The sequence below is a fragment of the Corvus hawaiiensis genome, chromosome 7, assembly GCF_020740725.1.
Source record: "Corvus hawaiiensis isolate bCorHaw1 chromosome 7, bCorHaw1.pri.cur, whole genome shotgun sequence".
In the NCBI taxonomy this organism is placed as follows: Eukaryota; Metazoa; Chordata; class Aves; order Passeriformes; family Corvidae; genus Corvus; species Corvus hawaiiensis.
The window spans coordinates 29349413-29451824 of NC_063219.1; the positions used below are offsets into that span (position 1 = coordinate 29349413).

The window sequence follows — 102412 nt, forward strand, 5'->3', positions numbered from 1 at the left end:
GAAATATGAAGCTATTTGGTTTGGGGCCTCTTCCCACAATTTTCTTAAATCTGTTATTTTTACATGCTGCATGCTTTTCTTTTTGTGCAGCCACAGTTTTCCAAGGAAGGCAGACCATTTTTCCACAGCCTCACCCCTAACTTTAGCCTGGAGAGAAAGAGGCTCTCAGGGGACCTTCTCACTCTCTACAAACAACCTGAAGGGAGGGGAGGTTGTAACCTGGTGGGGGTTGGTTTGTTCTCTCAAGTAAGAAGTGACAAGATGAGAGGAAATGGCCTTGTGTTGTGCCAGGGAAGGTTTAGGTTGGATACTAGGAACAATTTCTTCACTGAAACGGTGGTCAGGCACTGGAACAGGTTGCCCAGGAGAGTGGTGAAATCACCATCCCTGGAAGTGTTCAAAAGGTGTGTGGATGTGGCATTTTGGGACGTGATTCAGTGGTGCTGGGTTAACAGCTGGACTCGGTGATCTTAAGAGTTCTTTTCCAACCTTAATGGTTCTACGATTTTACACTGCATTTTTGTTGTTTGTAAGAGGAAAATTTCACCTGCAATTCCCAAGATTGGCTGCAAGCACCTCATCCTACAGTCACACTCACAGAACCCCTGACACAGCCTGAGAGCACCAGCTTGGCATATAAGCTGTTTTGCAATGGCTCAGCGGCCATTTCAAGATTTGAAGGTAGTGACGACTGGGGAGAGCGGCAGGGAGAGTGCTGAGAGCCCGGCCCAGAGCAAACATCCTCCTGGCCTCAGGTCCAGGCACTCGCGGGGGCCCTGGGCTCCTCCGGCTGGTGCTCCAAAACTTCTTCAGCAGCAAATGTCCGGGTCTCCTCAGGCCTCTGTTTAACCCCGCCCGCTGCAGGCTGCCCTGACAAAACCTGATGTTTCCCTCCCGGGGTGACCGCACTCACTCCCGCTCCCGAGCCCCGTGTTCCCGTGGCAGGGGAGCCCTGCTCCGGGCGCTCCCGGAGCCCGGGGCCAGCACGGATTTCCCCGTGTGCCGTACCTCGGAGCCCGCAGGTGCCGCCGGCAGGGCGGCCATGGCCGAGGGGCCGGCGCCACCTCCTGGGCACAGCTGAGGGGGCACAGCCGGGCTGGGGAAACGCCCGCACCGCGGCTGGGAGGGCTCGTCCAAGTGCAGTCGGTGGTCGAAGAACAACCCGATGCCCTCAAGCCTGGGTGCCCTGCCGGCCTGCTAGCAGCTTGGAGGAGAGGCGGGCATTCATAAAACCCCTCAGTAGTGTTCCGTGTTCTGGATCTGTGCTCCTCTCCCCTTCCTCACTTGCTAACGGGGGCTTTTATCACTTCCAGCCCGGTGTTTGTCAACCCGCTCAGCTCGGGGCAGAGAGCCCAGCGCGGTCCCAGGTGCTTTGCCAGCTGTGGAAGAACGCGCTGAGGGCTGACTGCCGGCGCTGGCGTGGCAAGGCTTCGCACGGGGCAGCGTGGGCCACGCAGGCCTCGTGGCCTTGGGAGTCCTCGGACTTATTCTGCCCAGCAGAATGCTAACTATGAGAACACAGGAAAGAAGATGCACCGATCTCATTCGTGTCAGGAAGCCATGGGAAAGGTGTTTTTCCTGGGCGAAGGTGGTGGGATGTGTACTGCCCTGTCAGACACACGTTCTGAGGGCTGGGTAAGTACCTCGACCCTGTCCTGAGCGGGAGTCAGAGCAGGCGGTGCTGCACTCACCCTGCTCCCTATTTCCAGGCAGGATTTGGCTTGTGCCAGGCAGGTCAGAGCGTGAGACTGGTGGGACCTGTGCCTGTCTATGCAGACATGCCCACGGAGTCTGTGGAGGTGTTCAGTAAAGATCTTATTTGCACTTAAGAACCTCCCGAATTCAGTGTGTCTCAAGGAGGAGGGCGTAACACTCAGTCATTGCTAAGCATTGACTGAAGGTGGGGTTCTGGGGACCAGGATTTAGCAATCATGCTGAGGTTTCACAGAGCTGTAGGAGTTAAGAAGAGGCATGGTACACTGCATGCTGGTTCCCTCAGTTTACTCAGGGTCAGCCTCAAGAGGTTTTCATGGTTGTTATCTGAGGGATCAAAAAGAAATCTCATCAGTACGTCCTTGCCCTGATAACTGCTACTCTGCATGGATCCTTCCATGGTCTGCAATGAGTGAGACAACCAAGCAACCAGTGAGAAATGGGAGATTTACAAAAATGAATTGCATTTCTTGGCTAATATGCACTGATGAAGAAAGTCTGGCCTAGCTAAGCTTTGGGTATGCTACTGTGGGAATGCATAATGAATGTCATGGAGTCACTGCCTCTGTGCCTTTGGAAGGGACTAGCACTCCCCATCCCATCCTTCTGCCATCTTCCCAGACTGCAAGCCCTCAGCTCCAAGGCCCATCTCTCACTAGGTGTGGGGATGACATCTTGCACAATGCAATTTTTGTATCTGGTGCTTTTAGGCACCAGAGAGCATTTCTGCTAACGACTATTCCTTGCAGGAACCCCTGTGGTGGTGCTTCTGTTGAAAAACAGGAAACTATAGAAATAAATCTCTTCCTCTCTAGGGTGTTTTGTGGTTCAAGCAGGGTTACAATGCAAGGGACCACTTTTGCCTTGCCATTGGCTTGGTGTGACTGTAGGCAAGTAATTTCTTCTTTCTGGAGTAACTTCCTGTCTCTGAAAGTCTGAGAAGCCTGTTTCTGATGTTAAAAATTGTGTGTGGAATCAATTGTGTAGCAGTAAAGGAGTGTTTTGTTCTTGTTCAATTGTCTTTTATTATTTACCACATCAAAGAAGAAGGTGATGGAGGTCATCAGCATACCTTTTGAGGAATACTGGATTCACTGAAAAACAGTTTTGCAGAACAAAATTATCTGTGAGTCTGGGTTGAGTTCAGTGAATTGTTTTGGGCAAAAATGAAGATGGAGAACTTTTTCAAGGAAGGGTTTTTTTGACAGCCTCAGAATAAAGTGTGACACATTTCATGGAAAGTGATGTTTGTTTAAATCACTACAATTTCTAGGGAGGAAAATGGGATGTGTAGTGTGGCCTGGGGGAGGGAAGAGCTCAGAGCTGACTGAAAAAGCCTCAAAAAACCTTGAACTGCCTGAGGTCAGACTAACTTATGGGTTATGATAATTTCTTTTCTCAGCCATCATTCAAAGCTCTGTGTCCTCATCATTATAAGCCTGGACTGATGAGAGGACTCCCTGATGCTTTTCTTATCTCAGAGTTACAGTTTGCTGCTGCTCTCACCTGCAGGAAGAATTTGGCTTGCACCTCAGTGAAGAACACAGTGGAGTGATAACAATTTCCAAATAACTACTGAAACTGGTGACTGTATCCTACGGATGGGCTTTAGGATATGGAGCGAGCCCCTAGAAGGGCTGCCAGCCTTCTTTTCCTCATTGAGTAGGAAGTGCTCAGCATCATCCTCTACACACCTCTGACACACAGCTTTGTGTATCTCCAGAACACTGGGAGGGAGCCCTGTTTTCTGAGACAAACAGTGCCAGGCTCAAGCTGTTTTCAGTTGTGTTATGTGGTGTCCCTGCTGTGTTCTAATCTGTTTGAACTGCAGATAGATTGTCGTATGGGGAAAAGCTCCTAAGAGACAAACCCTATCTATCTGTTAGTTTGGTAACGAGCCCTGAAGCCTTGGAGGACGAGGGAGAAACTGCTGCAGCTATGCCCCAAGATTTGGTGGTGACTGTGAGGTCTTTATGTTGGGAAACGCTGTTTTTTGTTTTTTTTTTCCTTGAAACTGAGGGGCTGGACTTGGTGTCTGTAGTTGTTTGTGTTTGAATGTGCTGATGGGGAAATTGAGGGGTCCTTCTGTAAGAACTTGATTAGTAAGGGTCAGGAGTGATAAAATATTTGGAAGACGTGTAACATCATCTTAAAAGCCTGGTTCATCCATCAAACGTGGACGTCAATGAAGAAGCACTCTGCGCTACGTGCTGGATTGCATCCTGTGTGTCTCTGATGCAGCAGTGACTCGGGATGAGCTCTGCAAGTTGGAGAGCCCGTGTGTAACACCACTGCTGCAGCGGGCAGACGCGAGGCTCGCGGAGCACACGCCAGTTCCCGGACTGGCCAGGCAGTGGCACTGAAAGCAAAGCTAAAGCCCAGACGTCAGCCCTGGCAAGGCGTGTGCTGGTACACGGGAGGTGCTGGGCAGGCTCTCTTGTGCTGGGAGGTTGGAGCAGGGATGTGGAAGGAAGGTCAGCTGCAGTTCGCAGAGCACAGGGAACGTTCTCCGTCCCTCGCCGTTTGGGAGTTTGCTCTGTTAGCCTAAGTGCTCACAATGTGCTTCTGCACTCCCAGCTGGGTTCCTGGGGCTGTCATTCACTGGGGCTGTCATTCACTGGGGCTGTCACCAGAGGAAAGCGAGGGTCTTTGTTGCTTGCTCAACTTGCCCTGCAGAATTACAGAGACTTCAGCTTTTCCTTCTTCAAGAGAGATGTATTTTCAGCCCTCTTTTTATTCTGCCTCATCTGTCCCATGAAAGACATGCTGACTTGGCTTGCAGAGTGCCTGGATGCAAAGAGAAGCTGAAGGCAGAAGTGTTCTTAAAAGCACGTGAAAAGAAGGGAGTGTCTGCATGGCAAAGGTTCTCACTGTTAGCTAGCAACAAAGGCAAAGATTTCCTACTGATTTTCTAAATTGCAGAGTTTGCACAATGCAACAAATGGTTTTGAGCTGTTGTGCTTAAAATGGCTGAAAATATTTTGATGAAATAGTTTTGTTCAGAAAACACTTCTCAAAAGGGGGGTGGTTTTGATTAAACTCTGCTCGGATGAAAGAGAGAAATGATTGCATGCTCTATTACAGCGCAGAGCATGGGAGTTAACAGCACTCATCAGGACAGCAGGAGCTGAGAGAGAATGCTGAATGCGAGTTTGGGTGAATGTATCCCAACTTTATGTACCAGGCTGGGATTTTTTGGGTAAAGTTTTTATCAATTCATCCTATTGAAACAGTTCCACTTTGTAGAAGAGAAATAACGATTAGCCCTGAGAAAGCTGGGTTCAAGACACTGTTTGGTTGAAGCTGTGATGTTTATGCAGTGTGAAGAAGCTCCAGCAGCAGAGATTGTAGCATGCCCAGTAGCCTGCTTGGAGGAGACCTGCTGAAAACTCAACCTGGACTTGAAGAGTCTCACCCTGTTCTAGTTGATAGCCCCTCACCACTGGGGTACACATGCATTTATTTCAGAAAGGATTTGAGAGGCCTTGTTTTTATTTTAAAATGGGCTTTTTCAAAGTTGCAAAAAATCTCTTTTAGGTTGGTAACCCATTTTCTACCCAATATTTGTCTCAGTAGAACAGCTATGGGAGTGAAATGCAGGATTTACTGTGCAGTGTGTTCATATCCATGCAGTCTCTAATGGAATAGGACAACGAAACTCCAACTCAATAGGTTTCTCTAGTTTCCAGATAAATTCTAAATTGGAAACATTGCCCAGAATGCTTGCTAGAAATCTTTGAAAATACATGAACATAAGTTTCCTTTCAAACTCTATTAGGTATTATCTGTGAAGTAACCAGGCGAGCACAGGGCACAGAGCACTGAACCCCTGACCTCCTCAAATTAAAAAGTCTGTGTGAATCTGAATTAAAATAACCCCACTGGATGGGCAGGCTCCCTTGCTGCTTTGGCTTTGCAGGTCAAACACGGTGAAAACAAACAATCTCCAACCTTGTGCCCCATTTCAGAGCATCATCTGCCTTGTTCTTGTACAGTATCTCCTTCACTGGTACTACAGCTATCCCCCTCCCATGTGTAGGGGCAGAAAGGCTGATGGGCCAGTCCAGATGTACTGTGGGTTGCCAGCTGACTCCACTGGAGGATCATCTGGTGCCCCAGACTATCTGAGTTCATGTGCAGTGTTGTTCACGATGTTCCTACTGCAACATGGGATTACCATCTGCAACCTTTGGTTGCCTTTAAGTGCTGTTCTTTCCTCAAGGTGTCTTTAAGGAATGCAGTTATTGCAACTTGACTTCCTTTGGTTTTCCAGCCTCTGAACAAGAAATCGATTCTACGTGGTGTGTTTGGCCTGTAAATGAGCAGAGGAATCACAGGGGTTTCAGTTAGCAGTGGTCTGCACTCTGCATCTACCACGTCTGCAGCAGTGAGGGACTGTGGTGTGCAAACAGACCTGAAAGAAGCCTCTTCTTTGGCCTGTGAGGTCCTGTGGCTTTATGTAAGCAGCATGTAGAGAGTCCCTGAGACAGGAAGGGATGGAACCAAAGGGACTTAGTGTGTCCTAAAATACAAGCCAAACCTGCTTGGGATGCAGAAAGCTATTTTTCTTTCACTGCTAGCTCCACGCCTCTTGCCAGGTGGGAACGTGCAGGCAAAAACCTGAGCTCTGTCAGTCCCAGCCTGGCTGCCTGTGCCTTACATCAGCATTCCCCTCAGCTAACAGGTATATTGCTTTCCTCCTCTGCTGTCTGTCTCTGATTGATGCTGTCATTTGTGTATTGAGACAACCAGAGCTTATAAATCCTTCCAAATACCCTGTTATTAAAAAGGGATCTCACCTTCAGCTTCAGGGTAGCAAGAAGGGCTCATTATGCTTCTGTTTGTTAGCTGTGCTTGTGCAGGCAGCACCTCTTGAGGCTGGAGATAGCGCTTGGGTGTGTGGTGTAACGCAGGCAGTGAGTAGGTCGCATGTGTCAAAAGGCATCTCGAGGGCAGGCAGAGATTTCAAAGGCAGCAGCCTGCAGAAATTGAGATATTTGCACCTGCACTGTGAGGGCTGGCAATGTGGAGACAGGCATTCGTGACTTCCAAGTGACTGCTCTGTCCAGAGCAGTTCAGAGTGATGGCACCAGCCCAAGGACCCTTTCTTGTTGTTCCTTTCCTGTGGCTGAGGGTGGAGATAGGTGTAAAACCAGAAGCCCAGCTTAGCAGTTGCTAAGTCTGCCTCACAGAGCCTGTTTGCAGGGCCAGAAACAGCCAGGATGAGCAAGGCAGGCACTGTTACGAACCAATGAGAAGCTCCTCATCCTGCTCCCTCCTGTGTCCTATGGGCTCTGCTTCCATAGGGGAGGGCAGGTGTTGACCGGCCGTACACCAAACCTCACTTACAGGCTGGAATACAAAAATATTTATGAGAAGAATCATCCACGTACAGATTTGGCAGTATTGACTGTCTACTTCATGTCACCTCCAAAAAACCCATAAAGCTGAGGCAAATGTCTATCTCTGTGCCCAGGTGGATTGAGTTTTCCTGCATTCTGAAGGTTTCTTCCCCATTTTTTATTATTTTGCCTCAGGCAGAAGGGTCTGTTTTAGGGCTAGTGTAATAACTATCATAACTTTGTCAGGCTGACACATCAGTATGGTGCCAATCATGGTTATAGAGACCCTGGGACCACTTGATCACAGCAGCTTCACTCCAAGGCTCCTTTTAATCTTTCCTAATAAAATTTAAATGACAGTAGCTGTTCCAGTCACGAACCAAGAAAAACCTCTCGTATTATTTCCTCTTTTTTTTTTTTTAGTGTTGGGTTCCCTGTTTTATAGTGACGAATTTATATGAGAGCTAACATCTTCCAGAGCTGGCTATGTGAGTCTGAAACAAGTGGCACTTCTTTTTAGTGACTCTCTTCTCAGCAGATAGGATTTTTCCAGAAAGATGTGGAAAATTGTATAGTTGGGCTTTTGCCATCCTCTTCATAATCCAGGCTGAGGTTCCTGAGGCTTATGGGTGGTTTTGACCAGGAGCTGTTATTGAGCTTGGGTAGAAATTTGCTGCAGGTTTTTCTAATCAGCCATAAGAGAACTGACCCACTGGTGATGCTGAGGTACCTGTCAGTCCCACATTAAGTGAGCCAATGCTCCTCACATGCTTCCACTTTTCTCCTCTCCCAAGCAGAAGATGGTAGAAGGAGGAGTTTAACAAAACTGCACAACCTCCTCTGTTTAAGCATGAGTGGCATTAAATGGCCTGCCCTGCTGGGAAGTGGGCCTGGCACTTGGAAGGAGAGGTAGAGTGGTTTTTAATAGATTTTTGGATCCTGCAGGCTTTACAGTCCACAGACTTGGAGCAGCCCCTGAGAAAAAAAATTTTTGGCACTGGAAGTCAAGCCACAGAAGACAGTCTCAGCCTTCCTAAAGTGTGAGGGGTCAGGGAGCTGTTTGGAAATCCTGTGGCTTGAACCTCTGTTTGAGCTGTTTCTAGCACTGAACACAGTGGGACTGGAGCAATAATTTGGATTATGTCTATGTCTTTTGCTTATTTTTCATTTAACCTGCTGATGGCCTATGTCTTGTACTGTTTTTCAGATCCACTGAGAGTAACTGCTCATGACTGCATTAGTGGGAATGGATGTTTATGACTGGTCCCTTGGTGGTTGCAAAACCCATCATGCTTCATCAAAATATAACACTCAGTGTGGTTCAAGCAAGCGTGTTTTTCTGGTCTGTTCCTCAATCTGTTTCAAGCAGAAAGCTGGAGAATGACCAGAATCACTGAGGCTCTGAGTGTTGGTGGGAAAGAGGAAGGATGCTGGCGTGTGTGGGGGTGTCAGTCTGGTGGGGTGGATGCTGCCCCAGGCTAAACACCCCATGAGTGATGAGCTCATGTGCTGGGGTTGTGTGCTATGGAAGGGAAGTGCAGGATTGCTGGGCCAGATTCCAAGCATTGCTATGTTCCCTCTGTGTCATTCATAGGTCATGAAGCTGGAGGGAAGGCAGGGGACTGCACTGGTAATGTGAAATCCAAGTGCTGTGGCAAAGAGGTGGGAGATGGGGACGGATGTCATTACTCATTTCTCTTAACCTTTCGTACAGTGAATTTTCACTGGCCTAGTATGGGGAAGACCTGCTCCAGGTCCTGCACCAGCACAGGCCTCCTCTTTGACATCAAGACTTTTTTCTTCCTTTCTTTTAGGAATTGGCCAAGTCTCACATGTAAAGAAAAAGTCAGTGAATTTAATCAAGGTATCTTCCATCTCCTTTCAGAATGCACACCAGGGAAGGTGATATCTGGGGCCTTATTAATACTGCAGCAGTGAAATGCCTATGGCACAAGCAGGCCTTGATTTACATGAGTATAATAGACATCAGACTGGGATCTTCAGACTTCAGTGTCCAAGGCCTGCAGAGTTGGATTACATTTTCCTCCTTGGTGATGGAAATGAAGTCGTGGGGGAAAATGAGTTGTTTGGTCTCATCTGAATTCTTTCTGAAGTAGTGTTGCCTTCAGAAACTCTAACTGGCAGCCAGTGCCTCTCTTCTTGGCAGTCTCAGCAGGAAAAACAAGGAATTAGTGATCTGGGAACAACATTTTTGGCATGTCTCAGCCATCCATGTTATCTCATTTAGCTACAAGAGGGATTGTTACCAGGAACATCTGTGGTGTCTGGGTGGAGGATGAGAGAGCATCTAGGAGACACACTGTGCATCCCAACCTCTGTCACTTTCTGGAGTCAATCCCAAACAGACCATCTTTGAAGGAGATTTTATCTTTTGTTTACGTTTCCTATCTTTACTCAATATCCATGTCCTTCCATCAGCCTACACCTTTCTGCATGACTGTTTGGCCCATACCCACTGGCATCATTGTCCTCTGGTGCTGATACCTTTCCAGCACGCCTTGCTGGAGATCTGGTCCTTTAGCAACCCTGCATGTTCTGGGAGACTTGACCTTCAAAGACTTCTGGCTAAACTGTATCTGTCTCAAGAACTTGGATGTTGCAAGGCACTATCAGCTCTTTCTCTTCTAAGTTTTTTGGAATTGGCTCATTCAGAAACGCTGCCTAGACTGACATTTGTTTTGCTGCCTGTTTTCAGTACTTAGTACTTCTCAAGTTTTAGATGTTGTGGGGGAAAGTGAACTAAGCTCATATGTGTAAGGGATGCTAACATGAAGGTAGGTATCCTGATCATTTGGCCTGTGGAAATTGTTTTTGTAGTAAGATGGGAGTTTTGGCTGCTGCTTTTGCAGGAGATGACTGTGAAGACTATGTACGTGGGTTCTCACCTATTTCTTATTACAGCGGTGTTCTTGGGTACCATTTATCGTCACTTCTCTTCTGTAAGAATTTTTTTAAAATTACAGCAGAAACTAAGAAATTGGGGGAAAGTTGGCATAGTTTCTATTTTTCCTCCTTTGGGTATATGTCCTCCTATGGCATATGTCCTTGCCCCATTCTAAACTGAAAATACCCCCTAAGGGTTGTCTCCCCAGGGACCACCTTGTTCCCACTGAGGCAGAACCAAAGTCACTCATGTCATATGGATTTCTGCCAGTAGTCTGAGTAGTTCAGGGGCTGTTTTCAGGGTGGATGAGGACCTTGCTTCTCATTTTCAAGGGACTAAATCCTTTTGAGCTCAGTCTAACCCATATAAAGATTTAAAAAGATGCCTTGAGTTTGCTACAGACTAAAGCCATCCAGAGACACTTTCTTGAGCCTATTGCTTTTGGTGGCTCTCTAAAGAACATCATAAATGGTCAGTTTTGGAGCTTAACAGACCCTTAGGGGGTAACTGAGGCTCAAAGAGATACAATAACTCAGGCAACACCTTTTAAACCCCTTTTCTTTTCTCTTATATTTAAAATCCTGTACCCCTGTGCCTTTTTTTACCATGTGCAGTTTCTAGCAGAGAGCACCCAGAGTTCTGTTTATAGGGGACTTGGGTGTGAATTATTACCTGTGAAGCTTGCAGTCAAGGTAGTGGGTTATAATACTAATTAAGGCAAATGTCACAGCAAGAGCATGCTGACGTTGTCAGAATTAATGGCCCAGAGCATTACTACTTAGCACACCTTTCGAAGTTAATGGAATCGTATTAATTGGGATCTTGGAGGGACTGAGGGAAACAGAGTACATCACTCCTGAGCAGCACCTCTGTTATTACATTAGAGCTGGAATAGCATCCAAGTTCCTCCTTTAGGCCCCTTTTGCACAACCATTTCACAAATGGGTGGCCCTGATAAGGCCCAGGGGAAGGTTGTTTGGTTCTAGGGTAAGAGGTGAAAAAGTCTGTTCCTGCTGCGGTTGCAGAGAATCGCTCTGCCTCCAGAAACCAGTGCTGGGGACTGCAAAAATGCCTCTGGCACAATACTGAAGGGACAAGGAGATGTGTTCAAAAATACTGTGTACCCTTGTCCCTGAGTCATTCTGCAAATTCATCTCCCCTGCACAGCGCTTGTTGCAATGAGCACAACCCAGGGTATTGGTGCAAGGCACAGTGTCAGAGCACTAAAACAAAGTGTCTGTCAGCAGTTCTGAGTTCTTTTGGATATTAGCCAGCTGTGGTAGCACTGAGACCAGCACAATGCATGGTTAGACCTAATGCCAACAAAATTCTAGTTCTGAAATGGAAAACAGCAAATCACGGGCGGCATTTGCTTTCTTTGGGGAAAAAAAAAAAAAAAGCCTGAGAAGCTGATACTTATAGAAAACCAAAGCTCAAAACTTTTAATACAGTGCTTTGAGCAGATGAGGAAAAAGAAAAAAATCCAAGTTTTCTACTGAGGATTTTGATTCTAAAGCAGAATGTTCTCATTTTCATCCAAGTTTTCCACATGGGGGAAATAATTTTTAAGCATCTCTCATATAAAGTAATTAACCATAGATGAGAAATGGATGATTTCAGAATAAAAGGAATACATACTATCTTTAGATAATGGTACTAAATCCATTGTGCACTGGAATGGAAGCTTTTATGATACTGTAGATTTTCTGTGCCATTTTATCCTTGCTGAGTTTAGATTTTAAAGAAATTACTTAGCTATGAGAAAACATGTTTTTCTGTATTAACAGAATTACAATTATTAATTGTCCTTTGCAACGTTAATGGGATGTATGTTCATGATTACTATTGACTAAATTTGTAGAGTTTCACATTCTCTCCTGGGTTAGCATAGGGGAAACATTCATATTTGCTAGAAATGGTGATGATTCGATGTCAACTCAGTCACCTACTGCATGGAAGTAGAAACAACAGCATGGTTGAGCCAGTGCTGCCCTGATGGGAAGATTCCTCTCAGCTCCGTGCTGGCCTCTCTTCCCACCTCAGACGCTGGACTGCAGTATCTCTCCAGAACTCATCCCATATGGTGCTGGTCAGCTGAGTAGGAGCTGGAGTATGTGAGCCCTACATCTGTTGCAGGCTTCCTGCATGATATTGTACACACCTCAGCCTCATTGCTGGGTCTGCTGTGCAGCCTGAAACTGGCTGCAAGGGAGGACAGGGTTTGCCAGCAAAAGCCCTTCTGCTCAGGGCACTTTCTCTCAGGGCTTCTTACCCTGACCTGAGGCTGCAGAACTGCTTTGCTCCCAAGCAAGTGCAAAGTGCTCCTGGCTGTTTAAATCTGTCGCAGTTCTGTTTGAACTGAAAGATTCCTCTGTTCCTCAGCGGAGTGTGTTGTAAAACAGTGACATTTGTTAAATGGAGAACACATAGGGCAACGGCTCCATCAGCTCTGAGGAGACAGTGAGTAATGATCTCTTAATATCTGAGAACTTTAAAGCTACTATAATATTCCTCAAAGTCAGGGTAGTGTGGTGGGGCCCTGCACAGCTATCCTGTGTTCAGGGGCAGGTCGCTGCTGAACACGCAGCCAGACACTGTTCTTCAGCATCATCACTGCAGAGGGAAGCATTAGTTGCTGTGCAATGTGCATCACACCCTAGACAGATTTATTATTTACTTGTGAGCATTGCTGTAGCACCCATCACTCAGCTGGTTACCTGCGCCTGCCAGACACTGTGCACTTCGCACTTGGAGTGGTGTTTGCTCTGCCCTCTTCCCGACACATATCAATGTGCTAAGCCTCAGTGCATTTGGGAAGGAGGTAAAAGTTCCACAGCTGTCACCACAAAAGGAGGAATGGAGGAGAAGGTCATGTCTGTCAATGAATGGGAACTTGTGGTACAGCTGGATGGGGATCTTGCTGTTTTGGATCCCTCAGACTTGTGATGCTAGTGATCTCTGTCTGGTGCCATGGCTTTGTCTTTTCCCTTGGGCAAGGTCCTGGCTCTGCAGAGCTCAGAAGAAAAGGCAGGACAATAACTTAATTACGCTGTCTCTTCCCCTCTTGTGCCAATCTCTTGAGCCGTCCTGGGCACATGAAGAACCTGTGAAGGCTCTCTTTCGGCCACCATGACCTCTGCTGCCATGCACAGCACAAAGCTGAACTGATCCTCGTCTGTCACATGAAGATGTGCATTTATGCTATTTGAACCTTGGCCAAATAACAACTAAGTGGTAATGAACTGTATTTTTGGCTTCAGAGTCTCTGGGACAGAGGGGTGGAAGCAGAGAGATGATTTATAGCCTCAAGCCTGTTATTTAGAAGCAGTCATGCTCCTCATCTTTCTGTAGACAAATGGGAAGAGTTGTAAATTTGCCATATACAGTCCCTTGAGCTAATGCTTATGGGAAATGTAATTTTAAAACATTCATTTGTCCTGGAGAACTGATCCTGAACAGCACTGCCATGGAAATAGGTACAAAACCTAAAAATAGGTGGATACGCTCCATACCATCCTTAGTATAAAGAATTTACTATCAATATAGACACAACAGAAGAAGCAGGAGGGAAATTAGGTCTTCTGAGTGGCAATTCACCTTATTAATCACTGCCACTGATGACTAGTTAAGGACTAATTAAAGGCTAACAGTGGGTCAGGAGAAGTGAACCAGCTACCAAATAGGCATGCCAGCATTGGGCATTTATTCCCTAACCGATCACATAAACCTGGAGGTGTACCCCCTCCTTTTAGTAAGCATGGGACTACCCGTATTTTAGAATTAATCGGAAAAACAATTATGCCTTGTTTCTAAGGGAAGATCTTGTGTATATGTTTGTGGGAATACATGCATTACATGAGATAAGGTACAAAGTGTGTAGGTCAGGATCAGGCCTTAGAATTTTTGCACTTCTTCCTTTCTGGACATTTTTATGAGGGCAGTGTTGTTCTGTAGAACCCACCCCATGCAGAAGCATTTGTTAGAGTAGGAGTGGTGAGTTTTGTTTGCAAATAGTCTGGTGTTTTAGTATCATCACTCCCCCATGCCTGTGCTTACCACCCACATCAGGAGTTTAAGGAAAAAGTGAAATACAGCTATTTTGTGTACTTTATCTGTTTTCCTTGCAAATCTTCTTTCCATCTGCAATGGCGATTTTTGAGAGGTAATGTAAAAGTCAATAGATCCAGTTAAATGGATTGGATTCCCTTTTAATTCTAGTAATTGTACTGGCTTGACTGGAGTTGTTACTGATTTACAAGGAATTGCCATTTGTGCCATGGACTTCTTCTGTGAAGGAAGAAGCCAAACCTCTGTAATACTTTATGTCTCAGTTTCTCCTCTTCCACCTTCACAGTCTTGTTCCTTGCTGTGAGTGGAAAGAACGAAGTGCAGTGAATCTCCAGTGTCTGCTCTGGCTCGTGGACAGAGCTAATGACAGGTCCTCAGAGTCCCAGCTAAAGACTATGGCATGAGCCTTCTGGCTGTCCTGCTTAAGGCTTCCACTCATATCTGAAGCACACAATTTTTTCCTACTTCACTATTATAATGAAGTATGGGGATAAGACTTTGCCTATTTGTCTGGGGCTGCATCAAAGTAATGCTACAAGCAGGTGAGAAATTCCTTTGTGCTCTGGATCTGCCATTCTTCTGGTGTGTACATGGATCAACCATGCCTTGAAGCTTTGCAGGGCCTGATGAAATGGGGCTTCGCAGGGTAGCTGCAGCAGACTCATGGTCCTGGGGATGTCAGGGTTCTCTTTGCCTGCTGGTTCCCCTGGTCCTGCCTGGGTGTCTCAGTGCTGTGCTAGTACACTGTGTTCCTTTGCTAGCACTGTTACCTTCCTTAGATCTGGTGCTCTCTGGCTGTTATCTCTCTTTCCCACACAGCTGTTAGGTGCATTTTCTCTTTTAACTGGGTGTTTCACGTATCTGGCAATGGTGAATGTCCTATATTTTCCAGCACCACTTTTGTTGCTATCTGCATTTATTTATTTCTCTCCCTCCCAGATATAGTGTTGCTGTCGTGGCATTGGGTCCTCCCTCACTGCAAAGAGGCAGAAAGAAAAAAATCACTTCATAAATTCCCCCATTTCATCAGCTGCTGATTCCAGTTCACCCCTAACATTTTTACTGGAGTAATTGTCTTGTTTACTCTCTGTCTGGTACAGACTTGTCCACAGTGCATTATGCTTCCTGGGAACCTCTCTGTAAGCCTGGTACTCAATATCTCTTTCTGGTTCCCTAATAATCCTCCTAACTCACTTCGCCTTGTTTTTATAGGTCTTCTCGTCCCCTTGCAGGTAGTTCATATCTTTAATACAATTCTCTTTATTGCTTGTACTCCTCTTTGCCTTCCGGCCTGAACACATTGGCCTCTAATGCCTCAGGTTTTGCTCCTAGTCTAGACTCCTGTAATTAGCACTGAGCTCACAAAAGGTGGAACAGTAATTTTACAGAGCTGCCCGTGAACCTGTGCATGTGAGAGAGCTTCCAGGGGCAGGGTTTCTCTGCCCCCCAAACTCTCTGTCCCCCAAACTGTCTGCCCTTGATGCTCCAAAGACCCTGCTTTTCCTTTCCTTTTCTGTGGTCTATTGTTATTTCAAGTACTATCTTTGACTTGTATTAGACCTGTTTGGCAATTACCACAGTGGAGCTTGGCCTGCAGGTGTCTCCTGCTTGCAGATAAGAAATGTGCCCCTCTGGTAGTACTAGGATGGCTGTTATCTCTCATTTTTAGGCTTCTATCTGCAGAAAGTCCGATGCCAGGTCAGTGGATGCAGAGGGGTGGGTTTGACTGGGTGCTCTAAGGCATGTGGAAATTAACATTGGTCTCTCTACCTGGACCTTTTCAAAACTTAATGTCTAAGTTAGAAAAAAATCTAAGGGTATTCCAGTATTGCACTAAAGCTGGGAAGAACTGGTGAAATTAATGACTGATGGAAATGGATACTAGGGTGTTCCATAGATCAGGGTCTCTCAAAGCAAGTGTGAATCCTCATGTTAGTTTGTTCTGCTTCACAGGTCCCTTTTATATTTGACATCATTGATTATGTGTACAATTCTTCAGATTTGGGGCTGCTAACAGAACAGGAACATCTCCACAGGCAACACGTTAACAATGTGAAAATAAAAATCCTTTCTCCTTCACATTGGCAAGATAAAACGAAGTGCTCTCCATGTCCCTGACCTGTCACCCAGGTTCCCATCTTGCTTTTTTGTCTGTGGCAGTAACAATGATAAGTGACCCAGCAGGATGGCTTTCCATTGAAGGAAAGGCCTGATAGCTGAAATGCTGTGAGGTTATTCAGAGGAGCAAAGATCCTGAGGAACAATTACATCTTTTCCTTAATGGCAAAAAAGCTATGTCAGTATGACTTCATCTTCCTGGTGTGCAAAAGCTACAGATGTGCTTTTAAGGCCCTACAAGAGTTAGCATCTGCATAGCGTGTCCTGTGTATAGTATTGCTCTGCTTTGTTGCTGGAACTTTGAAACACAAAAGCTTGCATTAAAGCGGAGGAGACCACAACCAAATAATACATAAGGGCACTACACAGGAGTATGTGTGATTCTGGTGTAACAACAAGAGGCAGTGGGGGCTTTGGCTTTGGAGAGGAGAATGGTGCTGAGAAGTCCAGGATTCTTCTGTTTTCAGAACCAAAGTATGCCATAGAAACCTGTTTGCCTTTTTCCCTGGGTATCATTACAAAAATTAATAGATATAGGTAAGAACACAGTGTGTAAAAAGACACTGTTTCCTAAGAAGTTACAAGCAAAATTAATTTCAGTTTTCTGGGAAGTAAGTGATACCCAGGCTTCAGGGACACATTTTGGATGGTTAGACTATGAAATGCATGCTCCTGTCTCAGAGAGGGGGGTACGTGTGTGATTTTCTATTCTTGATTATTAATGTGTATATTTTCTTTGTCTTGTTGGAAGAGACAAAAACAGAAATGAGGAGTGTTCTGAGTAGTTCCCCATGCCTGTACTTGTGCAGGACTTGGCATGCAGCCTTCTGAATCTTCTGAGGCAGAGGTCCTTTCCCCTCCCTGCAAGTCATCCAACAATAGGCTGAGAAGACTTCCTCTCTTCCCAAGGAAAGGGTTGGGGATGAGCAGGTAAATTGCCTGCCAGAAGAGTTGGTCTCCCTTCAGTGACTAGAAGAACTATGTCGATGAGAGTGGGTGTCATTGGGTTAGACTACAGGTGTCATTGGGTTAGACTACAGGTGTCACTTTTGTTTAGCTGCAGGTACATGAGAGGTGTCCCACACCTGTGGTGACACTTGCAGGGATACTTAGTGGGATACATAGTGCCTCTATGCTTAAAGACTCTGGGAATTCTTTTATTCTGTAGAAAACAACGGAGTACTGAAGGAAAAAAAGTACTTTCCAGTTTGAGCAGTTGAGGAATTGCATGGTAAGATAAAATCCCATCATTCTGATTTCCCTGTTAGCTGCCATCTTCTGATATCATGCTTATTCTGACATCAGTCATGAGAACTTCTGGCTTGTGGAGTTAATGCTGCACTATGCCTTGGAGCAGGGCACACCATCATTTCTATGCTGTCTTTGTTTTAAGGATTCATAGGAATCCTGGACCTGAGGTGAAGTCTGGGAGTGAAAGCAAGACAGGCATCACAAGGAGATGATCCTTTTTAAGGAATTTTTTTTTTTTTTCATTCTCGTTTTCAAAATAATCTATATTGTCTTCCATTTCCAATTCCTCAGCAGTTTCAGAACATTTAATTAAAAGGTCATATCCATCTATGCCAGGTACCCTAGATAGCTTCTTCCTCCACTTCCAAGAGAAGCTGAATTTCCCTAGTGAGGATAAATGGGGAAAGTATTAGGTTAAAGTGGGTAGACACAGTTTTTGTGGAAGACGTGGAGGAGGAAAGCATATGTAGAAAACACATCTCCTGACAAAACTGCTCAGGCAAGACATTAGTCACAGGCTGGGAGTCAAATGGCTTCCTGAATAACACCAGGGAACAGCAGCTTTCATCAAACAACGCATCACAATATGATAGTTTAGGGCAAATTGCTTAATGCATATGCATTTCAGCTTAACTCACTGTGAAATAAGGACAACACAGTGTTCACTCATCCCAAAAAGTAAATACATAGGGAAGGTAATAAGTTTCCCAGATATTCATGTCATGGAATGATTCATCAGAGTGTACTGTGCACTGAAGCTTATGCACTGCTGCCTGATCTTGACAAACATATCATTTCATATGGAGATATCTGGAAGCATCTACGTAATCATCCTGGATTGGAGAGGTTTCACCAGCGTCCCAAGTGGGAGATTCCATTCTGTTCATGAGAAGTGCTCCTGCCCTCTTATACATGACAATGAAACTTCTGTACTTGAACACTCCAAATGCCAGATGCACATTTTCGATGCGTGCCCTTGTGCCCGCACATGGGGAAAGCTGAAGAGGCTCCATTCTCATACCCCTTAATCAGAAGGTTATTAAAATGTGAACTCCATAGTTAAAGCCGTAAAGCCAGTTTCATAACTCATGTAGTAATGTTCCCTCTATTTAATAAGGCTATTCGTTGATCTGCAGCAGCAAATTATACTTTTTGAGCATTTAAGTAATACTTCCACTTGGCTTCCAGTTTACGAGGCAATTTACTATTTCCCTGGGCTCACTAGTGCTGACTGTACAAAACTTCTGGTGTTGGGCATTTAGTCAGCATAGAAGCTTGAACAAAGTTATTGCTATTTTGTGCACAATATGGGAACGTTTCCTTTTAGAAATCTCCCCTTTGCCCAGCTACCACCAATACCATTGGAGCATACCCAATTCTAGAAAACAAATCCAAAAGGAATGGATTAATCCAAGTGAGTTACATAGGCAGCCAACATCAGGAACAGTTGGCCCAAAGAGGACACAGTGCCAGATTTCTAAAGCTGGACTCACCCGGTCACTGTCTCTTCAAAAGCACCAAAGGACCTGGTGTCTCCCCTGAATAAGGGGAATTCAAACAGAGGAATCAGGTGCCTTTAAGAAAACTGTTTCAGAATGATCCATTGAACAAGAACTGGTGGTATTTTTGTTTAGCCCTAAATGATTTGAAGACTATTTTTAAATTATCCTAAAGCTGTTTTGGTTTTCTATTTAGGTCAGCTCATGTAATGAGAGATATTGCTCCCCTATACAAACCTTCTCTCATCTGTGGTCTTAAACCATGGCCATCAGGATGGTCACAGCTGGAGTCCTCCACAGGCAGCAGAAGTTCCCGACCCCATCCACTTGCCATCATGGTTGTTGAAAATTTGCCAGCACGCTGGAGCTGATTCCTGGAGACAAAAATATCCTGCTTGTAATAGTCCTTTTCCCAAATGGATCGATCCTTCTTCAGCTAAAAGCCCCCTCTAGCCTGCATTATTTCAGAGTATTTCGGAACATTTTTGAGGCATTTCCTTTAGGTGGCAGCAGGAGTACAAGAATATTCAGCCTTCCTGGTCCCCTGTGCTGCTGCGATGGCATGGCTTTGTCCTGAAGAATGTAAATCCAGTTTTACAACCTTTTCATAGCCTAACACACATGAGAGTTTATTTTCGTTATTAGAGCAACTTATTGATGAGCTGAAATCATGAGTCAAGACCCCATCACCTGTCTGGGCAGTCCTTTGGGTCTCTGCATGTAAATGCTATGACAGTCTGGACACTTAACAATAATGGAAATGATGTAGACCCTGCCTAGACATCTATCTGGACTTGGTAGTGCCAACACATAACATTGTGATGAAGTGTGAAAGGAAGGGAGATGGGGAGGAGAACGCTCAAACTTGTGTTGCATGTTCACCTCTTCTAGAAGTTGAGGCAAAACTGTCAATATGCTAAACACAATTGCAGTAGAGCTGCTGAACCTCAGAATTCCCCGTTTCTGGGATAGTCCTACTTTTTGCTTATCTGCTGGCAGGCCAAAAGATATTTCTCTATACCTCCCCTCATTTTCAAACTCTCTTCCTTTGTTTTTGCTTCGGAAGGAAATTCCCAGCTGATGTGTCCATCACATTTCCTGGGAAATGCTTTGAAGTTTATGGTCTGCTTGTGAGACAAGGAAACCTGCAACATCATTTCGCTTTGAACACCAGTATACCATGGAGTCTGTTGGGATGAGGAACAGTGTTCTGGAGCTGTCAACTCTGAACCATAGAATGCCATTCAGGCATTTCCATCGAGCTGGAAACGAGCCAGTAACTGTCAGTACTGAGGGGGACCTGTCTCAGGCCAGTATGGCCTTGGGCTGGTGGGAAGCAAGGCAGAAGCTGAGCTATGGCTGTCGTCTCTCCCACACCTGAAGTGATTGATGTGGGATCTAGCTGGAGATCCATGGCTGGGGGCCTCAAGTGATTGCTTGTATGCTGCTGCATAAGAGCCTGCTCTGGTTCAGACCCTTGTGCTTTCTGGACTCGCTAGCCTCAGACTTCTCATTTCTCAGTGCTGCTCCAGCAGAGAAATACAGTCTCCTGTGTGTTGGGCTCCTGCCTTCTCAAGAGGGCCTGGAAAGGGCCTCACCTTTTTGAAGAGCGAGCAGATACACCTGTTGCAGTGACTTGTGAAAGCTGTTGGTATAGTTCCCAGTATCCTGATGTTCTCTGTCACGCTCAAACCTCCTTCCATTCATCTGTCAATGAACTACTGTTGCCTCACACCCTCCTGGAGCCTGGCCATTTATCCGGCTTTTATAGTGAGTAAATAATATGCTCAGTTATGTGTCTGGAAGTAGTGTTCTGTACAAATTCCTGGGGCAATCAATATACAGAGTCATTTTATGTTAGAAATAGCTTGTTCCAAATGGCCATATATATCTTTATTATACTGTAAATTCTCACACTGTCACTGGAAGCCACATATGCCTTATTGCACAGCTTTGGTTGCAGAGCAAGCTTCTTCCGTCCTTCCATTTCCAAGCTTCTTTCTCTTTCCTCCCATCCACTTGGATCAAGGCTTAGGAATTGAATGCACCCCAAAATCTCCTTCTCTTTCTAATAAAAGTGTCTTATTAGGATATTTTTCTCCCCTTGAAGGCCCCACTGAAACCTTCTTCCAAAAAACCCAAGTCAGTCTTTGAATGTCCATGCCCTATAGCCTTCCTATTTTAGCTGTGTTTCCTCTGTCAAAATTATTTGCATGGCAAAAACCTTGAGAGCTCCAAGCCAGCACTGGGCCCTGCTCTCCCAGGTGCTGTAAGCAGAGCACAATATGGCTTTAGTAATCTTGAACCAACAAATCTACCAGAGGGAATCTGCATCTGCTGGTTATGGTCTCTCCATATCTGGGGACTAGTCTGAAAGGCTTGTGAAAGACAAAAATGTGGACCTGGGCAGTCAGATACAGTGAGGACAGTTCCAGCCACATCATGGAATATAAAATGCATTGGCACTATGGGCAGGGATGGGGAGATTGGTGGTTACTGCCCCTCAGCAGCTGGGGGGCTGCTTCACAGAGATGTCCATTAGCTAGAAAATACCTGGCAGTGGTATAAGATGGGGTTTTGGTAACTGGGGGTCTTCTCTGCGGGGAAAATGTAAAAACATCATGTGAAAGGCAGAGTGTGGTGATACAGATAGAGAATAAGAGTCTTCACACACAGGCACAGATGCTGTTCCCCTAGAAGCACTCTCATTCTCCTTCCTGTGATGGGGAAATGAAAGCTATTTGCAGGGTTAAAGTTATGGACATTGGAGACAGCAAAATAAACAATAATGGCTTGGAGAGAAGACAGGAAGATGAAGCATGGCTGTGCCTTGGGGACAGTCACTGCTTGCACAGCATGTCTTGCTGCTATACACCATGTCTTGCTGCTATACACCATCTCAGAGCCCCACCTTCAGAATTTGAATTACTTTAGGGTAGATATTTCTTTTTTACTGTTTTTAGCCCTGTTGTGCCCAGAGAAAGTGATCAGGGCTTGTCCTGCTCTGGCACAGCTGCAGCAAAGCTCTGGCTAAGTGAGAGCCAGAAACTGCCATAAAAGAAAGGGATTATGCTCATGGGGGAGGAATATGGGTTGTAGTTTACTGTGGGTCTCAGCTAAGCTCAGAAAAAGAAGCTTCTTTGCAAGTGCAGCAGATTTGAGCAAGTTCTGAGGAGGCGCTAAAATGTCTTGCTGGGAAAGAGTTTTTGTTTTTCAGAATGAGTGTGGATATCAGGTGCATCCACTTCGCAGGGCTGGGCCTGGATGGAGGGGCTGGAACATGGCCCACACGTCTGGGGCTGAGAAGTTTCTCCCCACCCAGTAAGAAGTCCCCTTGGAATATGGGTATTTCTGTATGCCAGGAGCTGGTGCTCTGCTTAGCACAGAGGCAACACATCTTCAGCTGTGGAGGTAGTAGTTGTGACTGAGTTGTGACCTTGGACCACTGCTCTCAGGGGACGTGTGCTGCCAGCTCCATGGCCTGACAGAGGGGATTAGTGAAGCTGCTCAGCGTGGCTATGTGACATGTTTGGGAAGGCTGTTTGTAGAGCCCTGGCCCTTGGGACAAGGCCCACATCTCTGTGAGCATCACCTCCCTAACCTGGACAAGGTGTGAAACCCCACCACAGCTCCCGAAGGCCAGCACTGCTTGTGTGGGGAGGCAGAGCTCTGCTGGAAAAGCCAGTGTAATCCTGCAACATGAAGTCACAGCTGGAGGCAACAGGCACATCCTTTGCTGGTATAAATCACCGTGACCTGATTGATTTCAGGGCCAGCCTTGGTATTGAAGATGTCGCAAAAAGTTCTTTAGAAGGAGTCTTTAAAGAAATGTGTCCCCCTTGGTCTTCTGTTAACTTGCTTGTGATAATACATCTGCAGTTGCTATCACTGTAGAGCTTGCTCAGAAGAAGAAGAAAGAAAAAGAAAGATGAAGAGAGGCTGCTGTTCATCTTATTGACCGCTTATTCACTTCTTTAAAAGTAATTAGGAGTTTAATCAGAGTTTCTATGGATTTTTTGGGGAATCTGTAATTAAAATCTGCACAGTCAACTTGCATTATGTACTTAACTTTCTTCCAGAGCTGCTCCAATATCTTTAATATTCTCATGTCCTCTAATGGAAACTGTCAAGTACCTCAACATAAAAACGAGCAGCAAATCCCCTGCAACAGGCTGCCAAAATGAAGCCCCCAACAGTTTTTTTGTTGTGAGGAAAGGTCTGCTCTGTGATAACAGCCCAGGCTGTAGGTTAACAGGCCTGATCGACTCCAAGCTGATTTTTCTCTAATGAATAGAGATGTTTCTTTTCATCAGCATAGAGTGCAGTGTATGGAGAGGGGGAAGGGAAGCAGAAGAAAAAAAGCTGTCTGACTGTGTAGGGATGGAGCCAGTCTCTTGATAAGCTTTCAATTAAGAGCAGATTAAAATTAGGTTTATCTTCTCCTGAAAATGGCAATGACGTTAATATTATAATACAATGTAATAACTTAATAACCCAGTTGGAAGTGACTCACCCACATTGGAAAGATCACAATTTTGCTAGTTCTGGGAAGGTTAAGTGTGTCCATCCCTCATTCCTGCAGGTATGCCGGCACCCATGGGGAGATGGGAAGCTGGACAGTAATTCACAGCCTGGCTGCTTCTCCTCCCGGGAGGTTTGGTGTGACTGACAAGGGAGATTTATGGTGCAGAAGTGTGTGATGGATCCATGTGTAGAAACAAGTGTTGAGGCTCAGCAGAGTCCTCCACTGCTTGGTCCTCACTGCTTACTCAATCCCATTGCTCCACCAGGGACAGGACAAAGACCCAGAGCTTTGAGGTGTAGCAGCTGGTGTCTGGCATTGCTACTAAAAGATCCAGAGTCAAACACCCCCGGCTGGCTGTTCTCTAGTTCTCAGTCCAGCTCATCACATGTATTAAGGACTATGGAATCTGCTGGCCATAGCGGGGGTTTATTTGCTCTGTTCAGGTAAAGGAAGTAAGTCTCCTCTGCCACAGGGGACTGTGTGTGGAAGTTGCCCTGTGCATTGTTTGCTCCCCTGAGCTCAGATGTTAACCCTGAAATTAACCCAGATTGTCACCTGAGAAGAGCCTGACTTAGCTGGTGTCATGGAAGAGTGCAGCCGCTCGTTCTGCTCAGGCTGGATGATCTCAGATGTGCCATTTGGCTGCAGGGACAAAGCTGGTAAATCCATTCCTGCAATCAGGAGACCTGATTTGCCTGAGGATGATTTGCTCATCTCGTTTCACAGGATGATCAACACTAGCCTGTAACTTGTGTGTTGGACAAAGGACTTGAGTCTGTGGCCTGCAAGGTGTTTTATGCAGGAGGGTATAAAACACTTCTCCTCTCTTGTCATGAAGGTTGTCATCGTCATTGTCTTGGTCCAGAGCCTGAGCTTTAGCCATGAGAAGTGATCAGATTAAATTAGTTGTCTTAGTAGAGCCCTCAAGACCTCTAAATAATAAAGTGTAATGATATAGTTATTTTCAGCTGACAATGTCTAAGCACTTGAATAAGTTAGTGTGATTTTGTGTGCTGGCCACTCTGTTATGTGCTGGAGATTTTCTGCACTCCAGCATGTTCATGGCTTGCTTGTGTTCTTTAGTTTATTTAGCTGAGAACAATGAATTAAAGCAGCTTCCCAGTAAGACAAACACTTATCTGTGTCCAAATACGAAACCTTTCAGGGCAGTATTTACTCATTCCTGACCTTTAATGTGGGCCTAACCATTTACCTGTTGAGTGACTCACTGTGATTGACTGCAGGATGGGTCTGCTCAGTCCATTCCAGGTGCAGGGTGGACAAGTTCAGTGGTAAAGAAAGTAAAAAACAACAAAAAGCAACTGAACTAACAAGGAGCTGCCAGGAGAAAAAAGAAATGCCTGGAGAAAAAGACCAGATTTCTTTCCCTTGGCATTATAGGCTAGGATTTTTTTATCAACAAAATGGACTGTGTAGAAGTCTTTGGTGTTAAAATTCTAGCTTTAATTCAGAAATGTCTTTAATGCACTGAAAAGTCATCCCACAGAGAGTGACAGCCCAACAGTAATGTGGTCATGACTAACCCAGTTCCTTGTGATCTTCCCTTTCTCACTTCTGACCATGCAGCTGGGGATGTTAGAATGGGAAAAGAAAACTTTGCAGCCTCTCCAGTACTGCTTGAATACTCTTCTTCCTTAATTATTTGAGGATAGTGAAGGTAGAAGTTTCTTCTTTGGATTTATGCTATTTAGAATGTTAAGCTGTGGGCTGCTTTTGGGTACTTTTGTGTCACATCAGCCATGTCCCATGTCCAGTAGGAAAACTGCATAACTTTTTTAACACTGTCAAGGGAAAATTAAAAACATGGGGTATTTTGCAATACAAGTCTAATTTTTATTGTGGCAATGATATAGGCTATTTTCTTGGTCTTTGGCCTGTATTATTTTTGCCTCATTTTGAAGTAGTTATTTTTTAATAGTTTTCCATTGACTGACACAGGAGGCTACTTGTAAAATTATAATAGAGAAATTCAAATGCCACACTTTATAGAAAAAAAAGACATTCATGCTGAATATCATAAATAGGGAAATTTAGCCTTTGACAGCAAGAAGAAGCTCAGCTGATTGTGGATGTTTCTGAGGATGCTTTTTAGCTTTGTACCCTCTCAACAGCATAGCCAGGAATGGACCTCCTACTTGTGTGTGTGAAAGCTCCTTGTCTTTATTCCTGAGCAGCCAAGGCTAGACAAAATTGATAACTGTATTCAGTATTCAGTAAATGGTGTTTATTGTTGTGGGAAAAAATTAATTCCCTTTCTGGCAATGAAGAAGGTGTGACTTGTAAATAGAGGTCTGGGAGCAGTACTGTGCCTGCAGATACAGCGAGGGTTTGACAGAAAGGCAGCAGAGCTGGATTAGGTATGTGTTGGTGTGCAGGAGCAGAACAACCCTGTCAAAATGCAGACTCTGCTTGCTGGAACCACTGCCCTGGATGAGACCCTGCAGAAAGGAGATACTGTGCAGTGTTCCTAGCCATGCTTGCTAAGAGGGGATTCTCCAAATTATATGGGACAGGAAAAGCATGCTGCCTAAAGCTTTGATATAATTTCAGATGTGAAGTATCTTTAAGAATAATGTCGTACTGGCCATGTTGTAGAGACTGAGATGCCCAGTAAGGCTTGTCACACAGGTCACAGCTGTTTTCCTTTGAATATTGGTTGTACACAGAGATAAGTGTTCTTCCCAAGCATCACCACTCACCTGGCATGCTTTTGCAGGTTTTCAGCTCTCGGGAGACTTTGCTCTGCTCTGATCTCCCACCTGGTGTTCTCTTTGTCATTAATTTCTTCTGCAAGAGAAGCACCTGAGCTACAAACTCAGAAGCTGGAAGAGCTGGAGGAGCAGTTGGGATTGTGTGACTTGCCCCTGAACATCTTTGGCTGCAGTTGGAGGCAGGCTGTTGATCAAAGTGGACACACATCTATCCTGGTAATGCTGGGTTTTTTAGTTATTCTTGTTTTGCTTACCCATCACTTCACCACCTGCTCTCTGTGCTGAGAAGTTGATTGAGGACATACCTTGGCCTCTTCCCTAATCTGAGCCTGGCAGCATCTATAGGTGGGATGTGGAGAGGGCAGTGAGCATTTCAGGTACTGGTCCTTGGCCGCCAGTTTATGCAGCAACCCCACTGGAGAAGCCTCCCTTTCTTGAATATAGGATTCTCACAGTAAGTGCAGATATTGTGGATTGTTCCTTGTAGCATTTATCTCCCTGATGTGTGCAGCCAGCTCCCTGCCCGGAGCCTGGCAGGCCCACTACTTAGTTGGGATATAGATGTTTAGTCTGTTTTAATCTGATCCTCACAAACCAGTCCCAGAAGCCATTTCTGCTGCCTTCCTACCAGTGTCATGCAGTTTGTCAATACTCAGCCTGCTGCTGGGGATTTAAAAATGTATATGTGTATTTTTAACCAAGCAGTCTCTGCACTGAGCTCTTGGAGAGCAGAAACTGAAGGCTGTGTACAGGGAGGCGAAACTGGAAAAGGGAGGAAGATCCACCAGGATGCTTGCTGTCTCTGACTGACCCCACTGAGGACCTGCTCAGAGCCCATGTCTTGTTTGGAGCCTGTCACCTCAGTCATTGGGGAGCTGCTGGAACAGGCTGGGAACAGGCTGTGCTAGCGCCAATGGTGCTACACAAAAAGGCATTCACAAATAACGAAGCTCTGAAACACCCTGAAAATAAGTGTCAGCAGCTTGAATTGGGGTCAGTTGTGCTGTGGTGAGAAGCAGGCTGGGCTGGGGAGCAGGGGAAAGACCTCCCTTTCTGCCTGCCTGGGAGAAGGGGCTTCCAAGGCAATGGGGAACACACCTGTTCCTACTGACTGTCCCTGGGAAAGCCAGGCACTGACAGGGATCCTTAACCCTGCTGCAGATCAGGGTCTGGTCACCCTGGTATTCTTCAGACCTCATGTAGATACCCAAAAAAAGCATCTTCCCATCTGCAGAGCTTGGCTTCCTGAGGCTGCTGCAGGCAAACAGATGCTGCCCACAGACCAGCAGTTCATGTAGCCTCCTGACTGTCTGCAATGCCCTGAGCAGCCATGGACAAGTTGCCACCTTGCTCTCTGCCTCAGTTTCCCCTTTTTATATCAGGATAATAATACCATGGGGAGGGAGGAGGTGAGTAAGAGTTTTTGTGTCACTATGGCTGTCACTGCCTGAGGGGCTGCTGCTGCCAGAGCGAGAAAGGAGGTTTGAGACTAAGGCAGAAGGATATTTGCCTTTGCCATTAAAGTAGTGGCTGTCTCTGGCCATGTGACAACACCTCTTAATGCTGTTCCCTTAAAACAGGAAGGAGGATCCCCACAAGGTCCAGACAGCACCAGGGCTTTTTAAGCTTAGCTCTATACCAGCCAGCCCGTGGTCCCCCTTTGAAAATGTCATGTCTCTGGCTAAACGACACTCTTCAAGTCGAGTCCTAAGGACCCACCACAACAAGGTATGTAAAGCACTGGCTTTCCATAGGCTATGCTTGCTGCATGAGTCAACTTTGAGGAAAGAAGATCAGATTTTTAATGCTGAACTGAGTGGGAGCAAAGCCTGCTCCTGTCTCCCCAGTATTGAATAGCAACTCAGCTGCTAAAGGATTTTGCCAGCAAAATTGCTCTGAAGTGCTGTGTGTAGGGTTGAGCCACCAGTGCTACCTGCTGTAAGACACGAGGTGCAGACCTGAGAACATATGGGATGCAGTGTTGCTGTTCCCCACTGGAGTGGTTAGTAAGTATGCAGATACCAGCTGGACAAGTGTTCAGGATTCTTACAAGTGCAATCACCAAATGCTGTCTCCTGAAACCCCAGGGCTGCTTGGCAGTAAATTAAAGCAGAGAGCAGATGCCCATATGTTATTTCACTGGTCAAAAGTGGGGAGAACAAATTAAAGTGCCTATTTTAGCACTCTGAGACAGCTGTGCTCTTCTCAAGCCAGTTCCTGAGAAGTCACCTATCCATGCTTGATGGAAGGGAAAGCATCTGGTATAGCAACAGCCAGTTAGCCAGAAGTGGAGGAGCTGGCAAAGGCTTCCTGCTGAGGAAATCTTTGGATGACACCTTGGCAAAGACCAAGGGACAGATGTGAGCCCCAAACACTTCCCACTAAGCAGTGTTGGGTGCCTTTCATGGGACTGTCAAGTGCCCAGGTGAGAGGGGGCTGTGACCTATGCAACGGGGCATTTTAGGGCTCAGCTGCAGGGGGTGTCAGGTGCTGAGTAGCATTTGTTCACTGTTGATGATGACTCTGAGCTACCATCAGCAGAGTGAACTTGGCTGCAGGAACAATCTTCAGCTGCTTCCCTGCAAAGGCAGTCAGTTACTTAAAGAACCTGTAGTGGTTTTTAAACAGTATAGATATGTTAAATATATCATGTTACTGTTAAGCCTTGGTGCACTCTGGAAATGCCTGGCATTCTTATTCTTCTGTCAGCAAAATAAGGTTGAGGAAGTTTAAGTGACCAGAATCCCAATAGATTCCAGCGTGAAGAGAAAGTGACACTTCAGTTTTAATAGATCCCAATAACCAAACCGATGAGAGGATGCAATCCCTCCCCATACATCTACATAGATGCTGAGCATATGTAACTGTTTCAGCATCTAAAATACTGTATAGCGATTCCAAGTGCTTTCTTTTAACCCCCTGCTTAGAGTGGTTTATATTTCACACGACGTGACTTAATTAAATTAAGTCCAATTTACACCAAGTCTAAGCTGAAGTTTCCCTTATTTGATGTTTAGGAGCTTTCACTTTGGAGTAAGTTCAGCCTGTGATGTGCATGTTTGGGTGCTCCTGGGCTATTCCTATGTGGTCCAGAGATGGGAAAAATCACTCTATTAACAGATTTTAGTTTCCCAAGTGGTGTCTACCTGTCTCCTGAAAAAGTTCTCATGGATCCACAGTCAAAAAGTTGCACATGACTGTTATAAAGCGCTGACTGCTTTAAGACAAAGGAATAATTACTTTTCTTTTCCAGGTGAAAATAGGTCCCATAGATGAAGTGCTTTACTGAAGGTCCCTCAGAAAATGTAAAGCAGACTCAGGAGATGAACCCAAGTCACCTGACATCCCACCTTAGCCAAACTGCCTACCTGCATTATGAGAAGTTTGGCAAGAAAGAAGGGTAATGAAGCTGCCCAGCTGCCTGGCAGAATGTCTCTGCTGCTATACAGCAGGTAATCCTTCAGATTTAAGAAATGGCATAACTTCTAAGGTGGAAATTTACAAAATATGTCATCTGAAGACATTGCCATGTTTAATGCATTTGCTGCCAATGACTTTCTTTCCCTTGCTATACTGTTTACAGAGCAGCTGGTGCAGAGCTGTTGAGCTTGCTATTGAAGATGAAAGGCTGGTTGTTTTTCAAAGTCTTTTGTGCCTGTTTGCTCCTATCTGGAGCTGTCAGTGTAGATGTTTTTTATTTCCTTTATCACTATAGGTCTGAAGTCCCTTCTTTAAAGATTTTCTCAATTCAAAGCAAGATTTCTTTTGCTCTAAGTCCCAAAAGACCTGAAGGGTCTTTGCTCTTTTGTTTGGACTGAAGACTCCACAGGCAATGCCAGTGCCTTCGAAGGGTTGTGGAAAACCTTTAACCTTGACAGCCAATGTCCCAGCTGAAGTCCTTTGATGAAGGCATGAGGAATTCAGTCTGTTCTATTAATTTCTGTGGCCTGGGAATGAGAACACCCCTCTTGAACTATAGAGATTCAATGAAAAACTTCCAGTGATTATTAATTAGTGGTGTTTACAATAGTAAATAAAGGATGGAGCTTTTCCCCTCAAAACAGCCACAAAGAGCATGTGTTAGGTGTTGCGGTGGCTAAGTCCACTTTACACCCCTCAAGTTGCCTTAAAAGTGGTCTCTCCTTACAACACTGTGCTAGAAAGTTCTCCCTTTGTCTAGATTCTGCTGGCCACTGGCCCTCTCCCCCTCCAGTCCCTTTTCCCATTGGCCCCTGTTATGCCATTCAACCTTGCCTCTGCCCCCTGGCCCTCAGACGTTGGTTTTGGATGCTCTGCCCACCTTTGGGCGTTTTCAGGATAAAATGGGCGCGGGCCTTCAGTTGTTGTTCTTTCTTGCCTGTGTTCCCTTCGGGGTGTTGCTGTTAAATGCCTTGGAATTGCATGCAGAGAGCCCCTCTTGCCTCCTTGTCCCCGGTTCGTGCACACACTGCGGGTGTGTGTGAGCGGCTGTTCACAACCACCTGCCAAGGTGAGACTGTGTGCACACCTAGGTGCTGGCAGAGCACCACCTGAGCAATCCACGAGGGACCCAGCAGGGACAAACGCGGCATCGATCCTCCAAAGCCCTCACTTCTTTAGCTAGGTACAGTACAAACCCCCACAGGGATGCTCACTCAAATTGCTTAAAAGCCAAGTAATCAAGGCAGCAGAATCTTCCCCATTCCAAAACTGAGGCATTGACGTTATGGGAGGTCAAGTCATTTGCCCATCGTGACAGGAAAATAAGACAAAGCTGAGAACTGAAGCCAAGGTACCTTAATATCCTGATTTTCCTTTTGTGTGCCACCTCTCGTGCACTGAAATGGGCTGAATTACAGGATTTTCTCTCTTTTATACAGTCTGTTACTTTGGTGAGGGAGTTATCTTAGCAATCTCTCTGATCAGTCATTAAATCTGCATGATCTTACTGGAAATGTTTTAGCCAATGAGTTTCTCTCAGGGAAGGTCTGGTCTATAATGGCAGTCTGAAAGGCAGTCCCTGTGATGCCCATTTCAAGCATGCAGCCTTCCCACCCAGGCTGCACCACCAGGGTTATCAGTCACTCAAACCAATGCTCCTACACAGCAACATCACCCAACTGGAAAGCAAGTCTATGCAAATCTCATAATGAAGCTGTACTGAAAAGAGCTGGATCCTGAGTGCTCTCCAAAGTGCTCCTCATCAGTGCATTCAAGTGACTTTCTGACTGATGAAATGTTCTTCAGCTAAATGTGCTTTTCATTTTTATATGTGTTTTCTGTAAATGATCCACAAAAGTGGTTCCAACTGGTATTTTTCATGTTGCCCTCTTGCCCTGCTGCCAACTCCCTGTCCTTGCTGACTAGGGTATAGCCCTGGAGAGGAGCTGCAGCTGAGCTGTTTGTGAGCTATGTGGGATTGAAAAGCCCATAGTCCAGCCACTCTGATTTTAGCTGAATGAGGGAAAAACAGTCCCAAAGCCACCGTGTTCACAATGGCCAGAGCAGATCTTGCTGTTCTTGTTGAACAGTTGGAACACTGAGCAAGGACTGAAGCAATACAGAGTGTGCTGAAACCAAAGGAGGAATATCTCCAGATGCATTTCCAGTTTTAATGTTTTCCACTTAGCAGAAATTGATGGTGCCTGGATGCTGGGAGATCCAAGCAACTCTCTGCTTGCTCATATAAAATGTTTTCTTCCTGGCTTATTTCTTAGGATAGTGTACACAGCAAAGACCTTGCAGAATGCACATGAACTTTCTTCTTTCTCCTCCTTTGCTGTTCATGATTACCCATTAGAGAACTGAGATTAGGAATGCATGAATGTGAGGAGGGTGACATTGCTGCCAAAGAAAACTTGTGTTCTACATCTCGACTATCAGGTCACCTGAGAACTGTGTAAAGAGTAACCAAAATGCATATAGTTATCACTGAAGGTGACTGGCTCTTAGTAGGGCATGTAGTTCATACTCTCACTGTTATATTTAGAAAAATTGCACAATATCAGCACAAAAAAACATTTACCAAACCCAAAAGATAACAGCAGTCACATGATAAGTCTGTTCACAGCTGGAAAGTTAATGTGAATCTTACATTCTAGAGCATTGCCCTCACTTGGCTTTGTCAAACAGCCTGATCTAAGAATGGCATGAATTCTATACCTGATTCTGTCACCAACTTCGCTGATTTTTATTCTAAAAAAGATTTGTTGATTTTTATTTTGTGAATTTTAACCTCCTCAAAAAATATCCCAAATGCACTAAATATATCATCTCTTGCCACAGAACCCTTTTTGGCTTGATAATTAAGAGATTGGTCACCCCCTAGCAACAGACATAAAAGTTTAAACTGTTCTCTGTACTAATGCAATAAAAGTGGGTTTACTTTTACAGTGGTAATTTTAGCAGCAGTCTAAATCAACACCCTGTTGATAATCAGACAAATCTTCCTTTAAAGAGAAATACAGTGCAAGTGAGCTTGTTAGTATTATGGGCACATTATTGTCTCTACTTTCCTCAATCAGCTTTTATTCATGCTTTTACAATAGGTGTAAATTTTTATGTTTCCTTAGGCAAGGAGAAGAATGAACTGAACATCTAGAAGATTACTTAAAATAGGTTATGGTGATAAGAAATAGACAATCCTGTACAATGTTGAAAAGGTCAATGGATTAGAGTGCTGATTTCTGCAAATGGGCAGCTCTGCTCTGCTGGGGCTGGCAGGCAGCTGAAAAAGAAAAAAATTGGCTGGGGGGGCGTTCAAAATCTGGTGGGGTGTTTTCTGTATGGATGTCTTAGGGAATTTGGAAGGCAGAATGGTGGGGAAACATTTCTGGAGTATGAGGCACAGCCAGTGGGTGAATGGCGTCTGAAAGAGAAATCGTGTTGTGTGAGGTTGAGGACTTGCTCCTGTGTCAGACCCAGGCTCCCTCAGCTGTGCCTTGTCTTCATCCCTCAGTCCTGGTCTGCCTTGTGACCAGGTATAGGAGAAGTGAGGAAGACCAGGGAAGTGGCTTTGTGCCTTTGTGTGTGATACAGTGACAAACATTGCTTTGGGCTGGATGCTCTCAAGCAGTACCAAAAATGTAGGGCAACCAGTTTTATTTTTACATTCTCTTGACAATGTTGCTTTAAAAAGTTGGAAGAAATCAGTGAGATATTTCTGGGCTAAAATTTCATGAGTACTCATGTCAAGGACATGCTTGTTACTCCACATGACTCTTTCCAAACTGCACTGGTTCAGACCAGCGATGGTGGCTGCTCACACTTGCACTGCTTCCAACTCAGAACTTTTGTTTTTCTTGTTTTCTAAGTGCAGCTAAAGGAGTCTGGGTCAGCCAAAAGATGCCCATCATGCCTCTCTGTGGAAACTAGATGGATTTATGCTTGTGGTTGATCTGAGAATCACTCCTTTCCTTATATCAGGACTGTAATTCCTGTTGGCTCCAAGGAGAATCTGTTCAGTTGAATATCTAGACAGACATGTTAAATATGATCCTTTCTGCTCCTTTAATATCTGGAGAGTCCCTTGCTGTCCTCTTCTGAACCAAGACCACTCCTAACTCAGTTTGAATGCTCCATGCAATGTGTTGCTCATGCCTGACTAGGGACAGCTGTTCTATGTGAATGGCTGCACAGCAGAAAATGCTGTGGTCCTGAGCCTGGCCCATCTCAGATAGGAGTCACTGCCCTGTGTTTTTCTTTCAAGCCACCCTCCCATCTGACTGCTGTTTTGTAAACTCATGAAATTTGGTTGCAAAGTGCTATCATTCCAATTTTCAAGCAAAAGGAGAGAAATGGTGATGCCAGATTCAGTGCAGCATTAATTGAAGGTGGTGACGTGCATTACATTATTGTTGGCCTTTTTATCTCTGGTCCTTTCTTTTTTTTTATGGCTAGCAAGATGACAATAAGTCAGCTCAGGCTGACTGCTCCTTGCCTGAAGGGCCATGAGAGTGTTTCAAGAGATGGGTTTGTGATGGCCTCTCAGACATTTTAAATGTTAGGCCTTGTATGTTTGCCAGAATGGAAGATTCCTCATAAATCAGTTCTTAACAGAGCAACTTCAGATCCTATGGTAGAAACAGCCTCCTTTTCAACCAATAGGGATGGATTCAGCCATGATCTGGCTTCTCAGGCCTGATCAAATTTGCAGGAATACCCATTTCCCTGAGCAGGGCCTGCACCTTCTTTAGTTGCTTAGTCAAATGGTTCTCCTAATAATGATAGGATGGGTATAGCAGCCTGGTTTGCCTTGTCCTGGAGACCTGTGTCTCCAGACACTCTTACCTCATATTTTCTGCAGTCAATGACAGATGGGCATGACTTTGATATCTGCTTGTTTATTTCTTGGGAAGTCAAAAGGAATCAGTAGCTCATTTTAGGTGGGCTGCTGGATTGCTGCTGAAAGACAGTGCAACTGTACCTTGTTACCAGTGGCGAAATGCAGGGCTGATTACCTTACCCAGCAGGGCTAGAATGAGCATAGAGGCTTCCACAGCTGATGGAAGGGAAAAAGACCAGGGAACGAGAATCTGTGGATCAATGGCCTTTCACATACTGAAGAACAGAGAGGCAAATCCATCTGTCAGCTGATAGCCCATCACCATGGTTCTGGAGTGACTCAGAGGACAGGCACTCTCCAGCTTCATGCTGGGAGCAAAAGATTCATTGAGCTTCTGTTGCATGCCCTGAAGCCAAAGAGTATTTATTTCATGGACAACTCAGTGCTAGGAGTGACTTTTCATATCATATCCTTTGGGGCAGGTGCTTGGCTCTGGTGCTTTGTGTAAGCCCGACCTTTGTCTTGGTTTTGGCTTTCATTTGCCTTCCCATTTCTGGCTCACCTTGGTTCATCACATGTCAAATTACTTTCATCCTTGCTGCCTGCCAGGGTAGAGCAGAAGGTGCTGCACACACAGCTTTTACTGGCAGATACAGCTGTGCAGTCCAAGCCAGTGGTCTCAAAGGTTTTTCCTTACCTGTAAGCAGGCAGGGAGCCTGGTGCCTTCAACGGTTCTTGCCTAAGAAAGCCCTTTGTGACTTGTCGTGCAGCACGGTGTTAAGTGATGTAGACCTGCCTCTCTCCAGGCCATCTATCCAGCCTCAGATGGAGAAGAGGAGCTGCTTACTGTGTCATCTAAGCTATGTCTGGCCATCCTGCCATTTGGCTAGACCTGCTGCCCCTTGTTGGCTTGCACATGAAAACCAACTGCCTCAGGCAGCCACCCAATGCATCTGCCATAGCTTTCATTTGCATGACCAGAGTCTTCTGTTCTGTGTGAATGGGGCTGACCAACATCAGGAAAATCTCTCTACCATCAGGATCTGTTGTAAAGGGCAAGTGACCAAGTACTCCAATAGCACGGCTGTAGAGCAGAATTTAGCAAGCCATGGCTCTGCTCTGGCATGGTTGCCTTTGAACTTTAAGCTCAAATGAGTTGGGCTCCTTCCCCATTTAAAACCACCTGAATCCACTGTGTCCAGCAGTCATGATATCTGTCACACAGGCAGTTTTTTTGGGTGGCCTTGACTGCAAATTCAGTGGCTTTGGCAGCCAGCACATAGCTGAGGTATCTTAGAGTCTGCTCCAGCGAGGGAGGGCTGGATAGGGTGCACAGGTGGGGCATATCTGGCCCATGCAGGTGGCAAATAGCCACCCTTTTTGCCCTGCCCTTCCGTAACAGTAAACACAACTCCAGAGCTCGACCTTGGCTAACTGGAAAATGAGCTACATTCACTGAAGAGGCAGCTGAGGCAGGGTAAACAAGTTTTACCACTCACTGGCAATTTCCTGCCTCACTGCATGTGGTTTGTCTGGGCCAGTGCTCAATTAGTGAGGTGCAGAAATGGAAGGAAAGTGCACTGGCAGTGGAGTTTCTCTAGAAGATCTGGAAATTTAAGTCTTAGGGACTTAAAGATGCACATTTCCACCTCACCATAATGTCTGAGATTTAGAAAATCCTCCTATCCTGAGGCAGAACAAACTGGCTGTATTTCGAAAAGAATGAAAACATGAAAAATATGGCCTGAGTCAGTCAAAATGTTTTTGACATGTTTTATTTCAATTGTAAGCTTTTATGATGTGTTTGCAGATTTTTTATCTACAACAACTAAAATCTTTGACATATTTGAATGATGCTGAAATTTCATTCTCTCTCTGATTTCTTTATATAAAGACAATCTTCTCAATTCCTTTCCCCTGCAAGTCCACATTTTTCACTGGTTTAAGTGAATCCCTACTTCCTGCTTAAAGTAAAAATCAGTTGGTATAATGTAAATCTGCTTGATTCAATTAGAAAGAGCTTTTGAGGAGCAAATTCAGGGAAATTATCTCTTGTATGATAAATGGTGCCAAAGAGGTTACCACTGGATATAAAATTAAGCCCAAAACTAGTTCTTCCTATCTTCTCGCTCAGTTTTAAATGCTGTCTTTGTAATTCTGTCTTTGGTTTGAGTCAGGAAATCACTGTAAAAAGCCTCACAAAGCACCTGGAGACCATTTGATTGTGAGGCAGCAAACAGAAATGAACATCCCCAGGTTTTACAGTCCTAACTGCAAGCAAAGACATTAACTTCTCATCCACTGACAGTTGATTCCAAATCCCTCTAAAGGGCTTCAAGAAAATGTGTGTTATTGAGCTTTATCCTCAGCTAAGTCTCCCCTCATACTAGGTCTTGTAGCTACTTGACTACAACTTCATCATGGTGTGTCACCTGCTGCCTCCTCCAATGCTGTCAGAATGAACTGTCTGGATGTACACATATTCATCTGTATTTTGATGATATGTGACCTGTAATTGTTCGAACAGTTCACCCTGAGGAGGGTTGAATTGAGGTGCAAGGGAAGCAGCCCTGCCTGGCCAAGATACAGCACAGGAAATCTCTGCTCTAACTAGCAGTAACAAACCACAGCAATTACCCAATTGAAGCTAAGCCCATCTTTAATCAAGACAGTCAAGTTAAGAGGCCCTCGGGATTTTTGTGAGAAGGAGGAAGTCCTAATCATTGCAAAGGGAATTGCTCCTTTTTATACCAGGTTTGAAGTTGCCCCCAAACTTGCAGATGCTAATTTCAAAAAAGAGAATCATTAGTTTTTAATAAAGAATTTACTCCTTGGGAGGTGTGGGGATGGACTGAAAGCATTTCTCTATACAGTTTAGAGTTCATTAGTGCACCCATCAGGGAAAATGTGCGAGAAAAGTGAAATCAGATGAATATTCCTTATTCAACCTCCAAACCAGTAATTTGGAAAAAAAAAAAATTTCTTCTAAATCTGAGTTCCAGGTGACTGCTTTTTATCTGAGCTCCATTAAATTATTCCCCTGCTAAATTCTCATGAAATAAGCTTTTTGCTCCAGCAGACTCTGACTCCCTGAGACCATTTTGAAAGCAAAACATTCTGTTTTTATTAGTAATGATCCATCTTCCACCCTGGTGCTATGAGGGGCTTGAGGAAGGTGTTTGTGCCTAGGTGTCAATTTTCTGCACTGTATCCCTATTTTTTTCACTGACATGGAGACAGGCAGGATGAGCTGGTTCCTGCTTGTCTCCCTGGCTGTGGGTAGCACTGGGATACAATAGAAAGTCATGAGAGCACCTGGCAGTGATTCTGCCTCCAGACAAGTCAAGAGGCACCGCTTCTGGCCTCACACTCACTGCTCAGGCTTGTAGCTAAATCCCTCTCAGCCTCGTTCCCACTGCAGTGTGAGACTGTGGAGAGGAGAGTCTCTTCAGTCTCAGTTATGGTAATTTCTTTCTTCCTTGGTTGTCCCATGTGATTCATTCCCAGGTTTTATTTCTATGTGGCAACCACCAGACACAATTTTTCTGCAGGCTCCTGTTTATTCTGGACTTGCACATGGCAAGTTTCCTACACAGCTCTTTTTAAAAACACAGATTTATTTGCTTTTACTGACTCTGGTCAAAGCAGCTATTCTGAAATCCCATAGGGATGGAGCATTATGGGCAGACAAATGTGATGAGCTGGAGCTGCTTCACATACCAAGTGCAGCTGGTTGAAAATAGCCTTGACCTTTTTATAAGCAGAAGTGTTGTCCAGCCCTGTTTTCACTGACCTGACATTAATGTGCTGAGGGGACTGGGCAGAACTGCCTCAACATTTCCCAGGTGGTCTTTTCTTGGGGTATGTTTGTCTTGACAGATTTCTTCCTGTGCATGAACTCTGAGGCAGAAGGAATCTTTGTAAAAGATTTTGTATTACTGTCTATGATTTTTATGGCAAATTGAGCTCCCTTCATGTTGTTTTGCTTCCCTTCTTTCCTCTCCTTGGTGACCTCACAGCCATTAGTGCCTGAATTCCAGCCTTTAGGTACCTCATTTTCTCTCTCTGCTCTGAGGAAGGCTCCATATCCATGACCCAGCATATGAGGCTTGGATGCTTGTTACTGCAGTCTGAAGGGCTGTTCACATGGCATGAAGAGACTTGGACCTATCTAGGTGTGTAGAAGATCCCAGAAGTCTGGGATTCCCTGCCAGAAGCAGCAGTGGAAACAAGAAGCTTGGTTTAGGGCTTCCAGGCTCCTGCCTCTATGCTGGGAAGCCTGGAAGCTCCCATATTCCAAGGATTTGCAGGGTCCTCACTGTGGGAATGAGGTGGATTTCCTGGGCAGCTAGAGGCTACTGAGGTCTGTGACTCAGATATCCTCACTCCAGTGCAGTCCTACTGACATCCAAGGAGGAGATTCTTCCTATCTAGCCATTTTACTACAGGTTTGGCTTCACAGGCAATGCAGAGCCTAGGTGAGAGGAGAATCAGGCCTTTCATCTCAAGGGATGCAATGGCATTTTATCATGTCCTCTGAATTATTCTGCCACAAGCATCTTGAATGTCTGGTTTATCTCCTCTAAAATGATCCGTACGCTGCTCATCAATCATCCTTATTTCACAACTAACATGCCACAGGTGGTTCAGCAACCTGAGCATTTGGACTGAAATAATTGTATTTTCTAGAGCTCAGTGCCTGAACCAGGGGGAAGCTGCTAGTGCATTAGAGATGTTTGGGTGCTGGGGAGATGGGGCATGGGGTGCTTGGGTGGATGGCCGGTCAGCCACGTGTGTCAGGCTCTGTCCTCCTGCATGCCAGCTCTCAGGAGCAGCAGATTTCAGCTTTGCAGTAGATTATGAAGGCAAGACTGAAGCAAGTGAAAACTTGTTTTCTTTCTCAGTTAAAGAACTCAAGGTTACTTTGCCTTAGAAACACAGGCCTACCTGCCTGGCTTGCTCCTATTTCTCTGCAACCTGGACATGAATGGCAAAGTGATTCTTGCATGTGTGGAAATTGGGGATGCCTGAGAAATATTCAGCACTCACAGGAGGACTGCCTTTTTGGAGAAGCTGCTTGTCATTCACCAAAGCCTAAACCTAATTTTAGGCATTTAGCTGAATATGAACTCTTGAAAACATATGACATCAATTCTGCTTACTGATCAGTTTTGGTAAGTTGGCTTGATGTAGTCAAATCCTTAGAGTTGCTTTCCATTCCCCAATAGGGAATGTGAAAAAAGGAGGAAAACTCTAGGGCTGAGAGAGACCAGGTCTGGCCAAGCTAGGTCCAATGTACCTGTTTTAGCTGTCTATCCTCGCTGTAGGACCAGCTCTTTCTTTAGGACCGCTGCTCTGGAACACGTGCAAGTTGGGAAGAGACCTCACCAATAACTCTGCACTTACAAAGCCGCTGGGTGGTACAGAAAATGCAAATGACTACCCTGAAATACACGAAATGATGAAATAAAGAGTTAATGAATCCTCAAGAAGCTTTTAGTTTGCATAGAGAAATCAGAGAAGGGAGGTTCACCAGTACATTTCTCTGGCCAAACCCACAGATGAAGATTAACTGAAGGTCTCCAGGGACAACAAACAGAACAATGTTACTGTGAGGCCAAGAGTTTGTTTTGCCATTTGTTCTCTGTACATTACCATGGAATACAAGTGCTGCTGTGGATACAAGAAGAAATAACCTTATATTCATACCCTGCATTTATCTTGGACACATCCTGAAGTTTAAACAGGTCATAGTGCTCTTCTTTTCACTGGACCACTTCACTGCTTTCTCCATGGAAATCCCTCCATCTGGGGACACTCTGCCGACACCTTTGTTTGAGACTCCCCCCAGAGATTTCCGTAAGTAACCTGCTTGGATTGTGTTCCTGTTCCTTCCGTGTTCCCTGGCTGGGAGTGCTCGAGCAGACAGACGTCGTGTGCGGAATGTTGGTGGGAGTGGGCTGTTTTGAGGCAATCATCCAGAATATCCATGCAAGAGCTTCAGAATGAAAGTTGTGCAAATCTGCGCTGCAAACCTGTTTCTAAGATGTACGCTCATCCAGGTGGAAATCTGGGAAGCATACAATGTAACCTACGTGTCCTGTTGTGCCTGCTTCTATTGCAGATCACTAATGCTGTTAAGTACCTGAAATGGTTTGCACTACGTGACAAATTGTTCTGAAAAACATATAAGCCTAAGGAAAAAACACCCCTGCTCATGGCGGGGGGGGGGGGGGGGGAGAGCAAAAGGCAGAAAATGAGCTAGCTGCTATTATTTTTTATGAATTAATCACCCATCTTCAGATGTGACAAAACACTCAGAGAAAGTTGGAGTCTCTTTTTGCTCTATTTTCAGCTGATGCCGGAAGCAAAAGTGTCAGAAATCTCTCTGCAAAGCCTGTTCTGATGAGATTTCCAGCCAGTTTCATGAATGAAGTTGGTTTGGATTAACTGTGAATAAGTTCCTGGGCAGAGAACTACCAAATCATGGGTTCACTGATCACAGACTCCTCTGTGCATAGTATCTGACCCAACACTCAATAAAGGCAATGAGAAACCTACTGGGGCAGCTTATCCAATAGCTCTGGAGCCATTTTGCAGTTCCAAAGCAGCTGGAGTCAGCTATTCCTAGACACTGGAAACTGGATGGGAGGGAAATTTGCTTATGGTCCATTCACCTGATTTATGGGGGTTTGCATCAGGCCCAGGGACAAGTTCTCTACACCATACACTGCTCATTTTCAAAACTGGTGTAGCAGATGAGACCTAGTAAGAGTCAAGCTCTCCTCTTTTTCTCCTGCTGCTCTGATACTTTATTTTCCAGCAGTAATTAACAGGGACAGATGCCTACTTCTGGGATTGTTTAACTGTGAGGACAGTTCCAGGGCTGTCCCCTGAGGCTGTCTCCACAAGTAACAGGTATTTAAGTTATGCCTCTCTATTGATCCCCCGTCTGAACAATTAGCAGTGGTGCTTGCTCTGAGTCCAAAGGTGTCTGCAGTCAACCTCACAATGATATTCAAGGAGATCACTGTTTTAAAAGGCTGCCTCTCCTGAAGTGTGCCGTGCATTTTAAATGTGACAGGCTACATGACAGGACCTGAAACAGAGACATTTGAGGAAGCTTGGGAGCTTCTGATCCTTGAGCCTGAGTCCAGCCATACTTCCTGACTTTTTGGCTTGGGAGTCTGATTCAAACACACCATTTTCACCTGCTATCCATATCTTTATAATTCCTGCAGAATAATCACTATTTTTAAGATGCCTGCCTTGATATAGAAATGCAATTCTCTGCGTGACGAAACCCTAAAAATCTGGTGGCTGGTAAATAAAAATTGTTGAGAATGATTGTTTCATTTGAGGCATCAATAACTTCAGCAGAGCTGTAAGGAGAACAGCTCAGCTTCCCTGAAACTGGCAAAGGAACTTTTTTGTGTTAAGTAGCTCACTTTGGCTGCTCTGCAAACTCCAACTAAGACTCCTGGGGGTCAGATTTTCTGGAGGTGGAAATCCAATACTGAATGTCTTATGGGGCATCAGGGCTACCAATTCTGCTTGTGAGGCTGTGTGAAAAGCTAATATGTGCGTTGAGAAGTAAAAGCACTGACTGAATGATCCTTCAGGAGCTGTGGATTCAGTTCTTGTTTCTATGCAAGAATTCTATGTTCTCTGTGTTTTCTGCACAGCCTTGAGGTGGTTGTTCTTCTCCTTGTCCTCACATGGGCTCAGTTGCTAGACCAGTCTTGTAGTAGGTGGAAGAGAGTAGGAGAGGTCAGGCCTCCCATCTGCTTCTTTAAGCAGCCTGGACAGCCCCACGGCTGGCAGGGCTTCTGCCTGGAGTGACAGGAGTCAGCAAAGAGTCAAGGCAGCAGGGCACTATGATCCTTATCCTGTGCTGTCACTGTGCTCCCATGAAGCTGAAGCTGTAGCACCAAACTGCCTGTGGAGCCAGATGCCCTGCAGGAGATGGAACTTACAGGGAGCATCCTTCAGGCACTGGTTTTCCTTCAGAGCTTTTCTTTTAGAAAGTAGATAGTCCTCTGTCATTTCTCAGCCTAGTGACAAAGTTACTGGGGCCAGCAGCCCTCAGTTTGGGGGCTGATGCAGGAAGACAGGTTGGAGTGAGCCTGCTTGAAGGGTTCTGTGCTGATTAGGGTTAGATATTATTGCCATGGGGGCAGTTAATTGAGGGGGTATCAGTAGATAGCAGGCCACCTCTCATTTTCCTTCCCTGCCTGTTATTTAACAAAACTATTGAGAGAAAGGCTCCATTAACTATACTTTTGTCTTTAATTCTGCAACAGCAGTAAAAGCCAGTATAGGAGAAGCCATTGAATGCAGGATAGAATTGGTTCTGTAATAATAATAATAATAACTTGCTTTCCCTCTTTGAAAATAAATATGGTCCCTAGTAGAGAGATTTATCCATTGCTGGCAGTCAATCAGCCAGGACAATTTGGGCTCTGAGTACTTAATTAGAATAACTTTAAGGAAAATTGCCTTCCTGAATCAAGTAAGGATCCATTAACCTGATGAAACAGGGTTTGCTTATCTGAGAGGTTAAGACTCATAACACAGCTTGGGCTGCATTAGATGAAGCCTCTTTTAGAACAGAAAGTAATAAAAACACCATCTGTCATGTCTAGTCAATCAGACCTCGTATAAGAGAGGAATTATTCCTCTGACTTTACCATTTTAAGATCATCTGTTTGTTAACAATGGGAAATGTCAGTAATGCTGAAAACTGGTTTTGTGCCCTCAAATTATTTCTAGCTGCCTTTATCTTGGAGAGAATTAATATTAATCTGAGTTTATACAGGAAAGAAATATTTCTAGATAAATACAATGCCAGACCATTCCATGTTGAGTCTCTTGTGATTTATTGTTAGAGGTAAAACTGAATGGGAGGTAGAGGAAAAACTGCCATGTACACCTTTCTTCTGAAAGTGATTATTTCTATAAACAAATCTCTTGCAAGTTGCTGAGCACTCAGAGGTTCTTTGAAGTCAATTGAATGTATTCAATTCACTCGAGTGGCCACCTGCATCTTAAAGGACTGGCATGGCTAGATCTTCTCGTGTAGCATAGGCATAGCTGGAGATCGTGGAAAAGGTGTTTGCATTTTTTGGCACAGATTTATCAAAGTTAATAAATGTTGTCACTAATGGATTTCTCTGACAGTGTGGTCTCCTCTGTTTACTGAGGAGTACTTGGAGACATGTAAAGACTGAATGCCAGACAGCAAAGACAGCTGTGGGCACAGGAGGTGGAAAGAGTGGTCTAAAGTCTGTACCAGTGTATCCCCAACACCACTACGCACCAGCCAGGGTGGAAACACCATCTCCACTTGTCACACACCACAGATGAGACTGCAGTGGATGTGTTAATGTACACCATTGCCTGCTGCTTGGGCATGTGCCATGCTGCTGCCCAGCACGTTCAGCACTGCTCTATGGCTTCTGGGTGGCCACAAGCTGAAGAACACCAGAGGTGGTTTTTTGTGTGTCCATGGAAAAACCATTTCTTTGCTCAGGGTTGCTGTTTGCACAAGAGAAGCACACAGAGTGTTTGCAGGTATGTGTTGCAGAACTCAGCTGTTGTGTGGTGGGCACAACCCCATGCAAGATCCCAGGAGGAAGGAGAGGCTGGGGATAGAGGAGGAGGAGGATTAAAGCAAATGCCTAATTCAGTATTCAGTCAGAAGATGTGCTCCAGTTAAGCTAATGGGACTGGAGATCTGGGAGAAAGATGGTTGAGCAGGAGGAAGACAAACAGTTGCTCTGGGGTGGCATCAAGGGAAGGCTGAGCACTCCTGGTCCCACTGATGTGAGGTCGATCAGATGTCACTCATCTCCAGGAAAAAAGGACCTTTTATTGGGAGTTAGCATAAGGATGAAGAGTCACAGATGAATTCTTCCTTCTGTGAGAGTATAACCCTTCTCCCTGCCAAACTCTGAGGGGATTTGTCATGAGTGCCAGTGGAGAGCAGACTGCCCTGGGCACAGGATGGCCAGGACAAAAAGAATTGTGCTACAGAGTGTTGGGGTCCCTGGAGATCCAAACTCTGTATGGTTAGATCAACATTAAAAAAAAAGCAAAAAAAAAATCTCTAATTTTGTGCCAGTTCCTCTGGGACCTGATGCAGGGAAAGCCCACATGACTGCACTTCCCCCTGGAGCTGGTGAGAGCTGCTCCCACTCACTGTGTTAGCAAATTGATCCCCATGGTCACTGCGGGGGGAGGCTGAAAAGAATGGATGGCACTGCAAGCTCGTTATGAAAATGCAGGGAACCAGAGTTAATGAATCTTGGACGAGCCCCTAATCTGCCTGGCCCTTGGTGTGATGGTAGAGGAATCTGGGTGGGGAGGATCTGATTAACAGATCAGTGGAAATGACAGTCCCTAGAATGCAGAAGGTCGTATCATATCTGTCAGTGCTTGCATCTGGGAGGGGCCACTGTCAGAGAGCTGAGATCTCTGTGGATTAGATCTGGAAGGGTTTTTTTATCAGAACAGAGGTATTTTTGGGATTTACATGTTCTCTGTCCCTGGCATCTTGCCTTGATGAAATACCGATTACACAATTGCAATCTGACTTAAACCACAGTCAAAAAATCAGCTGTGTGCTGGGTTGTGGTGAGAATACCCTCTCTGTGATGACAAAGATTTGAAATTGTGCAGTGCATTATATCTCCTGACATAGGAAATCTTGCAGAGAACAATGAACAGGCTGTTTACTGTGGGTGTGTGGAAAAAAAAAAAATTGGAAAAATTGGAATTAATGCCTTCTCTGAGATTTTCTTAGTCCAGTAGCCAGATTAATGAATGAAACCACTTGCCCCAGATGTGCAGGAGATTATGCTGCTTGATGCTTGTTTTATGGGCAGTGTAGTTAAGGTTAGGAAACTTGAAATAAGTGCTCAAGGGCCTGACAAGCAATGTAGTCAGAACCAAACCCCAGGGTCCTGCTGTCACATCCTGTAGCTCCTCCTTCACTGCCCAACAGATTCACTCTCCCCCCCCCCCGCCTCAGTTCCAGGCATCCCTGTGAGCTGGTTGTGCGGAATAGAGTAGTTATAGGATTTCTGGTTTCTCAGTACCAACTGCCTCTCACTGAAGCCAGTGAAAGCAGCATTTTACTCAGGACCAGGGTGGGAGAGGGAGCGGGACACACCACCAGAAGAGAGCTACTGGTCAGCTGAGAGATCGGTGCAGAAAGAGAAAATTCCCAAGGCAGTATCTGTACCAGAGGCCGGAAGTGAGCACGGAGAGTAGGGCAATGCACCCACGGGGTGGCTGAGACGCTGGATGCGACTGTCTTTCACAGCGTTCCTCCAGACCCAGGCTGCTGCAGGCTGTGATGTCTTCAGTGGCTCAGCTGTCCCGTGGAGCCTGTGGCACAATAAATCAGTAGCTGTTTCTCACTTGCTCTGATAATACTGCAGGCGGGGCAGCTGAACAGAGAGACTGCTGGGCTGGCATGCGAGAGGCTTCAGCGGAGTCTACCTTCATCAGGATGTTTCTTCCTTCTTTTGCTCCTTTCTGAAATGGAGGTACTGATAACTGCTGAGTGAGATGCCCTGAGACCTGCTGCTGAAAGGCACTATGTGAGATTCTGCTTCTGAAACCACCAGGGGAGAAAATATTCTTGGGACACCAAATGGTCCTCAAGTGTTTTTCCAAAGTTCTGCCTCCCCACATCCATCTTTCTTCCAGCTGCAGTGGAGCACCTCCCACCTTCTCACACCAGGAAGGGGACGACCCAGCCTCAGCTCCAGGCAAGTGGACTGGGTAAACCTTTAGATTTTTCTGTTTCCAGGCTCTCTCTGTTATTCAGAGGTTTTGAACAGAGAGCCTGAGTTGAGCCTGAGCTAGACAGGTGTGGCACTGGGTGCCTGAGGGACCAGCATACCTTGTGACAGTCAGAACTGATCACTTGCGCCCGAGAGAGACCAACAGCACTAACTACTGTTAGAAACCGAGCTCACATGCCCTTGCACACCTATCTTGGCTCTCCTTTTCTGCATTTATTTTTTTTCAGAGCACTCTCTCTTTTGCTAACTTTACATACCTATGTGAACACTAAAAATAGCTATTGTTTCAACCAGGAGCTGTCTCTAAGAAGTGGGCAGCATTCCTAAAATGCCTTAAATTTCTATAAAGGAGGAATAAAGGACTGTCAGGAAGGGCAGAACATAGAAACATCCCAGGGACTGCACATGTTTCCATTGCCTGGAGCCCCTGGATGTACATTTTCTCCATGTCGACCTTATTGAAACCAGTGCTACCAGTCAGCATGGTACCTTATACCATAGCAACAAGTACAGCTTAGAAGTGAAGGGGAAAATAGCTGGAAAATAATTCAAGAGGTCACTTAGCCCATCTCCTTACTGACAGCCTGAATAGTTAAATTATTCCTGATTTTCTATGTAATACATAGCTTTCCTTGGTATTCATTTGCTGTTCATCAGTGGTCTGTTCTGAAAGATCTCAAGTCTTATTCTGGAACCAGTCTCCATTTTTTGTTCAGTGGTTTTGTGATACTCTCATCTTGAGAACCTAGAAAGTAATTTAAATTCATGGTTGTATTTTGTTTGTGCTGAGTTTTCTTCATTTCCTGCCTCAGCTCTCTCATGCCCTGTGTTTTGCTTGAACATTCCCTCCAATGAAGAGAAAAATCCTAATTTTCCCTTGCTATGATGGCCTCTTAAAAAGTTGTTCACAAATAAAAGCCCTTCCTCATGTGTTCCTCCTCTGCCCCTTAATCTTCTAAAAGAAGTCACAAGCATTACCAAGTGAAGCTTTTTATTTTTCCCAACAATTATTCTCCCTCCAGCTTTTCTTCTCTATTGCATTGTCTGGCCTGTAGTGCTCATATGTCTTTTCTGCTTGTTTTTCACAGTGCTTGCCCAGAGTCTCACGCTGCTGGCTTTGCCATGCTGTGCTTTGTACTTATCTGTGCTGTATCTTCTTATAATATGAATAGCACTCCCTGGATCCTGGCCATACTTCCTACATTATAGATTTAAATTCTTCTTACCATCTATCTTTTCTTTAATATCTCTTCTGTGCACAGCCTGCTCTTTTGTAGCCATTATTAAAGTTTTGCTTCAGTCCTTCTTCCGCAAGCACCTCATGATTTGCCATCATCTTTTTATGAGTTGTTCATGCTGTTCTTCTTCTTTCACTTCAGGCTTTGCATCCCTTGTTGCTCTATCAAATGAATCATCATCTGTAGGAATTTATTCCTCATTTCATGTTGGAATTTGATCGTGATCAGCTTAGGCTGCTCACTATTGCACATATAAGTAGCTATTGTTGCGTGCTTCTCTTCACTCTTAAATTCAGGTGTCTCTCGCTGTTTCCCTAGTGCATCATTCTAGTCCTCCTGCCCAGTTCCACTGGATCATCCTATGTCCAGATAATAGCAGAGTTCATCAGGAACTGCCTGCCTGTTTGTAGCCTTGACTGTATCTTGAGGTGATGATGATAGTTATGTGGCCTTGAAGCAGGTGGGACTTGAGTGCAATAAAAAGGTGAAGGATGCAGATGACTTCAGGGCCATGATGTTGGGTGATGGACACCCCATTTTACTCTATTGCGGAACTCACAGAATTTCACTCTAAACTACTTCTGTGTCTGCAGAAAATATCTGGGGTTTTCCCCTGCAGAGGAGTTTCCATAAAGCCTCTCTGAAAGAAAGTCACAGCGGTTTAGAGAAGGTTATGGGGGAAAAGCAGAAAGGAGTAAACAGTGGAAGCACAGTAGAAAAATTGTTGATTTTCCTTCAGGCAGCTCATGGCTTGAAGGTGAAAAAGGGTCTGAGGGAACAGCTTGTCAATGTTGTATCTGCTTTGCTGTGTGATATGCAAAGAACTGGGAACTGGAGCCAGTCTGTCAAAGGTTGGTGAAACCCTGTGTGTCCTCACAACCTTAACCACTGGGTGTCCCATCCTTGGAAACATTCATAATCAGGTTTGACAGGGCTCTGAGCATCCTGGTCTAGTTGAAGATGTCCCTGCTTATTGGAGAGGAGTTGTACTGGATGGACTTTGATGGTCCCCTCTAGCCCAAATTGTTTTGTGATTCTATGATAGTGAAAGATATGTATAGTTAAGACCAGCTCTGTAGCTGGGGTATAGTGTTGAAAATTTGGATTTGTGGCCAGCTGTAGATCCTGTCTAGTCACAGAGCCAGTCCCTGTCCTCATCCAAAGTAGTAATTTTATTGAAAGATAGTGTAGCTGCAGTGCGAAGTGATTGATCGTGAACATCCACGAAAGGTGCCATGCAGCCTCAGAGGCTGTATTCAAGAAAGGCAGATTCCCTATGACATTTGGGAGCTGAGAAGAGATGACTTCAGATCAGAAATAACTGGATGTTTAACTATTTTATTGGTGGCCAAAGGAGTGCTGTTGGGAAGTGAAACATTAACAGCAGGGTGAAAAAGAGCCAGGATTGCTCAACGAGGTTCATCTTCTGGCACAACAGAGCTGGGGTCGTCCAAGGCGCAGGAAGCGGCCAGAATGGCAGAGGGGGATGGCACACCACAGCCTGCAAAGGAAGCCCAAGCTGGTGAGGAATTTTTAGAAGATTTCTTCTTGCTGATTGTAGGATAAACTGAAGGCAAAAAGGCAAGAGGGGGGATGAGAAGTTTCTCTGATTGTTACAGGTTGACTTGTGACCCCATGACAGGCTCTTAAATATAGAGTAGGTACTTGATATTCTTAGTGGTATTAATCTAAATACCTTTACAATTTTGAGTCTGTAATGGCTGGCGAATAGAGGAGAGATGTGGGTTTGAAGGCTTCTGGCATATTTTCCTGGTTATTCAAATAATTTGATACATCATTTTCTTAAATTACTTTGAAGTTTGGGAGAAGTCTGCAGGCAATGGAAACCACTCTTGATCTGTCTAAATCAGTTAAGCCCTGCTCTTTCTTGTGATCAAAGAATTGGAGAAAATAAGCCAGAAGAAACCTCCAGAGGTTATCATGTCCTTCCAGGGTCTGGTCATTAAGCCCAGAGTGTTGCTGGCACACATTCATCTAGTTTCTTAAAACCTTATCTCAGAAACAGAGAAAGAGGAGAGAAATACATATAGGGTAAAAGGGTTATAAAAGTATGGCCATTGTATATGAATTAAAAATTAGACTCATTATTAAAAGACGAGTGTGCCTGAGCTGAAAATTAGGAAGGGATTGTTCAAGATGAATGCAGGTAAAAATGAAGAGATTTGTTGAATATAAACAGATTAAGGCGCACAGTACTGCAGCAGGGAGCGGTGAGAATGTGAGGATTGTAAAAGCAATGTGAAAATGCAGATTCTCTTTCTGAGGTTTTGGGAACCAGAAAAAGTTAATTATGAACTGAAAATCATAGCAAAATGCATTCGTGGGAACTTCTGGCTATGCAAGGCATCTGGTAGCTGAATATTACATTTAAGTATGAATCATCCTACAGACTACCCAGTTGCATAAAGGATAATTCAGAAAAGAGCAAATCTTACAGAAAGCAGTCCTTGCTTTCATGCTTTCCAGGTGAAGTTGTTTGGCACAAGGTTTTCACAGAAATTCAGGAGGACACCTCATCCATATGCCTGCTCTGGGACAGGACCTGATATTTATGTAGTCCCTAACACATTCTTATATAACAGACATCATGAGTTGTCTGAACCCTGCAGGCCAATCCACGTCATCTCTGTTCCAGTGTTCATCTGTCCTTGCTGAAAGGGAAATTGGAAAAAGAAGCCTCAAATCTTCTTTACTGAAAAAAGTCAATTATTTCTGCCATCTTATCCTCAATGAAAGTGGGTAATAGTTCATCTCTCTGGCTGTTTTTCCTATCAGTGAATAGGAGTAGCATTTGGTAGTCTCCTAAATTTCATCATTTTCATTACAGAGTTGTAAAATGGTTTCTCCTATTTTGCAACACCATTTTGGATTTGTACCCGGTTTTCCTCCAGGCTTCTCCACCCTGGTTTTGGGCACAAATGAGAGCACCATGCTGGCTGTGCTGAAGTTTCCTCTGCTCAAGGAAAAGCTGAGGACCTGTATGTTTCATGCTTTCCTAATCTGATGGAAAATCATTGATAGATACTCTTAGAGGGATTTCCTAGTCATCCACTATTATGGGCATTTCATACGGACCCTATTTCCTTGTGAGGGATCAGAGACACTAGAGTTAGAATATATCACATACAGAGCTGCTCTAGCTGTTACTCCACTTACACTGTCACCAGAGAATAAGACAGTCTGGTTTGAGAGCATTTTTTCCAATATGAAATGCTGTTTTGTAATCCTTATTCTCCTTTTGGTGCTTAGAAGGGATTATCTGGTCAAGTATCTCTCTTGCTATGGAGGAACACACCTGGTGGAACAACCTACTTTTTTAGGGGCAGTGGTGATGCTTGTTCTGCTTTTGCCCTTCACAAGGGAAGTGGCTCAATATGGTATTCAGCACTTGAAGGTGAATTTCATCAGGCTCTGATGATCAGAGCACATTTGAGATATCCAAATATTGTTTAAGCAGCTTTTGTCTCATTTCACACATACTCCTGCTGGTTCATTTCAAAGGTGTTGCATACCTTGTTGCAATTTATTTTTTAGTGAAAATAACAAAAAGCACACAAGTTTCCTGGCTTCTCTGGATAAGCTTTTGTTTGCTTGTTTTCTGGTTTAAATAACAGCTTTTCATTTTCCTTCCTCTTTCTCCAATATTGACAGCATTTCTAACACCTTTTCTTATTGCCTTTTGTGTCGTCTTGCTAGCTGTAATTCATTTTGTGCCTTAGCTTTGCTGGCACATCTCTACCACTCCGTGTTTGATCTGTTTGTCTATACTTGTCTTCAGAAATGCCACCTTATTTCCATTTGTGGTACAATTCCTTCCTGATTTTCAGTCCAGGACACACAGGTCTCCTTCTATCAAGTATTATTCTGTATTTGTATCTGAGGTGCTTGCAAATTTATTCTCCTAAACTTGTTTTTGCTGTTTGCTACAAGTTACCATTTATTGCCAGACATTTGAATTCCTTTTCTCCCTTTCTGTCTGAGAAGACCTTCTGGCAGCTAATGGCCTGAACAGCTCTGCAGTGTATTAGACAAGTGGTATGTTAATCCTACTAACTGATAGTGTTTTTCATGCTAGTATTAAAAATAATTATCATTTCGCTTATGTGACGCATGGGGCTGTATACACACAGAGGAAATATATCTGCAGGAAGCCGAAAATATTAAGGCATCACACTGCAGCAGCATGGGAGTGCTGTGCAATAGATGGTGAAACCTTTCCTGTCTTCCTTTTGTATTATTCCTTTAATAACTCTGTTGCTGTGTTTGCTCTGCTTGCCTGTGTGTGGCAGAAGACAGCAGGTTTCTACTGGGAGCTGTATAGAAATACCTGGGGCATGAGATGCCAGCAGACGGCTCAGAAATATTTCTGCTGCCTCTAGCATGGGGTCAGACTTGCAGGACACAAGTACGTGCCAGCCTGGTGTGTGGTGACAGGACCCACGTGAACAAGACCTGTTCTGCCCCCAGCACTGGGTCTGCTTTTGAGTCACTCATACCCATGAAAAGGGCTTGACAAACCTGAGCTCCCTGGAGGCTGGACCCAGGTGAAAAGCAAGGCTCTGCGTGTGTGCAGATCACTGGGAGGGCTGAAGACAAGAGCTGGTTTGTGGCTGTACAGGGGAGGTACCAAACTGTTGCTTTGCCACTGCTGTAGAAGAAACAAGGATCAAGAAAGGGGCAGAACTTTCTGGTGCCATCTAAAGTTTGGCCTTCAAGTTAGCTGCCCAGTTGACCCCATGTTTAGCTGCCCAGCTAGCAGGAGTGAAACAGAATCCCTGGGGATTTTCAGAGGAAGCAATGCCAGAGCACATGAAGGAATGTGGACAGTAATTATATTTCCTCTGTGCAGTCTGTCACATCTGATTCCCTTGTGTAAGTGTTCTCCATGTCTTGTTAACAATAACTGAAGCCAGATTAAGGATCTGTGGTGTGGCCAAAGGCTTCTTTCCTGGTTTGTCAGCTGCAAACCTGGTTCTTGTGATAACCAGGCACTATCAGCAGCTCGAGCTAAGGATGAGTTTATGCAGACTCCTTGTACCAGCTGTGGTTTCTGGGTGTGGTCTGTGCTTTGCTTATAAGAGAAGGGAGAAATATTTGGGAAAATTCTCTGAACATTAGTCTTTTAAAGAAGCCAAATGTAAGAGGAAAAAGAAACCTCTGCACTGTGCCGAGGATACAGCAGAGCCACAAGCGCTGAGGATAATTTATGGGAAGGTTGTGAATTTTGCTCTGTAATAGAAAATAGAGGCATTGGGGCTGCTTCTGGGTGCTGGCTGTGTCCCCTTGATTAAGCTGTCTCATGGGAAAAGGCAAGGTCATTCTAGGGAATTGGTGTGGGAATGAACCCTGGGTCACTTCACCCCTGCAGTAGCAAAGAAATGATTTAACACAGTGCAGGCATCTGTGACATCCAGTGTCCAAGGGTTTGGTGTGATGAGCATTTTAGTAGTTATGTCTTGGAACATGTGGCTTTCCAGTGAAATGAGATCCCTGCTGAGTAAACCTGTCATTACCACATCGGGAGGGCGATGCACGCTCTGCTCCTAAATCTGCAGGCTGTAGGTGTATCTGGGACCTGGGATTTTTATTCAGCTCACATCTGTGCAGCATCCAGCACCATGCTGGGCTGGTGCACGTACAATAGCTGGGGGAATGCCAAACAACAGGGAGGTCTGTGCCACGAAGTACTGACAGCCCCAACCTGTGACTAATTTAGGCTGTGTTCCCTGACTCTTCTTGAACTCTGGAGTTGTCTTTCCTGGTAGCATCTCCCTCCCTTTTCTGCCCTGGCTGCACAAATGTGCTCAATTAGGGTTAACTCAAACTGAATCAAACTTCGTGCCTGAGGTTGGAAATCTTCCCAGTCAACTCACCACAGCCACATAGCATGGTGGGAGACAAGGCGAGAGGGGAGATGAACACTTTTCAGAGGAATGAATCCAAGGAAACTTTGTTCACTTTTATTTCTGCAGGAGATGATCCCCCCAAAGGAGATTCCCCTCTTCAGAAAAAATCCCCGGTAAGTGTTACTGCTGGTTTCCTTTGCTTTGCTTTCTGCTCAGCTTGTTCTAAACATTGCAAGATCTCTCTGTTCTCTCCTCTGTTGTGCTCTGGCTAGAGACAAACACCCTTTCTTGCAGAGAGTTGAAATAAGCCTTAACAACTCAAGGCAAAAATCCCTCCACTAACCTGATTAGGTTAAGAAAGTGCAGCTTAAAGGGAAAACACAAACTGTCTGAATGTTTGGGGAAAAGGGTAAGGATTTTTATTGCTTTTTTCCTGAACACTACTTTCCTTGTGGGAAAGAACTCAGATCTCTGAAGTGGATGGGGATGTTGTGCATAGAAGGAGAGAGTTGAACTCTGTTTAGTTTGATGAAACCCATCAGGGAAGGGTACCCAGACACTGAAAAGCAGAAGGAAGGACCAGGATTGAGGACAGGCCGCTGGTGAGTGTTACAGAGCCCAGCTGTAGTGCCAGAGCCTTGGGTTTACATCTTTGAATCTGATTTAAAGCCTAATTCAGGTGAACGTTGCAGCTTTGATGTTTGTGCAGGTTTTCAGGCTAATTCTTGTTGAGTGCTTGACCCCTAAGAACTGTTCACTGCATTGGCTTCAGGGAGAATTTGGCTTATATTGCAGCTGCTTTGACTTGCAGGATAATATGTAATACTTGGTCTTAAAACTCACAGTCATGTCATTAGCAAACCAACTATTTAACTCAATTTTAATTACTGTGCAGACATTAACTATTGGATATCCAGTGCTCCTGGGAAATAGTAATCTTTATCCCATTTTGCCATTAGTCAGCAAAAAGAGTTGAGAACAAATGTCTCCTGTAGTGGGGACTTTAAATGAACTTTCTTTTTTCCAAAAACACAGTCTATCAACTTCCACAGTATCTTTAAGAGATCCATAATCCCACAGATCCCAGGCTTGCTGTGGTAGCTAAGCACTGCAGACTGTCTGTGTGTTCATGAATCCAGGCTTAACCTCTTTGCTTTTCCTGGGGCTCTCTGCTGAGCACAGTCCTCCTCTGCGAAAACGAGCAAACTGCATCTGGCTCTCCGCATGGATGAAAACTTCCCACTTTTGGATGTGCAGGCAGGCCATAGGCAGGTCAGTGATACAGTGGAGAGAATACATGAGAGTTTCTGCATGTGCTGATGCCATCTCATGACATACAAGCCAGATGGAAGTACCCCTGCTTGTAAGTCGTTGCTCTACATTTGTAAGCATTTACTCAGGATCCTGGCTCAGGTACTTGGGAAGGTTTAGCTGGGAAGTCACTGCCTCCTGCTCTTCTTTCCCTCCTTGCCCCTGCTCATCTGTAGGAGGTGCCCATTCCAGAGCAGGAGTGGCTGAAATGAGTCACTGCACCTTAAACCAGTGCAGTAAATCCACTGGGAGTTGTGCACTGGGTGTGGAGGAGTGAGTTCAGGCAGCAGCGCTCCTGCCACCTGTCCTCCTGGGTTTGAACAGTCACTTTCTGCATCTCCAGCAATTGTTATTAAATGCCATGAGTACTTACAGTGAAGTCTGGGAAAGAGAGGAAGAAAAAAATCCCTGTTGTACAATTTTACTTCAAATTTCAGAAAATGCCTCCCAGCACCCATACGAAATATAATCTGCCTCTTATGGATTTTCTTCTTTTATTATGAAAAACTTGTAGGAGAAAAATATTCTGTGTGTGCATATGGTTGTGTGTTTGTGCATTTACAGCTTATATATGCCACCATTTTTAGGCTAACCTAAAAGCAGGAGGCCCCAGTGAAGCCCACACTTTCTTACAAGCCATATTGCTGAGCACAATGGTTTCAGAGTAAATGACAGATGAAATGGATAATTATATATTTACTCTAGTAAAGCAAAAAGATCAAGGATTTCTTAGAGAAAGGCAGTCTATAAATAGTGAGAAAAATGTATACATATATATTATGTATAACAATGAATAAAAATATTTGTCTTTAGAAGGTTAAGTAATGGAAAGTAGGGGGGAGGTGGGAGTTGTGGAGTTTTGATTTTTTACAATCAGTCTGTTTTGTTGCTCTTTGATAATGTTGAAGAAGACAGCGTCATTAAGCTAGACTCTTCTAAACTTGATGCCATTGCTTTGGGAATCCAAATAAGCTTAGGTCTCTTGGTGGTGAAATAAACCTGAATAAACACATCTGGTTTGGTACTGTATTTGCATTTGGGACTCTGGGAAGAAATACAGGAATTCATTATTTCCAACCTGAGGCACAGAAATGCGTGTGAAGAGTTCATCTCACTTCACTGGCCCATACAATCACTGTTTAAAACTATAAATATAGTTGCAACTGTTAATATCACACTCCCCCCAAATCCCTCACCAAATCCATGGCCAGCCCCTCTCTCCCACTAATTGGCAGTGCTGTGAAAACCTGCTTTCCTGTTGCGAGGCAGTGGAGCTACTAAGCAGCTGGAAGCTGAAAGCTGCTTAGCTCAGACCACTGTGGGGTAACAAGGGGGACAGAGGCCCACACAAGGTCATGCCAAGACTCATCTGTTTAATGCCATGTATTTCACTTGGGAAGTGCTGATGTTGGCTGGAGTAAAGTCAGGCTCAGCGAAAGAGTCGCCACACTCAGACAGATTTGACAGTCCCATCGCTGGGGTTTTTTAAAGTTCTGATTAATAAATTGAATTATCCATAGCTATGCCAGCAGTCTTGGAATATGAAATGGATGCCATGCCTGAGGGAGTGCCAGACAGAGAGCTGATGCTCTGCTTCAGTGAGTGGTGGCAAAGCTCGGCACAAGTGAGGTGCAGAGTTTGAGAGAAGGAGCAGCTTCACACACTGACGTAGACAGCAGATCTCTGAGGTCTCCCAGTTTCTGAGGCAAGGTCTGGTACAGGAAGAGGGAGCAGTTTTGGGGCAGGGTGGTAGCTTTATATGAAGTGCAGAAGAAAAGGCATCCAAAGGTGGTTTTTTGGTCCCAGTGACTTTTCTGCATTGCAGTGAAGAGTTGCTGGCACCCTTCCAGTGGAGTTCCTGGAACTCCATGTTGGGCTGCTGACAGCCCGTGAATCCCCATGGCAGTCCTTACTGGGCCCATGTCAGCCAGGCTGATTCACTGGGGAGCCTTAATCAGAGCAAGAGTATTGTGAGGTCCACTCTCTCCTTTGCATCCAGCTCACAGGCCAGTCAAGCAGCAGTGGGCACTTGGTTTTTGGACTGGACTCCTCTCCACCACCCAGACACTGTGGGAATACCTTGCTGAGGTGAAGGCTTTGACGGTTGGTATGTTCTTGTTTGTCTCCCACAGAAACTCTGTGGCTCCAACTACCCCCTGAGCATTGCCTTCATTGTGGTGAACGAGTTCTGCGAGCGCTTCTCCTACTATGGCATGCGAGGTATGTGGCCTGTCTGGGGACTGACTTTCCCATCCTGAGGTATTTATACAAACTGGATTGGTGTTTCTGAGCTGTGCTGTGTGTAGTATCAACTGTCTTTCAAAGTTAATTGGTATTTTGGAATGTGTGTATGAACAGTGTACCCTAACACTGTTGCTATATCTGTGATGAGAAGTTGGGACTAGAGGGCTCCAAATGTACCTTCCAGTCTAAATTATTCTATAATTCTCTATATCAAAGCTGGTTTTCTACTATGTGATGTCTTTCACAGTTGATGTGCAATCAGTGTGTTTGGGAATTGAATCTTACAGGCACCTAATCTGCAAATAGAAAATGTGCGTAAACAGAACTACAGGTTAGGTTAAGATAAGCTAGAAAATACATTTCTCAGCTAAACATAAATGTTTATGAGCAAAGAATGTTGGATACTCATATATCTCATTTTAGCTTCTCCTGTGTCAGAGATTATGAGGAAGAGGTCTGGAAGCACAAATCTTTCCACAGCAGTGCTCAGTTGCTAGGCAAATCAGTAGTTTTCTTGCCACCATGATCCTGCTTACCTGCAGAGATACACAGTAATTATCTGATATGATTTTTTTTTGTTTTCTTTTAGCTGTCCTGACACTGTATTTCTTAAGCTTCTTCCACTGGGATGAAAATCTCTCCACTGCTGTGTACCATGCCTTTTCCGCGTTGTGTTATTTCACACCTGTCATCGGAGCCATCATGGCAGACTCATGGCTGGGGAAATATAAGTAAGTGAAGACATCTCTCTAATTCAGTCAGCATGCATCAACACCGTGCAGCCGGTGCAAGGGCAGTGCTCTGTGTGCCCCCAGTTTTGAGCTAGCTCAGAGTGCAGCAAAGGCACACTTGTGAAGGTCAGCTCCTCTCTGTTAACAGAGCTGATCTGTTTGCTCATGCTGTTCTGTGCTCCTCTAACACCCAAGGGCCAATAGGCAACAAAGTTGGGACAAATTAAATGTCACAAGCACACTTTTCCTCTACTGTCCTTCCCTACCTGTCTTCAGGAAGCTGAAGTGTAGGGCAACTAACCCTCAGTTTGCCAAGGTCTGCTTCTGAGAAGGATTCAGAGATAGTGAGGAAGCAATGTCATCATGTAGATCTCTCAGATTCAGATGAAATGTCACTAACTATAATGTACTTACTTACACTTCTCACAGCATAAGGAATATGTCAGCACACCCACTTTTATGCCCGAGAAACCTAGGTTCTCTCAAATCATCTCCATCAGCACATAACTAGGTAGACTCTTCCTGAGTAAGAGTCCTTAGGCAGTCTTCCCTTCTGATGATAAGTTGTGGAGCCAGCATCTGCCCCAGAGTGGTGATGACCAGCTGGATATAGGACTTTCTTTGCTTGGCACTGTTTTTTCATTGTCTGAGGAGTCTTGGCCATCAGGGTGATAAAGTGCAGCTAAACCCTTCTCTCTGGACTAAGCCTATCTGGCAGAAGAGTCTCAACAGGAAATAAACAACTGCCATATGCCTTTCCAGAAGAAAGTTCTTAAGGAGCTCTCAGTGTCCTTTTTTCTCTCTGCTCAGTTTTAGTAATTTTCTTGTCCCTTTGAATGAAAAAAATAACAGTGGGAGTTTATTAACTTCATTATTTAAGGTCGCCTAGCAATGTTCATTAGTATTTGAGGATGTCTATCTTGCAGCATGACGTTGTGAGAAGGTAAATCCTTATACAGACTCTGGTGTGTTAGGCAAGAGACTTGGAGTAATCCCTATAATTTAGTGGGAGGTGGCATTTGATGTAGTAGCTGGGCCTTGACCAATACCAAGGACAGATAACAGATTAGAGGGGCTTTTAGGAATGATCTGATGTGGCTCTAAATTATCTGTTGCAACCAGGGTTTGAATGCATCAGGGACCAGTTTCATGCTCAAAGCTCATAGGACTTCTTCTAGTGTCTCTATCCTTTGATTCCCTCTGTATGTGTCTTCAGCACATGAATACATAGATTTCTCTTAGTCCTGAAGGTGATGAGGGAATAGAATTCACTCAAGTCTGATCATCCTACTCAGATTTCTTCTTCTGCCTCAGCAACACATGGGAGGCAGATAGATGAAGTCAGTCTTTCAGAGGTACTTGGGACCCAAAACAGACTTACAATGAGGAAACCACACTCCTAATTTACATTTGTTGGTTAGGTGGGTTGAATGTGGGCAACAGTCTCTAGAGATCCCTTCCAGTCAAGGGATTCACTTATGCACATCCTACAAAATGCCAGTTATTAATAATCTGGAAACTGAGTTGGACCTGAACAGTGCAGTCTTCCATGAGTGACAAGACTGGAACATTTTTTATTTATTCTGCTCAGTAACATCTACAAATAAAGCAGGGGCTATCCCTCCTTAATCTGAACCCATTTGCATATCTATTCCTTCTAGTGCACTCAGTGTTGACACAAAGGAATTGTAGCTGCCTGCTCTACCAGTGGTTGAACAAACCAGTTCCTTGTGTGTCTGCCAAGTAGAGCTGCCATATCAGGGAGCATGGGCACACTCTGGTTTTGAATTGTTCATCACCCTGCACCTTCAGTCACTGCTGTTTGCTTTTCTCACAGGACGATCATCTACCTCTCCATTGTGTATGTTGTTGGCCATCTGATAAAATCAGTCGGTGCCATTCCATCCCTGGGCAACCAGGCAGTTCATGTGTAAGTAGCCCTTGAAGCCACAGTGCTGTAACAGGTTGTGATGGTAGTTGGCTTACCCAAGTCTGTAATTTGTTTCACCTCCATCAGGCCAGCATTTTTGGTGCTGTGCATGGATTTCTTTCATCAGGAAAGGGTTAGGAATGTCTGAGTAAGAGCAGAAGGATGGGTCTGGTGCGTGACCATGCCAGATGGAGTTGGAAATCACCACAGGGACTCTAACCCCTTTTGACACAGGCACTGGGGATCACCTCTCTCTGCTATACCACGCTACTGGTTTGGTCTCCTCCATCCAACTGCCTGTACCAGGCTCCTTCCTCCCTCATTTCATCAGCACAGCTGCCCAGCTCAGCAAGGTTCCCCCATGTGCATGGGAACACAAAACTGAAATACGTTTTCTGATGACAGGGGAAGGGTCTGTCTCTTCCACAGGATACAACCCTCTAGATTCTGAACTGATAGGCTTGTCAGAGTAGTGTCTCTGAAACCGCCAAGCTGGTTTTGTCTGTGTGGTCATGACTCAAAAATATGCACATGCAGGCAGGAGCATATGTTGTTTACAGAACAGTTTTCTTTTGTCCCAGACCTGGCCAATCCTGATACTCTTGTTCCCTAGAGACATAATCTGTCAGGCCAACAATGGTATTTTGAAAACCAATGGGAAGTAGAAAGCACACAAGAATGAGTCTCATTTGAACAGCTTGTCTGCTCTTACCCAGGCTAGAAAGCTGCAAAAAGTACTCCCCTTTTTCTTTTTTTTCTTTTTCTTAATTGATCTCAGAAATCTTTTGTTGTCATATGAATGAAAAATAATTCCACAGCTCTTTGATCTCCTATATGTCTACTGGACCTCAGAACAACAAGAAACTGGCAAAACCAGTTTGGTTAATTGACTGGTATGGAGTGCAGGAATTAGGATAATTAATTTGTTTTTCAAATTATTAGGATATTTAACTTGTTTGTTTAGCTGGCTCACCATCACTACCTGTGTGCAAAAGACAACATTATCAGAGGAATCATGGTTGGGTGACACTAAAATACTCGCATAAGCACTGGAAAGATTTTGCAATGGTGATGTTTTTGTTCTTGCATGAAGGGTCCTGTCTATGGTTGGTCTGTTTTTGATCGCCCTTGGAACGGGAGGTATCAAGCCCTGTGTCTCTGCATTTGGTGGGGACCAGTTTGAAGAGGAACATGTAAGACTTCTTTTCTTTCCTAAAATATGCAGTGTCTGCTTACTTTGTGGGGATGTTTATGTGATCAAAATCCTGTTGTGCTAGAATAAGGGCCAGCTTGCTGCAAAAGACGTAGTAAGACAGGAGGTAGAATGGTTTGCATAAGACTTGAGAGAATTTTGATGCTTCAGGAAGGCAAAATGACAGCAGAACAGGATTGATACTGGAAAGGATAGGTCATAATTGCATCAAATCATCTAAATGTTAATTGGACATCAGAGTAGTTGAAAAATCCTGTCATGCATATCACAGAACTGTATATATCATGAACCAGCTTAACAGGGGTGATTGTAATGCACTGCAATGGAATACAGCAAATGAAAGAAAAGATTGTACCACCACCCTATGATTCTGTGGGATTTTTGCCTCAAATCAGTCATAGTCTGTGTCTCAGATGTTGTTCAGAAAGGACTGTGGGAAATTCTGGTCTTTTGAAGGTAGTGCCAAAATGGAAGGTTCTGAAGAATTAAGAAAATGTTTCTGTTTAGCTCTGTGTTGTGTATCCTGTGAATTGTAGTCCAGGTGCTTTGCGTCCTCATTCTCTGTCATGAGTGCTTAGCCCCTCATCTGCACTAATCTCAAACTCCCATTATTCAGCACAGGGGCTCAAGCAGGGATAAGGTAGTGCTTAAAGAAGCAAAGCAGGTCAGGAAGTGCTAATCCTCAGGCAAAATGCTAAATTTTTAAATTGACTTCAAGTTAAATAGATTTACGTTGACCTAACACACAAATAAAAATTTCCATTTTCTTAATGTCAAGTATTCAAATCAGCAAGTTCTGTGCATGGCATAAGTCGTCAAATATGTAGAAGGTCACTGCTACAAAAAGGAAAATAAGTGTTGGGGTCTGTGATGAGTAAGATTAAACGGAAGGAGGATTATTTAGGATTGACAGTATGAAAAATTTTTCCAGAAATAGATCTAGAGAAATACTGGAAAATGCTAGGACCTTTGGGAGATGGAAATTCCCATCAATGGAGGCATTAAAGAAGGACATTAGACTAATAGTGTGTCAGGAAAAGCACTGGTAAAGATGGGTAAGAGTTGGCCCCTTGGCCTTGGACAAGGAGCCCGGTAGGGCAGTTTTCTCTTGTCTTTTGCAATGCCCCAGAATGTAGTCACCATGTAATGAAATAATACAGACTAAATTTAAAATTTTGGGAAGAGTTGTGCTTTCCCCACAACTGAGTGATGCTGAAGTGATGAAGCTTATGATTACTAGGAAGTAACAAAATGTGGGATATTCCATGGTCACTTGTCCAAAGCAGATCCTCCTGCAGGCATGTCCACACTGTGCTGTCAGTTGGATCTGGTGCTTTAGGGGATGCTGCAGAAGGGGGGATCAGCAATGCTCTGGTGGTCACCAGCCTCCCCAGTTGGCATAACTCTGACCAAAAGCAGGCTGGCAGCACGGCACACGTGCTCTGGGATAGCTGCATGCGTCCCAGTGCATGGGCATCCTGGCTTGCTGCACCAATAGTTGTCCCAAAAGAATTCTGAGAGGTCCAACAGCAGCATTTACACAAGTGCTACTTCTATGAATATTAATGATTAATAGTGTTTATCCAGCATCTTTCAATTACCACCTAATTACAGTATGATAATATGTAACACTTATCTTCAGAGCGTTTTATAGACTTCAGCTAATGAATCTCAGCACCCTTCTCAGGCACATACATATTATTATCCCAAATTCACAACCACAGCTGAGTTACAGAGAGAAAACCTGAACTGCCTGTGGTTGTGTATGGGCCTGTACCCATTCTCCAGCATTCAGACTACATCTCTCCAACAAATATATCAAATACAAAGGCTCAAACATTCACCTGTGTGTTACCTTCAAGAAAAACTAATTTAGAGAAAGAAAACTGTAAAAAGCATTCTGATAAGAACAATATGTTCTGCTCTATTCATTCTTTTCAAAATAGAGAGTTTTCTCTTTTACCATTTTGAAATGACTTGGCCTTTCAGAAGAAACAAATGTTTTATGCTATGTGATAGGAAGTTTAAGTCATCAGAATTGGAATGAGAAGTTTTGATTTTGTAAGGAATGAAAGGTTTGGGGCCAACCAGAATATTTCTTCCCTCTGGAGTGGTGTTTGAGGGGACTTATGTTTTATTTTCTTCCACTCCAGGTAGGATGAAATAAGTTTTGAAAATTCCCTATGAAATGAAGCATTTGATTCCCCCTTAATTTTCAGGACACCAATAAACTTCAGCCGAGCCCTTAAGTACACAGGCTTAGTTGTTTAATCTGAAAACTAGGGCTGAGGTAGCTCTGTGTATAAATAAATAAATTGTCCCTGCTATTCCTAGATACAAGTTTATGTTTTGAGGTAAATGCACAACATCAATCTGATCCTCTTTTAAGTACTTCAGGAGCATAATAGTCTTGGACCTGCCACTTTGAGAACAGTACTACTACAGACTGTGATGGGGACTGATTTGGCAGGAGGTCAGATAGGGAAAATTGATTTATCTGCAGGAGATTTCCAGATGCATTTTTCTATGGGATTAGGAATCCAAGTTAAAAATGCCTGAACAAAATTATATTTACGATATGTCATATGAATGTGAAGCTGCTGCACATATTAATTAGAGACCAAAGCCGCTTTCAAACAGTGCTGGATGGTGTTTAAGGTGCTAAATAGCTTTCTCTTTGTTTCCTTATTTTCTGGTTGCCAAGGCGATCAGGATTATCATGTACAGTACCTTTTCTCAAATTAGCTAATCCAAATCATGTTGTTAAAGTATGTCTGCTCTAAAGATTAGGACAATAGGGAGGAAATTCTTTATTCCAATCAGTATAATTTGCAAGCTGCTGGGTCATTGTTTTTGTAGTTATTTCAGCTTTTCTCTGACCATTTTTCTTTCCATCACTAAAATCTGAAAATGTGGGAAATAAGATGCTCCAAATTCTTTATGCATAACTATCCTCTTCTCTTACCACCCCATTCTTTTTGGTAATAGTTATTCTAGACTTTATCATGTCAAGAGCTGTATGCTTGAGTTTATCACAGCTCTCAGAAATTCTGAGTTGCTCAGCTACGAAGGGTTAGAGACATGCCATGAGAATTTGGCTAGAAGAGGGCAGGACTGTGAGGGCTCTACTGCACCACCCTCGACAAGCCATGGGAGGGCCATCTAGGAATGGGGAAGATTGCTGAGGCTGCTCATTTCTCTAGTTTATTTTATGATGACAAGTAACTAGTCACAAAGGTAGAATGAAAAAGAAAATAAAATTTTACTAGTTTAGCAGTAGAAAGTTCTGGGTTATCAAAACCACCAGCAAGGAGTGGAATATAACAGATAGTGAGACCCCACTGCTGTTTTCTATTAACCATGAGAACATGCCATGGAGGTGATTTTTATAAGGCTTTCAAATCCTTTAGTCCAGGATAAATAATTTATGAGGAATGTGTGGGTTAGCCTTGAACACTCTAGGAAATAAAATTCTGGAAAAGCCAAGAACTCAAGTTGATGGGTGTGTGCTGGGTCAAGGCAGAAAGCCCTTAATCCAAGTAAGCAGACCCCCAGACTCCTTGATGGGTGGCAGTGGGAGGTGATGGGTCTCTCACCCTCACCTTCTCACCACCCACTTTGCAAGGGGACATAAAGAGAAGCCCTCCCATGCTCTCCCACCTCCCCCTTTCCCTGCAGTAATGCCCTCTGGTAAGAGGCTTCTTGCTATATGAAGTAGCAATATTTCCTGTTGGCTGCACCATCAGTTACAGGAGGTTTTGTTACGTTTTTGGATCTCAGGATTCATTACTTTAAAGCTGTCCTCTTTCAGCTGCCTGCAATTCTTCACGTTGTCTCCAGTTTTCTAGCCTTGTGGATATTGTTGTCTCAGGTAGCAGACAGCAGCAGGACACATTAGAAGGAAAGGAGACAGAACAACAGTCCTTGAGGAGTTTCCTAGCACTCAGCTAAGTTAAAGTTTTGCATTCAAATGATGCTCAGGTCATAGAGATGTGGCTCAAGGTGCCCTAAGAAGCTCTCTGCCAGGCACCATGCCATGTCTGAAGCAGTTTTCCCCACTACCTTTATCAACTCAGGTGTCCCAGAGCTGGTGATACATGTGAGCACGGGGTAGGTCAGGTAGCCTGCTTTTGTTTCTCCTCTCTGCTGGCCCACCCAGGCACAGGGAGGAGGTTAACACTGTATGCAGCACACCCGTGACTGTGCATGTGTGTCCCTCCCATAAGCAAGGAGAGACTGCATGCACGGATTACTCCCGCAAAAAGGACCAAACTCTGCATCACATTCTTGATTCCTTCCAAATTATGAATTATGCAGGAAGAAGGAAGATCAACGGGCATCCTTTGACTCTATAAACTATAATATGTCACACCTTAAATTCAGAACTCTTTCTCTTAGAGTTCATCCCTCCGTCAGGCTCTTGAATTTGCTCCCCTAGATTTAATTTACCCTTTTAGTTTGAGGTCGACTGGCTTCACCTTGGTGGTCTCTTCTTTGATGGATACTTTTCAATTGCTGGCACTCTTTAATCTGTGGTGTGATTACCAGTTCCTTAAAATATACTGGTTTCTTTTTCTATTTCTACACAGGAGAGGAGGGGAAAAAAAAAAGGGCTCAGACACAGGAAGAAATTATGAGCTTGTCAAAGCGTGCCAAATTGGATTGAATTAGGTGACAAAGGATGTGAATCATGCTACTTGTTCTGAATAAGTAAATGCTCTCCCCTCCTTCCAGTCTCACAACACTTTCAAAGCAGTGGCTTTTCCTCTGAAATGCCAAAAAGCCCCAAAGCACTTCTCGAGTAACGTGAGATGATTTGTGTGAGCATTTACCATCACCTGAACACAAGCTTGTTTGCTTAACATTTTATGCACTTTGTGTCAATATTTACCCAGCCTTCCTAACAAGAGAATTGATAGTGTTCAATTTGCAAGCCCAATGCTGTGCCTTAGCCATGACATTGATATTGTCTTCTCTTGTTTCAGGCCTCGGAGAGAAGCAAGTTTTTTTCCATCTTCTATTTATCCATTAATGCTGGAAGTTTGATCTCCACGTTTGTAACTCCTGTATTAAGAGGTCAGTGTGGATTTAGAATAAAACAATAAATTAGCTGCCCTCTAACTACTCTGCTGTGCATAGTTAGACTCTTAGGACAACAGAATGGCAGAAATGATATTATCTGTGGAGTGGTCAGTGTATTGCATTTGCACCTTGTTAATCCTGCTGTAGCAGCATTAACAGATTTATAATATAGGCTGACAAGTCACAGAAATTTATTCCTGGTTGTATTTCAAAGCTAGCCTGAACAGCAGAATTAAAATATGAAAGGTGGAAGGACCTATGGTCATCTAATCTCCATTGCCAGTGAAGGACTTGCCTTCAGGTTAACTATGGATGGGAAGTGATCTCTGCTGTCCTGTGCAGTGTCAGGACTGAAAAACTTACCAGGGCTGGTTTCAAAGTCCTACCTTCTCCCTCCCATGGGGTGCTGCTGACTTTTAGAGGGCTCTGTCCTGGCACTCAGGCTTGTCTGCATGGGTCTGCTTGCAAGATTGCTGCCCTGAGCAACTAGCCTTGAAGACAAAGCACAGGCCTATGCCCCATTTAAGACCTACTTTATATTCTAGCCTACTTGCAAAACCTTTTTTAGTCCCCGAGCCTTGCTGCACTTACTTCATTGTATTGCAGCGCTTCGAAGCCAAAGGGATTGGCACACTCTAAATACAGGCACAGAGGCAGAGCAGCAGGCCATAGGTGACACGGGCATGGACAAAGTAGTCTTCACATTTAGTTGCCATATTTTTCATTCCACTCCATGGCTTCCAGAAAGCTCTGTTTGTTTGGAGCGTCATTTTAACAGGCTCTTGTCTCATGTTTACACCATGCATAGGGATAAAGACAAATGCTATATCTTTTATTCATTCTCTCTCTGGTGTCTCCAGGTCAGCATTCAGTTGGGAAGGGCTTTTGCTTAATGGGCAGATGAAAATCAAGTCCCTTCAAACATCAAAACATGCACCAATATAAACTAGTTGCAACATGGAATTGGAGAGGATGGGGAAAGAGTAACATTTTTGCTAAGTGTCAAGGCTTTTCTTGGAAGAGCATGAAATGCAGTTTGTAGACATTTGGTACGAATATGAAATATATACTTTTAGGTAGAGAAGTCCAATTCATTTAGCATATTAAAAGTTCAGTGTGCCCATAATGTTGCTCTCAGCTTTGTTGGATTTCAGCTAATTCGCTGTAAATAAGTAAATAAATGCTATGCATGCACACAGCTGTGCAGCTGTCTGTGACTGCCTGGCTACAACAAACAGGAGCATCTGAGGGCTTCATGGGTTGGTCTCCTGTTAACTCTGTTGGCTTACTTTAACCATTACTCCATGTGAGAATGCAGTAATATCTAGCCCCTGGCATTCAAACACTGACCCACTGCTGGCTTGCTGTTTGCAGCTGGAGCACGGTACAAGAACTGACCTGTTCCAAGAGGCCTAGGGTTTCAGTGAGCCACAGCTCAGATTGATCCAACCCGTTCTGTAACACACCTGGCTTCCTAACGGGTTGCTGCAAGACCTGACATTTGGAGCAGGCTGCCCCTAGTGACATTGGTGTTAGGGAGGAAGGGGACTGGAGTTCTAAGGCTTATCCTGGGCTCCCACTTAACACAGTGCAGGCACTGGATTCCTCTTTGTCCACTGTAGGTCGCTATGAAATCAAATTCAGGTTTTTCACTCAAGACTGATGCAGCTGGCACAAAGAATGTGGAAACACAGTACTGGTTATTTAGATCTAGTCAAATACAGAATGGCTTCAGGTTACTTTAAATGCTGTAGATTTTCCCCAATTACAATTCCTAGTACTTCTTTATACCTATGTGTCTGCCCCCTCCCTTCTACCATTTGCATCAATATCCCATTATCAGCTGCTTTTGCTGGCAGACACTAACCCTGCTTCCAAATTGTCTTCATCAAGGGAGGACAGCTGTTTCAAGGAGATTCAATTCACAGTGTGAAGCACCAGCAAAGAAGATTTAAAACAGGGGAAGTGACTGATTTAGGGAAGCAAATCAAAAGCCCCAGTAACGTAAGTCTAGCTGTAATGAGGTGCTTTTATTTCTGACTTCTTTTTCAGGGGATGTGAAATGTTTTGGAGAGGATTGCTATGCCCTGGCTTTTGGTGTCCCAGCAGCACTGATGGTGTTGGCTCTTGGTGAGTGGAAACAGTGATGCTCATAATAGGAGTTACCATTTTTGAGTCCATGGCTAGATGAGAAAATGCACAAATTCACTAATTCTGGATGGATACTGTCATGGCAAATGAAAGGGTTCAAGGTCACCCAACAATTCCCCAGTTCAGAACAGCAATAAATATCAGTAGTTTATTAATGGTGGGCAGACCATGGTTTTACTGCTATCTTTTATTGTGATACTGTTAAGGGTGTGGTCTGATGGATGTTTCACAGTATAATTGCTTTACTCTAATGCAAAGGGAGGCACCAAAATGATTCTCCTGATGGCTTGCAGCTTTGCCTATGAGCAGGCATGGCCTTTGAGCTGCGAGCTGAGCAGTCCTCAGAGACCCCCAGCTTATAGAAGAGAAGCTTAACATGCCACTTCTAACCTTTCCACGGGCTTTTGGCAGCTCAGGGCCATCTTTAATGGCTCAGACTTCTGCTGCTGAATCTATGTGCTGCAGAAGGAGCTAAATGAGATGTTACTTTGTTCTGAGCTGTCTCACTTTGCTTGGCTGAAGTAATTCCCACAATTACAGTGACAACTTATTATTATGTTGCAATAAAAAAATCCTTATTATCCAAGTGTCAGGAGACAGCCACAATCCCCTTGCTTCTTAACGCTTGCATCTTAGCCCCATTAATGTACTTGTCAAGATTTCTTCTTCAACCTTTATAAAACATTCAGCAATCTCCCCATTTTTACTGTTACTCCTTGGTAGCCAGTACAGAGGACACATTAGCTTTAGTTTCACAGCTGCAAGCTGCTGAGAAGAGCAGTCCCCTTATTACACTGCATTTGTGAGGTTTTGACACAGCATGGGGTGACTTCTCATTCAGCTTGTTACCTTCGCTGAGAGACCAGGCAGTTGTGTGATTTCACTGCAGCATCTGGGATTTGAAAATCTGTTCCTCAGAGAATGTGAATGTTGCTGTCTCTACTCGAATTTCCATCAGGGAGAAGAATCAGGAAACTGAAGAAATGTCATCAGGCCACAGCTAACGTTGCAGCAATTATTTTCAAAAAAGTGTGTGGTCACGGGTCTGAGAAGGTTCTATTTTCCCTTGTGGCCTGTTCCTATCATTTAAGGGCCACAGAGGCTCGCTCCTCTGTGCACCATGCTGTGATAAATGTTTCTAGCAGAGCAGTAGTTGCCCAGGGGAAAACAAACGTGTAAATATTGCAGTTTCAGTGAGGGCATCAGTGGAAATGTGTTTTTAGCTAGTGTCCTGCTGCCAGATTCCACGTCCTGCCCGGCAAAGCAGCTCTCTGTTCTTTTGTAACATGCTAAAATGCTCTGGGAAGTGATATATTTGACTATGTGAGCAGCATGCAGAATTGGAGAAAATACCCTTTCGGCCCTGACTGGCCCTCTCCCTGAGTTGATGGAAAGCAAGGATGGATTTAGAGGCAGATTTAGCGTGAGATTTTCTGGGCTGCTACAGTTTCTGAAGGATGGGGTAGATTGATACCATTTAATTCCAAGTGCCAAACCTAATGCAGGAACCTCAGCTCTCAAAAGAGTCAATGACATTGCCAGGAGATATTTCAGCAAACCTAATGGATCACCTTTTTAGAGACACTGACATCTTCACAGGAGATGCTAAAAATTAGGTACCCACTCTGGGTGACTTTGCACAAACGCAAAGTGCAACTCATCTAAACTGACTTCAGAGATCTCTCACAGTTCTGTGAGCCAAACCTGGGTGCTAAAGGTCAGCAAAGAGCAAAGGTGAGCTTCCTGCAGTATCCCAGGCCTCCTGTGTTAGGACAGAGGTCCCTGCTGTTCTCCACTGTCTGTGGACTGACCCGGACAATTGGGTTAGTTAAAAAAGTTCAGGTTGGTTTGTTATGTGGATTTCATGCTCAGTTTTAAAGGTGTTTCTCCCTACTAATCTCTTTGGAATTCTGATGTGCTCAAAGGCTCTCATAGAGCAGGATAAATGATACACAATCAGATAACTCCATCTCTGACAGGATTTTGAAGTCTCATTCTGATATTCTTTGTGCTTTGAGGGAGAAAACCAAGATAAAACAGTATCTTAAATTGTATATCCCTTTGTGGAAACCATAAATGAAGGTAATTTAACATCTGTGAGGCAGGGATCTTTGTGGCAGGTTCCATTGAAATGTGTGTGAGATGCAAGTGCACAAAGCCCGTGTTGTATCTGGATTAATCCTCACATGTTTCCAATGGGTGAGGGTTGATTTCCAATGTCAGGTGCAGCAGTTCAATGTCGATTTTATTTTAAGTTTAGTCTACAAAAAGCATAGACAGAATGAATTTTCAAAGTTTTGGTTCCCAGCATAAATCAGATATGGAGGTGCCTGTTGTGCCAGAGCAGATAATAAGACAATGGTGACTTTCTAAGGATCACGCTGCCTCTTGTAGGCTGTTCCATTTTCTTCCATCTGTAGGCATTAAAGACTCCTGTATATTTATTTAGTTTAAAGTGCAATCCTGTGAGCCCCGAGGACAGAGCATTTCTGTTGAATACAGGGGTGGGGATCCTTCCCAGAAGCCAGTGCAGGATTGAGCTTCAGCCATGTGAATTCCCTTTTGGATTATAATATTTTTTCAGTTGTGTTCATTGCTGGAAGTGGACTGTACAGAAAAACACCACCACAAGGAAACGTCTTGCTGGAAGTGTGCAAATGCATCAGTGTAAGTGTGTGCAATTCTCTTTTTCATGCATGACTCTGAGGTTGCAGGACAAAAAGGTGCAAAGGGAAAGGGGAGGTGACTTTTGGAGTTCTTCTCTATGCTGCTTCTGGATGTCTTGCTGATGAGCTGTAAGGAATGAGAAACACATTTAGGTCCTAGTTTATTCTTTCAGCATTTCAATTGTTTTCCCTTAGCTCCATGAACTGTTCAGTTGATGTCAGTAGAACCACTAGTGGCAGATGCTGGCGGAGACTGAACTGAAAGGAAAATTCAGAAACTCACAGAGTATCAGATATATTACTCCATTTTTTTTCAGTTGAATAATTTTTCTGAACTTTATCAGTTCAGCAGACAGTAATAGCACACATTCATATTATGGACATTCAGCATGTTCATGTAAATGCAAGAGACACTTGCTGAAGTTGCATTAGAGCCTTATAAATTGTTTTTCATGACGTGTGAGCTGAATACAGTGTGCGAAAAAATACTCTTTTATTATTAGGTGGATAATGATGTTTCTATTTCAGGAAGCTGTTGCTAACAGCAGATGTTTTCTTTTTATCTAGGTCAATCCTAGTGCCAAATTTACCTTGGGGAAACAGGCGAGATTTTAAAGACAGGATTTCTAAGTGAGGTCTGCCACATTTTTTTGCAAGGGAGGCTCAGTGTGTTCAGTGACTGGAGCACACAGCAGAAACAAGCCAGGAACTGGACTTCAATGACCCTTGTGGGTCCCTTCCAACTCAGGATATTCTAAGATTCAATGATTCTATGATTTATTCCCACATCATACCTTTAATCAACCAGTACCATAGAAACTTTCCTGCAGACAATTCATCATAAAGCATCCAATCTGAGATTTTAGAGGTATCCAGCAACTCACCCCCTCAATTTTCTGGCACTACTTACATTTGGGGATGGGGAAGGTAGCCTTGAGTTGGGAATGTGACAAGGGCAGGTACAGCATGAGTGAGTTAACCCCCTGTTTTGCTCCCTAGTTTGCTATTAAAAACCGGCTGAAAAACCGCTCCCGTGAGATTCCAAAGAGAGATCACTGGCTGGACTGGGCATCAGAAAAATACTCGGTAAGTGATGCTCTACCTGGTAGATTTGGAGTGGGAAGGGGGAGATGGGCAGATAGACAGGAGAGATGCGTTTTCCTGTCCCTTTCCACATCTGTACTCTTCTGACCCTTAATGGACGGTTTAGGTGCTGCACTGAAATGTAGAAATGCAAACATATCCAATGTCTCAAGTAAATGCAATAAGGAGCTGCCATGCAGAAAGAAATAGGAGTTATGCTTTGTGGCTTGAATCACCTGTTGGCTTTACCCCCTACTTTACCTTTTTGCCTGTTTCCTTTTAGAAACAGCTGATTGGGGAGGTTAAAATGGTGACTCGTGTTCTCTTCCTCTTCATACCGCTGCCAATGTTCTGGGCCCTGTTTGATCAGCAGGTACAGTACAGTGTATACAGCTCTGCCTGCCAGTTTGCACCTCTGTTTGCACCTCTGTCCTTCTGGGGTAACACCAAAGCATCCTGGGGACCCAGTGGGCCACACTCCTACCAAGTGTCCAGGGTCTTCCACCATCACTGCTGGCCAGCCCTTCCCAGTCCTGCCAGGTGTCTGGCACAGCAGAATGAGGGGGGAGAATGCGCCCTGACTACTGACAAGTGTTACAGGGAAGGGAAGGAATAGATGGGAAATAAGACCTCCAGTACTGTCCTCTATCCCCATGCTTTCTAGCCCCATAGAACATCTTGAAGGCTTCACAGCTGTCTGTTTCCTCCTTAGGGATCCAGGTGGACTTTGCAAGCCACAAAAATGAATGCTGATTTTGTAAGTACTTAATGTCACCAGGGCTGGTAAGACTAGTAGTAACATCCCTGCTCTTGCTTATTAACCGGAGTCTTGCAGTACTAAGAGCGTCTGCTTGGTGAATCTGGGTGAGTTTCACTTTTGGTGATTAGAAGCCAGAGGCTCTGTTCATGCAGCCATGTTCAGTTCATCACAGCTCATCTCAGCTAGAAGTCAGGGCTGGGGAGCCATCAGCAGCCTGCAAGGTCAGGGGTGCTGACCTACTGGCAACCAGTGGCTCTGTGACCTAGAGGAGGTAGGATTTTCAGCCTGCTGCCCCCACAGAAGGCGGACAAGTCACTCAGCTCTTTTAAGGTGTGACTAGAGCTGTTGTAGTTGTACATTTCTGCACTGGATTACTTGGTGATGCATTCATGAAGCCTCTCAAAACCAGCAGGAATCTTGTGTATAGGGTAAAGATGTGATAAGGATTATTTAGCTAGTTTCCACAGAGTTCTTCAAAGGTGTGAATGGCAAATGGTGCAGGCTGCAGTAGCAGATAAATGTAGATCAGCTATCTGCCCAGAGATGTCTCCACACAGGGCTGGTTTTCAGAGGTATATGTTTTAACAGGCCATCTAGATCTTGCCTGCAGATGCTCACATCAAAATCTAGGATTGTAAATGTCAATTTTCCAGTTTAAAATTGACTTAAAGCCACAAATTTGAGACCTTCTATGTCACTCCTGTTAAAAATTGGGCTTTCAACATGTGATACTCATTAGGCTTAATTAGTTCAAATGAGGCATGAAAAAGACTACACCTTGGGTAATATTTATCCACCTCAGAAAGACAGAACAAAGTCCATGCAGTCTATGTGATGTATGTCTAAAACATTTGTTTTCTGGTGTTTCGCTCACATGCACTTAGTGATCCATTAGCAGGAGAGCTAAGTATCACCCAGTGTCACTACTGGACTCTCCCAGGTGGAGAAAGATTGATTCAGGGCTTTTTTTTGGTCACAGCAACTTGGACAGTTCCTTGGCTTTTGTTTCAGTCTCTTCTGCTCTCCCCTCATGAGCTGTCCCACCTCAAGAAGGTGAGAATTAACTGCAATGTTGGAATGATCCCACCCTTAGGCTTGTTGGAATTCATGTTTGTAATACTCTATGACTTTCTGTTCTGCAGACAAGGGCTCAGCTAGGAAGTCTGGAGTCAAACAGGGAATGATTTAGTGTCAGATGAAATATTTGCAGGCTCATTTCCTAAAGGCACATTTCTATAATGTGCACAAAATAGCAGGAGGGGGTATTTGCCTGGTATTTTTAATTGACCCCTTTGCTGTGACCAGCAGTTTCCTCTCTCCCAGGAGGCAGCTGTGGGCAGAGACAGGCAGCCAGTCTAGACTCAGCTCAGGACAAGTCTGGCAGACAGGAGACAACCCCCCACAGCACTTTCTTGGAAATACATTATTTCCTTCCTAATTTCTTCCCTCCTGCACCCTTGCAGCCCTGCCCTCCCCCCTACTCGCCCCCCCCACCCCCCCTCCATCTTAATTTCAAATGAAAAGCATTTCATGGAGTTCAGACAAACACCAGTCCCTCCCTGGAGACAGGTCCATGGTTCTTGGAGTCTGGGATCCCTCCATCCATCCATTCCTGTTGACCTTGCCTGTTTGTGGGGGCTGTGCCAAATTGAGGACTCTTGGCTCAAACCAAGAAGTCACAGTTGTCCAAAGCCTGTTAGGTACAGATGGGGGGAGGAGAGAGGTGTTTGTGCAGCCCACTGGCTCCAGGATGGTCTTTTGTTACCCTTTTGGGAACTTGGGAGAAATGCCAACAGAGCTCACAGGGTCCTGAAGCTTGGGAACACTCACTTACAGAATTGGGGCTTTTCACATTATAGAGGCAGGGAGGGAAGAAGCTCTAAGCCCACCTCCCAGCTTGCACCCTAACACCCCCATTCTTCTCCACTCATCTAGTTCATGGCTAAGCCAGCCTGAAAGATGGGCCTCAGTACCTGTCATGGGCTGTGTCACAGCTGCCAAATATCAAGGATTCAGTGCAGCTTCCTTCTGCAAAATGATTGTATTAAACACCGTGTCCTTAGACGACAAGTGTCAAGAGCACAGTATCAGCTGCTAAAGCCAACATAAAGCATTTCAGGAAACCATCTTGGCTGCAAAGGCCTCTATGGGACCGATTACTTATTTGCCATATGCACTGATATGTTATAGTGTTTATGAATCACTTGGAATATCTTTTTGTTTCAGGGAATATATGTCCTTCAGCCTGACCAAATGCAGGTAAAAGATATTATAGGGTAGGAAATAACCTTTAGAACTTATTTTCTTTTTTTCCCTAATTTTTATTTTTCTTATGGGACCAGTGGCCAGTTTCTGCTCCTTTTCAAGGTAATAGCAGTGCTCCTGCTGGTTGCTGTGGTGTGGCCTGTGTTTTATTGTTCACTTGCTGTTTTGCAAGCTTGGGGTTCAGAAGACCCTGAGGATGTCCTAATACAAAAGTTGAATCCTGAAGAATAGTGCGGAGGTGTGGGGAAACATACCACCATAACAGTTCTTGAACTAGTGCTGGTGTGTGGAGAAGACAACCGGTATCTTCTTTTAACAGGCCCCTGTCCTGGGATGAACATTGTTCTTGAAATATGTTTGGTCCCTCCCTTTCTGCAGGGCAGATGATGGTGCTATGCTGTCACAGTTGATTACAATTCTTATGGTGAACAGCTCTGGAGAAATTCAAAGCTGTTCTGTTCCCTGAAATCTTCCTTTGGAACTGAAACAACATTTCTCTCTGCTTGTTCTTCATCACTGTCTATTTTCTTGCTCTGCCACTTCTGGCTGGCAGACAAGCTGTGCCCCTTCCAGGAGAAATTTTGTTCCTGGGGGATTACTCAGTTTTGTTGAAGTGCGAGAAATTGCCAGTCTCACAGAATAGTGCCTGTTCCTCTGGGATTTTGCTGGAGTCCCAAGATGTTTCCATTGTTGCTGATTTGTTTTAAGGTCCCACCACAGCACCAAAGGTCACCTGTCTCTATTGTCAGTGGGGTTTGTACTCTTTGAAAACATCATGTTTCAGTTCTCTCTCCAGGGAAACTGGGCCAGTGATGCTTGCTCACCTCTTGGAGGGGAGGATATGAACAAAATGTATTCATGCCTGTGAAAACTAAATAGCAGAAGCTGTTAAGTGCAAACTATGATTATATTTTAAAAGGAGGTTTAAAGTGTTTGTCCATGTCCCTTCTGTAATGGAATTATTTCTGGAGGACAGTGCTTTATGGGTTTAATTACTGAAAGTTGCTTTCTAGTCACTGAACTCGCATTCTTTTGTATTGCAGTTCTTAAATCCACTTCTTATTCTTGTCTTCATCCCAATTTTTGACCTTGGGCTCTACCCCCTGATAAACATGTGCAAATTGAATTTCACGTAAGTACTTGGGGACAGTGCAGATGCATCTGTGCTTTTTCTTTTGCAGTAAGTGTGCAGAATAGTTTTTAAGGAAGAGAAACACAAACTTTCATTCACCTTTCCGAATACTTGAGTATACTTCAGTCCCAAGTGGCAGCATCACCCTCTTCCACAGACCATGGAAATTCCAGAGGGTAAAACTCAGTGATGTTGGATTCTGCTCTGTACAGATTTTTCCAAAAGCAGATATGAATAGTCTCACTTTGAATTTGATCAACGTGTTTTCCACCTTGTTTCCCATATCATGCCTAAACGATTGCCTCCCTGAAGAGTTCCTGTGGGACCAAATTCTTGGTCCCATGCTGGCTAGGATCTGAACCAGTGAGTGCGTAAGGGGATTTCCATATGAGCCAAGCATTTTATCCTTAGTCTATGTTAGCAAGAAGTGCAGTATAATAGGAGTTAACCTCAGGTTGTTTATGAGACCCATTTTATGAATTTTGTGTGAATTAACTTCAGAGTGTCTGTATTCTGCCTCTGTGGAGTGATGCCCTGCAGCAATGGCAGTATATTATGTGTGCTCATGAAGTGCCTTTGCCACTGGAGTTTCAACTGAAAGGAGCCAAGTTTCCATGCTCCAGCACCATGTGAACCATAGCATGGGAAAGGGCGATGAGAGGGGAGATTGCCTAAAAAGCATGTTCCTAATCCAAACTAAAATGCTGGACAGATGAAACCGCATAAAATGGGGGTGGCAGGTGCCTCAGAAGCCTTCCCCTTCACCCTGCTGGTCCTTTCCCACCGTGCTGAATTACTTGCACCTAAAGACATATCAAAAACATTGTCCAGGCCTGCAATGGTGCCCCTCTTGGAGGCTACACATCAGAGGCTGTGCTTCTGCCTGATACCTCATTGTGAGCCCATGGTCTGGACTGTGCCCGACTTGGCAAAAAACTTCCTGCCTGATGACCAGCTCACAGAGTAGCTCTCCCAGCAGCACAAACTCAAGCACCAACCAGGACTGAATGCCAGGACTAAAGACCATTACAAAGAGTGGAGATCACTGAATCTAGAGCCAGATTTGTTTCAGATCTCAACAAATCGATACTCAGTTTGAACCTGCTGTTCTGGATATGTTTTATTCTGCTTCGTATCAGATTTTCTCACGTAACTCTGGTAAAGTTGCACTAGCTTTGCCTTGAGTTTAGAAGCAAGCTCTTTATTTTCTGGAAATGTAAATGTATTGGCATGAGAAATAACCCAGAATGATGCCCCAGATGGTCAGAAACATTGATGACACAAACTGCACATTTTTCTGTTCCTCATTCCATGTTACTTATCTTCTGCCTTTCCCAAAAGGGACTTGAAGATATATCATTTGTAGTGCTCCTTCCAACATCATGGATTAACATAATGTCATGAGCTATTCCCACTAGAAGAGCTGGGAAAAAGATAATATGAAACTTGCAAGAAAAGAACTTCTTTTCACAGCATATCAGTTTTAATTGGCCTCAGTCCTGGCCTCATACAGAATAATAAAATAGTTTTAAGTTAAAAGATCGGCAATTTAAACAGCCTGTCATCCTGAGTGCCACCTGTTGGACAGTTTATTACATGGTTTTGGCACATCTTTGGCTCTGAGGAATGGTATTCTATAGTTTCATTTACTTTTTTTCCTTAATGGCACCTCTTTCATTTGCTCCATAGACCTATTAGGAAAATGGCAACAGGTATGATCCTTGCAGGGCTGGCGTTTGGACTTGCAGCTGTTATAGAAGTCAAAATAAATGTAAGTAAAGCACAAGGCATTCCTCAGAAGTACTTTCTTTCCATGGGGTGTGTTTATTGATGCCTGGTAGATAATCCTTTAAGCCATTGTGCTCCTTGATCAAAATTTGTAATGTTTTCTTTACAATTGAGCATACTGATCCAGTTGCTAATGATAATTCCTTGTCTACTTTTCCCTCTCTTTGTCTCTATGTCTTTCTTTCTAGTCTTTGCAGTTTTGCTGTGCTGGTCATCTGTATTGGTCTATATTCTAGATTTCTATCGTCAAAGTGCTTGACAGACATCTAGTTAATGCTAGTGATTAATTTCCAAAAGGTAGTCTGTTCTCTCTCCTATTTCTTGCTGTAGCTTGCCTGTACTTTTCTGTTTGGGGTCTTTTGTGTGTGTGTGGTGGTTTTGGTTTTTTTTATTTAATTGTTTTAGAATTTTTAAATTTAATTACTTTCCTGCTTTAGGGTGGGGATGGCTTTTTTTTTTTTTTCTTACAAGCCAGATTGTTTCTCTGGAAAGGCAGGTGAATGCAGTCACAGGCATCAGGGACTGCCAGGCATGCCCAGACAAGATGGCAGAAAATCTCTTATAAATGCCACGTTAGCTCCTGCAGATTTGTACTGTTTGTTTCTGGCTCATGACCAGCATTGTGTAGACTTTGGCTGACCTTTGTCTCATGAAAGTTACTCCAGGATTAATTTTTAAAGCTTCTATGTATACTTAAAATGCTCTGTTAGAGTGGCTGGCTCACAGCCCTGGATTAACATCTGCTGGTTCCTCAGGTGAATCCCCTAATGAGCCTCCCACTGAAATGAGACTTTGTGGGTTCAGGTCTTTTTTCTGATCTCTTTATGTGAGTAAAGAAATGATCTCATTGCCAGCAGCATCTCTGGCCAAGCACCAAAGTTTGTTCTGGCTGTGGGTGGTTCCTCTGGGCAGAAGCAAGGTGAGTGAGAGGTCCCCCCCTGCCTGTGCATGAAAATTTTACCCTAAAGGCCATTTTAAGCTCTAGCAAAGAGGAGGATAAGATGGTCCACCTTCACTTGACTGTGGGTCACAGAAGTGAAATCCTACAGTAATGGAATTTGCTGGATAATATTAGTAGGCCTGTTGGTCCAGAGCAGCATATGGATGCAGGGAAATCAGCTCACTCTGTCTTCTGTGGCAGTGTGTCTCCCCACCAAGTTAGGTTCAAAATGCCTTGCTTGCAGTACCCAAATTATCAGATAAGATAGAAGAAAAATGAATGGCTCTGCAGTATTGCTGGCAGCTACTTGAAAATAAAATGAGAATAAAAGAAAAGTAAAAAAAAAAAATTAGCTCTGCAGGTAGTACAAGGCTGACACTGATTGATGTACTCTCTCTAGGAAATGATCCCTGACAGAAAGAGATACCTCAGTGCTGGAGGCATCAGCTTCCCTCTCTCAGAAAACAAGGAATAATATCTATATAGTCAGCTGTATAGATATCAAGGTGTCCAGTAATGCAAAATCACTGATTACAGACATGAAGCTGGACTGGGATTTTCAAAACTACTTAACTTCTGGTCTGATTATTTTCCTGTACTGACTGCAGTGGGAAACAATTATTCTGGTCACTGCTTTTGAAAGCTAAGCACAAATTTTTCCATTTTGATATGGCAGTTGGTTAAATCCAGGCACTAGGGAGCTGTATAATGAAAGCTGTGACATTGTTCTACCTCCTCAATAGGTGTGTAGCCTGTACACTTAGTGGTGTGAAGAGCAATTTTTGGGAGGAATGATGGGTTGGCCACTGAGCTACTATGAGGAAACCTCCCTAAAAAAGATTTATGTTCAGTTTTCTCTGAGTGCAACTTCTGTTGAGGAAAGGATGGAAAAGTGTCGTTACAGAGAGGAAATCTATTATGGCTAAAAATGAAGAGATATTAAAGTGCTAATAAAGCATACACATGGCACTTAAAGCCTTTTACTTTAATTAGGAAACCGATATGCCTCGACTTGTCCCAAAAGAAAGTTTAATTCGGGTCCTGAATTTGGCAGAGAACCCTGTCCAAGTGACAATCCAAGACAAGGACCTATTTCAGCAGCCTGTGGAGTCTTTTCAGGTAAGCATATTTTTGGGACTGAAAGGCCTGACTTGCATGTCATTGAAGAAAGGATGGGCTTTTCTTCAGCATTTTCTAATAAAGCCCACAGATGCAAAAGCTTGTTCTGCTCCATCACCTTAGAAGTGCATGGGAATAGCTTTACAAATGAAGCATAATATCTCTGTTACATGAGACAGAAATTGAATGTTTGGAGACAAATTTCCCCAGTAAAGGATACACCTTACATTCACCTGTAATTAGGAATAAAGGATAACAGGATTACAGGCTCCCTTAAAGAGGGAATAGTGTTGCACTTGGTAGGAAAAGACAGATCCTTTCTTATCTGAAGAAAGTGTAACCAAGTTTATTTTCTTCCACAGAACCCAGCTGAGTACTCAAAATTAATATTGAATGGAGAGCAACAGAGCCTTCACTTCACCCTGCAACATCAAGGATTGACTCTTGCTTTTAACTACACTGTGAAGGAAAAATCAGTATACAGCTTAATTGTTTTTGAGGCAGAAGGAAGCCTATCAAGCCGCTTAGTGAGTGTGGGAGTGAAGTGTAAATACAGTATTAATTCAATGGCTGTGATGCTACAATGGGGTAATAGGCTCATTAATTCATTTGCTCAGTTGCAATGTCTGTCTGATTGCTCTCAGATGCTCTAAACCTGACTTTTTAGCTAGAGGCACTGGATCTGTACACATTTCTGCTGGTTGATTAATAGAGGCGTTGTGGCATCTGAGAGCCTTTTCTGGGCACACTTTAATCCACTGTGTGCTGCAGTGGGAGAGCAGAGTCATGCCTGCTAGGCAGCAGAGCTGGAGAAAGCTGGGGAAACAGAGCCAGAGATTTCCCCCCAAAGATGATTCTATAAAGCAAAGATGTTAAAGAGGCTCTAGGGCTGGCCATGGAGTAAAAGCATCAGAGGAATGATTCTGGGTTTAGTTATTGCAAGGGTTTAGTGAAAAAGCACAGAAGGCCCATTTGTTTTACTGAACAGAATAAATGATTAAGCTCATTTCAGGCTCTGCAGCAGAGCTGGCTGTATTTGGACTTCTGTGTATTTCTGCAACAATCAGAGAGGAGCATATGGGATGTGTAGGGCAAATTCTGGTATCTTTTATGTGTAGCTGTGTCCTAAGAAGCTCTCTTGAAATGAATGGTGTTATTGCACATTGTGGCAGGTGTGTAAATGCCATCACAATCTGTCCTCATGCTAAAATACCCATTCTCCTTGTAGTTCCTCAGCCTTCTACCTTGCAGGGTAGCCACACCAAGCATTCAATATTATGTAGTAGAAATCATATAACTGCTTTCCAAAATTAATTTAAAGAATTTATTTTGTCATAACACTAAGGTTCTTTGCTGATGATCAAACTTTACACTTTGGAGTCTGGGGCTCAGTATCACACAAAATTAAGTTTCCCTGTGACCCTGATGGCTGTGTGCTGTTTCCTTAAGAAATGGATACTTGTACAGTGGTTTTCATACAGTCCTTAGGAAGCAAAAGTCTGCAACAGGCTTGGAGCATAGCAATCTCAGAGCTCTAGTACTGTGCTGCCCCAGCTGTCTAGACTGTGCTTAAATTAATGCCCACCCCAGCACAGGCAGGCTCCCATGTGCTGGGAAACAGCTGTGCTCTTGGGTGATGTTATTGACCCGTCATTCACAGCTGTAGATAAGGGAGATGTGGAAGACAGTGTGGTAAATGATACTGTTCCAGCACTGCAACACAAGGAAAGCAATGCCAGCATACTGCTGTGTTGTAGAGCTCACCCCTGAGTAACCTCTTTCACTGCTGGGTTTGGCCCACTCACTCAGGTGGGAGTGCTTTCCTGGAAGGATCCAATCTGAAATTGGTTTCTTCTCCTTTGTGGGCTGTCGAGTAGGCAGGAAATGAATTTGAGAGCTCTGGGGATCATCAGTGAAAACGAGTAATAATTTGGCTGCTCTGTCTGCAATGAACTAGAGTATTCATCCCCGTGTATCTCCCATGGAAAAAAAAAAAGTTGCGATATATTATTTATTGCTCTGACATTTATTATTCACTGTGGCTATTTATTATTTAGGGCATATGTTATTTGTGGGTAGCATATTACTCTGAAGTACAATAGACATTTTATAGATATACTGAAATTCTGGATCCTTGGTCTCAGAAAGTCAGGGTTTCGCATCAGGATAAAAGTGTGGAGAAAGGGCCAGAAAAATTTTAGAGAGCCAGTCTCCAAAAGTCCCTTTTGGCTTACCTGTGTTCCATCTGTGGGCAGTGCAAATTGAAATTGCCCTGCCATCTTCAGTGGACATGGCACCACTCTGGATTTCTACCAGCCAAGAGCTTTGCTTTGTGTTCTTTTTTTGTGCCATACCACCTCCAGGGCAGGTCTGCGTCTTAACTGTGTTTTTTCTGCATTGTACACCAAATAGGTTTCTCCAAATGAATGTTGATTAACTATCTAGCTGCTGCTCTAGCTGTGGTCTCCAGGAGAGAGACTCTCACTCCCCAGTGTGCCCACCCAGATTGCCATTTCAGGGGTCTGCCTGCAGAGACCATGAGCAAGACTATGAGCACAAACAAGCTCAGTGCATCTTGGTTTCTCCTGCTCTCTGCCTGCATATTACAACAGTTGAATCTCTTGAGTACTGAGGATCAGGGAAAGCATGAGTGATGCATGATGATCAGTATAGTAACCATGTAGTTCCTCTCAGCTTTAGACTTCTGTGAAGTCTATGAATATGACAAGAATCAGGGTCTGAAAGTTAGGCAGTTGCAGATTTTGTAGGAGTAAGGCACTCAAGTTTAGTTGTAACTAGTCACTGAAAGATGCTAATGTGAATAGTGCTCTCTTGGTATCTCAAGATGAAGACAAATACTTTTTTGGAGGGTGTTACATGCCTTAGTAGAAGGGTGACTGGCTGAAACTCAGTACCCTTTGTTACAGAGGGGAGATGAGGAGAAAAGGTATGGTCTCATCTTAAGCCCTTGGAGGAGACAAAATTTTGCCATTGGCTTCACTGTAGCAGGGCTCCCCATCTGTGGCCTGATGCAAAGCTTATGTGAGAGTCCCGTTAATTTCCACAGGCTTTGCAGCACATGTGTAACTCTGCAGACACCAGTATTGTCTGCCACACATTGTTGTAAGGCAGCATTAATAAATATGTTTGATGTGTTTTTTCTTCCCCTATTTAGATTACAGACTTGGAAGCAAAGCCAGAAAATGGTTTGGCAGCTGTTAGGTAGGAATGGCTTTTTTTTGAGGATTTGGCGGTGGTTGGGTGAGGGAAAGTGCTTTTGTCTAATGCATCTGTATGTAACATAGCCCAGATGTTCTCGGGTTGGAATCTAGTCCGCACTTCTCATGCAAGACTCGAGTGTCAGCTGTGGAGGCTTGACAGAGTGTTACCTCCCACATGTGCCATGCAGAGCTGAGAACTATTGCTGCTCACTGCCTGGGATAGTCTGGGCTGAGATGGCAACATAAAAGAGCTCCTTCCTTGGAAAAGTGGCAAATTCATCTCACTGATGAAAGGGAAGAAGCAATTTGGATAGGAGCTGTTGCCATGTCCTTTGCAAATTGGCCAACCCGTGACATTCACCCAAAGTCACGCACAAGTGTCTCCAAAATTGGATACAACAACAATTTTACATCCTCATAAACAATTGGGCATTGGGCTCTGCTTAGTACACTCTTCCTAATTTGAGCTACTCCATTTAGTCCATGAACACTCCTGTGCTGGTTTGTGCTGGCTGCTGCAGTGCAAAAGATGCAAATTAAAAAAAAAAAAAAAAAGAAGATTCCAGCTGGACATTCTAACAAAACAACAAAACGAACCCACCACAAAAGCAAAACCAAAAAACAACCAAACAAAGCAAACCTTAAAAACAATGGCCAACCCCTTTATCTGAAACCTGTGAAGACCCAGTAGGAGAGCAGTATCTCTTCATAGCCCTGTGCTTGTGAAGGTTGCTACTGACTGAACACCTTGAAGACTTGATTCAGTCAGAATTGGTTTATATTTTCTTGTGGAGGTTTTTGGCAAAATCCCCAGACTTTCCCGTTTACAAATTGTTAAGAAGTTTCACTAGGAAGAAACTATTTTTTTCCTAAAAATTTACTTTTGTTAAGCGCTTGACTAACTTCAGGGATTTACCCCCATTTAAGGAACTGAAAACCAAAATATTTTAAAACATAGATCAAAGGAAAAATATTTGGTTTTACTAACAATTTTCAAATGGCTAAAAGGAAACTGTCTTTTGTCTGTGAAAAAACACCAAACAAACCATTCCCATATAAGTTTTAGTTTTGATGAAGAGATCTTATTTTGCTAGAAAACTCCATCCGACTGGTAGAAACTCATTGCCAGCATGGTGTACCTGCTCATCAGGATACACAGCTTCAAGTTTCCTGTGGTAGGCTGAGGCTCTGTCTTCTCACACAGCCATAGAACAGACACCATAGAGTCATAGAATGGTCTGGGTTTGAAAGGAACTTGAGACCACCTTGTACCAACACCCCTGCAATTGGCAGGGACACCTCCCACTAGACCAGGTTGCTCAAAGCCCCATCCAACCTGGCCTTGGACACTTCCAGGGATGAGGCATCCACAACTTTGCTGTTCCAGTGTCTCACCACCTTCATAATGAAGAGATTCTTCCTAAAATCTAATATAATCGAACCCTACCCTCTCTCAGTTTAAAGCCGTTCCCCCTTGTCCTTTAACTCCATACCCTTGTAAGAAGTCCTTCCCCAGCTCTCTCATAGGACCTCTTCAGGTACTGAAAGGTGCTCTAAGGTCTCCCTGGAGCTTTCTCTTCTCCAGGCTGAACAGCCCCAACTCTCTCATCCTGTCTTCATAGGAGAGGTGCTCCAGCCCTCTGATCATCTTCGTGGGCTCCTCTGAATTTGCTGCAATCTTTGATGGTCTCTGAGATTGGATTGCCTGGAGGTTCTAGACCACAAAAAAGTGAGGGTCACTTTTCACAGGAAAGAGAGTAAGAGGGTAAAATTATGCAACAGGGAAACAAATCTTGTATTGAAAAACTAGGCAATGAATCAGACAAATATTTTGGTAACTTGCAGGGAGACTTTCATAACCTTATGGAATTACAGAATGTTTTGGGAGAGTAAGCAGACTTCTAAAGTGTCTACTATTATGCTTCTCCTGCCCTGTCTGACAGGTCAATAAAATATGGTTTCTTTGCAGATTCATTAATGGTTTGAGCCAAGATGTCAACCTCACTATTGATAGCAAAAGGTTCATTGCTGTTCAGAAAAACTACAGTGCTTCTGAGTACTCGCTGCTGGAGAGGGACATGTAAGTCTCCTTCCTGAGCTGAAGGTCCTCACTGAGGCATTTCCTTGGATACAAAGAGGCTTTTCTTGGTCTAATAGCAAAACCTTGATTGCTATTGTCTTGGCATGTGGTTGTGGGGACAGATGTTTGTAAAAAGCAGAATTATCAGCTCAGTGCGGGGCAGGTGCTCTGGGCCACTTGTGTGTGTGCAGAAGTTTTTATTCACATTATGTGGGGGCCTGGAGGGAAGAGACTGGCTATTCCTGTGCATCTGTCAGTGGAGTAAGGTGGGGCATGGTAAAGTCTCCTCTGCCATTTCGTGCTTGCTTTATTTTGTTATTCTCTCAGGCCCGAGCTCCTAGTGTTAGGGTGCTTTCAGGGAGAGGCCAATCCATATTCCATGCTACAATGTGTTGATATGTGGGCTGGTAACATGAAGTAGCATTACGTGGCTTTGCAGGCTGGGCTTGTTAGACAGGGGCTCCATATGGCCTTGGTTTGGCAGCACTGGAGTTGGCTCTTGTAGGGTATTTCTAGCATTTCCAATGTTTCAAAACAAGCTTCATGTCTTTTCTCTGCATCAGCTCCATCCAAAATATTTATTGCTGCAATTTAGTAGGATGCAGCAGCCATTGTGGCAATGCTGCTGAGCCTCTGTGCCATCTCACACATCCAAAATCAGAAGAACAAATATGCAGGCTAATTTGCTCTACTAAAAGTAAACAAAGTGGCTTCTGGGTGCACATCTCTGAGTTCCTGTTGACTGCTTGTCTGGCCTACAGTTCCTGAAGACATGGAAAAAATTTTGGGAGGAAAATAAACCTGAGGGGGAAAAAACAAAATAAATCAGCACTAAGAAGAAGAAGAAACCATTTAAAAATGTTAGCATGGTTGTTAGGTGAATTCCAGTCAGTGTCTAAGTGCTTCTGGAAGGATAAGATGGCAAGAACTCCAGTGATTGTCTGATGTAAACACTACTGCATCTTTGCATCTTGCATCCTCCCTGCTCCATTTCAGGGGCATGTTGGATAGCTCTGCTCTGTGTTCTTTGTTTGGGGAACTAACTGGGAAATACTGTCCTTCATCCTTTTATCTAGATATAATAATGGAAAATGCATAACTGAAACAGGAGAGTTCCCCCTGGAGCTGGGGCTGCTTGACTTCGGTGCCTCATACACTGTTGTGATAACTAATGTAAGTGTTCCTATGATGGTTACACACTCCTGTTCTACTCTCTGGCAGTGCTGTTGTTCTTGTGTTGGTGGCTCTCGCTTGCTTTGTCCACTCTGTGATCCCTGGGCAGTAGCCATCTGAAGGCAGTCCATTATGAAAGGGATAGTAAAAGGTTTTGGTACCTACATCAGCAAGGTGGGTGTGTATTTGTTCCACCTTACGCTGTGATCATGTCAGATTACATGGGTTAAAAAGAAGTAAAATCTTTCCCTGGATAGAAATCCTCCATAGAAAATCATGTGATCTGTGGTTTGTGCTCGTCTCATGCCATGCTCAAGCAGTTAACATTGACCCAGAGCACTGCAAAGAGTTATTACCATCTGCCAAGAGCTGACTCTGCTTGTGGTCTTTAAAAAACTGTACCTGGTAGGGCCTCACACCCAAAAACTGCAGAAGCAGTCTGCTCTATCCTCACATTTAGCTTACTGAGCTAAAGACTGATCTTCCAAGATTTGTAGATTATGCACAGGGGGAAGAGGGACAACGTCTTGAGGGAGGAGGTTGGTGAAGTTGTACATCTGTTTCCTCCTCTCACTGTCTGTACAGCTAATTTGGAGCCTAGCGAAAAGTCAAGGCATGGTTTTCTGAACAGCCTAGCCCTTATGGGCTCTGAGCACTGCTGAGAGGGTGGATTCCTTTCCCTGCCTGCCAGCCTCTCAGACACACTGCTTCAACCCTGGTCCAGCTGGCTGGAGCCACGGAGATGAACGTGATCAGCTTCGTTCCCATTTTAACCTTTCCACCACAAAGGCACACAGACAAACTGAGTCTGACAGGACACACTGCTAAGCTGCCCTCTGAGACTTTGGCTACTGTGTTGTGATGAGCAGAGCAAAGTGTTGTCAGCTACTCCCTGGCAGTAGCATCTCCCTGTTGGGCAATTAATGGGAGCTGTTCACATCTGCTGGGTCCAAATACGTAGGAGGAAAAATATAGCCGAGAAGCACCTGGCATTTTTTTTTTTTCCAATTCCAGTAGCTGGAGTGGGATGTACAGCCCTGAAGGGAACAAGCAGATGCTGCCATCTGTGAGTGCAGAGATTTATGTACATAAAACACACACATTTGAAGTGATGTTGGCCAGACCCTTCTTCCATGGCTGCAAGCCTCTTTCATCAGCTGAGAAACCAGACAGAGAAGTTGCATGAAAAATATTACACTAAGAAAATTTCCCCAGAGCCTCTGGTAAGACAAGAGCCAGGGCAGGCTGAGGTAGATGTGTCCCATGTCACTGTGGCCAAGGATTCCAGTTTGTGGTCCCATCTGCAAAAGTCCCTGCTATAGCCCTGGCTGCTCAGGGTGGCAGTGTGCCTCAGTCCTTCTGCACCCTGTGCTAAGTACTTTAATATTTTTGAGCCTCTGTTTTTCCATATCTCTCTCTGTGGTTTCTGCCTTCTGTAGAGAGTTAGTTTGCTTGAGGCCAAGATCACTTTTAATTATTGGAGTGATTTGTACTGAGCCCTGCTCCTCTGCCAGGAGTGCCATATAGAAGAATCAAGAATACAATATATTAGTCTGCTAATGTAGCTGAACTGTGAAACTTAAATCACGGGGGTGCTGCCTTCTGCCCAGCCTTCCTCACTGTGCAGTTACAGCATGGTGCTTGTGACATTTCTTTATGGGCTAAAGAGCAATGCACAGCTCTCCTCTCACCCCTTTTAGCCTGCTGAAATACAGTCTCTTGATTTCCCTCCCTGGCAATGATTGGTGATTAAGAACATCTCATAAACATCCCTTGTATTTTCCCAAGTACTCTCCGTAAACACAGGGCTTTCTGCCTGAAGTAATTTCAATCTAGTGTTTTCCTGGCTTGTAGTCCAATCTCTCTCAGCCTCTAAGCCTCTGCATCACAAGGAGTATTAATTACAACTGGGAAAACAAACAAAAATAATTAGGAATACAGGTACCATAACTATCTGAATATATCTGATATGGAGCCGTCTTTGCTACTCTTGGCATTCCTGAGCTGAATTTGTTTGGGTGTCAGTGATATCATTGGGAAGTTGTACAGTGCTGATAAAATGGGAGTAGTGACCACCTGGATGCAATGAGCACTTACCCTGTCATCCTTTTTTGACCTTGGGGACAGCAGCAGGTCACAGGCTCTGCACTGGAACCTCACAGGCTTTTCCCAGCCCCACTACAGAAGACAACTTGTTGGTTTGCAGTAATTCAGGGAATTCTTGTGGTACCTGAATGAGCTGGAATGCTTTCATCCTGCTCTTTCTGCCCTGTGCAGCAGGAGTCACCCCATTCCCAACAGGCTTGGAAATGGCAGGGTTGAGAGCCATAGTTTGCTTCAAAGACAGAGCTTTTTTTCCACCTTTGCTTAAAACTTTATTTTGGTATATTTTCTGTTGTTGTCCAGGCTAAGAAAGATCTGATCTTTCAGCAGCTAATCAGTGTGCCTTTATTTTCCTGATAGATTTCTGGAGGTGCTGTTGAGACGTGGAAGTCAGAAGACATCAAAGCCAACAATGTCCATATGGCCTGGCAGTTACCACAATATTTATTGATATCTGCTGGGGAGGTGATGTTCTCCATTACGGGTCTGGCCTTCTCCTATTCTCAGGTACTCCACTTAAAGATAAGGGCCTTACAATTAGACTTCAGGATTCATTCCTGCATCTGTGATTGACTTGTCATACCTCCTTTGACATGACACTTACTAACAATGTTATCTGTCCTTCAGCTGAAAGTGGGATTATAGCACACCTTGCTGGGTGCCCTCAAGCTAAATTAATTCATATTCTGAAGGTACCTGTTCTCAGTGATACTTGGAAATCTCCTTTTCTGGTAAACCTGAGAACACAGAACAGAACTGGATAATTAACATGAAAGCTCTGAATAGTGTAATATCAGGGTTTTCTCCTAGTGAAGGATTTTTCAGTGATATAAAGGCAAAGGTATCTCAAGGGCTATAGGGTGGCATGAGGGCTTGGCACATGCTTTAAATTGAGAGACTGAAGGGGTCTAAACATGCAACGTTGTAACAAGGGAACAAGGGGTCATGAATGTGCAAGGACTGTTTGATTGTTGTTTGGGGAGGTTTCTGAGAAGAGAGGACTGAGACATTACATGGTCGAACAGCTACTGAAGTTACTCAAATTTATCCCTGGAGTAAAGTGCAGATGTTTATTAATGAGGATGATTAATACAGTGGGATGATCTGTAATGGGATGTGAAAAATTTGTCCTCAGCAGGAAATTTCACATCAAGATCCAGTCTCTTTTCCAAAGGTGTACAGCCACACGGCACCAGACTCCGAGCTGCAGGGCTTGTGTGGCTCCTTGGACGTCCTGATCGTACCATTTCAGATGATGCAGGTTGGAGATGACCAGGATTCAGCTCTGCAACAACAGCATCTCCTGCTTCTTCGTGTGTCCTCCTGTCCATGTTTTGAAAGCTCCTTGTATGCATGCAGCTGTTGAGATTAACCACAGATTAACCACTCCACACAGAGGAAATTCCACCATCTTCTCCTAGGCTGAGCCCAGTGACACCTACACTGGGCAGGACACCAGAGGGTGAAGCAGGGCCGAAGGGCACAGCACAATTCCCACTGATCAGGCCCTTCTCCTCTTTTCAGTCTCCAGCCAGCATGAAGTCGGTGCTGCAGGCAGGCTGGCTGCTCACGGTGGCTGTGGGGAATACCTTTGTGCTCATTGTTGCCGAGGCTGCACCAATGGCACAGGTATGGTTTGGCTCTTGAAAGAGAGATAATGCTTTACAACAGGCTTCTGGTGCTTCTGGATGTCCGTGTCCTCGAGACACATCTCTGCCCAGCCCCAGACTGCTGCACCTGAGTGACAGCAGCCCACCCTGAGCTGCCCCCCAGCCCCTGCTCAGTGGGGCCCTCAGTGGTGCTCCCCTGGGGAGCACTGGCCCTCCCTGACCCTCCCAGTGTCAGGAAATAGCTGACCTGCACTGGATAATGCTGCTGGAGCTCAGCTCTAGGCAAGCTCGCTGTGTTTGGACCTGGAGCCTGGACACAGTGGCAGCCACAGGTTGAGTTGCTCACTAGGAACAGGAACAGTGGGCATTCAGCTCTTCCTCAAGGTTCTCACTTGGGAATCCTGCCAGGCCAGCTGTTTGTGGCACCCCTGAGATGTCAGGCTTACAGAGGGAGGTCGTGGTGCAGAGGTAGTTTAATTCAGGCTGTGAAATTTCTGGGATGATGCCATGAAGGTGTGAACTGGGGCTTGTTTCTGGGCAGCATGAACCCACCTCTCCCAAGAGAATCTTGTAGGCAAAAAGCCCAGGTAGATATGTTCCAGTCAGGACAGATTTGTAAGAAAAGATTTAATGAACACAACTCAATCTAACTGTTTTGTTTCAAGATGTATTACACATTTGTAATTACATAATGTGTACAAGCATTTACCAGAAAACAGAATGAGAAAGTTTCTATCTTGTGAGCCATTTTGGAAACTAAAAAGTAATTTTCACCCAGCTCTTCTAAAAGCACTTGTAAGTGCAGAGATGTCCTCCAGACTGAGTCTGGGGTCTCCTGACCTGCTGTTCTTTTTTCTTTCCTAGTGGGCTGAATTTGTCTTGTTCACTGTTCTCCTCTTTGCTGTGTGCATTATTTTCTCCATCATGGGATATTTCTATGTCAGTGTGGATCCAGAGGACCTAGAAGAAAAAGAAGAGAAGAGAGAGACCTCAAGCAGAGGAAACATGATTGGTCTTGTTACTCAGAAAACAAAGCTCTAACACATCACGGGTTGGGATTTTTTTTTTTTTTTTGTACTCAGTTATGAGATGGTAAAAGAAGGGTGGGGACAGTGTTATTTTATTTTAGACCACTGCAGTCTTTATTTCTCAAAATGTAGCCACCTTACAAATGGGACCAAATAGCCCTCTATAAAACAATGGGGCTCCTGAAATCAGAGCAAAACTCCCTGGAAAAGCTCCTCAGGTATTAAAAGCCCTTGTTAGTAATTACAGTGTAATTTAAAACCTGCCCATCTTTTTAAGCATGGAATGCTTTCCTCTGATTTTGCCTTAAACATATATTTAGGGCAGCAGGGAGGAAGGGTGGAAGGAATGCCATATGACACAAAAATCTGGAGATGTTAGAAGAGAAGAAAGAGGAAGAACTAGTATAGGATTTAGTGAAGAATAGACATTAGTGACAGAAGAATTTTTAATGCTATCATCAAGGACTGTAAGGGTTACACACAGTCCCAAAGGATTTCATCATGTAACTCTCCTTATGAGTACTTCATCCCATTATTCCATGTTATGAATGGTTCTGATTTATGATTTTTACCTTCAGGCTCAGAAGTAATAACAGGGAATTAAATTCTGCAGGCTAAAATATTCCCAAAACACTACTGACGAAGACAGGCATGCTACCACCTCTCCAATACCCATTTTTTTCCCTAGAAGTTTTTAGCAACTGATGGTGTTCTTTGATTAGACATGATTAGAGAATTGGTTTATGCTTTCTTATTTCAGAATTCCAGACAGTTATTTGCCATCTTCCTATACATTAAGCCTTTATTGGGCATTTCCTTTTACAGCACCTGTCACTGCAAGTTAGGATATGGCTGATTTCTTATCTCATGCCTCAGTTATTCCCCACTGGGAGACAAGTTGCAGCAGTTTCTATAAAATTCCAGGCATCCTGCAGTGAGTTATTTACAAGGATGCACTTTATCATTTTTTCAGTCTACAAGAAGAGGCCATGGCATATGACATTTTTCTTTTTCCTCCTTGTTTTTCTGTCTCTACCAAACTTTGGATATAGCAATTTTACTGGAATTGTGATATAATTGTCTGATTTTCCTCAATTGCATGAAGCTGTGATTTCGTGTTCTGCATAGGAGTAATTCAACCACTGCTGATCTAGTAAAACTCCTGAGAGAGTCCCTGCCTTCCTCTGTCACTTCAAGGCCACAGTTGTAACAGGTATGACCTAATTTAAAACAAGGTTGTCAATAAGATCTTCAGGTTCACAGAGAATAGGTTTTAAATTATGCTTTCCTTTTCCATCTTGGCATTGGCCATAGGTGGTCGCTGATACTTGGGTTCAGGAGATCACAAAATACATGTTTGATTTAATTCCTCTTCAGGACAGTACTAGGAAATACACTTAGTTTGACACTTCAGCTCTTTTGATGTGCTGCCCACTTGAGCAACACTGAGAAAACACAGCTTTTTGGTTTCTAACTCACAGATTGCTCCCTCTGCTTCATGTCCTAAATGGTCATGGACTTCCACCACTAGTTCTGCATAAGCTCCTGCCTGCTATGAAGTAGCATCTGGGCTTGTGCCAGAGGGGGACCATGGTCTCATCAGATAAATGAGAACAGGCTGCAGATGTGCACGCAGGAGCACTTCAGGTGGTTTAGTACATGCAGAGACATTTATTAAACTGTGGTGGCTGGATCCGCGCAGCTCAACCCTACAACTCCATGGGGAATGAAAGGCATTGAAAGCCACCTATTAGGTCATCCAACCTGCTTCTGAGAAGCCAAGTGAGGATTATTCCCCTCTGTTCTTTCTGGTATTGTTCTCCTGCTGTGATTCTTTGTGTGGGTTCTTTCTCCTCCAAGCATTGTTGTTTTCCTAATCCCATTTTATGACACACTGTGAATCGGCTCAGAGGCTGCTGAATCATTCTGCTGCGATGCTGTTTGACCAGCTTCCAACTTGAAGCACTAATAGAAAGCATTTCTTCCTCCACCCACTGCAAACAAAACAAAAATCCCCAAACTGAAGGAATGGCCAGGCTCCAGTAACCCTGAACAAACACAATTTAGAATTATTAGAGCATTTAATTTTCATAAGCCTTGAATTTGGAAGTATGTTGGGGTTTGAGGGCATATGTGGTGAAGAGACAATTCAAAATTATTGAAGCACTTTCCTTGGGAAGCGCTTGGTAAGCAGTTCAAAGTTGCATGAGGGAAAGCAAGATATCCAGATCTCTAAGACTACATATGCTTAAGAACCTCTTGATTTTTTTTTTTTTTTTTTTTTGTTTTATTTCCTTATTGGCGACACTACCAGAAGCTGTCACAGATTCTGAGCTTAATTTAAAGAAATCCTTCCAAACTCATAAAAGATACATTTAGGATGTCATCTGTATCTGCTTTTTAGACTCCTGATGCCAAATTGCCCCTTTCCAAACATCTCCATGTTCCAAACCATCACCATAATGCTGGGGGAAGGAAAAATTGCAATTCACAGTTGGGAAGGTTATGAACAGGAAGGCAATGCTATAAATAAAGTGCTAACATGAGGCTGGGGTCTGCTTCTCCCAAGACTTGCTCGAGGGACTGTAAGGCTCTGTTCACATTCCTCTTAGAGATGAACTGGTTACTTCTTCCCACCTACTCACCATTACCTATTGGAAGCTTTTTCCTTCTCTGATCTGCCTGCTTGGTTGCTGGTATGATCCTTTCCCACTGCTTCAGCTGCAGTTGTAGTTTTGCTAAATTGGACCCATTTATTTGGAATGCACCAGCAGTTTGGAGGGATTTCCACTGGCATGCTCACAACCAGCCAGGAGCAGGCTAGGGGCTGTAACAATGAGCTGCCCCTTCTGTAGCTGGAGAAGGTGGAAAAATAGCACATTCTGCATAGCACTCCTCCAGTTTTAGAGCCACAACTCCATCCTTGGAGGCCTTGCATCACTTTCAAATGTACTCAAGACTGGATCAAAGGTTTGGGACTCGATTCCATGGAGTAGTGAGGTCTCAGGGTTTTTCTTCCATATGGTCAGCTCAGAGATGGGGCCATGTTCAGCTCTTAATACCCAATTTTAGAAGAATATTCTTTATTCCTCACAACTCTTTGCTTTAGGATCACAGGGAGGATCCAAAGTAGTGATAGTATATGTAAAGCTGTATGAACCTCTATAGAGAAATAGCAGCCTGCTGCCTGTCCAACTTCACCTGTCACTGAAGATTCTCAGCTGTTGGTGAAGCTTTACCTGGCACAGATGAGGAAAAGCTCACACCAGCTGACCTAGAGAAATCATCCTCTCCAGCTGAGGGACAGGGAAGAAGAGATGGTGGGGAACTGTAGATGTGTTGCTCCAAGAGCAAACCCTCTTAGAGATTGTAGGGGTTTGGCTTTGCTCTGCCAGTATGTGTGTTTATCTGGTTTTATGAAGGGTGTTTTCTGAGAAAGATCTTTTTTTGCAGAAAATTTCCCTTCATTTGCACTGGCTCTTGCCAGTTTTCCCCTTAGCAGGTTGTAACCGTGACGAGTGTTATTTCCAGTTTTGCATGAGATAAGCATAAAAATGAGATTTCAAACTCAGCAAAAATAACATCTTGGCTGTCGGTTCCTTAAATTTACCTCCTCTTTCTGAGGCAGACAAATGCCTTTAGGTAGCAGGTTTGTTTGTGCAGCTCAAGAGGCTTTCATCTTCCTTTTCTTCACTCTTCCTTTCACCACAATCCCAGAATTCCAGAGGATGAGCCCTGGGAGGGCTGCATGGGACTGGCTTGGATGCAGCTGGTGTGTGCTGTCAGCACTGACTGGGAAGCAGGAGCTTGGCCAGGTCAGGAGCTAGTTTCTCTCTGGATACCCAAACAGGGCCTGGCAAAGTAGACTGAGGCAGGGCTGGCCCTGGTGGAAGTTGTGGTTTCGTGAACAGTGACCTGGATGTGAGTTTTATTGTGAAAGGAAAAGTTTTCACTTTGCTTGGCTGAGGTGTGAGGCAAGGAGACTGCAGACTGATGGGCAGGAAGGAAAGCAAGCTGTTTGGTTAAGGTCTTCCCAATTCCTCAATGAACAGCTGAGGTTACATTGAATATTTGCAGAGAATATGAAATGAGAGAAGAGGAAAACGCAGGTGATTAAACAGTGAATGACTTCAGGTCTTTCAGAAGAACACTCTCCTAGCTGGTGGTGAAGGGCCATCAGGGGAGATGGTCACCCATGGCTTGAAAATGGGTTTGGCATTCCAGAGTACTGCAAAAACCAGCATGAAGACCAGCATTGGTGGGTCTGCAGTGACCAGAAGAGGAGGTGGCTGTGCCCCTGGCAATGTCCCCACCACCTATGGGAGCCACCACCTTGGCTTCACCCTTGGGACAGAACAAACAGCTGAATGGGTATTACAGATGTGATTAGCACAGGAGGGAGAGCTACAATTAGGGGTGGTTAACAAGTTTTAGCCAGGGTGATATGCAGAAGAATAATCTCCTTTTTCCCCGCATTGAATTTCTTTGCTGAGCTACAAGAACCACTTTCTAGCACAAGCTGCTTAAACTTGGGAGTTCAGCTCCATGGCAAATACCACAGCTGCTGAATTTTGGATGGTACCAGACTCTGCATTTCATTATCACTACATTTGTTATTGTGATACAATTTTGAAACAGCATTTAAGAGATAAGTCTGGTCCCAGATGCTGACAGATCTGGCCAGGGTTTTGCATGTTGATAGCTGGATTCACTAGCTGTTGGTAGCTAGTGTTTCACGTTAATGTGTGTGATAAACCTCTCATGTAAAAGTAGATGTGGGGCCTTTATAATTCTGCAGCAATTTAGAAAAAAAGCCCCAAAGTTCCACATGAAGCTGGCTAAATTTGAACTGTGGCGTTGCTTCCTTGAGGGAGCTTCCCACGTTCTTTGTAAAGCAGGGACTCTCATTCATGTCCTGCAAAGTGCTCCCCAGAGGGACAAAAATGGGGGACACAAACATTTTGCCTTGAGAAGGGCTTGTGTTGCCTAATGGAAATTGCTTGAAAGAAAATATTGCTTAAAATCCCTCCTTCCTCACCATCTCAGGTGGATATCAAGGAAGGAAGCTGTTTCTTATTGAGCTTTGAATCAAGGAGTTGCTGCGTCTTCTCAACGTCTTCTCATGCTGTGTTTTGCCAGCAGATCAGCATTAACCTGGCTCTAGCACCTGTAGATCAGAAGATTGTCAGGAAGAAGAGCAGCCACACTGCAGGCTCCCACAGTCAGCTGATCAACTCTGATCTCTTCATTTTTAATGAATAGTTGTAGCAGTTATCCTTGCAGGGCTCAGTCAGTCAGAATTGCTCTAAATTTAGGCCATAACTAAGGACCTGAGAGAACTGTAATCAACAAGATAAATAGCTAATGCCTCAAAAACCTGCTAAAACACTGACTTAGTGCTTAATTAAAATTTTAATATGCTTACAGAAAGTAAAAACCTAAACCTGAATTTAGCAATTCAGTCAGAGCAATGAGGAGCTGTAGCTGGAATCCACCAATGTGACAACTGGCAGCCAAGATGACGATACACAAATCAAGCAAACAACCCTTTTTAGATTATTTTTTGTCATTGCATATGTTGCTCAGTCCGCTTGGCCTGTCCTGTTCGATCTACTTGTGTGTAAGGAAAAGAAGCTGAATTGACTTGTTGAAGACATGTACCCTCTCCAAGCTGCAGCTTGGTTCTCCTCTTGTTGCAGACTCCCAAGTTAGCTCCAAATGACTCCCTTTGCTAGCAGTCAGCCCCCTCAGTCCCACATGGTAATCTTCCCTCTCCACAAGTCACTTCTCACTGATGACTTTGCTGGCCCTCAGAACCTTGCTTATTCCTCCTCTCATGCAGACTCTTTGCTGACAGCAACACTGTGTTTGCTTGGGAGTTGTCCTGGGTAATGCTGTCCACTTTCCTGCATCCAGAAAAGCTGCTGACCCACAGGAGAACTGTGTCTGGGCAGAGACCACACAGGGTCTGGGTGGTAACAGCATCTGCCCTGGCTGCTTTGGCTCTGGCTTTTTGTCACAACTTCGGATGGCCTGACCCATCTTCTGTAGGCAAATCAGAGCACAGTGCTTATGCAGCATCTCCCTCCTACCTATCCTGTGCCTGGTTGCTGCCCACAGTCAGCCCTTGTGTTGTGCCACGTCAAGCCACAGGGACTTCTGGACCGACACACTGCTCTCACCAGCCCTGGAGCATCCATTGGTGCTGCCTGTGGCCCCAGCCTATTTGCACGTTATTTATGGCCCTGCCCAGCCTGCCAGTTTGCAAGTCTCTCTCCTGCAGAGGAGTGAAAGAAAGCTACACAGGCTCTGTCCATCTCAGCAGTGGTGTCTGGTCAGTGGGCTGCCTTTGCAACCACAGATCTCCCATCAGCATGGACACAGCAGCTAGTGGAAAGGGGCAGCTCCTCTGTCACCAGTGCCTGCTGGTGTCAGTGGGGCTGGCTCTGTGGCCATCCCAGGCTTGGCCTTTTAAAAGTCAGTGTCAGTGTTTTGCTGAGAGCCCTGTGTTATAACTGTGTATTACCATGTGCTGCCAGTCTTCACCTTCTCAATTTTGTGGTCAAGGAGCAGCAAGCTGCATCCTGGCAGGGCACTTTCTGCTCTTTCTTGGTCTACTTGCCCATCCCCAATGACCAGGTCTTGGGTAATAACTGGCATCTCCCAGATCTTGCTGTGTTTATGTACCCACTCACAAATGAAGTTTCTTCAAATGGAAGTGAGTTTTCTTGGAACTCTGACTCTACCCAAGTCTGCTTGGAGCTGCTGATAGCCTTCATGCTGTCCTCACCAAAGAAAGAAACCTCTCAAAGGTGCTGTACCAATATGGACTTTTCCTGCCCGAGTTAGAGGTGAAACAGGCCAGCAGGAATTCATCAGGCACCAGGAGCTGCTGTCTTTCAAAAAAGGCAAACTGCTGTCAGTCACAGTGGCTCCCCACATGCGAGGCCATGCAGTCCAGCTCCTGCTGTGCCCTGAGTTCAGCAGAGGCCAGCAGATGCTCCGATGCCTCTCTGGGGGCTGCAGCTCCCAGGTCCAGCACTGGCCAGCCCATCTGTGTGCCAGTCATGGGCTGTCAGTGCCAGCTTTGCTTCCTGACACTTTATACAGCCCAAAATCTGCAGAGCAAAGAGAGGACAGCTCCCTCTTTCCACAGAGTGTATTTAATTTGCCTGTTCCTGCTCTTTTCTCATCCACAGCCAGTGTCATCAGCTGCCCTGTTATTTCAGGGCTGGCCAAGGACCTGTGCAGTCTCCCCATCTCACCACTGCCTTGGAGCAAGGGGATGTTTGGACTTTCCCACTCTGCCCACCCACAAGCACCTTCCTGGAAGGTCTCCTCAAATTCAGGGCCTCCACCTTTCCAAAGAGCACATCCCTCATGAGACCACGTTTTTAACCAGTCAGTCCCTTTGTGGGGATTAGCCAGCCTGGGTAATATTTGCATTTTACCCTTTGCTGTCTGCTGGTTGTGGATTTACTTTTGAAGCTAATATCAGTGTTTTTCTTTCCATTTGCTCCCCAAAGGTTGTCCTGAGCCACCTGCACTCTCTGTATAAAATAAATAAATGGTCTTGACTGTTTGCAGGCAGATGGTCTATCCATCTTCTGCCAAAACTTTGATAGTGCCACGAAGAATCCCTCTGCACTAATGGTGCCAGCACAGTCCTTTACATCCCTACTGGAGGATTTCTTTGTTCCTCCTTTGCACCTCCCTTTTGTATGTGCTGCTTAAAACCAAAGGGCTTGTGCTCCATTTCTCACAGCCTACAGCACTCCTCAAGCTTCTGTAATGCAGGCTCTGAGTTCCCTCTTCTGTTTGAGCTGAAAACTATTAAAAGCCATTGAGAGCTTCAGAACCAGCTGGGTTTTGTCTAGTAAAGTTCTTTTTTTTTTTTTTTCCTCACTGTGTTCACATCCATCACTTACAGCTAGGGAGTGAAACACTGCTGCAGTCTTCTCCTGTCAACTCTCTCAGGAGAAGGCTGGGCTTTTAGCTTTTCCATTAAACCCTTATCTTTGATGCCTTTGGTCCTAATGTTCATTGTTCAGCATCCCTTGAAGCCAGGGATTTTGGTTCCTTTCTTTGGGTTTTTGCTTCAGTCTGCTCAGCATTTTGTAGCTGGTGTCACTGTTACATGTCCTGGGGTACACTGACCTGTTGGGCTGAAAATGAGCAGAGGAGACATACCAGTGTTTTTAAAGATGCAGCTAGACAGAACCTGCTCAACTCTGAAAGTTTTGAGCTTCCTTTCAGCTGGTTAGGGAAGAACAGGCACTTCTCCATGTAAAGGTGTGTTTTCATGTCTACTGCATCCTGCTCTGTCTGGAAGGGGACACTGCCAGGTCAGAGCAGCTCCACCATCCTCCTTTCCTCTGGCTCTGCATTTCCTGGCTTGGATTTCCCTGCTCTTGGCTCTCTCACAGTTGTGATATTCACTCAGAGGTAGATATTGCCTCCAGCAACTTATTTTACCAGTCTCATGTTGTTACTTGTGGCGACACCAATCATGGGATTTATTTTGCCTTTTTAGTCTCCACTGTTTTACCACGTTTCTGCTGTGGTTTCTCTTGATTCAGACTGTCAAGCTCTTGGCAATTTTGTCTTCCTCCTCATGGCTTCCCATTATCAATGCTGTGCTTGGAATCCAAGTTGCCTTCATGCCCCAGATCTGCAAGATAAGTAAACTTAGAAAATTATTAGGGGAGACTTTGACTGCTCCTGTCTCCATCAAAGACTAGGATTAAATTAAGTCCCTTTGATAAACTGAGCTGATGGGCCAATTTGGATTGCACATGTGGTATGATGAGCCTTGTGGGGTTTATGATTAAAAGACATGAGAGAACACAATTATTTAGAGAGCTACCAAGAGATTGCTGTAGCTCACTAGTCACTTCTTTATCAGAACAAAAGAAGAGCCCAATTCTCCAGGGTGACAGGCAGCTCCTGGGAGGTGTCCGTGAGTCTCTAATTGCTGTGGGAGGCGGCAGTCACGCTTTGATGTGTGCAATAACACTGCGGGGGGGTGCTGGGGAGAAAGCCACTCCGGCCATTTCTGTCCCCAAGGCACTTGGTCCAGCAGCAAAGCCTTCCACACAGGTGGCTTCTTTATCTCTTTTTACAGTTCCTTGGGTTTTTTTGGTTTTTTTTTTTCCACCATAAACTGCAGCTGCCTTTGCAGCAAGATAGAGCTCAGCTGGGTTTCTTTGCTGGACTGTGATCAAATCCTGACTGCCACAGGGAGCTCAGTGCAACCAGGGCTGCATCAAATCTTCAAGGCTGGGCTGGATCCTGACCCAACAGGAGAAGTCATGTTAGCTCAGGCTCTGCAGCCAGCCCTGAAGATGAGAAATGTCTAACTGGACATAAATGCAATTTTGCCTGTTTTTTTTTTTCTCAGTGTCAGGCTACTGAGTCAGGGCTGGATGGTGTAATTGTAGCAAGGCTATTTTCTCACTTTTTTTTTTTTAAAGGAACATTCATGCTGCATTTTAATTACAACATTTAGAACATGTCCAAATAGCTTGAGCTCAAATTGATCTTGTGTTTCAGCCAGAAAGCTTGTTTTTCATCTATTATTATAATAAATGTGCTATTGATAATAGTTTAGGTGCAATACAGCAAAGCTTTGTGTTATGCATCAGCTCTGGAGGCTCAAAATTTTCTTATTATCCATTACTGACATGACAGTTTACAAATATTTAACAAACAAATTACCAGGTTTTCCTTGTTCCCTCTTAGTTTGCAGTCTCAGTCCTTTTGACAGCTGCATTCAGGATTAATGATGATCTTGTTTAAGACGATTGTTTGCTAGCAAACAGTTTTATTCTCTAAACCTACAAGTGCAGTAGGAGAACTAACACTGGCACTTCAAATTAAATCTCATCCTCAATGCAAAATTTTTTAGCTTTATTCCATCCAGTTGTCCAAAGAAGAAATCGGATTTGCCTGGTAAAGACCTGTTAATAATTTCTTAGGTTATGTAGTCATTTTAAATATAGACACTTAACATGAAGGGCTGGCAAAGGGAGTATTTTTTCTCTGCCAGGCCTGAGCTTGCTGGGTCTATTCAGGCTGTAAGTGTTTTAAAGTCCTTTCTGAGCACAAGCAGGGCAGCAAAGAGACCACCTTGAGCCTCCACGGAAAAGAGAGATCCAGAGGGACAAGCTGGATTTGGTTCTCTGTGAAGTACTGGAAGCAGCACTGGGAAAGATTCAGCCCAGGTCCTGGGAGTGGTAAAACACATCCATGCTTTGCAGCAGCTTCTTCTCCACCTGCTCCAGGTCTGAGCACAAGGTGAAGGGCACAGAAGGGCCTGATGGCTGACATCTGCCTGGGAAGGTTGTTTCTGCTGTAGATGGCTGCAGGTGAAGCGAGGAAGGTGCTACACCCCCTGGGAAAGCCTGGGCATCTTCTGGGAGAAAACACAGCACCGGAATAGAGACTGAAAGAGTATGTGAAGCACCCCCTTCAGAGCATGTCCTGGGCACTGGGCCATCCCTCCCCTGTGGTTTCTGATCTTGGGCTTTGCATGCACAATACAGGAATTCACTGGTGTGTGGGCCTGGCTTTGGAGATGAGAAGTGAATTTGTTCTCAAGAAAAATCACTCTTTGTTGGCAGAAAATCTGTGAGTTGGGTTCCCCAAGGGCATAGTGTTTGAAAATCACAGATGATTAAAAGATAACACATTTGAGGGTCAGTTTTGGGGGTTTTGCTTGGGTTTTTGTTGTTGTTGTTTGTTTGGTTTGGTTTGTTCTTGTGGAAGATGTTTGTTTGTTTGTTTGCCTTCTGGGTATGACAAACTAAATGCCACACATAAATTTCTCCACAACTGACCTCGCCACAAATTTTTTGTTTTAATGCAAGAAAATCTGAGACTCTCCTTAAAAGAGGAGGCCTCCCTCCTGAGTTCTAGAAATACCAAATGTCACACTAACAAAAATGACTAAAGTTGGCAAGTCTGAGAGTCGTTTATCATATTGATCTTAAACAAAAATAAGCCAAATCAAACCAGGCTTGATGAAACAGAATAGAAGCATGTTTGGCTTGAAATAATGCATTAATAGAGAGTATTTCTAAATTTTATTTGATGAGCAATAAAACCAGAGAGTCACAGTGCACACAGTCTGTATGTGCCCTCTGCTAATTGACTATCGTTGTTTGCAATGCAAGCACTCATTACTCACTTCGCCTGGAATCAGTGTGGCCAGCATGGAGCAGCAGGGACAGGGGCACAGCTGCGTATGTCGGCATCTCTGCACATGTGTTTTCAACCCTGGAATAATCCCCATGATATGGACATTTTAGGCTGGTATTCAAGCCTTCATCTCACTTCTTTTTAAGGCTTGCTTAACCCTTTTCCAGTTGACTGATACAGCATCAATCACAGTAATATGCCAGCTATGATGTTCCATTTAATAGCTACCGAGGAGATGGGTGGCTCAAG

General features: G+C 44.3%; 1 protein-coding gene across 17 annotated transcripts; it reads left to right on the forward strand.

Moving 5' to 3' along the window:
- Nucleotides 1–29541: 29541 nt before the first annotated feature.
- SLC15A2 (solute carrier family 15 member 2) lies at nucleotides 29542–102090 on the forward strand. Of its 17 annotated transcripts, none has more exons than XR_007204943.1 (24): nucleotides 45488–46193; nucleotides 53461–53507; nucleotides 56778–56865; nucleotides 57479–57620; nucleotides 59458–59550; nucleotides 60644–60743; nucleotides 65749–65839; nucleotides 67898–67975; nucleotides 70581–70663; nucleotides 71662–71748; nucleotides 72029–72118; nucleotides 72458–72502; nucleotides 74732–74764; nucleotides 75814–75902; nucleotides 77592–77673; nucleotides 79624–79749; nucleotides 80112–80276; nucleotides 82925–82971; nucleotides 84940–85050; nucleotides 86127–86223; nucleotides 88687–88833; nucleotides 89851–89955; nucleotides 90801–92177; nucleotides 96107–102090. XR_007204943.1 is itself a non-coding variant. In XM_048310130.1 (24 exons), exons 1-23 carry the CDS (start codon nucleotides 46076–46078, stop codon nucleotides 90975–90977), a joined length of 2241 nt encoding a protein of 746 aa, XP_048166087.1. In that variant the 5' UTR covers nucleotides 45488–46075; the 3' UTR covers nucleotides 90978–90987; nucleotides 92070–102090. The 17 variants fall into 17 exon arrangements, 11 of the variants coding, with proteins under 11 accessions (XP_048166095.1, XP_048166091.1, XP_048166096.1 ...); XR_007204944.1 differs by having other exon boundaries at nucleotides 98164–102090; XR_007204945.1 differs by having other exon boundaries at nucleotides 101248–102090.
- Nucleotides 102091–102412: the final 322 nt, after the last annotated feature.

Coding starts and splice junctions, on each gene's coding strand:
- SLC15A2 (XM_048310129.1), top strand. CDS start 46,076: ATGGTCCTCAAGTGTTTTTCCAAAGTTCTGCCTCCCCACATCCATCTT. Junction 46,194..53,460: donor CGACCCAGCCTCAGCTCCAG/GCAAGTGGACTG, acceptor TTATTTCTGCAG/GAGATGATCCCCCCAAAGGA. Junction 80,277..82,924: donor GAAGCCTATCAAGCCGCTTA/GTGAGTGTGGGA, acceptor TCCCCTATTTAG/ATTACAGACTTGGAAGCAAA.